At 32.2% G+C, this 144179-nt stretch overlaps 1 protein-coding gene across 1 annotated transcript; it reads right to left on the minus strand.

Moving 5' to 3' along the window:
* Positions 1-26766: 26766 nt before the first annotated feature.
* Positions 26767-117187, minus strand: LOC126890915 (dnaJ homolog subfamily C member 2-like). Its single transcript, XM_050660082.1, has 4 exons — positions 117124-117187; positions 110983-111336; positions 110713-110905; positions 26767-27022 (listed from the first exon to the last, which is right to left on the minus strand). Exons 1-4 carry the CDS (start codon positions 117185-117187, stop codon positions 26767-26769), a joined length of 867 nt encoding a protein of 288 aa, XP_050516039.1.
* Positions 117188-144179: the final 26992 nt, after the last annotated feature.

A 144179-nucleotide genomic window follows, 5' to 3' on the forward strand; every position in this document is an offset into this window, starting at 1 on the left:
TCTCTTATTTTTAGCTCGAGTTTATAAGTCCCATGGTGAATCAACTATAAGTTTGTGGAATGAAGAAACGGGTCGTAGTATATTTTAATCAAAAATGTCGCTTGATATATTTACAAAAAGTTTGCAAGTAATACGTTTTGAGAACAAAACTACTAGAGAGGATAAGAGACGTTTTGATAACTTTCTGCAATACGTGCAATTTTTAAAACATAGGTAGAAACTGTACCAAATTTTTTTAGCTCTGATGAAAATGTTACCGCCGATAAGCAACTAGATTGCCTTTAGAGGCCGCTCTCCTTTTAAATGGTACATTCCAAGCAACCAACGAAATATGGCACAAAAGTTTAGATTTTGTGTAATAATTATGAACAGTAAAACTTCTTATGCTCTGGAATTGCAGATCTATACAGGAATGCGTGTGATGTGTGACTTGAGTAGTGATTTGGAAGGCTACCATATTACGTGTAATAACTTTTTTACATCGTAAAATTTAGGACAATTTCTTCTAAAAAAAAGTAGATACAATGCCGGGGATTATAAGTAAAATAAACCGGAGCTATCAGCAAAAATCGTGAATGAAGGAGTTCATAGCTTGTCTATTTTGCTTCACGCAAGATACCACTATTGTTGAAAATTTTCCTAAAAATAATAAAATGTTGTTCTTCTGAGTATTTTGCATCATGAATCGATGCATCATGCATCACTTTCATCAAATGAAAAAGCCTCAGATTATTTTAGATTACAATTCCAATAAGGGAGCAGTGGATACTCTAGATTAGCTTGTTGGCACGTGATTGCCAAAATGATTGTTTTTTTTTTATAATCTGCTGGACATTTCTGCCTACAACGCGTTCGTGTTATGGGCATCAATAAATATCCAAATGAAATACCAATAAACTAAATTTTTCTTGAGGAATTAGGAAAAAACTAATGAAACCAGTCATCATACCAATAACTGAAGGCTCTCATGAACTGGTAAAAAGGACACGAGCAGAAACAAGTAGACAGGATGGAAATGCTAGTGAACCGGTTATGGACAATTTACAAGTTTACAGCGAGCTAAACGAGCACGCATAAACTTGCCCTAAAAACAATAACAAGGTTAATTTATTATGTTGTATATCATTAACATATTTGTAAAATCCATTCTTTTTATTACTGTCCCAGCTGTAAACTGAATTAAATTTTTGTAGATATTTGTTACTAGGCTTTTTTGAAAGAAAAAATACCTTTTATTTTTGTTAATAAGGTTTAATTTACATTAACAACATAAGTTTTGTTTAAATAACCATAATTTATTGTTAATAATGTTTTATTTTTATCACCATTAGCTTATTTTATTTCGATTAAGGAGCGTAAACCATAGTTGGGTCATATTGACCCGAACAGTACATTTATGTAGTCGACTCGAACGGGACAGCAGGGTTAAAGAATGCCGAATTGACTATCAACATTTTAAACGAATTTATAGTCAAATAAAGTTCCCTAAAAAATTGAAATAAATAACAAATAAAAACTTTAATAAAAAAAATCTGGCAATCACAGGAAAGAAGATGGAAAGGAACACTTGCTATGCGATGGAAAACGTACATAAGAAAAGCTATGATACACTTGAGTACACGAGTCTTTACCCGTGCGTCATTAATACCTGGGGAGATCTTCTTCTCCTTCTTCCTTCTGGTATGTAGGGTTTAAAGCCTATTTCTTCTTCAATATTAGCCTCCTAAATTGTTAAAGTTATCGCACCATCTTTTTCTTGGTCTGCCAATACTTCTTTGTCCATTTGGTGACTTATCTCGTGCTACTTGTACTATCCTTTCCTCTTCCATTCTACTAATGTGTTCGTTCCACTCCTCTTTCCGCTTTGTCACCCATCCATTTATGTCTTCTACATTGTATGATCTTCTTATGTTTTCGCTTCTCTCCCTATCCAACAGACTTTTCCCTGATAATCGTCGGAGTATTTTCATCTCTGTTGTTTCTAGTAGTCGTCTCGTTTTAGATGTGTCAGGTCTTGTCTGCGCCGTGTATGTCAATATAGGTCTAATTGCTGCTTTATAGATTATTGCTTTTGTGTTTTATCTTAGGTGTTTGTTTTTCCAGATTGTGTCATTAAGAGACCCGCCGCTTTATTTGCTTTTAAGCTTTGTTGTCGTACTTCCTCTTCAACATCCCCATAACTGGTTATATCTATTCCCAGATATCTGAAGCTTGCTTCCTGCTTTATTATTTTCCATCAATTTCGATTTTACATCGTTGTGGGTATTTAGATGTTGTCATACATTTGGTTTTTCTGCTGATATTATTATATTGGAATTCTTGGCTGTTGTATTGAAGATGTGCGTTAATCTTTGGGGATCGTCTTCTGTCTCGGCAATTAATGCAGCGTCGTCTGCATAACATAATATTTGGATTTCTTTGTTCCTCATTCTGTAACCATAACTTTTACGTACTACTTCTATTATTTCGTTCATTATTACATTAAAGAGCAGTGGGCTTAACGAGTCACCTTGTCTGACTCCGCTTTATACTGGCATAAACTGCGTTAGTTTTCCATTTATCTTTGCCTGTATTCGATTATGAAAGTAGATGTTTTCTATGGTTTGTATGATATTGATTGGTATGTTTTTTCTATACAGTAAATGTTGGACGTCTTCGACTTGGATGCGATCGAAAGCATTTTTCAGGTCTATAAAACCTACATATATGCTGGTATATTGTACTCAATGGGCTTTTCTGTGATTTTCTGAGTACAAATACGGCGTCTACGCAGGATCTTCTAGATCTGAATCCTTGTTGTTCATCTGATAAAGTTGTTAGTTTATCGATTTTGTTGGTTAGGACTTTTGTGGTTAGCTTAAGTGCGGTGTTCAGTAGATTTATACCTCTATAATTGTTGGGGTCTTCTTTGTTTCCTTTCTTGAACATTGGTATAGATAAAACACTGTCGAGATAAAACAGATATTTGATAACTCAAATTTTAATCTGTAATAGGAGCAGTAGCTACTTACTGTCATTTGCTCTTGCGTTTAGTAAATTTCAATTTCCGACTTATCATCGACTTATTTCGTATGCTTTAAATGATGATGCAAGGGTAAAGACTCGTGGACTCAACTATAGATAGAGTCCTTAGAGGAGGTAAATGGGAGAATAGAATTACGTTATGAACAAAAACGTCGAACTCATAATGGAAAAAAACTGAAGAAGAAGAAGAAACCGTTAGGAGGATGCGTGGGAGCTTGACTACCCCCGTTATATGCTATTCCTTTAGTACACCCTTAATTTTTAAAATAGTTCAGATCTTTTTATGAAATAATTTTCGCCTTTACCTTTATCACGAACTACTTCCCTGTTTGTCGTCAACATTCATGTTAACTGAGGGGTAATTTTACTAAAACCTTAAAACCGACCGTTTAAGTTCCGATGTCATGTTATGTAACTTAGTGTGTGACTGGATGGAATTGAAAAATTTTCAGAGCAGAAAGCTTTCAACGTGGAATCAAATGTAACTTTTGCACGGAAACTTTACTACGAGCTAAGCATCAAGTTTATCGTATGAGTGAAGTATTTACTTTTATCGTGAAGCTAAGTGTAATATAAAGATTTCGAACAGATAATCCTCGGAAATAAAACAAAATAGGATTAAATTACTCGAATTAGGACTAGCTACGTCATGTTAGTTTTATGTAGGGATGGCGATGGTTGACAAAACACCGGCTTTCGGTTATACCGGTTTTTTTTACCTACGGTTTAACCGGGCGATTATAACCGGTCAAAAAAACCGGTTAATGGCCATCTGATTGGTGTACCTCAATTTATATCCCGCTACACAAAAAAATAACTACTACCAGATGTGAAAACTACTGCACACTGTCACTAATAACACATGCTAGTAAAATCTTGTTGCATATCATTAAAAACAGATTAAAAACCTATCTATATTACCAAATACCTCAGGAACAAGCGGGGTTTGTAAAGGGTAAAGGTACACGGGAACATATCCTGAACCTGAGACCACTCATTTAAAAGTCTAGAGAATTTCAAGTATCTATTATTATATGCTTCGCATTTGGTTGTGTAAGCTGAATAAATCTGTGGTCCATTTTAATAGAAATGGGCAAACCAATGCACCTGGTGACACTTGTTAAAAATCTGTACCAGTCCCATATAGCAACAGTACGACTAGATCAGAAGTTCTCAAACCAATTCAAGACCGAGAGAGGTATTAGACAAGGATGCGTGTTTTCACCTGACTTATTCAACATTTAAGGTGAACATGTCATAAGGATGGCTTTAGATGGATAGGCCGGTGGAGTAACAGTAGCTGGTAGAAAAATCTCCAATTTAAGATTTGCTTTTTATACTATACTTATAGCAGCAAATGAGCAAGAAATGTTTGATCTCCTGCGAAAAGTTGAGTACGAAAGCAAGAAAGTTGGTATGAAAATCAATAAAGCTAAGACAAAAATAATAGTGGTCGACAGATTCGACACTATTCAGCTGATTAACATGTTACAGGAATACCATGAGTCGCCAAACTAAAGTTTGGAAAGACAAATATATCCAAATTGAAGAGTCTCAGATGCAGAATCCACCATTAAAATTGTAAATAGTAATTTAAATCTGAGACTTTTCATGTTGAAAGTTCTTTCTGGTACATCCTTAATCTTCGACTTTAACAATTTATAAGACCGCAGACGACGAATGTAGAAAACAATTGCAATCACATTCCGTTTTCATTCGTCTCGGAAAAGGACAGAAGAAGAACTTTCTCGTACTCAAATCTGAGTAAAGATAGAAAAGTAAATGATGGTTTTGCTTATTTTTGATTCAGGGGGCTGCACAATCGCCGGTCAGCTGTTTCCACCGTTTCAGGCTTTTTCAACAGCGCTAGCGTGCACCCATCTCAATCGAAAAACAGCTCAACCATCAATTTAAGGGGAATTTGAAAGATCATTAAAATTCCCATTGGGACGCGATCCCGGTTACATTCGTCTCGGAAAAGGACAGAAGAGGAACTTTCTAGTACTCAAATCTGAGTAAACATAGAAAAGTAAATGATGGTTTTGCTTGTTTTTAATTCAAAATCTTTCAAATTCCCTTTAAATTGATGGTTGAGCTGTTTTTAGATTCAGAGGAGTGCACGCTAGCGCTGTTGAAAAAGCCTGAAACGGTGGAAACAGCTGTCCGGCGATTGTGCATCCCTCTGAATCAAAAACAAGTAAAACCATCATTTACAAATAAATCCCTCAAAATATCAAGCTGAGACAGCTGAATGCCCTTGTATTCTCAATATTTCTATACAGGACAGAGACTTGAACTCTTCGCACACGCTAGCGCCAAAAAATTGATGCCTTTGAGATGTGGTGCTGGAGAAGAACGCCACAATATGTCTGCAACGAATTCTGCAATTCTTCGGTCACGTGGTTCGCAGAGGTGACGATAGCTTGGAGGGATTAATTGTTTCTGGAAACGTTCCGGGGAGAAGATCAGGAGGACGATCACCAACTAGATGTAGGGATTCATCAAGCCAAGTAGCTTGAATTTTTTCTTAAATACTTGACTTGACTTGAAAATTCAAGCTTTTGATAATTTGATATTTGACTTAACTTGATTTACGGACTGAATTACTTGACTTGATATCAAGTAAAAATCAAACTACTTGATATTACTTGATAGCGATCCATGAAATGCACACCGAAGGAGACCGAATCGTTAAAATAGGGGATTCGGATTTATCGAGGTTCTAGCAAGCAGGCACCCCGATTGCTCGATGACGACGACAACGTGCTGTTAGTACAGTAGAAGTGATCAAGGACAAACAGTGGCCGTTAAATAATTGTTATGTCTGATTTAAGTAATGTGTCATAACAGAAAGTGGAGGTACAGAAGACGATATTCGTATGAAGATACGAAAAGCTCAACAAGCTTTCAGCATTCTTAACCCTGTTTGGAGGTCTGGAGAATATACTACAAGGACAAAGATCCGAATATTCCAGTCAAATGTTATGTCTGTTCTACTCTATGGATGTGAAACCTGGAAAGTGACAAAATACCTTACAGACAAATTGCAGGTCTTTGTTAACAAATGTCTACGAAGAATTGTTCGTATTTTCTGGCCAAACACCATCAGAAACAAAGATCTGCTACACCTGACCCAACAAAAGAGGGTAGAAAATGAAATGAAATACAGAAAGTGGGGGTGGATAGGTCACACACTCCGAAAAGATAGTTCCAGTATTGCAAAAAATGCCCTAGAGTGGAATCCCCAAGGAAAGAGAAAAAGAGGTCGCCCAGCACAAACTTGGAGAAGATCCATCATGGACGAGATAAGAAGTCAAGGAAAGTCTTGGAATGAGGTGAAGGCCCTAGCGCAAAATAGAACCCGATGGCGCGTTTTCACTGAAGCTCTATGCTCCACTTAGGAGTTCAAGAACATTATGTATGTATGTAAGTAATGTGTCCGTTATGGAATCGGAACCCTTTCAAAGCAGCGGCTTAGAATATATCGTAGATGAAAAAGTGTTAGAATTTGATGACAGTGATAACACCGAAACAGAAGTAGAAAGTGCAGGGTCGGCGCCATCAAAGGCGAAACGAGTTAAAGTTAATAAAAGTCTATCTATATCTAATAAAACAAAAAAAATTACGGACTATTTCATAGTCGAGCAAAATCCTAAGAGTAATAAAAATACTGACAAACTAGGCAAATGTACCCTATGTACGGCAAAAAACATAGTTTTGCAAATGAAAAACTGCGGAACATCTTCACTAAGGCGGCATTTGCAAGCTAGACACCCTAGAGTCTACAAAGAACATTTTGGTAGATCTAGCCCAACTAATCTCTAGGCCAATACCTCTACAGGTTCGACTAGCACACTTTCAGTTTCGGATTGGCTTAAGAAGGTAAAACATTAATTAGATTTTAACTCTGAGGATTTTAACTATAATTATGTAGTCGTTTGTCGTTTGTGTCACAATTAAATAATCTACACGGTGTGCCAAAAATGTCCACATCTTCTTTTTCTTTAATGTTTTTTTTATTTGAAACTTTTTTTATCAAATTTTGAGTACATCTATAAAAGTCTATAGGCTTTAAGCAATCTAGTAAAAATTGTGGTGTAGCATGTGCCATATGCCATATACTTTTTTACAGGGCATTTCAAAAATATAACTTACCTTGCCATTTAAGAGCGGCACTATGGAGGGCTGAGGTAAGGAGAACCATCTCTGTATTAAAAAGTGTCCGTGTAATAGAGGCAAATTAAGATGGGGCCATTGTACGAATGGTATCAGTTTTTATTCAAGTAGGTAACAGGGAAACAAAAATACTTTGGTTGAATTTCTCCACAATCACAAAGGATATGGTTGCTACCCCCATTTGTGTAAGGAGTGTGAGCATCTGCCGTGTTGGGTTCTAATTCTGTTAAACGTGGACCGTGTAATTATATTTTATCATCACAAAAATTTTTGCAAAACTTTATTCGCGATTTCAACGACCGTTGAAGGCGCTGCGAAACGTACAAAGATGGAGGATTGTGAGTAATGCTTACTTCTGTCATTTAGTGTGTGTACCTTTTCGTTATGTTGGCGAGCTTCGACAAGCACTGTTGGGTGTTATCTTAACCCGCCAGTGGTCGCTATATGAGATTTTCTCTCACGGTCTCAGAAAATTGCGCACAGCTTTTTTTCTGGGAAATTATACGCGCTGTAGTTCCTTCTAGTCTCCTAGCTATCCTCCCTCGACAATCTAATAGACTCGTCCGCTCAGATAGTGACTCAGTTTACTTAGTATCACCATATTGTTGAGTCAGTGCGCTTCGTGTGAGAGATTCTCTCATCAAGCGACCACCGGCGTCACCAACTGTGTATAAAAATTAATTTTATTTTTCCCCCTAAAACGTAAAATAATATTCTTTTATGACGTAATAAAAGGCGCCGTGGATGTGGTCGATGATATGAAAATCCTATATTCTGTTTTACGGGTTAGTTGTAGATGGTCACTTACCATATATTTTTCAATGGTAAATATTGGCGGCATTAATAGCCACATTTTATATAAAGATAATAATAATAAAACAGAAAAATGTCGTGTCTTTTTAAAGCAAATGGCTTTATCGTTGATGAAACCTCATCTTGTTTGTAAAATTTTGTAAAGAAAGGCAAAAGTTGGATATGTGAGAGAAAATCTCACGCGCGACCACTCGCGTAACATTCTACCTAGCGACCAATGCCGGGTTAAAAGTGTTTTGCCTTATTTATAGTGTTTTGAACTAGTACGATCAGTTTATTGCTTACGAGATTACTTATTAAGTAGGTTCAGAATTCAGCCACCAGAGAGCGTTTTGACTTTTGCAAAGGCGAATACAATTAAATTTTATAAAATAACTCAACTTGTCACTCTGACATTCTGATGATTCTGTAGGTTATATTTTCATTCTGCATACTTCACTACGTCTGCAACTGCTAAGTTCACATCTTCATAGTTCACATTAAACTATTGCTAAGCTAGCGCCACTGTGGTCACATTTTGAACTGTTATTTGCCACTTTTTGACGGACATTTTTTTCAGTTTTTCTCCCATCCATAAGAGATGGTTCTCCTTACCTCTACCCTCCATAAGTGAGACATTATACAAATTATACGTGAGCTTTATTGTAACTTTACTACATTTACTACTATTACAGCATTTTACTAAATCCAGTTTTGTTTATTTAGCAGACCATTAGGAGATCAGAAAATTTCCAACAAGATAAATTTCAAAAACTACTAGTGGAGTATATAGCACAGAAGTATCTACCTTTCAACTTTTTTGAAGATGCTATAAGTGAAAAAATGTACAAATACTTAAATCCAAAGGCAACTCTACCTGGTCGTAATCAAATGAAATCTTTGACATTAAAAACATTTGAATCAGCGCAGCAAACAATTAAGACATTTTTGAGGACATGCAATTCAAAAATCTCGTTTACAATCGATGGATGGTCTTCATTTAATATGAAAAGATACTATGGTATTACCGCCCACTTTATCGATAAAAATTGGAAACTTCAGTTTATCCTGTTAGATTTGGTGCCAGCATATGGGCAACATACTGGTAACGCTATAGCAAAACTATTTTTCGAAGTATTACAATTTTACGATGTTACAAAATGCATACAAGGTATTACTACCGACAATACAAATAGTAATTTCACGTTCATCAGAGAACTAAAAACATTTATTTATGACATCGATACAAAAAATATCCACTTTGTATGTTTTGCACACATCTTAAACTTGGGAGCCAGAGATTTTATGAAAATCCTTGATTCTGAGCTTGAAGAGGCGGCCAACACTTTGACAGATATATCAGAGGATGATGACGATGACAGAATTGACAGCCAAGTTTCGCCCTCCTCTGTAAGAAAAATCCATTCCCTTGCTAAAAAATTAAAAAACTCTGAACACTTACGTAAGGATTTTGAAAAATTTTGCACCACCTTAAACCTAAAATTTACTATGCCAAAATTTGATGTCATAACAAGGTGGAATTCCACGTTCGACATGTTGAGATGGAGTCTAAATATGCGAAAAGCACTTAATATCCTTTGCGATAATGTAGAAAATCTAAAATCTTTGAAGCCAACCGACACAGAAAGGTCGTTAATTGATCGAATTTGCCAGTATCTTAATGTTTTTAAAAGCATTTCCTTAATTTTAGAAGGTGAATCATATGTTACTCTGCCTATGGTACCCTGCTATCAAGAGAACCAACTGGATGTACTGTGTTTTCTTAATTTTAGACCCCCGACATAAAGTGGAAACATTCTCCAAAACAAATTGGGGAAAAGAGTTGCAGCTAGAAGCAGTTAAATATTTTGAAGATATTTTTAGAGCACAGTATTTTAAGGCTGACTCTCTGCCAATGTGTGAACACTCTGCTGAACCATCTGTTCCAGTAGCACCATCTTCATCCTCAAACCCTAGTTTAGTCGAAAAGTTTGAAATCGATCTACTAAGTTTGTTTAGTAGAAAATCTCTCCATAATGCAGACGCAGACGACGATATGGCCTGGCGTTACGAAATCGACAAATATATTTCTGACCCACGAGCTGACAGTACTGAAAATATTTTAGAATGGTGGAAGAGGCATGAATCTATTTTTCCAAACCTCGCCACAATGGCTAAAGATTTTTTATCAACGCAAGCGTCTTCAGCTCTAGTCGAAAGGCAGTTTTCTAGAGCTGCCCTAAGCCTTACCAAACAAAGAAACCGATTAGGCGATAACTCCGTGAGAAGCCTTATGTGTCTGAAATCGTGGATGGCAAATGAAGATATTAAAGATTTATTTTAGATAGTTACACTCCATTTTTGGTGATTTTTTTATTGTTTATTTTATTTTTTGTTGTTTTATTACCAGAATTCAGAATATTTCGTTTTGTTATTTTATTTATTATTTTAATTATGCAACTTACATTTTTTAAGTTTTTAATTTTTATAGATGTTTTTTAAATAAAAGGTTACATCCGTATATTTTTATTGTTATTGCGTTTTGGCAGTTTTTTTCAAGAAAAATCAAGTAGTCTTGATGGACGTCTTGAGTTTGTCAAGTAATTGATGTGTAACTACTTGACTTGACTTGAATTTCAAAAAATAATACTTGACTTGAGCTTGTCTTGATTTCAAGTCAAGTCAAGTCAAGTAGTTTGAAAATCAAGTCAAGTCGTGAATCTCTAACTAGATGGTCCGATCAAATAAAGAATTCAGCTGGAAGCTCATTCTGCGAAGCTCTTAGAGCAGCTGAAGTTAAAGACCAATGGAAAAAAATGTTCGGAATATTGGAAGAAATCACGATCCTCAGTAATGGGGAAACGACAAGAGAGAGTGCCATAATATTAAAACAATTATTGTTGAACGTAGTAGAGTGAATGATGCAATAAATAAATAATATCCATATTAGCGACAAGAATTCAAAAAAGTTTATAAGCATTTATCAAAATTAGTGTGGCTCCGAAAACAGATGGTCTTTGAAAACAATCGTAATAAGTTGGCTGTGAAATTGAAGACGTGCGCTTCACATTTTTTTATCTGCTATTGTTGGTATATTGTTGGTATATTCTTGTTAAGCATTTCGTCTTTAAGTATTGCTAAGTAAAGCCTACTGCATTCTGCTAAAGGGTTTGCTACGCATTGTTCTTCTTTCGGTAGGATGAGAGCAGGTTTTTTATTTTCCTGTCGTTCATATCTATTTTTTTCATGATTGTTGAAAGTTGGTACTCCATTGTACTCTGTATTTATTGTCCCAGACATTTTAATGTTTTTATGATGTTGAACGTAAAACTTTTCTCAGAATCATCATCCATACACCAATTTACAAAAAGTGTGAGTTCTAGATGAGTGATACTTAATTCGGATGTCGAAAGGGATTGGGAACACGAGACGCTCTTTTGCCTAACATGTGTTAACACAAAGATGTAGAGACATAAATGTAGATGTGTATGCATGTTTGATTGATTATCAAAAAATATTTAACTGCGTTAACCATCAAAAGATGATCGAAATTCTAAGGAATCGAACTGGAATTGACGAACAAGACCTGCGAATTATCTCAGAACTATATTGGCTCCCAAACAGCAACAACTGAAATAAAGAACACAACATCTGGGGATATAAAGATCTGACGAGGAGTGCGTAGTATTGGAAAATTCTCGAGAATGAAAAATCGGAGAATATTCTCAAGAATATTCTCTTGAATATTCTCGATATGAAGAATTTTCTGAGAATAAACCCTATGACGCCCTTAGGGATATTGTTATTGATGAAATAGGGTAATATAAATCATGAAATTAGATACAAAATTATGAGACGAAACAACAGTGTTCTTTGTTTATAAGAAAATACAAAAACAACGGAAAACACAAAATTTATTTAATTAAAAAATGAAATTTTTTTCTTAACAGCAAATAATGAATGTGGTGATCTAATCTGAAAAAGATGAGGCCTCAGATTCAGAATCTATTTCTATCATTAGCCCCATCCTGGTCATTTACATTCTGCATTTCAATGTACTGAGGAGAACTTGTGGGATTTTGTTTTTTACGAGTCGCTAGCTTAGTCATGGATTGGTCTACGTCTAACAATTTTAAATTTTGAGCAATCTTACTAGCCCGTTCAGCAGTAAGCCGGTTTATTTTAGAGGAGTGAATAAAAATCCATAAGTACTGATACTTCTTTCAGTCGCTGCACTGGATAAAGGCATGCTATGCTACATCAACTGATATTTTAGTTAATTTTGTTCCGAAACATGTACCTTTCCACCATATATGATTGGGTATAGTTTTTCAATTGATTTTACAACGTATGGCTTTCCAAGAAATCCCTCCTTAGACCCATAAAGTGACAAATCTGCCCTTATTTCAGCTGAGTCATCATATTTTAAAGTTGCTAAATTATCTATAAACTCAGTTCCCTCAACTTGTTCTTTGCTGCTTAAATGAATACCATTCTAACTATCTGTACGTTAATATAGCACCAAAACAGCAAATATTGACACTATAAACACCTTAGCTAGTAGTTCATGGGATTCCACAGCCCCGGCTGCTTCGATTTTCGGGGATTTTAATCTAAAATCGCGTGATTCCCCGGCCGGTCAAAGCGAAAAAGCACTTCATGAGCAGAGCGGCAAGTAGGTGTTTGGGCTTCAAGAATAATACTGTTTGGGATGCCAAGAATATACTAGGTGAATTGGCAAAAACAATATACATATTTTTTAAATTACAATAATTTGACCCATATCTAGGTTTTATTTTTATTTCGGTTTTTGTAAATATAGAAAATTCTCGCAGAGAATTTTCTGGCCGAGAATATTCTCGAGAATATTCTCTTGAGAATATTCTCTTCTTACATCACTAGGAGTGCGACAGGTTGCGTCTTATCACCGCTCTTATTCAATCTATATTCGGAGTCAATATTCAGAGAAGCATAAGACGAGATCCAAGGTGGAATTAAGATTAACGGAACGAGCATAGACAACACCAGGTGCGCCGATGACATCGTCCTAATAGCAAGCAACACACAATAACTACAAAAAAAGTATTGGAAAAAATCCTTTGAAAAAGGTATAAACACTTTTATTAAAATCCCTTTAAGGGCTACATCACAATAGAACGTTTTAGATTTCCTTACAAAATCATCATCAGTGTTATGTTAAACAGGGTGGTTGCTAGCTGAGCCACCAAAGAAATACCAGAGTAAAAACCCTTTAAATGGTATGTAGGTACTTATATTAAAAGTGCATATTTGTTTAAAACTCCATAGGATGGATATAAATAATTAAGAATTGTGCCGTAATTGTCGTAATGTAATCAACTAAATTTACATCCCACGTGATGGGAAGGACCATACCTTACCTAAGGGCATAATTCTTTATTACTTATATCCATGCTGTGGAGTTTTAAACAAATGTGCACATTTAATGTAACTACATATCATCTAAATATATTTTAGCATTGTATTTATTTGTTGACTCTTTAACCTGTTTAATATAACACTGATGATGATTTTGTCAATGAAGACAATCGGAAACGTTTCGTTGTGATGTAGCCATTAAAGGGATTTTAATAAAAGGTTTTATACCTTTTACAAAGGATTTTTTTCAATAAAATTTTTGTGATTCATGGTATACAGCCAACTACGGGAAAATTCTTTGTTTTCCTTGTTGATTTTAATAAATACAAAATATAATAAATGCGGCACTTCGTCATAACGAAATGTTTGGTTTAACCTTTAACTACCCGCGCATCAAGTTATAACATAACTACACGCGTGGCGTACTGTGTACGCCACAAGAAAATACACTTAAAAACAGCGGATTTGTTTAATTTTTTTTTGAAAAAATACACTTAGTTGTTTGTTATAAACCTTATTCGGCATCAGCGAATACTTGGAGTTCCTTTTCAGTAAGCCAATTGGGATTTATAACTGGAATCGTGGAATAACTGGATTCCATGATAAATAAAATTACTAATAAAAAATTTTTTTAAATGTGATTTTTTACAGGAGAAAAAGTATTGTTTACAAAGAAAAATATATTTTTTGCCATAATGACTAAAAAACAATTAAAATATGTACTTATATTACGACTTACAGTAATATAATCCTGGGGTATATTGTCCACCACCGGAAACAACAAAAAAAAATGTTAATTACGATCTTTCCAGAACGCCGATTATAACGAAACTAAAACCAAATTGTAAAGCACATTCCAGTGATAGGTTAGAAAAATAAGCAAGGTATAAAATTTAATTTTTAAATATATTTCCAGTAGAAGTCTTATATCTGGCGTACAAAGTACGCCAGCGCGTGTAGTTAAAGGTTAAACTTACTTAATCATTAAATCGTTAATTTAAACTATCTCTCCCATATACCCATCATATTTAAATTTTTAAATATATTTCCAGTAGAATTCTTATATCTGGCGTACAAAGTACGCCAGCGCGTGTAGTTAAAGGTTAAACTTACTTAATCATTAAATCGTTAATTTAAACTATCTCTCCCATATACCCTATCACTGATGCTGTTTAAATCCTGAGTGTTCCATCCAATTTTTTGCTGCATGTATAAATTGTAATTCTTATATCCCCTTTCAGTTTTTTTTAACTTCTTGATAAAACGACCCTATTTTTTTTTCAAACCTTTCCTCTTATTTTATTTTATTTTATTTTGGATAAAAAAACTGTTTCCATTTAGAGCAAGCAAACATTGTTTCTATTTCCGATAAAATTTTACAAAGGAAGCTAAGTAAGGAAAACGTAAAAAGCTATTTATTCCTGTTTGAAAATTGATTTTTCTGATAAATGCCTCTCTGGGTTAGCCTTTCCCATCAGTATTTCGTCCACAACACTACCACTATAATATATCCCATCGCTCTTAGCTGTCCATCAGCGTCTAGACTCGATTACCCTAAATCAAGTCGCATTCCGAAATCCAAAGTTGATCTAACCCAAATAAAAGTAGGTATACGGTATCCAGAAGTGCGTTCGTCGCGGTCCTATCCAGAGTTGCCAATTTAGTAGATTTTAAATATACTCTAACGAAATAAGCAAAAAGAAAGATCCTGTTCCGGACTTTAAATAATGCAGGTATATTATGACAAAGTTTTTAACTATTGTAAACCTAAAGGGAAAAAAAGAATGTGTGTGTACTTTGTACGCACGTAAGAAGTTATACTTCTATTATATATGATTTAAACGAAATTAATATACTTTTTATTTATGTTTTATTTAAATATTAAACTAATTTATACTTACCACTTCTCAAACATTTTTATTAAAACAGTGCCAAAAATTAAAATAATAAAAGAATAAAATACACACAAACACATTAAAAATGCCACAAATGATTTCTGAACATTAATTTTCGGAAATTTTTTAACTAAATACATATTTTCTAAAAATAAAATTATACAGGGTTTCATTAATAATTGTCCATATAGTAAATGGAGAAACCTTAGCACAAAATACGAAGATGTAACCTAAAACGCTTAAATAAAATGTGGTTCCTTACTGAGTTACAGGGTGTTTTATCTAAAAATTTAAAAATTATTTTTGCTTAGCATTTTAAAACTATTCAACGTATCCTTTTCATACTTAACAGAAAGTGCCACTACTATACAGCCTACTAAATTACGATAAACAAGCGTTTCTAGCTACTACCAGAGGCGTACGACAGGGGATAGTGAATTGTCGACCCTTCTCAAATTCGACGCCACTGGTGGAATTACTAATTTAGTACCATTATTAGATTCTCCAATATTTTCTACGTAAATAATATACTCCTCATTGGTAACGATAAAGTCATTAGTTTTCGAGATATTTCAAGTTAAATATGAACCGGCACGGTTATTTCGATTAATTTACGATATGATTCATATGATTAAAATTTAAAAATTATTTGTACCCAGTACTTTAAAACTATTTGACGTATCCTTATCATACTTGGCAGAAAAGGTAGGTACTGTACACCCTACTAAATTAAGATAAATAAACGTTCCTAGCTACTACCAGAGGCGTACGACAGGGGATAGTGGCTGGTTGAACCTTCCCAAATTCTACGCCACTGACGAAATTGCTATTTTAGTGTAATTTTTTTATTTTCAATACTTTTTATGTAAATAATATACTGTTCATTCGTAACGATAAAATGATTAGTTTTCGAGATATTTGAAATTAAAAATGAAGCGACACAATACATTAATCAAAATAACCGTGTCGTTTCATTTTTAACTTCAAAAATCTCGAAAACTAATAACTTTATCGTTACGAATGAAGAGTATATTATTTTCATAGAGAGTATTGGAGAATCCAAAAATTGAACTAAAACAGCAATTCCGCCAGTGGCGTAGAATTTGAAAAGGGTAAACCATTCACTTTCCCCCGTCGTACGCCTCTGGTAATATACAGAGACGTTTGTTTAACATAATTTAGTAGTTTGTACAGTACCTATACTTCCTACCAAGTATGAAAAGGATACGTCGAATAGTTTTAAAATGCTGAGCAAAAATAGTTTTTAAATTTTTAGATAAAACACCCTGTAACTCAGTAAGGAACCACATTTTATTTAAGTGTTTTAGGTTAAATCTTTGTATTTTGTCCTAAGGTTTCTCCAGTTACTATATGGACAATTATTAATGAAACACCCTGTATAATAAATATACTTGCAATCTTAAAATGTATAAAAAAAAATAAAAGTTTCTATTGGGATTCGAACCAGCTTATCAGCGCGGTTGGTATTGGGGTTCATTCGCCTCCAACGCTTCGCCACGGAGGCAATACGTCATTATGTGCGAAGATCGACTAACTAAACGGATTAAACTTTTGGCATTTTTGAATTAAATCAAATTATTTTGATTTTGAATTGAAATGATTTAGAATTGAAATACTACAACAAAATATAGAGTAAGAAAACAATATATTAGGTGAATATTGATAGAAATTTTGATGGTAATCAAATTATGTAAATAAAAGTATTACATACTATGTATTTTGGTAGGTTCAAATAGATAGGTACCTACCTATGAAATTTTTTATTAGGATACTGATACATTTAACAATTATTACGTACCTGTTGCTTTTAAAAACTATTTAAAAGTCACTACAGTTATAAACTTTTTTGTTTCTGTCCTCACAACAATAAAACTAATATATTACATACTTGTTTACCTCCATATTGAACAATTTAGTCCAGGAACCGAAGCTTTTCACCCCTTAATTTTTACAGAATGGATCGATTTGCTTGAAAATTTGAGAATAAGTAGTGGATGTTCCAAGGATCAAAATCTATATGATGACGAAAGGCGCTTTTATTATGGGGGTGTTTGCCACCCCATCTCGGGGGTGGAAATTTTTTATTATATTTTGACAGCAAAAGTTGATAAAAACATTATTTCTAAGCAAAAAATGTTGTATACATTTTTTTGATGTAACAATTAAAGGTTAAACATAAACTTAGAAGAAGAGATGAGCGTTGCAATTTCTAACGTGGAGCCCCGGTTCATAAGCCGTGCTCAAAAAAGCAAACGCATCCTTCATATTAACCAGCCAATTACATAAATTAATTAATATCCCCTTTTATTTTTGTGCCTATGTTTTGATTTCGTTCTTAATTTCTAATAAAAATTATAAATGTTCAAATAGTGTTTTTGTTATAACTATAACCTGTTACTAGGCTAGTACTAAAATTGGTAAGTATATTTATTGGGGGTTGGGTTGAGGGGCGTCGCAAAAAAAGAGCAAAATCCCAAGGGCGTCACAGTACGAAAAAGTTTGGGAAGCCCTGGTATATTGGATAAACAAATAATATTTATAGAATTTATTTTCCCTGTTTTGTCCTGGATGAAGTAAGCAACTAGAGATACTAGAAGCCACAAACAAAAGGTAATACATTAAAATAAATTAGCCCTGAGGATAAATTTTATTTGAAAGTTTTATCTAATTTTGGTTTTGTTTTCCATAAGTAGTAATTAAAATAATTAATTAATTAACCGAAATAAGAATATGCTGATCAATCTCCTAACAAAGAGAGAAAACAGAGCTTAACAGTATAGAGAAAATCCTTAAATGTAATTTAATAAAAATAATATAAGTAAATATAAAAAGAATTAGATCAGAACTACGAACATCTTTATAAGTTTCGTTTTGATCAGTGTACATCAATCTGGCAGAAAACAAAATTCGGCGATTGACAACACTGGTCCTATCCCACATTCCACGTTTTTCTGTTTTTCGGCAGGCTCCTGGTGGGGGTAGCAGTCCGCATGTTGCCGACATTGAGCCGTTTCGGGAACGGTACAGGGGCGGTTGGCCGTTTTACTGTTACTCGTAACGTAATTGACTTTTTTGTTTGGTTTTTGGATTTCCGCCCTAATTCTGACAGAATCACTCTCTAAATCAAATTAATTTTTTATATACTGCGGCAAAAAAGTTTGATTCTTTTAAAAGCATTATGTTTTCCACAAAGTTTTATATCTACTATAAATACACATACCCAAACTTATATGGAATCTCCATCTATTTCAAAGTAATATTTATTTCTTTTCAAAAAACTTGTTTTTGTTGCGGAGATTAAAGGTTTTTATTGAAAATAAACAAATATGTAAGACAATCGGATAGTACAGCCCGGTGCGGTATAGATTATTTGCTTGAGTTGTAAGTTGAACGAAAATAAATAAACTAACTTTTGCATCCACAAACGAAAATATGCCTCATGTGGGGTTATACTACTCACAACGAGGAAAGATTATTGGTCTTGTCATCATCATCATTTCATCAGTTATTTCCCATTGCTGTACTCCCATTTTGCGTAGATCGCTGGCTACTGCGTCCTTCCATCTCTTTCTTGGGCGACCAACTGACCTTTTTCCATCGGGCCTTTCCCAGAATGTGGCGTTTAGAAGTCTTTCGTCACTTGATCTTAGTACGTGACCCGCCCATCGTATTCTGTTTGATTTAATGTAGCGTACTATGTTTTCATCTCCGTATATTGTCTGGAGTTCATCATTGTGTCTTCTTCTCCATTCTCCTGTTGTCTCTTCTCTGCAAGGCCCATAGATAGTCCGCAGTATCTTTCTTTCAAGTACCAGTAATTTTGTTGTTTCCCGCTGATTCAGAGTCCAGGTTTCGCTTCCATACGTTATTGTGGGACGAATTATTGTCTTATATACTCTTATTTTTGCTGGTCTTGAGAGTATTTTTGATTTAAGTAGGGTCCTTAACGAGTAATATGCCCTGTTTCCTGCAATAATCCTGGCTGCCACGTCCTTTTCATAGTAATTTTCAGATGTTATGATCGCTCCCAAGTACTTAAATTCTTTGACGACTTCAAAATTGTATTCATTAATTGTTACGTTTTGTCTAACCCTAGGTCTTGGGTTCTTCGTAACCACCATGTACTTGGTCTTGTCCTCGTTGACCTTAAGACCAACTTCCTTGGCTCCGTTCTCGAATAGGGTGAAAACTTCTTTTGCATCTCTGGTGGATTGTGCAATTGTGTCCACGTCATCCGCAAAGGCTAGTAGTATTTTTGATCCTTGGGCGGCAAATCCGTTTGTCAGTTGTGGCTGAGCTTTCCTTACTGCATGTTCCAGTGCGAAGTTAAACAGCAGGGGGGGGCGAGAGGATCTCCTTGTCTAAGTCCGGTGTCAATGAGGAATTCCTCCGACGTGTTGCTGCCAACTCTGATTCGTGCGGAAGCGTTCTCCGTGCTCACCTTTGCTAATCGTACCAGTTTTCCAGGTACTCCCATTTCTACCATAGTCTCCCACAATGCTTCTCTGCTAACAGAATCGTAAGCTTGTTTGAAGTCCACGAAGATTTGGTGTACATCGCGGTTGAATTCCCAGTTTTTTTTCAACACCTGGTCTTGTGGAGAAAGTAATGTTCTCAGATGGACATAGGTGCAGAGCTAGGCGTAATACAGGGCGTTCTGTCCAAAACATATGCTAGGTAACAGGAACTAGGAAAGCTCAAAAATAAAGCAAGGGAATGTCGCCAAAAGTAATAACGACTCTCCACGATGGTTTAGTTGTCCAATCAGCTGGAAGACACCCAACCATTTCTCACCTGCAGCTCCAAAGGCAGCTTTTGGAAGCTACAGGCGTAACTATTTCAGTTGAAACGATAAGAAGAATAGTTCGTACCAAGAAGTATATAGCAGGAGACGGTTATGGGTTCCCGAGTTATCCAGGCAGCACAAGATTGATCGCCTAAATTGGTGTCTTCACCACCAAAACTGGAACATTGGGAATTGACAAAATGTGCTATTTTCAAAAACAGTCAGGATTTAATGTAATCAGATAAAAAATCAGATGACATACGAAATCGTGTACTTAGATGTCGAGGAAGACAAGCAAGAACGAAAACTGTCAGATCTGTTCAAAAATATGCAAGGGGAAGTGTAATGTTCTGGAGAGGAATTGTGATCCGTAAAAAACTCCTTTAATTTTCATCTAATCAACTTTAACTGCTCACAAGTATGTTGATAACCTGTAGTCAGGCTCTGCAGAGGTGCAACAGGAGAAAATTTAATTTTATTGCATGATAATGGACCTCTACATACCATTAGAGTGACTACAGACATCATTGAAGCAGAAGGTATCCCTTGTTTGGAGTGGCCCGCTTACTCACCCGAGCTTAATCCTATAGAGTATTTGTGGGATAGGCATAAAAGAAAAATTAGAGCTCGCCGGGATAATCCAAAAAACATCGCATGGCTAATACAAGCTGCTTTTAAGGGGGGGGGGGTATGGTTTGAAATCAACATATCAAGCACTTTTTTGTGAATTTTTTTCGAAGCTATGGTAGAATTATTTTACTTTTAAATTAAATAAACATATTAAGTATAATTCAAAGAATATTTAAGAAAAAATTAAATCCAAAATATTGAAAAATACGCCATTGGCGACAAATTTTGGCAGGCGGCTCAAAAAAAAATTGATTTTGCGGTGGACATCAGAACTCATCACTGGATTATACGAAATAAAAAATTCAAAATGATTTAATTAGCTTATGAGTTTGGCGAGGTAACAACGTCGAGTTTTTTTTATTTTTAAGACTTCGTGTGTTCGTTTTTTTAAATTCGCACGGAATAGTAAGAAATATCAGATGATTCCATATAAGTTTGGGTGTGTGTATTTATTGCCATAAATTCTATTAAGAATTTGTTAGAATTTGTTATACTTTTTGTGCTTTGTCATTTTCATTTATAGAGGATGTTAGTGCGGCAGATTCGTGCAAATATTATAAGAATTGTGCATTTAATGATAGAAACATATAATTTGGACCACATATACTACACATATAAAGGTTCAAAATTAGATAGGAGACCATCTCAGATTTTGCCTTTTACAAAAATGGCGGGGATTCAAAATGGCGACTATACATATGTGACTAATTGCACGATAAATTTTGAACGAGACTTCAGATTTTAACCAAATTTGGTATTCTGATGTATATCGAGGTCTTGAACCAGAAGAATCGGTTTACCAGAAGTTGTGTTTTTACTGTTTATTTTATGTAAAAATATGTTGTTTTTTTTTTCAATTATTTCACCCTGTATGTATTAATTTTTCAGATATATAATACGGCCCTTAAAAAGAGCGTAAACATATTTTTTAGGAAATATTTTTAACTTTTCAGTTATTTTAATTACCATTTATTAAGTGCAAAACGTATCTTCACATGTACCTAGATGCGGCAGATTCGTGCAAATATTATAAGAATTATTGTGAATTTAATGGTAGAAGCATATAATCTGGACCACAAATACTACATATATAGAGGTTCAAATTTAGATACGAGGCCATCTCAGTTCTTGTTCCTTTTACAAAAAAGGCGGGCATTCAAAATGGCGACTATACATATGTGACTAATAGCACGATAACTTTTGAACGAGATGTCAGATTTCAACCAAATTTGGTATATAGATTCTTTTTTTGTTGAATAATATCGGGGTCTTGATCCGGAAGGATCGTTTTACCAGAATTTGTGTTTTTGCTGTTTTTTTTATGTAAAAATACGTTGTTTTTTTCAATTCTTTCACCCTGTATATATTAATTTTTAAAAAAGATGATACCGGCGTTGAAAAGATCGTAAAAATATTTTTTAGGAAATATTTTGAACTCTTTGGTTATATTAATTACCATTTACGTATCTTCACATGTAGGTACCTATGTGCGGGAGATTCGTGTAAATAATAATATAAGAATTATTGTGCATTTAATGACAGAAGCATATAATTTGGACCACACATACTACACATGTGAAAATGTTGGTTTAAATATAAACATCTCAAAAACAAAAATAATGACAAATTTGGTACCCAACCAGAACATCAGTATTGGTGGGAAGGAAATAGAACTCGTAGATAGATATAAATACCTGGGACATGAAATTACGATTGGCAGGGATAACCAGACTCATGAGCTGAAGAGAAGAATCGGTCTTGGGTGGGCAGCATTTGGAAAACTGAGAGAAACTTTTAAAAGTGAGTTACCCACATGTCTAAAGAGAAAGGTATTCGATCAGTGCGTCCTCCCAGTCTTGACGTACGGATCAGAAACACTTACCTTAACTAAAGCCTCGGCTACCAAACTAAGAGTCACGCAGAGAAGAATGGAGCGGTCAATATTAGGAATAACTCTGCGAGACAAAATCAGAAACGAAGAAATCAGGAGAAGAACAAAGGTGACTGACGTCATCGAGAGGATAGCCAGGTTGAAGTGGAGATGGGCAGGACACGTAGCCAGAATGACAGATGGGCGATGGACGAAGAGGTTATTGGAATGGAGGCCAAGAGAAGACAAGAGAAGCGTCGGTCGACCGCCTACAAGATGGACTGACGACTTAAGAAAGGTAAATAAAAACTCGATGAGGGCGGCGCAGGATAGATGGGGTTGGAAACGAGGGGAGGAGGCCTATGTTCAGCAGTGGACTTTTGAGGCTGGATGATGATGATGATGATACTACACATACAAAGATTCAAATTTAAATATGAGGCCATCTCAGATTTAGTCTTTTACAAAAATGGCGGGCATTCAAAATTAATCTTCCACCCATAGGTACATGTGAACATACGTTATGCATTTATTAAATGGTAATTAACACAACTGAAAAGTTCAAAATATTTCCTAAAAAATATATTTACATTCTTTTTAATGGCGTTATTACCTCTTTGAAAAATTTATATATACAGGGTGAAAGAATTGAAAAAGAACAACATATTATTACATAAATAAACAGTAAAATCACAAATTCTTTTAAACCGATTCTTCAGATTCAAGACCTCAATATTATTCATCAAAAAAAGAACCTATATAGCAAATTTGGTTGAAATCTGACGTTTCGTTCAAAAGTTATCGTGTTATTAGTCACATATGTATAGTGGCCATTTTGAATGCCGGCCATTTTTGTAAAAGGAACAAAAACTGAGATGGCCTCGTATCTAAATTTGAACGTTTATATGTGTAGTATATGTGGTCCAAATTATATGCTTCTACCATTAAATGCACAACAATTCTTATAATATTTGCACGAATCTGCCGCATATAGGTACATGTGAAAATACGTTTTGCATTTATTAAATGGTAATTAAAATAATTAAAAAGTTAAAAATGGCCCCTAAAAAATATTTTTACGCTCTTTTCAATGGTGGTATTAACTTTTTGAAAAATTAATACATATAGTGTGAAATAATTTAAAAAAACATCATATTTTTACATAAAACCCAAGAAAAACACAACTTCTGGTAAACCGATTCTTCCGGTTCAAGACCTCGATCTTATACATCAAAAAAAGAACCTATATGCCAAATTTGGTTGAAATCTGAAGTCTCGTTCAAAAGTTATCATGCTATTAGTCACATGTATAGTCGCCATTTTGAATCCCCGCCATTTTTGTAAAAGGCAAAATCTGAGATGGCCTCATATCTAAATTTGGACCTTTAAATGTGCAGTATACGTGATCCAAATTATATACTTCTCTCATTAAATGTACAATTGTTTCACATATCGGCTGCACTATGTCCCAAAAGTAACGAAACGGTCGAATATTTCGCGAAATAAACATTGGATCGAAAAACCGAAAAGTACGTGTTCACGACTCCCCCACACTTCACCCTGAACGTGGGGTGGGGGTAACTTTAAAATCTTAAATATAAACCAAAAATACGCATTTAATATTTTTCAAACACCTATCGAATGACCCACCCCACTTCCCGGGGGTGAGGTGGGGAGTGGTGTTTGGTGTCGTTCGATAGATTTTTGAAAATTATTGAACACGTTATTTCAGTTTTTCCATCCGATGTTCATTTCGCGAAATATTAGACAATTCCGCTACTTTTGGGACATGCTGTACTTAGCTAATCCCGAAGAAAAGTGACACAACTTTAAAAAATTCATAATTCCAGTTTTCTTGTTAAGAGCGTAGGCGCAAAATTTCGGGTCAATGCTTTTCAAATGCATTTTACGCACAGTACAAGGTTACATTTTGAAAATTGTTTTCCCTTTTCTTTGAAATAAAGATCGATACTTACATATAGTCTAAGATACGAATATAGGTCGACCTTCGCCCATTGGCTTTTCGGATGAAATATTTTTTTATTAAATTTCATACATAGACCAATACGACTTGCATGGGTAGCCTATCAAAATCTTGTCATGGCTATCCTTAAGGGGGGTGTGTAGGGTTTGAAATCAACATTTCACCACATTTTTGTGAATTCTTTTTTTTTAATATTATTTTGGAGAATTATTTTAATTTTAAATAAAATAAGCATATTTAGTACAAATCATAGATTATTAAAAAATAATAAGCAAAAATATTGAAAGATAAGCCAACGATGGCAAATTTTTAAAGACACCACAAAAACATCGAATTTTGCGATGGACATCAGAACTCGTCATTTTTTTTAACCAAGTTACTGGCAGTGGCATAGCCAAAAGGCAAGTCATGTTTTCTTATAGTTTTATCAACCATTCTTACTTACATTTATGTATGTGGTAAATTGAGTAACAATAATTTGTATACAATACAATAATAGTGTGTTATTAAATGCCTTAATGACTTAATATACCACCTAGTGGCAGCCCCATAGATGTTTGTCTGCATTCAGAGAATGAGTGATTTTCTCTGAAAAATAGATTTCTGTTGTTGTATAGAATATATTAGTGTTTAGCTAGACTGTGAGGAATTCCCATTTGACACATTTTTAAATATAATATATCTCATTTTACGTTGTCACCTGCCCCTTTTATGTCTAAAAATAAAGCTGATGTTGACTGGTCATTGGAAAGTGCTAGTTGAATATCTGTAACAATATTGGCCAGGTTTTCATATACCGATTTTTATTTCGAGAACTCATCATTGGATCATGGTAAACAAAAAATTCAAAAAATTTTATTAGCTCATGAGTTTCTTGAGGTAACGTTTTCGAAATATTTAATGTTATCCACTTCTGACTTTTTGGTATCACTCAGAAGTCAAAACAAGAAATTTTTTTGCAGGAAAAGGGTGAAAATCAACATATTTTTTATTGTTAAACACAAAATAAGCATACAATGAAAAATATTGTGACAGCGTTACCTCAAGGAATATCTAAAGAAAATATATACAAAATTACAGGTGGGCCGGTCAAGTAGTTTTTTAGTTACAATGTCTACAGCCTTTAAAAAAAGCAGTTGTGGGGGAAACCCGTTTAAAGTATTGTCAACTTTTATTTTCAATTTCCCTTTTGTCTGTCAAATCGTAAAGTGATGCACACCGGAATATGTTTTTGAATCGTGGTATAAAAGAGAATGAGGATAGCTGTTGACCCTTGTTCACTACGTTCAAGAGTGCTGTCGTGTACCTGTTGCAAGGTAGGGATATTCAACACTATCTCCCTACCTCTCTACCTTTTTCATCCTTTCCTACCTTACTTTTTTTTATAATTAAAATTAAAATAGTATTTAAAATTTCCGCATCCGCATAAACCTGTTACCCTCAAATTAGCACTAGTGTTTGTGGTTTGCTAAAGATGAAAGAAAAAGTAATTAGAAATTCTTCAAAAGTTTATGGATGCGCTTCTTCATTGAGCTCCAACTCCAAGTTCCTCCCTGTACTCCCCCCCCCCCCATCGATATACTCTAGCTCTACCCCTTGCTGCATTCGGGCACTAGTGTTAATAGCCATGTTCAAGCCTCGCTCCAAAGGCCTATCCTATCTTTCCGAATCTGGCATATTTTATCACTGGATGGAATAATGTTGATTGGTACATGACAGATCCAACAGATCTCTCAAACCGTTGACAAAGGTATCTTATCTATACCAAATTCTTCCAAAATGCTGTCTGGCGTCTCTGGATAAGCCAACCGGACCACACGAGCCACATCTGCTTCAAATTCCTGCAGATTCTTACTTGCTCGTTGAATTCTACTTCGCAGCTGTGCTTTCTATAATTATTATAGATCTTATTTCCATAGCGTTTCTCCAGACGCGTGAGCAAAGTCTAGTAACATTTTTCTTGACCCTTAGAAATTCACCGTAATTATTCGCGGCATCACCTCGTAGAGTGGCAGTCAAAGAAACTAGTTTCTTATTCGGTCCAATGATTGGCAGTCGCAATAGCTTCAAATTGTCTAAGGTATATGGATCAAGAAGGCTTCCCATAAAATAATGGCAATTTTCGTCGTCTCGTCGTGGCAACGCGTCGTTTCGTCTCTTGGTGATCCTTCTTTCACTACAGGACCTAAAACTACTGGTGGTAATTAACTGGTGTTAACACTTTTGTATTGGTTATGATGCTCTCTAATTGTTCGATCTTGTCTTCTAACATTTCTACATTATCGTCTACACTTTTCTGTATATTATCGAATGTTCTATTACGTTCTTCAAATTTCTCTTTGTTCTGTCTACATAATATGTCGAATCTTTTAGCAACACTTTCGAATATCTTGTCGTTTTTTCTAGCTGCTACTTTAATAAATTGCGAAGTTACATCGAAATTCTTTCTAGAAGATTCCAATTATTTGGGAAACAACTTCAATTTTCTCATCATTCTTTTTAGAAGTTTCTTCAATATTTAGAGAAATTTCTTCAATTTTCGTTAATAATGCTTCTTGTGCTGACTGAAAATGGAATGTCTCAGGGTAATTTCCATTCTTCTCATGAACATCCCCCAGTGGTTCTTGAAGGATTTTATTGGACCTGCTGACAACTTCATCTCGTCCTTCTAGTTGTTCACCCAACTGTTTCACTGAAAGTTCTAGTAGGAGCATCTTTGGGGAGGCACACAGGTAATTTTCAAATGTTCTTTTAAAGTCTTTTTACTCGTAAATTGTCTTTACAAAGTCTTTTCAAATACCAAACAATTAATGCACTCCTATTATTCCCGACGAACACTATTTTTTCCAAGTTCAAAAAGTCTTTTTAGTCACTTTTAATGTATATTAAATATTCCACACCGACACCAATGTAGTGAGTTTCTTCTTTTTTTGGTGCCTATTCGTTTGGAATATGTAGCGAGTTTAATAATAATATAAAACTCACGGTTCGGACAAACTATTTATTTTAACAAGTCTACAGATCGAATTTATCTTAATAACTCCTTAAGTATAATACCAGCGCCCTATATATATTAAGCAGGTTATTTTCTAGAATGTTCCGCTCATCTCTAGTGCCACATGGAAACGCTTCCGGTAACATCACGGAGAAAATTCTAGACTTGCGTGAATCAGATGGTAGAGTAGCAACGGTTACGCGAGGTTCCCAAAATTCCCTTTTTCGTTACATTATTATAAATGTTTATAAGCTAAAACTTCAGCTCTTTTCACCACTTTAATAATGAATTTAAAAAAGTGTTGAAGTTTTTTTACTATACCTTACAAATGAAGCCTTGAAGAATCGATTACGATTTACAAAATACATACCTCTTGAGTCATTGTTTGGGCAAATAGAGTTGTAAATAATCGCTCTCCGACAAAAACAAATTAATAGCTTGTAAACAAAGTGGTCGACCTGTTTGAAAATTAGCACAGTTTTCACTCATTAACTACTAGTACATTCTTTCACGGTTTTTGCGGTAAATTTTAAAGAACCGTTTGGATTGAGATGAAATTTGGCACACGCATGGCTAACGTGTCAAAGAAAAAAAGTGATATTGTGTTGATGTGTGCTTTTGCCCTGGGGCTGACTTTCACCCCCTCATGTGGGTGAAAAAATATATGCCCAAAATAAGTCCGGAAATAGATAAACTGACTAATATTAAGTAACTTTTGTTCTATAGAGCTTTTTCGCCAAGTCATCACTTCTCGAGTTATTTGCTAGTGAATATGTTCATTTTCAACAAAATAACCACGTTTTTAGACGGTTTTTCGCAAATATCTGAAAAAGTAAGTATTTTGTCGAAAAAACGTTCTTAGAAAAAATATAGCCTGTAAAAAAATTTAAAAAAAATGGTGTACGCTTGAGGACTCTAGACCTCGTAGAACCAGAGTTATAGCCAACGAAAAATAGGTTCATATTCGCCAAATTTCAAATAGGATATTTCAACGTGAAATATGCAAAAATAAAGCACTTTTTGGGGAAAACCTATTATAACTTTTTTAAAGTGTTTAAAAATGCTTTATTTCTGTTTTTCTAAAAAGTTTTTAGTATTAAATTTAAGCAAGTTACGCTCAAAATAAAGTTGCTCCCTTTGGTTTTGGCAAAAAATATCGGGAAGATCACCCTTTAATTAGCAATCTAAATGAAATTAATCGTTACCACTCCACAAATTATTTTACTTATGTTGTGTTTATATGATATGTAAGTTTCATTTATTCAAAGTGCTTATTTTTGATAAAAATTGGTTTTAAAATAAAATTTTTTAAATTTTTAATTCTGAAAAATATGGTTTTTCTCAAAATAACTTAAAAATTGTTAGAGATACCAAAAATCTCAAAACACAAAAAGTCAGTATTGCTTTTCTGAATATCTTGTATTTTTTGTTTTTCTGTAAGACAAAAATTGATTAAGATTTGGTGTTTCTAACTTTGCATACACTCGTGATCAGTGACTCGTTCAAGCCCTTTTAACTACAGCTCTTGCAAACATAAGGACTTTGAACCGATGAAACTTACAGATCATATAAATAATATATACACGAGTAAAGAAACTTGTGAAGTGGTAACGATTAAGTTCATCTGAGATACTAATTAAGAGGTGATTTTCCCGATTTTTTACCAAAAAAAAAGGAACTAACTTTATTTTGAGCGTAACTTGTTTACTTTTGATGGTAGAAATTTTTTTTATAAAACAAAATTGAAGCTTTTTTTAAATACCTTAAATAATTTGAAATGAGATTTCCCCAAAAATTGCTTAATTTTTTGGTTATTCACGTTAAAGTATTCCATTTGTAATTGAACGAATATGAACCTATTTTTCATTAGCTATAGCTCTGCTTTTACCAGGTATAGATGCCTAAAATATACACCATTTTTTTTTCAATTTTTTGCAGGCTATATTTTTGCTAAGAATATTTTTTCGGCAAAATACTTACTTTTTGAGTTATTTACGAAAAACCGTCTAAAAGCGTGGTTATTTTGTTGAAAAATGAACATATTCACTCGCAAATAACTCGAAAAGTATTGACTGGATTGACTGAAAAATTGACTGATTGAATGAAAAAACTCTATCTATAGAACAAAAGTTACTTAAAATTAGTCAATTTATCCATTTCCGGACTTACTTTGGACGTATATTTTTTCACCCCCCAGAAAGGTTCACTCCCAGAAGAAAAGCACACATCGGCACAATATCACTTTTTTTCTTTGACTTGTTAGCTATGTGTATGCCAAATTTCATGTCAATCCAAGCGGTTCTTTAAAATTTAGAGGTTTTGCAATATTTTACCGTTAAAGAACGTACTATACCATAATATCGAGTTGTTAATTTATGTATCATAATTGAACAAATAACATTATTAACATTTATAAATTACTACAAAAAGGGGTTGTTTGCAATTATCTCAGTCAGTTGTTGAAGTATCTTAATTTGGAAACTCTCAAGATGAAAGAAGTTTTTATGATCTACAACTTTTGTTTAAACCATTTTTCTCTAAAATATATAAGAAACGATTTATAGGCAAAAAATGTTTTCTTTACTGTTTAGGAATGTTTAAAAAAAAATGTATGTGTACTGTCTACGCACGTAAGAAGCTATGTTTCTATTTTTATGATTTCAACGAATCAAAATATATTTTAAACATTTTAATTGTATTTTTATTTAAATATTAGACTAATTTTAGTAGGTACATACTAAAATAATACCAAAAATTAAAAATAACATTAATATGTCATTTTTTGTAAACGGGAGCGTCTCCACAGTTGCTTTTCCCGTGCAGAATCGTACAAACTCTAAAAACGTCGTTTTTCGACAAAAAATTTATACTATAAATTTTTCATGGGCTCTGGCCTTTCGATTTTCTGCTGTATTTTCGTAAAATTTTAAAATCATTAAAAAAGGTAAATTCTCGATTACAAATTTTAATCAGTCATTTCTTGACGAACTTTAGCGCCCTAGCAATTGCTATTCTCTTGATGAACCGTAGAAAATCTGAAAAACGTCTGATTTTCTACACAATTTTAATAGAGGTAAGTATAACTTCTAACGTGTGTACAAAGTACACACACATTCTTTTTTTCTATACTAATAAGTCCAAAAAAATATATAAAATTTATTTAAAAACCAGTACAACTATAAACTCATTTTTGTCTCTGTTCTTACAACTTTTAAAACACAGCCTAACAACCATCTCCTTCTTAAAGTGCCTATACGTTCCGGATGTTGTCGATCATCATTGGTATCTTGACTTTGTTTACCGCAGCGCGGAACAGTTCAGTGGTAGTGGTGTTATACCACTTTCGTAAATTTTGAAGCCAGGAAATGCGTTTTCTTCCCGGTCCCCTTTTACCATTTACGTTCCCTTGGAGAATCAGTTGGAGAAGGCCGTAACGTTCTTGATTTCTCATTACATGTCCTAGATATTCAATTTTTTTTGTTTTGATGGTTATGAGAATTTCACACTCTTTCCCCATTCTACGCAGGACTTCCACATTAGTAATTCGGTCAACCCAGGATATACGTAAGATGCGCCTACAACACCACATTTCGAAAGCTTTGAGCCGATTCATAGATGCAACAGTTAGTGTCCACGCTTCCATTCCGTAGAGCAGAACTGTGAATATATAGCTTTTCAACAGACGGTATTTCATTTTTAATGATATGTCTCGACTGTTGAAAATGGGTCTCATTCTAACGTATGCTGCTTTCACTTTTATTATTCGCTGTTTAATTTCTGTCGAGTGGTCCCATTGGCTATTTATTCGTACCCAGATATGTATATTGCTCAACTCTTTCGATATTCTGTTGGTTGACTGTAAGTTGAGCGTTTAATATTGGTTTTTTACTAATTGTCATAAATTTGGTCTTCTTTATGTTAAGAGCTAGTCCATATCTGTTGCTGACTTCTGTTATACGATTTGTTAATATCTGTAAATCATTCAGATTATCGGCAAAAACTATGGTGTCATCTGCATATCTAATGTTATTCAATCATTCACCATTTATTAATACTCCCTTCGCACAACCGTCTAAAGCTTCCTTAAATATCCGTTCAGAGTAAATATTGAATAGTAGTGGAGATAAAATACAGCCCTGTCGTACTCCTCGTTCTAATGCAATTTTATCAGTTAACTGGTCCTCTATTTTGATTTTTGCCGTTTAGTTGTAATAAATGTTTCTGATAATTCTTAGATCTTTGTTGTCAATTCCAATTTCTTGCATTAGAGTTAATAATTTGTCATGTTTTACTCTGTCAAATGCTTTCTGGTAATCTATAAAGCATACGTATATATCACAATTTACATCCCTGCATCTCTGAAATAGCACTTGCACGGCAAAAAGGGCCTCCCATGTTCCCAGAGCATCACGAAATCAGAATTGTGTTCTTGTTAGTTGTTCCTCGCAGTTTGTATATATTCGTTTGTGAATGACCTTTAGAAATGTTTTAAGTAAATGGCTCATAAGGCTTATAATTCTGTAGTCTATAGTCTAAGAACCATAACCATAATAATAACAATGACAACACATTCTTTAACCACAGACGCCATATTGGATAATTTTTGACATGACATTTGAATACCCAATCAGAGCAAACGTATAACTGACCTGCGCATAGCACCAACAATTTTGATGAATTCGCGAACATTTAGATTCACTCCCAATCGCACCTAAAGAAGTATAACTTCAAAAAAGAAACAACATTAGCTTTACGTCTTGACGGATTTTTCATCAGCTGCCTCTCATAATATGCTATTTAGAACCTTCAAATTTCAAACAGCTGCATCAGATTTTTACGTGATATCAACGATTTTTCACAGATATACTCGTCTATAATGAATATATAAACTGTGAAATAAAAACCATACAAATATGATAAAACACTATAATATAATCCTTTTAATTAGTAAAAATAAATTTTTAAATTTTTAATTTACTTTTATATGGTTTTGACACTTTTATATTTTTACGATTATTTTCTAACTAAAATACTAATTAAAAATACCGCATAAACCTGTTACCCGTAAATTAGTTCTAGTGTTAGTGGTTTGACGAAGATTAAAGAAAAAGTACTTAAAAATTCATCAAAAGTTTATGGTCGCGCTTCCCCATTGAGCAACTTCCTCCCTGTACTCCCCCCGATCGATGTACTCTAGCTCTACCCCTTACTGCATTCGGGCACTAGTGTTAGTAGCCGTGTTCAAGCCTCGCTTCCAAGACCTAACCTATCTTTCCGACTCTGGCACATTTACCACTGGATAGGATAATGTTGATTGGTACATGACAGATCCGTTCGCGCCTACACCTGGAAAAATCTCTTTTTCCCGCCTTCTCTATCTGACTTACTGTTTTTTTATTTTTATTTTATTTATTTTTTTATGTGGTTCTTTCTGTGATCTCTTGGAATATGTGCGATGAGTGATTATAATACTTGATGACTGTTTTTATTTTCTGAAAAAATAATTTGAGGTAAATCTGCTGATGCTACTTTTCACCTTTTCACTATCATTCATGCTGCTTCCTTCATGGCTATTTTTAAGTAGTTCAGTCATTTTGCTTGTTATATAAGAAACGATTTTTTATGAATATATCACTAACCTTTATTTTTAATAAACTATTCTGTATTTAATAAATAAAAACCAAATTACATAAATTATTAGCATCAACAAAACACTGGCAAATTCGTTTTGAAAATTACTAAATAGTAAACAAACAATAAACTAAATTTTCTTTATATACTTTTTTTACTTTTAACATATTATAAAACTTGTTCTGGTACTTATAAAACATTATGAAAACAATTGATTGCTTGAGTAGTAATGTTTAAGTCAATAAATAATAATAATAACCCGTTTATTTCAATCAATGTTTTTAAAGTCTAATTTGACTTAAAGATAATAAACGTAAAAAAGTCCTAGAAGCATAAACATGCTTGTTAACTTGCAAACTATCTGTTTTAAATTTTTTTATTTTAAGAGCGTAGGCGCAAAATTTCGGGAAAATGCTTTTTAAATGTATTCATTTTGTTCGAACCCTGAGAAAACTAGTAAAAGTTTACTTACAAGTAATAAACGTAAAAAGGTCTCAAAAGCACAAACATGCTTGTTAAGTTAAACTATCTAATATTTTCGTATTTATATTCATAGTTTTTTAGTTTAACAATAAATAATTTATTTCATTTTTTAGAGTGTGCAATTTAATTTATATTATCTAATATAATTTAAATTTACTAAATTATTACATAAATTGTCTTTTCTTTTATCTAAGTAGTAACTATTTTTTATACAAATAAAAATTTGTGATATTTTATCATCAATTATTGATTATATTATAATAATAATATTTTTGGAGTAAAATTAATATGTAATTGGATGTTGCATTATTGTTTTTCAAGTATGAAGACATTCGACATTTTATTCTCGTTTCATATTTTGACAATTTTTTAAGTTTTGAGTTTTATCTTTTTAAATATTTTAAGTAGCTATAAGCAGTACAATTGGCCAATATTAAGAACCTGAGTTTCCTGAAAAAGTTGGTCTGAGGGATATGTTTTTGATCAATTCTTTGCGTATTTATTAAAAACTATTTATTGTTGTTGATTAAGAGGTTATTATTTTTTTATTTAAAACTAAATTCAGAATTATAGAGCACCACTTAAATATTTATTACTAAAAAAAATTTGGTAATTTACACAAAAATTTCTTTTTACGGTGAATGAAATTTAAGAAATCTGCATTGTAGAAATAGGCCATGGTCAATAATTTTTCAGACCAAACAAAAAAGTAACAGGATGTTGTAAAAGGAGGAAAATATAACAAAATTTAAAGAAAATAATTCAGGGTAGGGGAACGTGGTGAATTTTCAAGGGTGACGAATGGTTTATCACGATTTTCGGCAAAACTACAAGTTCAATGGAAAAAAGTTAAAGAGAAAAGTTTTAGGTAATTAGGTAAAAGATTTACTACTTTTGTATTACACACGTTTTCCACTTAACCTAAAATTTATGCGAAAAATTCAAACAAATGAGTTTTTGGTTTCTTATTTTTATCTTCCTTAAAAATATATGAAATTTTGTGAACATATGTTTTATTTACCAAAAATTACTGTATTTTTTTATTTAAAATATTTATTTTTCTTCTTATTTTAGCAACTGAATTTTCTAAGTCAAAAATATCGGCTTTTTAAAAACCATCGGCGTGCTTTTTGTTCATTGAAATCTCTACTTTCTAAGGGTGTAGAAAGTATACGTTACAATGATGATTTAAAAAAAAAGAACAAAAAAAAATTCTAATTCAAATGTTTTTAAATTATGTGAAATTTTGAATTATTTATCAAAATTAAATTTTCAGTAGTAATTGCACAAGAGCTCTAAAATTATCGAATTTTTCCCGAGTGACACTTTGACAGATTTAATTTAAAATTATGTCAAAGTGCCACGACGGCAAAAATCCGATAATAATTTTAGAGATCGAGTGCAATTTGCTGCCATTATTTCATGAATAAAACTGTTCAAAACCAAAATTGTATTGTAATTTATTTATGTAAATACAAATTAGTACAATTAAATACACAGTTGTTATAAATATTTGACGGTTGAAAATCATCACTTTTATAATTTTTAAAACATTATTTATCATTAATGTCACTGAATGTATTTTTTTCGTAGCAACGAAGGGCATCTAACGTAATATACTTGACGACGGGATATTATCAAAAATTATCACTTTGATTTTTATTTCTGTAGCTTTCTATTGGTCAGAAACTCCTATGAATGAAATAATCACTCTAATTACTCCGTCATTTAATATTTCAAATGTGATTTGACAGACTAACGTGATCCACAGTGGACGTATAATTATGTGATAGTAGAGTACTCATATGTTTCTTGAGGCAATTCATTGTCGTCGACTTCAAGTCGCATTATCTTCACTTATTTATAATGTAGATTGAACATTTAATCCAACCAGTGTTTGGTGTTGTGGCTTGGACACATTTTGCCAGGACACGGAGTTCACTGATGATGGACTGATAAGTCCGATAACGTTTGTTCTGAACAATCAATGTAATCCTTTTGGATTTTTGAAGTTATACTTCTTCAGGCACGAGGTTGAATTTTTACATTCCCTGGCGCATGCGCACACCGACAGTATGAAATTAGTCGCTCAAACCTTATACGGGATTTGATTGGGTGTTAAAATCATCTGTCAATAATTGTTCAATATAGGTACTATGGATAAAAAATCTTGTGTATATTAGTTTTTATTGTTGTGATGGCAGAGAAGAAAGCAAGTTTATAATTGTAGTGACTTTTTAAATAGTTTAAAAAGCGACAGGTACGTAATAATTGTAAATGTTTCAGTACCCTAATAAAAAATTACATAGGTACCTACATATTCGGAAAATTTAAAATGAATCTACCAAAATAGTATGTAATGCTTTGATTTACATAATTTGATTACCATCAAAATTTCTACTGATATTCAACTAACATATTGTTATTCCACAAAATAATCCTTTAATTCATATAATAAATTCATATAAGTAATAAACAACTGTCAAAAGGTCTATGGTGTAAACGTTCAGTTGGTGTATATTCCCACATGACAGATACGCGAAGGTGGCGCAATCGGAAAGCACTTCGAATTTTGATCGGCGGGATCGACGGGAAGCGGGTTTGAATCCCCAATGCAAGTTACTATTTTTTTATTTATTTTTTATAATTTTATTATTGTAAGTATATTATTATCTAATTTTTTCAGAAAATACGTATTTAGTTAAAATTTTTGGCAACAATTATTGTTCAGAAATCATTTCTTTGTGGCATTTTTCAATGTGTTTGTGTGTGTTTTATTCTTTAATTTTTTTAATTTTTGGTATTGTTTTAATAAAAATTTTTGAAAAGTAGTAAGTATTGAAATTAGTTTAATAGTTAAATTAAATATAAATAAACTGTTTAAAGTATTTTGATTTCGTTAAAATCATATAATCGAAGTATAACTTCTTACGTGCGTACAAATTACACACATTTTTTTTAGAATTTATAATTATTGTTAATCAAATTTTACACCAATTACCCAAGGGAGTTTTTACTTTACGTTAAAAGCTATTTTTTAAATATTATAAGTGCGACAAAATGTCTCATAAAAATGAGATTTCATACGCGATGTTTTCTACTTTGCACCTTTTTTAAAAAAAATAAGAAATGTTGTCAACCTTTGTTCAACAATTCATAACATTACATTATAATTTATAATGTAATAATATATACAGGGTGTTCCAACGAAAATTTGACACCCCCCCCCCCTCCCCCAAGAAACTCAGAAACCATGAGTTTCTTCACAAATTAACAATTTGTATTGGAAGGGGGACGAATTTTCATTCAAAATTCATGTTCTCGAATGTAACCCCTACTGCCCCGCATTAACCCCCAGTTTTTTTTTAAATAGCAAATGTAGTCGAGGGCACATCATTTGAAAGGTAATTTTTTTCTCTATACGGCCCTTTATTTTTTTTTAATTTGCATGGTAAATTGAAAGACATTTAACTAATTTATAATAAATTTGTTAAGTCCAAAATTATCTTCAAACTTATTACGTAAATTAAAAAAAAAGAGTTGTGTCGAGAAAAAAAAAATAATGTGTGTGTACTTTGTACACTCGTAAGAAGTTATACTTCTATTATATAATTTCAACGAAATAAATTTACTTAACAGTTACAATACCAAAAATTAACATTAATTACCAAAAATTAACCAAAACTTAACAGTACCAAAAATAAAAAAAATAAATGAATATGAATCGTCGGGGAATTGAACCAGCCAGCGATTTCTCGATCTCTGGTCTAATGCTATACCAACCGAGCTATCAAGCCCCGTGCGATTGACGTGTCGGATATAATTACACATCACGGTGACAAATAGATCAAAGTGAAGTATAAAAATAGATATTTTATTATCTTACGCCCGAGGAAAACAAATCCAAAGACACAAAAATTATAATAAATAATGCATTTACTAAGAACACTAATATATTCTTTTAATGACTTATTTGCGCTGATACATACATATTTAAAAAGATTTAGAAAAATTTCACCCTCGATCGTAAAGAAGTATAACTTCAAAAATTTCCTTGCAAAGGATGTACCACTCGACCACACTTGCTATTTAAAAAAAAAAGGTGGGGTTAATGCGGGGAAGTAGGGGATTACATTTAAGGGCATGAATTTTGCATTAAAATTCGTCCCCCTCCCAATATAAATTGACGTATTTTTTTTAATTTTGAAGAAGCTCTTGGATTCTGAGTTTCTGGGAGGGTCAAATTTTCGTTGGAACAGACTGTATAATATATTATTAATTATATAATTCAGTGGTAATTTGTCAAAAGCAGATATATCCATTTTTGTTACTTTTCAGAAGAGCAAATTCAAATTTCCACGACGGCCATAAAATTACAGTTTTTTCTTATATATATATATATATGTATGTCAACATATTTTCTTATATTTTAATAGGTCAACTCACATCAATAGTTGTATAAACGTTATAGTAGGGGAGGAAAATATGCTAAATGTGCAGTCACTCGAGCACTTTGGGGACCAATTGGGTTGTGAAGAGTAGGTTCCAAATCCAAACAAGTAAAGTTTTCCATTTTAGTGGGGACTTACCATTTTTAATTTAATTTTCCATTTCCAATAATCGTTTTTTCCGATTATAGCGCCATCTATCAATAATTTTAAAAAATGTTTCAAATAAAAGTTACTTATTTTTTCCGTAAGGAATCCGAATCTGCAATAAAAAATGGGGGATCCTATTTAAAATTTTAAAGTAACCCCCACCCCACATCCGTGGGGGTCATGTTTGGTGCCATTCAATAGATTTTTTAAACATATTGAATAAGTGTATTTTCAGTTTTTCGATCTGATATTCATTTCGCGAAATATCGCGTGATTCGTATTTAAAATTTTAAAGTCACCCCCCACCCCTCTCTTTTTTCTTGTGACTCACCCATTTCCTTACGCCCCGCCAAAACCGTCAGATTTTTGAAATATACACTGTTTCGCATGTACTTAACTTATCTTATCTTAATCTGACGATTTCGAGTTTTTCTAAGGACAGATTTTTTCGCCCCCCCTTAACGAACAGCCAATATATGGTAGAGGTACATCTACAGGGTACCAGGGTTCTCCCCATATGATAATCTGACGTGCTCGAGTTACTGTAAAAATCCCCGCTTGGGTTCCCCTACCATTAAACTCAAAACCAAATATGATATTTCCAAAAATTGTGATTTTATGGACATCGTGGACATTTGAATTTGTTCTTCTGAAAAATATCGAAACTGGACATATCAGCTTTTGGCAAACGGCCACTCAATTATGGTAGGGGAGGCCAAGCGTGAATTTTTGCAGTTACTTGAGCGCGTCAGATTATCGTATGGGGGGAAACCTGGTGCCCTGCAGATGTACCTCTACCATATATTAGCAGTTAACACAGGGGAGTTCGTTAAGGAGGGACCGAAAAAAATCTATCCTTAAAAATACTCGAAATTGTCAGATTAAGATAAGGTAACTTAAGGACATGCAAAACAGTGTATATTTCAAAAATCTGACGATTTGAGCGGGGAGTAAGGAAATAAGTGAGTTAAAAAGTTTCACAAAAAAAAGCGAAATGAACGTTAGATCGAAAAACTAAAAAATACGTGTTTAATATTTTTCAAAAATCCATCGAATGATACCAAACATGACCCCCACGGAGAGGGGTGGGGTAAATTTATAAATTTAAATACAAATCCCGCGATATTTCGCAAAATAAACATTAGATCGAAAAACTGCAGAATACACTTAATCAATATTTTTGAAAAATCTATCGAATGGTACCAAACACGACCCCAAGGAGGTGGGGTAGGGGGTTACGTTAAAATCTTAAATAGGAGCGCCAAATCTTTATTCCAGATTTGGATTCTTTACGTAAAAATAAGCAACTTTTATTCGAAACATTTTTTCAAATTATGGATAGATGGCGCTATAATCGGAAAAAAGGATTGTTGGAAATGGAAAATTAAATTAAAAATGGAAAGTCCCCACTAAAATGGAAAACTTTATTGAACTTTTTTTAGTTTTAGGACCTACTCTTCACAACCCAATAGGTCCCCAAAGCGCTCGAGTGACTGCACATTTAGCATACTTCGCTCCCCTACTATTATAATATATATTAATAATTATATAGGTATTAATATTGACTTAATAAAAGAATTTAACTAATTTATTACTCTAAATGGGTAATAAGCCACAATTTTACTTAAAAAATGATTTTATTGACATTTCGACTTCCAATTTGGACGTTATGGACATTAGCAAATAATTTAAAAATAATGTGCAAATGACGCTATAGAAACATATATTAAAAACAACAGAAATCCGAAGTTTTTTTGCTTTAACTCCATTCAAGAAAATTCCAAATCTGTGCTTTCTATAATTTGCAAACCAAAGCGACGATAAATGAACTAAAATGAGGAATCAAATTGCATTTCAAAATACGTCAACTTATCTTTTCTTTTTCTCATAGGTATCTTTGAGGGCGTCACAGTTTTTCAATTTCTTTCTAACGCATAAAATGGTATGTGACAGAAAAAAGGCACGTCTGTGATTACAGACATTTATAACATTTATTCTAGTTGTCGATAGATGGCGCTGTAACAGAAAAAAAATTATTTACGAATTATATAATATATGTACGAATATAATCTGTACAATTGATAAGACTATACAAATCAAAAATAATACCATTTTATAAATGCAATAAACACAATTAATTTTTTTTTATGCCAAATTGCAAATAAAATGTGACAACTGTCAGATTTAACTAAAATTTCATGTTAGAATAAATGTTATAAATGTAGATTATCACGGACTTACCTTTTTTTTCTATCATTTGTGACGCACTGAAACATGCCCATTAGGGGAGTACATATAGATTTTCACTTCGAAAAAAATCAAACAAGATAGAACTTTTTGTAATTTCATTAAGAAATGTTTAATAAACAACATATCAAAAAGTTCTAATCGAGAAGTGGGTGCTTCATTTTTTATTAAACAAATGAACTACGAAGTTTGATGTCTTTTTAAATAACTCAGAAAATATAAATTTTAGAACAAAACTGACTTGACCATTGAAAAATTCAGAAAATTTTACAAAAAAGAGCTTATATAAAGAATTTTCTAGAACTAAATCTGCATCTTCTATAGTTTTTTATTTATAACGCTAAAGTCACCCTTCTCACAAACATTGGCGCACTGTAAACTAGCGTACGGCGAAGTGCACGGTTGAATTATTTTAGTGTAATTCTTTAACTAATGGATCAAATGAAATTTTACAAATTGAACCTAAAAGAACAATAATTAAGCTATCTTATGGTTATAATAAAAAAAATAAAATATATGGGCATAAGTACGGTGGGGGCGGAAAGTGAGCCTTATATGAATTTTGTTTAAAAATGATTTAAAAATGTGTAACTAATACAATTTTTCTTATAAAACCCTCAATTTTGCACAACTTACCTTTCAAGCATCGTACTAAATGATGTTTTATTCAAAAAAATCTCAAAAATTTAATTCAATTGATATGACGTCATAAAAATATAATTTTTGAAATCTTCGTAGTTTTATAGAATTACCACCATTTTAAGACGGTAATAGTCAAGTCTTGAACAGATCTATTACAGCTTTATAAGTTTTTTATTAAGCTTAGGATGTAATCTTGGAAATGCACTAAATTATTTTACTTTAGAAATAAATAGACTATTTCTTTTTGAGAAAATTAAGAAAGGTATCAAAAATGTAATACAAAAACCGAAAATTGCCAGCTAAAAAAATGTTTATAAAGTGATCAAAATTTTTTGTGTAAAACACACAAAATACATTTAATAATAAACTTCAACAATAATAAATGTTCAGCAAAAAAAATTTTTTTAGCTCTTATACAGTATGTCTGCGTAACTTGGAACCTATTGATAACTATTTTATTATCAGTTTTACGTAAAGAAGTTATTCTCTATAAAATACTCTGCATCGTATATTATCTAAGATCCATCCCATCCAATGGCACTACAGCCCAAATCGAGCCTTGGCCTCCTTCAATAAGCTTCTCCAATCATTTCGATTTACCGCTGTTCTTTTCCATGAACGCGTTCCCAGGAAGTTCCTGGCATCCTCATCCACTTCGTCTTCCCATCTCTTTTTAGGTCTTCCAACCGGTCTTCTTCCCTGCATTCTTGCATTCAGCAATTTTCTGGGGATTCTATTCTCATGCATGCGGACCACGTGCGCTGCCCACCGTAATCTCTGTAGTTTAGTGTGTTGTGCTAGAGTTGGTTCGCTATATTGCTCGTATATTTCTCTATTATACCTAATTCGCCAGTTGTTATTTTCCCTTATTGGGCCCAGTATCCTACGTAATACTTTTCTTTCAAACACATCTAATGCATTGGCAGATTTCTGTGTCACCACCAATGTTTCGCAGCCATAACTTACTATGGGCCTGATTATTGTTTTATATACCCGGAGTTTTGTTTTCCGGTGTACGTCTCGCGATTTGAATATGTGGCCTATCGCGAAATATGCTTTATTTGCCAGCACAAGCCTTCTATTTATTTCCGGTTCTTCTTCACTGCTTGCAACCAGATCCATTCCTAGGTACGTGAATCTATTCACATGTTCTATATCGTCAATAAAGTGTTGTTGCGCCGGTCTATTTGATCTGGTTTGTATGAGTAGTTTTGTTTTATTTGTGTTTATTGCTAGCCCTACTGCTTCTGCACTCTGTTTCAACTCAACGTAGGTTTCTTCCGCTGCATTCATTGTTCTGCTCATTATGTTTATATCATCCGCATATGCTGCTAATTGGGTAGATTTGTTTGTAAGTATGTTATTTCCGCTTACCGTCAACCGTCTAATTACATATTCAAGAACAAGATTAAAAAGCGTTGGAGCCAGTCCGTCGCCTTGTTTCAGTCCTTGCGTTATCGTAAACGCATCAGTGATCTGTCCTTGAATACATACTTGTGCTTCTGTTTCTGTCATTGTCATTTGCACTAGTCGTATTAATTTTGATGGTATGCCAAACTCTTCCAATATATTAGGTAGAATTGTTCTATCTATTGAATCATAGGCTTGTTTAAAATCTACAAAGAGATTGTAAACGTCCATGTCATATTCCCATGCTTTGGCTAGTATTTGTTTAACTGTAAATAGTTGGTCAATGGTAGATCTATTTTGCCTAAACCCTGCTTGATATTCCCCGATGATTTTTTCCGTGAGAGGTTGAAGACTTCGATTAAGGATGTTTGTGAATATTTTGTATCCCGAACAAAGTAAAGAGATGCCTCTATAATTCTGACACAACAGTTTGTCTCCTTTTTTATGAATAGGGCAGATTATACTTTTCTTCCATTGTTGGGGGATTTATTCTTCTATCCATATCTCTCGTATTAGCTGATACATCTGTTGTGTCAATTTCCTTCCTCCTTGCTTGAGTAGTTCTGCCGGTATTTTATCTATTCCCGGTGCTTTATGGCTTTTTTGTATGTGGATTGCCGTTTGGACCTCCTCTAGCGTTGGGGGGTCTAGTTAATTCATTTTCTTCTCCATCTTCCCCCAGCTCTTGTTGTTGTACCTCCTGCCGTGCCTGCTGCTGTCTCTGTTGTTGTAATGGTGGTTGTGCCCCTTTGTTTAATACTTCCTTAAAATATGTCATCCAGGTTACCTTAATTTCGTCCATATCGCTAATGATTTCACCCTTCTTATTTTTGCAGAGGCTAGTCTTCGGTTTGTATCCCTGTCTTCAGGGATATTATCTAAGATGCAATCATCAAATCAAATTTAATGAATTTTATACGAGGTATGTCAAAAAATATGAATTTCACTCAAGAGTAAAGTATCGTTAAATTTCATAATATCGAAAATTGTTATTAAGAAAAGTTGTTTGGAATTAAAAAATTTGTTTCAGTGTTCAATTACATCCTTCTAATTAAAATATGAATAATAAAGGCACTTAACTCTTAAGAAAAATTTATATTTTTTACATACCTCGTATAAAATTAAAATAGTTTTAATATCTGATGGTTGTATCTTAGATTTTAGACCAGGGAGAGCATTTTATGAAGAATAACTTTTTTTCGTAAAAGTGATAATAAAATAGTAATGATAATTGTAATAGTATTATGATGGGTATTCGTAATTTGAGAAAACATTAAAAAAAATTTTCGATTAGAATAATGTAATTGTATATTTAAACATAGTTTTTAATTTCAAACAACTTGTCATAATAGCATTTTTTGATATTCTGAAATATAAAGGTACTTTACTCTTTAACTAAATTTATATTTTTGACATAACTCGTATAAAATTGATAAAATTTGATATCTGATGGTTGAGTTTAAGATTTTTGACTATCCAGAGCATTTTATGAAGAATAACTTTTTTTCGTAAAATTGATAATAGAAAAGTTTTCCATGTGGTTCCTAGCTACGCAGACATACTGTATAAGAGCTTCTGTATAAGAATTTTCAAATTGCAATGCCATATTCGGATTCAGTATAATCAAAAACAAAATAGAAACATATTTATCATAGTAAAATGATGAATTTAACGATATTTTTAAAATTATTGATACAAAAAATTGTTATTGTTTAAACAATTAATAAACAATTAGCGGCCAAATCCGCGAGTAGAACTTTTTACCTGAACATAAACTAACAAAAAAAGTTTTAGAAAAATATAAGCTTGTTTGAATTTTTCCGAAACAATGTATGTTTTCAGTAGTAATTGCACAAGAGCTCTAAAATTCTATATTAATTTTAGAGATCGAGTGCAATTTGTTGCGATTATTTCATGAATAAAACTGTTCAAAAAAAAAATTTTATTGTAATTTATTTATGTAAGTACAAATTAGTACAATTAAACACACAGTTGTTATAAATATGTCTTTGACGGTTGAAAGTCATCACTTTTATAATTTTCAAAACATTTGTCATTAATGTCACTGAATGTATTTTTTCGTAGCAACTACGAAACTTTTTTCATACGGGTAATATGACGGCTCATATTACCCGTGTGCGCGCCAATTGTGAATATTAAATTCTTATTGTTATGTCAAGAAATGTGCAATAACGACATCTTAAAACCATCCAAATTATATTTGCATATCTCAGTCGGTTTTAAAGCAATGAATAAATCGGTAATTTAAAAGACAAATTTCAACACCCTCTATATCGGAAAGGAAGCATTTGCAGACATACTTTTATAAAGCAAACTGTCATTAATTTTTCATGCAGAATTACCCCTTAAAGCTTGCCATACCTATTTAAAAACACTCTGTATTGATGAAAAACTTGGCTAGTTGTAAAGTTCCCAACTCTTTTATTATCCAACATAAGTGAATAAATCAAAAAACAGAATATTGTGAAAGCATGACGGTATATTCCAAAGGGTGACGCGAACTCTGAGAAAAAAAACAGTTTGATTCGTACACCCGGCATACAATGAAAGTGTACCTGTTTAGCAAAAATATAATTACAGCGATATTGATAAAGAATAAGGCTATAACATATTAAAAATCGCAAAACAGGTTTAGAAAATTCTAGACATCAAAAATTACCCATTTTTAAGGTGGGCGGTTAATTTTGGCCCAGAGTGTATTTGAGATTGGCAGTTATGCATGTGTGTCGTCTGGTACCCCGTCAAAATAGCCCCGTCAAAAAAGCTCCGACAAAATAGCCCCGACATAATATCCCGCACACAAAATATATACGACAAAATAGCCTGCAGACAAAATAGCCGCGGAATAATAGCCCGCCGACAAAATAGCCCCGACAAAATAGCCCCGACAAAATAGCCCCGACAAAAAAGCTCCCTTGAGAATTCATCATGAAATAATTCCTTAAAAATACATTTTTTCGGAAATGGTAATTATCCTCTATTCAGATGTTTATCTTAATCGCATTAAATAAGAATGGTCTTTTCAGAGAACTCGAGTCCTGTCTTCCCTGCCTCTTGGAAGTTTGAACATTTAAGTTAAGCGAAAATCAATGTTTATTTATGATATAAACATTTTTTTCTGTTTTCGGGCAACAGTAAAATGCATTTTTAATTGAATAAATTAAATACATTCTTCCATTTTGTCAAATAATTTAAATTAAAAAAAAGTTTTTGAACACCTTGTATAAATAATTATGTAATTGTTTATAAGAGGCTGTTTTAGCCGGGGCTATTTTAGCCAGGGCTGTTTTGACCGGGGCTGTTTTGACCGGGGCTATTTTGTGTGCGATCTATTTTGTCGAGGCTATTTTGTTTGCGGGCTATTTTGTCGAGGCTATTTTGTGTTCGGGCTATTTTGACGGGGCTTTTTTGACGGGGCTTTTTTGACGGGGCTGTTTTGACCGGGCTATTTTGACGGGTCACGGTGTCGTCTATAACTACTTTAAGGATATTCACTGCGAAACATCGAAGTTTTCGGGCTACATATATCTAGTTTGTAAAGTTGAGGAATTCGAAAAGATCAACTCCTCAATTTGCCTTTGTACGACACACTGACTAACCAGAAAATATGTGGACAGACAGCTCTCCAACTATTAAACTTAAATAGGTAGAGCATATTAAAAATTTTTCTGGGTCACCCTGACCCTGTCAGCAGTAGTTGCGAGTTAAAAGGTTCATGTGTGGGCAGCAATTACTAGCATACAAATTATCGGTCCAATTTTCGGAGAAGGAAATCTCACTGGTGCAACACATTTAGACTTGTTGATACAGCAAATAGTACCAGAATAATAAATTAGTCTGTTTATTTCTAAATGATAATAACCAAAAAATCCCAAATGATAGTCCTGTCGCCAGGGGGGGTACAACGGCCTCGTTAATTCAGATGGACTTACCCAAGTTTTTTTTATGTATTTTGACCCGTAGAAAACGAATTTTTTGGGTAACAGTTGATCCGGATGTCGATAAGATTGTTATAGACCAAGAACTTGAGGAATCAAATAACAGCGATTTTTGGCAAAACAAAACAATATTTTGTATTTTTTGGGTCATTTTAAGCAAAAAATATTTCTACAAGTTTTTTAGTAGGATGCAGAGTTTTCGAGATAAACGCGGTTGAACTTTCAAAAAATCGAAAAACTGCAATTTTTAAACCCGAATAACTTTTGATTAAAAAATAAAATAGCAATTCTGCTAAGCGCCTTTGAAAGTTCAAGTCAAATTATGTCGGTTTTGATTATTTGCATTGCTAAAAATTTATTGTATTATTGTTAAACAAAGCTACAAACAACTAGTGCGTGAGTGATGTTTCTATGATTTCTCATTTAAAATCGAACGAGTAGGTAGAATAGGTACTAGTGCAATCAAGACTATTTATACGTTACATGCGTTAAAACGCATGTAAAAGCACGGGAAACCCTACGTGTTTATAGCTTTGTTAAACAATAAAAAAATAAATTTTTACCAATGCAAATAATCAAAACCGATATAATTTGACTTAAACTTTCAAATGCGGTAAGCAGACTTGCTATTTTATTTTTTAATCAAAAGTTATTCGGGTTCAAAAATTGCAGTTTTTCGATTTTTTTAAAGTTCAACCGCGTTTATCTCGAAAACTGTGCATCCTACGAAAAAACTTGTAGAAATATTTTTTACTTAAAATGGCCCAAAAAATACAAAATATTGTTTTGTTTTGCCAAAAATCGCTGTTATTTGATTCCTCAAGTTCTTGGTCTATAACAATCTTATCGACATCCGGATCAACTGTTACCCAAAAAATTCGTGTTCTACGGGTCAAAATACATAAAAAAACCTTGAGTAAGTCCATCTGAATTAACGAGGCCGTTGTACCCCCCCTGGCGACAGGACTATGAAGCTTTGTGGTATCAACAAGACGGATTTCTTACTCTACATTATGATCTGGAACGTTTCAAATTATTCGAACGAAACATTTCCAAATCAATCAATCACTCATTATTCTCTTTGTGAGTGAGCGATGACTCTTTTCTTTATATTTCTAAGTATGTTGTCTAATTCGAGGGTTTAGTGTCAAACAACGTTATCTACATTTTTTGTGAAATTGAGATATATCTATAATCGAGTTCACCGTTTTCGACTTCATTTAGTAACAAAAACCTTTATCTCTCTATCTGCAGCAGATTACAAAATATATTAAACGTTAACTACCAATTGTGAAAAAAGTGTTCATGTCAAAAACATCTAAGAGGTGATAATGTTATTTCACAGTGAATTTCGTGATACATCAAAAACAGTTATCGACTGTTAACGTTTATTGACACTAATATTTTAAGCTGTAATTGTAGACAGCGGTATTATTATAATTCGTATTTGTTTGAAAAACGTCATTTTGTCACTGGATAGCTAAATACATTTGTTTATTTTCGATATTGTTCGATTCTACCATCTGATTACTCATTACATGATTACAATAATCTGATTACTCATTACATTTTTTAGTTTTGCCGAAGTTAAAAGAAAACATATATGGTATTTTCTTATTGCCGGTTACGTATATATTTGTAGTAATTATTTAATATTTTGATTTTGTCAGTGTTTAACAGAAAAATGTCCAGTCGTAGCACAAAACTTTGTATGACACGAAGCACTAGAGGGTCGTGGATCTTCTGAGGTAGCCTCTTGCCTTACAAATAAAATGAAAAGTGAAGTTACTGGGAAAGACTTCGCTTTTATGTCTGAAAGTTGTTCGGACCAAAATGTTTCTGTTTGCTGTTGAAATACTCAAATCGACAAATCGACCAGTTATGTTTTGAGCCCGGATATTCCCAAATGGACGTGATATGGTCCATGCCCACATCGAAAACGCGAGTAAAGGCTTGAAAATTTATGATCCATCGGGATGGTATATGTACAGTGATTAAAATGGCTTCAAAAGAAATCAAAATACGAAGTAGTTGAGATAGATCAGGAAGACATTTTGAATTTTAAAGAACTTCAAATTCAAATGATAAAAATAAAAAAAAACTGACATTGAAGGAAATGTTGTCAAATGGTTGAACATAGTTTGGCTACAATATACATATTATAAAAGAACACTGCACACAGTTATTTTAAATATCATTTTAAATCAGACAACTTTACGAAATTAAAAATACAGAGAAGGCAACTTCGAACATTTTCAATTAACAAACTTGTGCCAAGAAGAAAATATGACAAACCGTTAACGATTAATAATAAAAAGTTAAAATGTTTAGTAGAACTCTGTGAGCAAAAATTAAAGACCAATATGACTTCTTTTACTAGAATCTTGAAGGAAGGGGTGATAATCATAATGTAAATGTTTCAGAAGATGAAGACGTTTAAAGATGGTACCTATAAGTATTTAGACATTTCATAAGTTTAATATTTTTATGTTCAGAAAAATCAAGTTTTTTATTTAAATACACTTATAACATTTTTTATAATGCAGGGTTAGTGCTGCATTGGATATCCTGAAAATTTTGAAAATATCAGCGAATTAAAGTTAAAGGATATCCTGAAAAAAGGGAAATATCAGTGAAATTTTCTCAACATTTTAGGGGAAATTACATTTTTACATTTTCACCCAGCAGTGCTAACGCTGTAGTAAAATTATTATTATCAAGTGCGACGTTAACGGTTACAAAAAATATATATCGGTAATATCAAAAAGCGTTATCAGGTCATTATTAGAAACAAATTTTACTTTTTTCTCTGTAGAATAACAATAACCTCTAATAATTTTTACCATATGTTAAAGAAACCATAATAATACTATATAAATTTACAGATTTCTATTGTAATATATTTTGCCTCCGTAATCACAAATTTGTTGGCCGATATTACGTTTCAAAACAGTTTTTCGCATTTTCTGCCACTTTATGTTTTTGTAGTTAACGTTGTTTGATACTAAACCCTCGTAATTGATCATAGAAAGCATTTCTTTCATTTTTCCCTTGACATACTTTGGGGTTATGTACACACAAACTTAAAACTCCTTTACAAAATACAAATACAATAAATTTTCAGTAGTAATTCCACAAGAGCTCTAAAATTATCGATTTGTTTCCCGAAAGACACTTGGACAGTTTTAATTTCACGACCCGAAGGAGAGTGAAATCATGTCAAAATGTCACAAGGGCTACAAGTCGATAAAAGTTCTAGAGATCGAGTGTAATTCGCCGAGATTATTTCATGAATAAAACTGTTTTTAAATCAATTTAACTAATGTTTTATTGATATCTTTATCTGAATATTTGCTAAACCTGCTTCTTGGTTTTCCCTGTGACAAGTTGTAAAACATTAATTGTCATTAATGTCACTTAATGTTTATTTTTGCGTAGTAACGAAGGGAATCTGACGTAATGTTTGACGACAGAATATTATCTATCTATCTATCAGCGAGGTTCCTACAGCCTCTGCCGCTTTTCGCATTTCGACCGCCATCGTTTTCTGTCCATCCATTCGTCTTCTTTAATGGCTCTATCTTTCATGATGTGCCGTACATTTTCTTCCCAGGCAACTGAAGGTCTTTCCCTTCTTCTTCTTTGGTGTGGTATGTAATTTAAAGCTTTCTTTGGCCATCTATCTTCATTCATTCGTTTCACGTGACCATACCACACTAGTTGTCTAGTTTCAATTTTATCTACACTGGAATATACAGTATGTGTCCTCCTTCTAATATCTTCATTCCTGATGTGATCTTTTTTTGATATACCACACGCTCTCCTTAGATAATCCATTTCTACTATTTCTATTCTTTTCCTATCTTTTTTTGTCATCTGCCAAACTTCTGCCCCATAAGTCATAATAGGCTCTACCAAGGTACGATAGATTGTCAATTTCGTTTCTTGCCTTATCAAGAATATTATCAATAATAATTATCGGGTATAATATCACAAGAGAGTAAGAATAAATTGAAAATAATGCGACAGTTTTTCGAAAATTAGTTCTGGCAATAGACACGAGAGCCCGCAGGGCTCGAGTGGCTATTTCTCAATGACAACAAATTTGAGTAAAAATGAAGCATTATTTTCTTATTTATTCTTACTGTCGTGTGATATTCGTAAGATTATTTTTTAATACGTACATATATTATGGATATTTTCTTAAATGTGACAGTTGTCAAAACTAGGAAACTGGTTGCCATTAAACAGAAACAATCTGCTTAAAAAAATTCTATCGGTAATTTTCTACAGTATAATTCTCAGTGTAATTTTAATCTGATTGGACAGAATTAAACACGTGATCAAATATCTTACTATACGATTGGAAGTTAAAATCGTCAAAAAATAATCGCTGTAATTTTTATTTCTGTAGCTTTCTCTTGGTAAGATTCTCCTGTGAATGAAATAATCCTTTTAATTTAATTAATACGATTTAAAAAAGAGTGATTTAGCAATAACAGGATTTAAAAGAATTCTAGGTATGCATATTTTTGAAAATTGATTTATTTGACTAATATTATTGGAAAGTTTTGTAGTTGTTTATGTGTTTCTAGCTCTGGTATTAGATTTTTCTCTGTTGACAGTAAATATCTACTATAATAATACGAAATGTTTTTTAGGTGTTGGTATAAGATTAACAGTTCAGAATGAGTGTCATAGGAACTGTGGTTTATTTAGAATCAAAATTGACAACTGTATTTATTACGTCAAAATAAAAATAGTGTTGTTTTGATATTGATTTGAAGAAAATTTACTTAAAGTAATATTATAAGCATTTAATTATATTTAAAATTAAAAGAAGTATAATTATATACAATTATATTAAAAATAAAATTAAATAAAATTTATTAAGACTCATCATTCAAATGTATCGTAGATATGTATGTATATAGATAGGATAAAGTAACCAATTAACAAATTTAAAAATGGAAAATCAACAAGCTCAAAGAACATTACTCTGAAGTAGTATAGAGAATAAAGTATCCCCGTGTCTTTAACCTAAACCAAAAAAAAAAAGCTTCGGAAAAGCACAATTAGTATTCCTTTATTGGGATCATAATGTAAATAAAAATATTTAAAATCCTAATTTCTGTTTTTAATAAATTCAATCTTTGTAAAAACAGCCAGAGAAAAGATATGCATATATGCCGTATATTCCCGATTTTTGCTCTACAGCAGGGGTTCTCAATCTGTGGTACATGTACCACTGGTGGTACATTTCATTAGGTGCGGTGGTACACAAAACGCAAAACCGCAGCCAAAATTCAGCATATTTGTAGTTAATTAGATTATCTACCTCCATAGATACTTCAGTTAGGTGGTACCAAAAATAATTATAAGAATTTTGGTGGTACATGACTCAAAAACATTGAAAACCACTGCTCTACAGTATTTGCAGGGGCCCGCTCTTTATTTTTCCGGGGTTCGCTCATCCCTCTCGGCGACCCTGGTACGGATAAACATAAATTGAACTTTTTAGTGCAGCCGCATCTAACATCAGAATAGTAATAATAATTGCCAACCTTCGTCACGGAGGTGGCACTTAGAGAAGAAGAATAAAATACAAATTTTCACGGGATGTGGGAGGGCCGGTGATAACGGGCCTGCAAGGGACGCACTGCAGGCGGACGCCCCTGTTTGGGGGGCGCCAAAATGTGCTTTTTTTCTGTTGGTGTTATGCAAAATACTAAAATAGAAAAATGTATTTTTTTAAATGTGGTTTAAATTCGTCTTAATGCCCTAATCTGTGTTTGTTATTTTTGCATATCACAAAATTATTGTAAAATATACAAAAATATGCAATGGCTCATGGAATTCTTACCATGTAGTAAAATAATATTATAATATAATTCATTGGTCAAATATATCATATTTCAACCAAACAACTTTGCCCTTAATGAGAATGCTTTGTTTATTTTCTTCGAATTTCTTGCAAGTTGTTAGTTTTGTATCAGCAGTGATGAGAGGAAATGAATGATTTCTAGTAAAATAAACAAGACTCTGATACTGTTGTCTTGCTGCCTGTCTAATTTAAGTATTATATACCTATTTATAGGTAGTAAGTTAAGTATTAATCCCATAAAAACATAATATTTAAAATAAACATTTTACATAACTTTTAATTTAGATCTCTTTAGATTTAGTATTATTTCATGTGATTATAATACAGAATGTTTGTCAGTTGCACACCTACAGTTAAACAATCTAGTGTTGCATTCAATTAATATAAAATTATTTGTTAAGTACTCAGTACTATTATTAAATTGCGGTTGCAAATTACTGCAGAAGCATAATCTTCATGTTCGCAAAAGCCGAAAAAAAAAAGAAACGACAAAAAAACAATTTTAGTTCTCTTAGCCAATTTCTTAAAAAAATTAAAGTGAAGTTGTTTTGTCATATGATGGGTCCAATAAAACTGTAACCGAACTTTATTTACCGGGAACATTTGCGGATAGCGGGACACCGACTTAAGTTGGTGTAAACACACGTTTTTAGGACACAAGTCCAAAATCAATTCATTATCAGGGAGAACAGTACTTCTAACTACCCCTAAAATCAGGTAGTTTAACCACATAAAGTAATACAGAGGATGTCCCATTACCCAGGGCATCCAAGGTAACATTCAGTACAAAGTCTCCTCATTCGTTATGTACTACGATAGGGATAGACTAAGAGCCGCTATAGGTGAAATTTCTTAATCATTTTACGCACGACGGGACCCTATAACTTAAATAGTAGAACCTAAGACAAAACGTTTGAACACTGTGCCGTCACTTTTCAGTGGCACATGCGTCTACAGTGGCGCAGCAAACTTTCCACTTATGGACGGGATACATAAATTAAAAAATACCCTTCCTCATTATCAGAACTTAATTTTTTTCATTTTTTTAAGTTCTATGTGATTAAGACATAAGATTCATCGTAATTTTAACCCACCACCCCCTTCTCCCTGCCCCCACCATCAAAAACTTTATTTTTCGATTTTATTTTTTTTGGTGGGATGCAATCAATTTTAAAATTTCAAAAAATTCACACGCATAGTTAAGGCTTTTATAAAACACATCTATTTTTTGTAGACCTGTAGGTTGAGTGTACATAACCTCAAAAAAATTTTAAAATTTGTTTTTTGGAAAAAGGTATTAAAATTTTTTTTTGGGGATAGCTGCAGATCTAATTTTTTCTTAGTCTTGTGTATTTTATCAAACACTATATTTCTAATTTTTTTCAGATTTTTCTGTAACGCTGATCACCTTCAAAAATCCAAAAAACTGTTTTTTAAGGGGGTTTTGGGGGGTTTGAACGTGTTTTTCTGATTTTTAAATATTCTAAAGAACTCAATTACTTCAAGGTACATATAACCTATAAAAACAAAATTGATTTGATACATTATGAAGTCTATAAAATAGGGAAAATCCCCAAAACCCGCCCAAAAAACAGTTTTTCGGATTTTTGAAGGTAGGGATCCTTGTGGAAAAATCCGAAAAAAATTAAAAATATTGTGTTTGATGAAACACACAAGATTAAGAAAAAATTAGACCTGCAGCTATTCCTCAAAAAAAATTATACGCTTTTTTGAAAAAAAAAAATTTCTTTTAATTTTTTGAGGTTATGTACACTCTACCTATGGGTCTATAAGAAATAGGCATGTTTTATAAAAGCCTCAGCTATGCGTGTGAATTTTTTGAAATTTTAAAATGGATTGCATCCCACCAAAGAAAATAAAAACGAAAAATGAAGTTTTTGATGGTGGGGGCAGGGGGAAGGGGTGGTGGGTTAAAATTACGCTGAATCCTATGTGTTAATCACATAGAACTTAAAAAAATAAAAAAAATTTCATTCTGTTAGTAAGGGAGGGTAACTTTTAATTTATTTATCCCGTCCATAAGTGGAAAGTTTGATGCGCCACTGTCGACGCATGTGCCACTGAAAAGTGACAGCACAGTGTTCAAACGTTTTCTTTTAGGTTCTACTATTTAACTTATAGGGTCCCATCGTGCCTAAAATGATTAAGAAATTTCACCTATAGCGGCTCTTAGTCTAGGAGGGGTGGTGGTATAGCTTATACTTGGGTGGTCAGATAGATACCACTCCAGGTTACGCAGTATGTGACCGGTTTGATCTTCGGACATTGTGGGTCTCACTATTCCATTAGAACAGACATAATGTCCCCGAGGCTGGTGTTGTAAGAAGTATCTGTGTGTATGGTGTGTGTGTTGGTGGGGGGCGACTGTAGAACGAAATGTTTAACCCGGGAGCAGTTGCGCTCACTTCTGTCACGTAAGTAGTCGCGCGTAGAGAAAAAATCTCACAATATAGATTTAAATACGAATTTAAATCAAATTTTTATTTCATAATATTTTGTTTACTTGTTATGTTTAAAATATCTATTTTTAAAAATTTTAAAGCTAATTAGTTCTCACCAAAGCCATAAATTCCACACAAAAAAATAAAAATAAATTAAAAAAAAATTAATGTCGACTCGATTCAAGTTCTCTGTTAACCCAGATATGAAAATATCAAAAGGCATCGCTAGGAAAATATTCCAACATGCGATTCAGAGAACCTATATGAAACGAGTTTTTGTACTCTAATACAGAGTATGGCATTAGTAAAAATAAAAAATAGACAGTTTCGTTTTGGTTTAAATCTGTCTCCTACCATCCCCCAATAGCGCTATTTCTAGGTCTACCTGTTGTCAAGGAGGCTAGGCAAGAAGACAAATAATTTACATCAAAACTTCCGTATTTCTCTGTACAAAATAAAACTATCTATACCGGAGTAAGGTTAGAACCCCCTCTAACGGGGAATAACGGGAAATTCCCCGTTAGAGGGCATTCTAACCTTACTCCGATATAAATTGTTTTATTTTGTACCGAGAAATATGGAAGTTTTGATGTAAATTTATCTTCTTGAATAGCCTCCTTGACAACAGGTAGACCTAGAAATAGCGCTGTCGGGGGATGGCAGGAGACAGATGATCTTCCTCGAGGTACTTACGAGTGGACAGCAAAGTTGAAAAATTTTTCGTTAAGTTACCACGGAAAAGGATAAAATGTGAGATTTTTTTCTCACGGCGCGACTGCTCCCGGGTTAATAATAGGTTTGTTCTAGCAAACAGTCAAACTAGTCAGAAACCGTCAGCAAACAGTTGGTCAGTGTGAAAACATAATACAGTCATCAGTGCTATCCCCTCTACTCGAGCTGGTCCACTATTCGCTGATGGTTTCAAACCGTTTGAAACTGATGCTAGAACAAACCTAGAGGAAAGTCGCCAATTATGGAATACCATTTTGTTTTCGGGATATAAAATAATACCTTTATAGAAATGAAAACAATTTAATGTTATGACACATCAGTCATGGGTGGTTCGCCAAAATAAGCGGCATATTTTGTAACTCGCTTTTTTCTTAAGTCCTTTACATACTGTGTTTCAAATTGTGTTGCCAAAGTTAAGTTACACAATAGATGAATGTACGCCACTTAACATTAATTAAAAAAAAAAGTATTTTTACTAGCATTATATGAAATTTTAATGTCAAAATATCAACTCCGAGGCTGTAACCCACCTTGGTTTTTGATCTGTTTTATAGTATTACACACTGAAAAGTTACAAAACTGCAGATTATTTTATCAATAATTAATTAAAAACCCAATGTAATTTAAAACTGTCAAATTAATAATTTTTATTTTTAAAATTAAACCATAAAAATCTACTACTAAAAACTGTAACCAACTTTGTGCATCAACACCGAGGCCTCATGAAAATACATGAAAATTTAGGCCAAACTGCACTATACTGTATGGCAGGCAGCTTGACAAGAGAGGAACGCTTCAGTCTAACATAAATTGTGTAAGAAAGTGGACGAACATAATATCGTTAAGCGATAGAAAATTTTTCAAGGTGTCTTAAGTTAAGCGTATGTTTTTATACAGTCAACACCGAAGCCTTCGTAAAAGCTTAATTTTGCTAATTTTTTAATATGTTTTTCTTCTAAGTATGCGCTATAAAGTTTTTTTGACACACGATGAATAAAGCAGAATTATTTTTAATATTTTGTAGAAAGTAAAAATAAAAATGTATGAAATCATCAACACCGAAACAATCAACTCCGAAGCCCAGTCGTGCCTCGGAGTTGACGAACGTGCCTCGGAGTTGTTTAAAGTGTGTGAATGGTCATTCTTAAACTAAAAAAATACAATTTAAATTTAGTCTGATATAGGAAAAGGGTTACTGGGTAAGCTGTCAAGATGTTTCGGTCGGTTTGGTAATTATCTTCTTTTTATAGAAAATGGCTCGTATACACTGGAGTACGACGGAAAAATGAAGGCGAAACACCAAAATCGTTAAATAAAGATTTTATGAAACAAAGTAATTTTTTATGCAGCTATGCTTATTTCTGTAAGAATATACCATTTTGGGTAGTCTTCTCTAATGTTAATAAAAGAGACATCTGCTGTCTATGTAGGCACATTATGTGAAAACATGGAGCTCATGTGTGGAAGCGGATAACAAATAATTATGTTGACATGGAGAAAATGGAGAAAAGACAGAAGAATGTTTAGAAAGGAAATGCCAAGATTGTGTTCAAAAGCAGATTAGATTTTTGAAGCTTAACGGAAAAGACACGGCTACATCTTGGAAAGTTTTGTCAACACGAAGGCCAGTCTAAATCAACTCCAACGCAATTGATATTTTACATATTTTTCATGTTCTTCTGTAGTACTTTATATCAAAATGGAAGTGTTTTGTACAGTTTTATTACATACCAGTTTTTATTTAATTGTTACAATCATAAATTTCAATTAACAGAGAATTACGTCAACACCGTGGACACTTGTCAACTCCGAAGTCACAACATTTCCGTTTTTCGGAAAATATTTAAAAATGATCTCTGCTGGTATCATGGGTAAGTTGAATAGCTTATTCTATAAAAAATATTTAAAAATGAACTAATTCTAAACCATGTTTTAAATTAAATTTCGCTACCTCGAAATTGCCGTCTATTTTGGCGAATCACCTCCATACATTTTTATGTAGTAATTAAAAGCCTTCTATTAAATATCTTAATTAACACAAAAAAATCGAACAAAAAAACAAAATCCCAAATGAGTAACCACATATGGAATAGGTACCCATATATGGAATATAGGCATAAACCAACATATCAATAACAAAAATAGACATAAACATCTGAGATCAAATAAATTTAAATAAGAAAATTGTGAAAAATGTAAGAAGTAGCTTAATTCACTTGCAGACATCACAGATCCATGTATGTACCTCTGGACCAGCACAATCGTAATGAGTCCGCTTACACTTAATCCACTATTCCATAATTAGGCACCAACGACTGTCCATATTTGGATTTGTACATTAGTTCAAACTAGTATCAACATTTTTTTTCAAGTCGTAATGTTTTAATTACAGAAGGTTATAAAATATCTAAATAAAGGTACTATTGATATACGCAATAACATAACAAGTCCGTATTCATGCATAATAACCAATAATACTAGTTGAATATACTTACCTTTGAAATTGTATGCAAGAAGATAAAACAAAACGCGCCTGTCAGACACGTATCGTTCGCGCATCAGACACTGAGGTGTGAATACGATAATAAAGAGAGCGACTGAAATAGAGGATAGTCTTGTAGTGCGCTATATATTTTCGAAGAAATCAAGGAATTCCATATTAGGGCACTATTCTATATTTGGTTACTTTCGTCTAATATTACAATAGTACGTTCTTGAACGGTAAGAGTTTGCAAAACCTCTAAATTTTAAAGAAACGCTTGGATTGACATGAAATTTGGCATACACATAGCTAAGAAGTCAAAGAAAAAAGTGATATTGTGCCGATGTGTGCTTTTGTCCTGGGTGAATTTCACCCCTTCTCGGGGATGAAAAAATGTATGTCCAAAATAAGTTCGGAATTCCATAAACTGACTAATTCTAAGCAGCTTTTGTTCTATAGAGTTTTTCTACCAAGTTAATACTTTTCGAGTTATTTGCGAGTTATTTGCGAGTTATTTGTCGACGGTTTTGCGCAAATAACCCTAAAAGTAAGTATTTTATCGAAAAAAATATTCTGAATAAAAATATAGCTGATAAAAAAGTTAAAAAAATGGTGCATACATGAAGTCTGTAGATGCAGTAGGAGCAAAGTTGTAGCTAATGAAAAGTAGGTTCTTATTCGTCAAATTCCAAATCGAATATTTCATCGAGAAATAACCAAAAAACGGAACAATTTTCGGGGAACACTCATTTCAACATTTTTAAAGTGTTTAAAAATGGTTTATTTTTGTTTTTTGAAAAAACTTCTAGCGTTGAAAGTAAGTGAGTTACGCTAAAAATATTGTTGTTCCCTTTTATTTTTTCGTAAAAAGAAGCGGGAGAAGCACCCCCTAATTAGCATCCCAAATAAAATTAATCATTACCGCTTCACAAGTTACTTTTTTTATTTATTCTTTATACGATATGTAAGTTTCATTGGTTCAAAGTGCCTATTTTTGAAAAGGCTGTAGTTAAAATGGCTTGAACGATTTACTATTCCCGAGTGTGTGCAATTGGTGATTTTCCCGATCTTTTTTGCCAAATCAAAAGGGACCAACTGTATTTTGAGCGTAACTTGCTTACATTTGACGCTAGATTTTTTTTTGAAAAATAGAAATAAAGTTTTTAAACTCTTTAATGAGTTTTTTTGCTTAATTTTTTTGGTAATTTCACGTTGAAATATATTTATTTGAAATTTGACGAATATGAAACTATTTTTCTTTAGAGATAACTCTGCTTCTGCTAGATCTAGAGACTTCATGTATACACTATTTTTTCACTTTTTTACAAGCTATATTTTTGCTAAAAATGATTTTTTCGATAAAATACTTACTTCTTGAATTATTTGCGAAAAATTGTCTAAAAACGTGTTTGTTTTGTTAAAAAATGAACATATTCACTCGCAAATATCTCGAACAGTATTGACTTAGTAAAAAAATTGTATAGAACAAAAGTTGCTTAGAATTAGTCAGTTTATTGAATTCCGGACTAATTCTGAACGTATATTTTTCACCCGCTAGTAGGGGTGAAACTCACCCCCAGTTCTTTAAAATTTACAGCAAAAACCGTCAAATAATGTACTACAAAGATTTTTTAAATTTCATATACAAAAGTTTTCTTTTCGAAGACTTTTGAGAATTTAGTTTGTTTCTTGTTTCTAAATGTCACCGCAACATGTCACTACGCTTTTTATTGTACAACTGACAAAAATAAACGAAAAAGTCAAACTTTAATAATGGTTTGTACGCTGCCAGCTATACTTTTATTAATATAAACCTCTATTATACATATTTTTTTTACTCTATACAAAACTTTCGTCATTAAAATCAAGTCCCAAAAAGTCCTTTTATTAAAATCAAAGTTTCGTATGACGACAGCCAAGAAGTTTTCTTGTTTAATCGCCGCCGACCGCATTCCGCGTTAAGAATCCGAAAGCAAAATCTAGAAAATGATTTCGGTTATATAATAAAAAGATAACAATAGAATGGAGTGTCAAAGGTCAAGGTTATATGAGACACGTAAAAAAGGGAATGCCGGATACCCATTTACTACGAGGATTACACTTATTGGATATTAGACCAGGTTAATAAGCTAGAAATAGACCATGTTCGGGACACTCAAAAATCCAGGTAGCTGACTACTTTTTTATTATTGTATACCTATAGGATGAAAACCTACCTGTTTCCTGCCTAGAGTTCGCGTTCGTTTTTTAATTATTAACAATTTAGTGCAAAAATCGCGATTTTTTCGATTTTTTGCACCCCTTTCAAAAGCTAAATAGTTGACATAAAATTAAAAAATTTAATTTTTTAGAACATTAAAAAACCTTCAAAATGCCGATTTTTGAAAGTTAAAAAGTTAATTTGTTGCTACGCAAACTGCAAAATAAGTGAAAATCGTTATTTGTTAATAACTTTTACTAAAACTACCTTAGAACTTTAGTGTTTCACCCAAAGATTTGAGACCGATCCATTAATTAGTTTAAGAGTTAAGGTCGCGTCATATTATAATGCACGTCGAGTTTTCGGCACGTAGCGTTTGCAGACCGGCAATCGGACTGCCCATTCACATTATCATACATAGAACGTTTACGTTGGTTTCAGTTTGGTGCGGTGAAGATGTGTTTATTGTCACAACACATGTTTACATGACAAATTGCCTCGAAAACTACTTTTTAAATTAGACCGGGCAGTATCGTCGCCCCGGCTAGCGAAATTATTCCGATTCGATACTTTTAAACAAACTTACTCAAAAAGAAGTCCTTATAACATATCCACAGGGTGCCGGGCGGTACCGTGGTCGAAAAATTGTTTAAACATTTTTTCTAAACAAATTCACAAAAATATTTTTTTCATTTCGAGCAATATTTTTTTAGATAAACTGGGTCATTCTGGGCAAAAAAGGTCTCTTGTCATTTTCTCTAAAATTGATTGTTGTCGAGTTACATGCGATTAAAAATTTGAAAAATGCGAAAAGGCCATTTTCAAGGCTTAATAACTCGATTAAAAGTATTATTATGAATTTCAATAAGTGACCAAATTAAGTTTCAAACCCCTTCTTCAAGGTCCCAAAGAGATTTTTGTCATTATTTTACTACAAAGCTGTTATTTTTAGTTATTAACAATTAGCGCTATAGTCCAACTGTATCGTCGCCCCCGTTAGCGAAACTATTTCGATTAGATGTTTTTGCACAAACTTACTCAAAAAGAGTCCTTATAACAAACACATCCACAGGGTGCCGGGCGGTGCCGTTGTCAAAAAATTGTTTTAACAATTGTTATTAAACAAATTCACAAAAATAATTTTTTCATTACGAACGATTTTTTTTTAGATAATTTGGGTTATTCTTAGCAAAAAACACATCTTGCAAAAATGCGGAAATGGACATATAACTCGACAACAATCAATTTTAGAGAAAAATCACAAGAGATATTTTTTGCCCAGAATAACTCAAATTATTATTAATTTGGGTTTAATTAAATTATTAATAAAAAATTCTTTTTGTGAATTTGTTTAACAAAAATTGTTTAAACAATTTTTAGACCACGGCACCGCCCGGAACCCTGTTGATGTGTTATAAGGACCTCTTTTTGAGTAAGTTTGTGCAAAAAAATCTAATTTCGCTAACGGGGGCGACGATACAGTTGGACTAGAGCGGTAATTGTTAATAGTTAAAAATAACAGCTTTGTAATAAAATAATGACAAAAATCTCTTCAGGACCTTGAAGAAGTTGTTTGAAATTTGATTTGGTCACTTATTGAAATTCATAATAATAATTTTTAATCGAGTTATTAAGCCTTGATTTTTCGCAATTTTAGAGAAAAATGACAAGAAACCTTTTTTGCTCAGAATTACCCAAATTATCTAAAAAAATATTGCTCGAATGAAAAAATATTTTTGTGAATTTGTTTAAAAAAGATTGTTTAAACCATTTTTTGACCACGGCACCGCCTGGCACCCTGTGGATATGTTATAAGAACCTCTCTTTGAGTAAATTTGTGCAAAAAATCGAATCGGAATAATTTCGCTAGCGAGGGCGACGATACTGACCGGTCTAAATACTCGGTATCAAATTCAAAGAAATACCTACATAAACAACAAGGGGAAAACTACCCGTATCTGTCAACATCCGAAAAATATTGTTTTCGAATGAACCGAACGCAGACGTAACGTGTCTTATACGCTACGTTACGTGTCTTATACGCACAATATAATTGGTTCAATTTAAAAACCATTAAATTATATTTTTCGCAAACGAAACGCTACGTGACGAAAACGCGACGTGCATTAAGGTATGTGCAGGTAATAACGCCAGCTTGGTAATATCGCCAACTCGTGATTTCTCAGAAAGTACGTTTGCTAAATAATAAATGGCAACATGGATATGTTCCTCATAGTATTTTAAATCACGTGCTCATGTTTGCGATGACCTTAGATTCGCCAGCGGTGTTTATGACAGTTGAGTATCAGTGTTCGGTGTAGAAGGAGTACCGTTTATAATTTTACATCTATTGTGTTTATTAGATTGGAGCGGCGTTATTGATGGGTAATATTATTTGAGTTCAGTGATTTGTACTTTGTTTCCTAAGGAATGAAATGATGCATTCAGATTTTTAATATAGGTTGGCTTATCTTTGAAAACCAAATTACAAACAATTTATGTGTATATCGGTAATATCGCCAAGTCCAATGGATGGTAATAACGCCTTGGCGTTATCATCTCTTCTTGGAGTTTTGGTTGCCTTGGCAACCTTCTCCAGATACGTCGAAGGTTGGAAAAATTAAAAAGCGCTCTACCGTAGAGTCATCGACAAGCAACAGTGATTCTGATGATATAGAGTTACGTGAGATGGAAACATCAGATCAAGAAAAACATGACACTTCATTTTCAGATATTCTAACCACTCCAGATTATGGTACAAAAATGTTACTGTTTGTAAATACTTACTTATTGTTATTTTTCAGCAAATATATCATTTTGAAGTATAATGTTCAATTGTTAGACCGTATTGCATACGAAATAATAGGTTGGCGATATTGCCAACAAGGGTTGGAAATATCGCCAAAGATGACTTTTTTTTTAAATTGTCCAGTAAATGTGTAAAAATAGCCAAATTATTATTTTAGTGGATTCTACGTAATTTCAAGTGGTTCATCGAATAGCTCAAGTTGTGACATATTTTTTAATATGACCCACGATCCCACAAAAAAATTCTAAACCTTAGCTTGGCGATATTACCTTCAGATAACTTATAATATGAGGCGACCTTTATTCTAATTGTTTATTCCAGAGACCTTTATTTTGACATAACATAAGACAGAAAATAATGAAGATAGTGCAATTCTGAGTATGCCAAATGAAAGTAGAAAACGAATACTATCAAAATGTACTAAAACATGATAAAAAGATTATCTAATATAGTCAAAAATCCTAATGCCTTTGTGAAATTTTGTAGTTTAAAAACATTTAGAATAACTTTAAAAATATTGTCTGTAAAAAAAGTAATTTTACATATTACAATAGCTGGTATTTTACACGAATTTTTTAAAAATACAGTTTAACTGGTGACTAGTCGTGGTAAGTGAAGGGGGAGCTGGGAGCCGACAAATGCACGAGTTCAAAAACTAAAAAAATCAACTTTAAACTATTATCATTTTGTATATCTCGGGATCTACTGAATATATTTTGATCGTTCTTTTTTAATTTGTATGTAATTTTTCTGTATATTACAAATATGCAATTTGTCTAGACATTTAATAATTAATAAACAGTCTAATTTGTTTAAACAATTTTTGAAAAATAAGTTTTTCACAAAAATCCATGATTTTAATCTTACTATCCCTATTAATCATAGAAAAAGTTAAGGTATACTTCAATAAATAAATTATCTTCAATAAATAATTATCTAATAAAGCTCATTTATTTATTAAAGTGTACTTTAACTTTTTCTGTGATAATTAATGATACTATCATTAAAAAATAGATTTTTGTAATAAACATATTTTTTCAAGAATTGTTTAAACAAATTAGACTGTTTATTAATTAATAAATTTATAAACAAATAGCATATTTGTAATGTACGTAAAAATTACATACCAATTAAAAAAAGAAAGATCAAAATCCATTGAGTTGATCAGGAGATACAGCAAATTATATTCGTTTGAAATTGCTTTTTCGGTATTTTAACTCGCTGGATTTGTAGGTTCCCCCTAGTAATCGTTTGCACTACATTTTTGAAAAATCGTAGAGGGTGCTGTGAAGGTATAATGTTTTTGCAAATTTTTTAAGAAAAAATACACATCCCCTTCTGGCATTAATGAAATTCCTTAATTATTATAAGCAAGTTAGCTGTGAATTATAAAAAAACATATGGCTAACTTTATCCCAAATGTGCCCAGGCTAAATTTTTTTATTTAAAAATTCGTGTTAAAATACTATCTTTTCGAAGATATAAAAATATTGCTTCTACGGACAACATTTTTAAAGTTATTCTAAATGTTTATAAACTACAAAATTTTAAAAATTTTGCATTAGGATTTTTGACTATGTTAATCATTTTTTTATCTTTTGTTAACATATTTTGATACTATCACTCTACTTTTAGGCTATTGATTATGTTCAAAATAAGAGAGCTAAAAGGAACTACAACGTTAATGGGATTTTATTGTCTCATATGGTCAATGGATCTCTATATTTGAAAAAACCGCGGAGTGCTACCATTTAAATGGGTGCGTTTTTGAGAAAGGGGTGAATTAGTCCCTAGGCACAGGGTGAATTAAGGTGAGTTCCAATCACTTTTGGTACAAACACTTTTACAGGAAAATTGTTCCGGGATCAATTTACTATCGAAATATCATATTTTAAATTCAAAACATTTTTTTTTTACAAAAAAAGAAAAGCAAGAAAAAAACACGAAAGAAAGCAATTTTGTTTTTTGCGTCATAATTTTTTTCCACAGGGATATAGGTATAGGCATTGCTTCATAAAAAAATAATTTCCATCCTTGCTCTTTAAAATGGCGTTTAGTATAAGTCTTTAGGATTTAAAGTTTCCGAAATAAAATTTTTCAAAGTTTGCCGCTCACAAAATTTTTGAGCCATTTTCCCTATTATTTCGCAAACATTGTTCTGTAACATTTTTCTACGCATTTCGAGGTATATGCAATGGTAAATTTAGTAGAAAGAGAAGTCAATTACCTTTAAAATGGTTTACTGCATAAGGTCGTACGACTATTTTTAAACAAGTTATAGTCCAGGGCGCATCTCTTTTGAGATGGACGTTGAGAGGTGACTCAAATTTTTTTGCAGAAACTGCTTGAAAATAAATCAAATAATAATATTTGAGTTATCCTCCCTCTCAAAAAGGTCCGGAACATTGTCTAAAAATGTCAGAAATTGAAGGAAAAATTCGATTTTTTTCTTCGTTTTTTGATTATAACTTTATACTTTTAGTATTCATTTCCGAGAAAAGTTGTATTGACATAAAAGTTGCGTAATTAAATTTTCTACAACATTGAATTGGTTAGAAATTTAAAAAATAGTCACCCTAGTTGCAAAATAGCAATAGTTGCGAAAAAACCATACAAAAACAAGTATTCGCATTTTACGTTTTTCAACCATTTATGCTACACTTAGGACCATCATATTTCACCCAGAAAAACTTCATGATACAGTAAAACAATACTGTAAATTTCATTAAGATCGGTTCAATAAATTTTGCAAAATAAATTTTGCAATCCAGCTTTCGCAAAAAAAATTCATTTTTTCAAAATGTTACAGGACTGAAAATAAAGCAGATAGCAAGTTAAAATTTGTTTGCTTATAGAAGTGTACTTTACCTTTCATTTGCAATTTTCAAAATTAAAATCGATTAATTACCACGGCGTCAGAAAATTTTTTAAATAAACAATAATTTTTGGTGCTACGCGCAGGACAGCGGTGTTCGATTCACACAAGTTGATTTCCACCAAAATTTCTTCCAATCATTATCTAATATATTATTATCTTACTCTATATTTTGTTGTATTTTAATATTTTAATTCCACAAAAATCAAACTAATTTTATTATTGTTTGTAAAATATTGTTTAAACAATTGCATATGTTTAAAAATAATAAACTTTTATTATTTAAGTTAAAATATATTAAGTGTTATTAAATAAAATAAATATAAATAAAAGTGTTATTTCAAAGGATAGAGTATGTGTTTTTATTTTGCAATAAACAAATTTATTTATTTATATCGAAATGTAATAAAAATTAAAATGTATCAATCATTGTCAAAGGTCATTGGAATGCCCAATCAGAGCAACCTATCCGCTGTCCTGCGCGTAGCACCAATAATTAATGTTTACTTAAAAAAATTCCTGACGCCGTGGTGTTAATCGAATTTAATTTTGCAGAATTGCAAATGAAAGGTACAGCACACTTCTATATGCAAAAAAATTTTCAACTTGATATCTGCTTTATTTTCAGTCCTGTAACATTTTGAAAAATGAATTTTTTTTACGAAAGCTGGATTGCAAAATTTATTTTGCAAAATCTATTAAACCGATCTTAATGAAATTTAAAGTATTGTTTAACTGTATCATACGGTTTCTCAGGGTGAAATATGAAGGTCCTAAGTGTAGCATAAATGGTTAAAAAACGTAAAATGCGAATACTTGTTTTTGTATGTTTTTTTCACAATTATTGCTATTTTGCAACAAGGGTGACTATTTTTTAAATTTTTAACCAATTCTATATTGTAGAAAATTTAATTACGCAACTTTTATGTCGATACAACTTTTCTCGGAAATGAATACTTTTAAAGTTATAATCAAAAAACCAAGAAAAAAATCGAATTTTTCCTTGATTTTTGACATTTTGATTATTTAAACAATGTTCCGGACCTTTTTGAGAGGGAGGATAACTCAAATTTTATTATTTGATTTATTTTCAAGCAATTTCTGCAAAAAAATTTGAGTCACCTCTCAACGTCCAAATGTACTAATATTTTTACAGATGCGCCCTAGTCTATTATGCTTTTCAACGTTTTATACTTTTAATGATTTTTGATATCTTTATGATTATTTTTTTAAATTTCTCATTATGACTTTTTTTCTTGTACATTTAGGTATATACATTCTGGAATAAAAAATCTTATTTTCTTTACTTTAAAAATGGTGTATTGCAATCATCTCTAGGACTATTTTTAAACAAGATATCCGTAGGATATCCAAGGGTATCCGTAATTTGAGAAAAATTTTAAAAATTTTTATTTTTATTTTTTCAATTAGAGGAATATAATTGCATATTGTAACATACTTTTTAATTCCAAATAACTTTTCTTAATAACACTTTTCGATATTGTAAAATATAAAGGTACTTTACTCTTAAGAGAAATTCATATTTTTTAACATACCTCGTACACTATTGATAAAATTTTATATCTGATGACTACATCTTAGGTTTTAGACTATGCAGAGCATTTTATAAAGAATAATTTTTACATAAAGTTAATAATAAAAGTTTTCCATATGGTTCCAGCTTAGTGGGACCTATTGCATGTGTATATGTCAAACTTTGAAAAAGCATATCTTATTTAAAAATAGACCTAGAAATTTTTTAAAATACACCATTTTAAAGTAAAAAAAAATAAGCTTTCCTTTTTATTGCACAATATATTTTCCTAAATATACAATAAAAAAGTTATAATGAGAAATTTAAAAATAATCGTAAAATATATCAAAAATCATTAAAAGTATAAAATTTTGAAAAACCATATCTTACTTAAAAATAGTCATACAGCCTTCTACGATAGACAATTTTGAAGGTAATTGACTTTGCTTCCTACTAAATGTAACATTCCATATACCTAAAGCTGCGTAAAAAAAGTTACAGAACGATGTTTGCGAAGTAACAAGGAAAATGGCCCAAAATTGTTGTGAGTGGCGAAATTTGAAAAATCATATTTTGGAAACTATAAATCATACAGACTTACACCAAACCCTATTTTAAAGAGGAAGGATGGAAGATTTTTTTCTGTGAAGCAATACCTATACCTATATCCCCGTGGGAAAAAGTTATAGGACAAGAAACAACAATGCTATCTTTCGTGTTTTTTTCTTGCTTTCCTTTTGAATACATTTTTGTAAAAAAAAATATTTTTGACTTTAAAATGTGATATTTCGATAGTAAATTTAATCTGGAAAATTTTTCCTGTAGACGTGTTTGTACCCAACTTGCATAGAACTCACCCTAATTCGCCCTGTGCCTAGGGACTAATTCACCCCTTTCTCAAAAACGCACCCATTTAAATGGTAGCACTTCACGGTTTTTTCATATTTAGAGGTCCATTGACTATATCAAACAATAAAACCCCGTTAACGTTATAGTTCCTTTCTAAAATACATAATCAATGGCCTATTTCATTTGGCATACTCAGAATTACTCTATCGTCATTATTTTCTGTCTTATCTTATTGCAAAAAAGGACTCTGAGAAAAACAAATAGAATAACTCTTAAACTAATTAATGGATCAGTCTCAAATTTCGAGGGTTTGTTAAGTACCCCAATATCCAACTTTAGGTGAAACACTAAAGTTCTAAATTAGTTTTAGTAAAAGTTATTAACAAATAACGATTTGCACTTATTTTGCAGTTTGCGTAAGAACAAATTAAATTTTTAACTTTCAAAAATCGTCATTTTGAATTCAGTGTTCTAAAAAACTGAATTTTGTAATTTTATGTCAACTATTTAGTTTTTAAATGGGGTGCAAATAATCGAAAAAATCGCGATTTTTGCACTAAATTGTAAACTCTTGCAGAAAGTCTCTTTTCCGCACTCGACTGCTTGCCGAACTCCCGCTTCGCGTCGTTCGGCAAACTGCAGTCGCGTGCGGAAAAAAATAACTTTCTGCACTTGTTAGGAAAATAAGTATTTCCATCAGTTTGCAAGCCTCCTTAAAATTATAGTTGCTTTAGAGATCGCCATTCTGCTACTACGATTACAATTTTATCAGAAGAATCATTGATTAACCTTCTGATGACCAAGAGGGGTAAATTTGGACCCTAGCGTATGTTTTTCTTTAATAAATTCAAAAGTGTTTTCAATTTTTAACTTATTATTTTTTTATTTGACTTTAATATCATTGTAGATATCTTCATATTTTGAAATAAAAAAATTCCCTATATTCTACGAATAAAAAATATATTCTGAAGTTGATGTTTAGTAAAATACCGTCTATTATGTGGAATTCCAAGTAGTTTTACACTGCGCGTTATCAAAATCTATTTTTAGACTGTGGTGCCTGTTATGTACGAATCATGACATTCCTGTCTGCTACAGTTAGTCATTATTATTATTTCCTGCCGTATATTATTATAGTTTCTTAGTATTTTGTGTACATATAAGATATGGCCAGCAAATATCTTACTGAGGCTGAATTACAGGAAATTGTTACAGCTAGCGATTTTAATGATGATATAGAAGATGAAATAATATCAGAAAACGAGGATGTATTGTTAGATGAAGATTTAAATGCTGAAAATATTCATTCCAGGTCATTTTTGACCTTGGGTCATTTTTTATCCCCGTTGGTCATCTGTGTAACAAAAAAAGGTTGGTCATCGGAAGGTTAAGTGAGAATGTCTTAATATTTCAGCCCGGATGCAAAATATGTTATTGACCGGGGAATACCGCTCCATAAGATAAACTGGCGATTAGTTGAAAAGTATGAGGCCATTGTAATAAGTATAATATTCAGTATAAATGTATTAAAAGATTATATACAAAATAGTTTCGTGTTGTTTGATGTTACAAGAAAATTTTAACAAAAGCCACAGTGTCGCAGAGGAAACAGAGTGTTTAATTATTTTTAGTTTTTAAGGAATAATAGTCTCCCGTTTTATAGCGCTGACGCGGCTTTGGGATTATAGCAGGGTAGTCTGCTATATCTAGGGCCTACGGTATACAAGGAAGGTAACAAGGCCAGTGCTACGCTTCAACCGCCTATTATTACCTCTGGCTTTACCCAAGGTACTCATTTTATTCAGGCTGAGTCGGCCTCTGTGTTTGAAGTATCTTATAAATAATAATTATATTGGATGATTTGCTTATTTTTATGGAACTCATGCGCAATGAGGCTTTTCTTTTTTTAGTAAATATCTCACTAAATGTTTTTTATTCGTTAAAATACATTGATTTTATTACATTTAACAATTAAATAAAAAAAATGTATAAAACGCTTAACGGGTACAGTTAATTGGATGAAAATCCGTTCAGCACACATTTTTGTTTATACACGGTTCAATGCTATGAGCACTTCAGCAGCTAAACAGTTTACACTAGAACTATCTTGATTTAATCAAATAAATTAGCTTCAATGGCGACAGCCTGAACAAACAGAATGGATATTTTGTTTGTCGGAAAACAGCTTTTTGGCGCTAGCAGATATACTGAATAAACAGGGGACAGCGAAAAGCGCAACGGTGTAAATTTTGAGAAAACATACACAAGCAGTTAAGTTAGATATGTTGGTGAATGAAACAGGAAATATTTTTTCGTAGGAAGTGTTCTACTAAGTGGATATACAAATCAAGACTTCGTATTTGTGAAACTTCATTTTCAGAAAACAAAATTTTTTATTAGATTTTTTGTGTTTTTTATAAATCTTAATCCTTTAGGTGAATCGTAATCACACTAGTGAATATTGACTAGTTCAAGCCCTTTCAACCACAGCCCCTTCAAAAATAAGCACTTTGAACCGGTGAAAATTACAGATCATATAAACAATACATACACGAGTAGATCAAGTTATGAAGTGGAAACGATTAATTTCATTTGAAAAACTAATTAGGGGGTGATTTTCACGATTTTTTTCTACCAAAAACAAGGAACCAAACTTACAGCTCATATAAATAAACAATACATACACGAGTAAAGCAACTAATGAAGTGGTAACGATTAATTTCATTTGAGATGCTAATTAGGGGGTGATTTTCATGATTTTTTTTTTAAAGGGACCAACTTTACTTTGATCATAACTTCCCTACTTTTAATTTTAGAAACTTTTGTCGAATACAAAAATAAACCTTTTTTAAATGCTTTAAAAAGGTTAAATGAATTTTTCCCAAAAAGTGCTTAATTTTTTGGTTATGTCACGTTGAAATATTCGATTTGGAATTTGGCGAGTATGAACGTAATTTTCATTAGTTACAACTCTTTTTTTACTTGGGCTAGGGATCTCATACATTCACTCTTTTGTTCTTTTCTAGGCGCTATATTTTTCCTAGGAATGTTTTTTTGATAAAATACTTACCTTTTGAGTTATTTGCAAAACCTTCCAAAAATGTGTTTTTTTTTTGTTGAAAAATGAACATATTTACTCCCAAATAACTAGAAAAGTATCTATTAACTTATCAGTGATTACATTGTTTTCTTGAGGTAGGCTTAACACTTTTTATTCAATTGGTGTTTTACAATTGGTAATCTATTAGGAAGAATATAAATAGGGATAAATGAAGAAAAACTAGAAAATTAATATAAATTGTTTAAAAAGTCAAAACCTTTGATTTCAAGTTACCAAATTGTAGTAGCCCCTTAACACCTACAAGAGTCGTGACAACTTGTTGTGGTGGTGCTTAAGCTCAGGCTTTAATTCTGTGAAACTTGTTTTCTTCGTTTTATTTATTCAGTATTCCTGGTTTAGCTATAATTTGTTTTTTGAAGTTATACTTCTTTACGATCGAGGGTGAAATTTTATAATTCCCTGGCGCATGCGCAGACAGACAGTATGCAGTTCGTTGCTAATCTCTCATGTATGTATCAGCGCAGTTATGTATGTATCAGCGCAAATAAGTCATTAAATGAATATATTAGTGTTCTTAGTAAATGTATTATTTATTATAATTTTTGTGTCTTTGGATTTGTCTTCCTCGGGCGTAAGATAATAAAATATCTATTTTTATATTTCACTTTGCTCTATTTGTCACCGTGATGTGTAATTATATCCGACACGTCAATAGCACGGGGCTCGATAGCTCTGTTGGTAGAGCATTGGACCAGAGATTGGGAGATCGCGGGTTCAAATCCCGGACGATTCATATTATTTTTTTTTATTTTTGGTATTGTTCATTTTTGGTAATTATTGTTAATATTGTATTAATTTTGGTATTGTAACTGTTAAGTATATTTATTTAGTTGAAATTATATAATAGAAGTATAACTTCTTACGTGCGTACAAATTACACACACATTCTTTTTTTTCATTTTTCTTTAATTTTATTTTTGTTACCACCCCCATATCTATTTCGATTCTGAGAAACGCGACCCCGATAATTTTGTGTGCTTCAAATACTCCACCATGTTGGGTGTTACAATACAAAGAAGAGTCATTTGTAACAAAAATGAACTTCTGTTGGAGTGAAAGTAAAAAGAAAGATATACTCCAACAGAAGTAAGGAAAAAGAGACTAACTAGATGTAAGCTAAATATAACTAAATAGTTAAATAGTTGGGGCTATTATGAAAATAAAAATGAAAAGAAGAGAGTGTGGGGTGTGTAAAGAAGGGTGAAGTGACTTCTACGTTGAGAAGCCGCAATAGGAAAAATAAAAAAAAAATACTACTGAAGTGCAGTAGTACTGAAGAAAGGGGGATTAGAAGGGATAGAAGTAGAAGTGGGAAGAGACAGAGGCAAACTGAATAGAGTTGGCTAGCAAGAGATGCAAGAAAACCACTTGACACTCAAGGATGGATACGGCTCGTTTGCATGCCTGTCGAAGAACAGTAGCTCTAGGTAGATAGTAATGATGACTAAAAGGTGAAATAATAAAATAAGAATAAGGTACTGAAAAGGAATAAGATGAATAATTTCTAAAGACGAACAATATAAATAAATCTAACAAATCATGGGCGCCATGAAAATGATCTTCGATCATTTTCCCAGGTATCTTATACTGCTGTCAAACATTAAATATATCAAACCTGTAATAATGAACATAAAGGAGTAATAAAATCATTGATATACAAAATAAATAAATATTTATTAAAAATAACTGCTAGATTTTTGACAATCTCTGAGTTACACAAAGTGTATATCATGTGACTCTAAAATGACATAAGTTATACAAGAAGCTATATATATTTTAAAGATAACAACAATAATGTTATCTGTTACAAACTTAAATACCTCTTACATATATATAGGGTACAACTCACATGAGTCTTCTACCAAATGGTTATAGTATGCCTGCTACGTACAACTAAAGGAAACTGACAAAGAAGAAAATACTACAAATAAATAGGCCCAAGCCTCACTAAGAGAAAATACCATAATGAATAAATAAAGGTAAATATAAAAATGAATAAAGTGATAGTAATGAAGTAATTAACACCGAAACGATGACCTAAATTAACCGCGAAAATGCAATGAAATAAAGTAACGACAAATTAACCGAACAATCGAAATAAAGCGAATAACAAGAAAATATTTGGGAAATAGTTTATATTACAAATTACAGATAATATTACAAAATAAATTTACCCGAAATACATAAACCAGTATCAAAGCAATAATAAAGTATTAAAAACCTAATTTTCTCTAGGCTTATTCCTGTGCACAAGAAGTTACCGTAGATACAAAGTTTGGGAACCAAATACAATAATATACAAATATGTCATATTAAAAAAAACCAGAGGTAAACTAAATCTGGAAAAAAAATTAATTAACATAGTGCATTAAATCAAATGTCTGAAATATAAAAACCAAAGTTACTTAATGCACAACACTAAATGTTCCAAACGAGATTGTGGCTGCATCCTAGAAAATGAGCATCACGATGATGCGCCTCCATGCCCCCCGTAGGCCCAGGTGGCAGGACGAAAAGGAGCTGGAATGTCCCCCAAAAAGCTTGTTCCCAAAACCCCAATAGTGACTTGGCTGTGGTCGTGGCTGGGATCGACGCCTTCCAGGTGGTTGAAGGATTTACATGGTAGGTTCTACTATTTCTCCCCAAATGGCTAAAAAACATTCCCAGTTTTAGTTTATTTTTTTCACTCGAGCATGTGTGAATAAAAAACAACAGAAGAAGTAATGAAGAAGAGGTTTTTAGAATGAACAGCAATAAAAAACATCAATTAGCAAGGCTTATCAGATGTAAGAAGATACTGTGTGTGACCTTGATGTAGTATTTAAATACAGAATATAATATTGAGAACAAAAGATTATAGGATAATTATATTGCCAGTGTGATATGAGCATAGCATTATATTTTTTTATTCACAATTTATGAAATATTGGGTGTGGACTAATTTTAAACTTTACTACCCCCAAAAATTACGACTATGAGAATTTTCTCCGAACACATATTACATACAGTGGAGTGATTAAGAGAAACCAAATTAAGAAAGAATATTTTAAAAGAAAATTTATGTAATATCCCCTAACCTTTATATGTCAAAAAGTTATTTACCGGATAGGTCAGTTGTTCATTTACTGTCCCTCTAGAAACTCTGGATGGATTCTGGGAAAACCACGGGATACCACTTTTACTTCAGTGGGACTGCATTTTTTTTTTCCAAATAGAATGGCTTAAGAAATGAAACCTTCCGCCATTATGGAACCAAGTTCGTCGACCGAATCCTAGCACACTTCACAGCCAAGTAACCGAAAACGGAAGATCGCTTTGTCAAATTTTCAGAACGATCAGAACGTCAACGACCACGGAACACGAATTAAATTCACCAACAGAGGCGTAGAATGTTCCGTATAGAATGTGACGTCACGTAAATATTTAATTACGACAAAATTAGAGGATTTAATTGCGCGATCACGAGAAAATAATTAAAAAATAATAATTAAAGCGCTAAAAATGATATTATAACGGGTGGACCGTTACACATTATTTTGTTTAAGGCATTAACTACTCAGTTGGTATTGTTAGGTTAACTAAAACAGATATCGAAAATGAACAGATATTTAAAAAATTCAAATAAACATTAAAAATCCTGAAAGAAACATCCAAAATCAAACTCGACACATCCAAAAGGGAAGTATTGAGGAGAATACTAGGACCTGTGAGGGAAAACGGAATCTTCAGAATTTAATACAACAACGAGCTTTATCAACTTTATAAGGAAACACCCCTGTCAGACTTCATTACAATACAAAGATTCCAATGGGCCGGACATGTGATAAGAATGGGAGAGTGTAGGCTACCAAAAAGAGCACTGAACGCTAAAATGCAGGGAAAGAGATCAGTTGGAGAGCCAAGAAAGCGGTATGAAGACACAGTAAGCAGCGATGCACAAGCACTTTTAGGAGTCCATGAATGGAGAAGAGTAGCCTCAGACAAACATGGGTGCAGGCAAAAAATAAAGGAGGCCAATGCTCAATTTGGGCTGTAGTGCCGTAGAAGAAGAAGAAGGATATTAAAACCTGTTGATTATTGTTTGAGCAATAGTTGACCAGTCCACTTTATTCTGTGTACACTTATATACTTAACTAAGAAATGAGAAGGAGGAATTATTTACGTTTAAGAGGATATGTAATATTAAGAAGAAGTGACACTACTAAGATCATTGATTACTCGATGCCATCAGTATAATATTTCATTGTCATGTTGAATAATCTATCCATAAAAGCCCTAAACCTGGCAGTTTTCACATCCGCGTTTGCTCCATATTGTAGATAATAATTTTCCCATATCCACTTATCCATATCCATTTACGTATCGTGTAAACTTTAGCGTTTAGATTTCAAAGCTGATATTGCAAAATTTTTAAAATATTATGTAAGATTAAAGTTTTGTAGTGGGTGCTTTAAAAATGCTGTCGGTTGATATAATTTTACTGATGTTTTCCTCAAAGCATAGATTCGAGGAAAAATGTAAATTTAAATTTAAAACTCACTGACTCTGTATGACGTAAAAGATTATTCATACAAGAAAATAATCGGTTTATAGAGCTTCATATTATAATTTTTTAAGGAAAAAGTTGAATGATATTTCTATTTTATCATTCGTGATTATTTTACTAGAATAATAGAATTCGTCACGCAAGTTATTTGCATGGTAGTGAAAAAATCCGGCTTTTTAATATGATATCACTTTCAATTATAAGAAATTATATTGATAAAATTATGTAGCACTACCACGAATACACGAAAAATAATATTTCATGGACATATATAAACAAACTTTATATCTGAAAATATTTAGATTTATACAGGGCAGATGAACACTAGATCCAATATTTATTCTTCTCATTTATGTGCCATCTCCGGACGAAGGTTGACAATCATCATTGCTATTCTAACTTTTTAAACTATAGCCCGAAAGAGTTCAGTTGAGCTGCATCCAAACCCTTCTCTGAGGTTTCTCAGCCAGGACATTTTTCTCCTACCTATGCTGCGCCTTCCTTGAATCTTTCCCTACATTATACTCTGGGCTAATTAGCAAAATTCATGGAAAAGTTATTTACCAGCAATTTTATTGCTGGAATCGAATTATAAGATACTATATATTAATAATATAGGTATGCAAAGTCCGCAGATAGTGTGCTACTTTTTTATAAACAAAATGGCGCCGACAAATCGTATTTTTTTCAATTATTGCTCTATAACTCCGAAGATTTTAACTTTACAACAAAAACACCCAAATAAAAATTCACCGCAATTAAATTTTGCATAGAGATCTGTTTTTCACGATTTGCTCCGACGAAAATTTTCCTCGGAAAATGCGGGTTTTCCCAACAAAAACTCTAATTTTCAAATAAAGTTTTAGGTAAGTAATTATTAATCAATAATTAAATAACTTAGTGACATCAAAGCTATCTTGGTATAGATTGTAATTCCAGAAGCCGGTGAAAATTAAACGAATATTTTAGCAACAATTCAATTGTTAATTAACAATTTACGATCGCAATAATAACCAAAATAATAATGATACATTGATCAAACTTATAAAGATTATAAAGATGAGATGCTCATTTAATATTTTATCGACAAAATATAAATTTTTCTGTTTTTTGCATAATCTTTAAATTTTGAAAAAAAAAATAGTTATAACACGCTGGCCTAATTAGTAAAGTACATACAAAGAAAGGTTATTTACCAGCAATTTTATTGCTGGAATCGAATTATAAGATACTATATCTTATTAATATAGTTATGCAAAGTCCGCAGATAGTGTGCTACTTTTTTTATAAACAAAATGGCGCCGAAAAATCGTATTTTTTCAATTATTGCTTTATAATTCCGAAGATTTTAGCTTTACACCAAAAACACTCAAATAAAAATTCACACCAATTTAATTCTACATAGTGGCAAGTTTTTCCCGATTTGCTCCGACGAAAATTTTCCTCGGAAAATGTGGGTTTTCCCAACAAAATCTCGAATTTTCAAATAAATATTTTGGGCCAGTAATTATTCATCAATAATTATATAGCTTGGTGAAATAAAAGCTTTCTTGGTATAGATTATAAATTCAGAAGCCGGTGAAAATGAAACGAATATTTTAGCAACAATTCAATTGTTAATTAACAGTTTACAGTCGCAATAATAACCAAAATAATCATGAGACATTGATCAAGCTTAGAAAGATTATAAAGGTGTGATGCATATTTAATATTTTGTCGACAAAATATAATTTTTTTCATTTTTTGGCATAATCTTTAAATGTTTAAAAAACTGTTATAAACAAATTAACATTTCTCAGAAGTTGTTTATTATATTCTAATTTTAAAAAATACTTAAAATGCGTATTTCATAGGTCTTGAAAATGAATGCTTTAAAAAATTTTTACAACCATTTGCAAAAAATATATGATATCTCCGTTGTTTATAATTTGTTTTAATTGTTTTAAAGCTTAAATGTGAGTCTATGGTACAAACTAATTACTCACAAAGAATGTCAAAAATTAGTGCAATGGTTATATTTTAATCAAAGATTAAAAATACTTTTTTGTAATTTTTAGCGCAAAAGTAGTCCTGATACAGAGTCGGAGCTAAAATGTTCACTCGAAGCGACTGACACGCAGCATACATTATTTATTAAAAGGGTACGTTGCGCGGCCGGTCGCGGTCGTCGCTCCGAGTGAAAATTTTAGCTACAGTACTGTATTAGTCTACTTTCACGCGTGTAAATTACAAAAAAATATATTTATAATCTTTAATTAAACTATAACCATTAAACTGATAATCGATATTTTTTTTAAATAATTAGCTTGTACTTTAAACTCACTTCTACGCTTTGAAAGAATAAAAAAAATTATAAACACCGTAGTAATCGTATGTTTATTTTGCTGTTTCATAACTTTTTTGCAAATGGTTGCAAAAAAGTTTTAAAGCATTCATTTTCAAGATATTTGAAATACGCATTTTAGCTATTTTTTAAAATTATAATATAATAAAAACTTTCTGAGAAACGTTAATTTGTTTATAACTATTTTTTTTAAACATTTAAAGATTTTGCAAAAAAATAAAAAAAAAATATATTTTGTCGACCAAATGTTAAATAGGCATCTCATCTTTATAAGATTTTAAAGTTTGATCAGTGTATCATAATTATTTTGGTTATTATTGCGACCGTAAATTATTAATTAACAATTGAATTGTTGTTAAAATATTAGTTTAATTTTCACCAGCTTCTGGAACTATAATCCAAACCAAGAAGGCTTTTAAGTCACCAAATTATTTAATTATTGGTAGCTAATTACTTATCTAAAACTTTCTTTGAAAATTAAAGATTTTGTTAGGAAAACCCGCATTTTCCGAGGAAAATTTTCGTCGGAGCAGATCGGGAAAAACACGTCTCTATGCATAATTTAATCACGGTGAAGTTTTATTTGAGTGTTTTTTTTTTTGTAAAGTTAAAATCTTCGGAGTTATAGAGCAATAATTGAAAAAAACAGAATTTTCGGGCGCCATTTTGTTTATAAAAAAAGTAGCACACTATCTGAGGACTCTGCATACCTATATTATTAATATATAGGATCTTATAATTCGATTCCAGCAATAAAATGGCCTATTCTCCGATAATCAGCCCAGACTATTATTAATTTTAGGAGTTCATGTCTGTCACCAAGTGTTATATGACCCATATATTGCAGAACCTCGATTTTTGACCCTTAGCTTCGTTATCGAAAGTACTCGCTTCGTATACTAAACAGATACGAAGCGAATACGTTCGATAACGAAGCAAAGGGTCAAAAATCGAGCTCCTGTTTTCTTATTTTGGTAAAATTCGCTCCCTCTCTGCTGTTCTCTGTTCTTCTTAGTATTTCTTCATTATTTATTCTGCCTGTCCAGAATATTCTCAGCATTCTTCGATATGTCCAATTTTCATTACAATGTAGCTAATAATAAAAAACTATTTGTGTGTACTTTGTACGCACGTAAGAAGTTATACTTCTATTATATTGTGATTTCAACGAAATAAATATATTTTAAACAGTTTATTTGTATTTTATTTAAGTATTAAACAGATTTTGATAGTTATCACTTTCAAAAAAGAAAGAATAGTAATCGTTCGGATTTGAACCCTGGATCTCTCTATCTGTAGTAGAATGCTTTACCAATGACCCATAATCTCTTTACCAATGACCAATAATAGTCAAAGTTAGAATAAATAAAATATGAAAAAAAGAATAGAAAAATATTACAAGCATGTCAAAAAATTTATATTTTTCTTTACATGAAGAACTTCTTCCGCCACCTGAATACATATTTAAATATAACCTGCCAAAGCAAGATATTTCTACTATCGTCAGATTAAAAACTCGACACGGGAAATATGAGGCACGTCTGCACAAATTAGGAATAATTAATTCATCAGTCTGTTTTTGTGATAATGTTTCGATTAGAGATTTAAACCATATTTTCTTGGAATGCAAAATTAACGAGAGATATATAAATCAATTATATTACAATTTACGACAAACACAAGTTCAATTTGTTGGAATACGTATAAATATAACAAAACTAATAAATTGAGGTAAAAATAAAATAAAAATCTGTGGCTAACGGACTCGCATCCAGCCATTTTTTCACACACACACACACACACACACACACACACACACACACAAACATAATCGCTCTATTTACATGATTTCTCGGACATAATGACAAATCACGGTGACAAATAGATCAAGTGAAATATAAATATAAAAATGTTTAAATAATACTTTTTATCTTACTTCCGAGGAAGACATATCCAAAGACACAAAAATTATAATAAATACATTTACTAAAAACACTAATATAATCTTTTCACACCTTATTTACGCCGATACATACATAATTTGAAAGATTTAGCAACTAACTCAATACTGTCTATGTGCGCATGCGCGTGGCATAATAAAAATTCACTCTCAATTGCGCCTAAACAAGTATAACTTCAAAAATATCGAAGTAAAAACTTTTAGAAGATTTTCGGTAAATATATCATAAATTCTGTCAGGGCTCGTCTGTTTTGAGTCCAGATGTTTACAGAGTTACAGAGTCCAGAGTTACATTCAAATGGTCCAGAGTCTTTTTTTAACTGGTCCTTGGAGACCTAGATACTTAGCAATGTTGGCATACCTACGTTTTAATTATTACCTTGTAATTTTTAACCAAGATTATAAGTAATTACAATTTAAGAAAATATTAAATAGAAAGTAGCAAATTGGCCAGGATTAAATGAATATAATTATTATCTATATAAATAAAAATGAATGTTTGTATGTATGTATGTATGTATGTCTACCTTATAGACTCGCAAACTATGCATTTCATCATATGATGACCTTAATCAAAGCTGTTGTACATGATCCTGGGAAGGTTTCTGAGTTGGTATGACAAACCTAAGTGAAAAGGGGGCTTGTCCCCCCATAATTATTTTTTTATTTTTTTGGACAAACTATTTTTTCCTAATTTTGTATAATGTAAAACCAAAATATACATTCAACCCTGAATTTTCACTTTTCTATCTCCAACCTTTATTTTTTAATAGCCATCTAAATATTTCCTCTTCTATATAAATAAAAATGAATGTTTGTTTGTATGTATGTATGTATAGTCCGTCCGCTATAACTTTTCCCATGCGGTACGATTCATTTTCAATCAAATTAAGTCAAAACATAAATTGAAACGAACGTCGATGTGTATATACATTTTGTATACTGTATACTATATACCACACACATCAGCGTACGTTTCACTTTCTGTTTTGACTTAATTTGATTGAAAATGAATCGTACCGCATGGGAAAAGTTACAGCGGACGGATTATATGTATGTATGTACCTTATAGACTCGCAAACTATGCATTTGATCATATGATGACCTAAGCAAATTTGTCGTTTCCCGGCGGGGCGGGGGAGGGGGCGGTGGGAGTTTTGTCGAGGATCGACGAAATTAACGAATTAGAATTAAATAAATTGTGCGATATTGTAAAATTTGTGAAAAGTAAAGACGGCTATAAATAGCTGTGGTATATCTAGAGACAAGAAGCTGCAAAGACAATAACGAAAATATTACAATAGAAGCTAACAGGCAGCCGAAAAAAAGGAAGGTCCAGAACAAGAAGGTTGTTTGGCGTAGAAGACGACTTGAAAACTATGAATGTAAAACAATGGATAAGAAGGACAAAAGGAAGGTCTAAATGGAAGGCAGGCAAAGACCCATCCATGGTTATGATATCAAAAGAAGAAGGATAACACAGCCCAACAAAAAAATCTGTCTTGCTGCCGAAAAAAACTCAGCTGATTTTAGTTAACTCATCTGTGCTGATTCCAAAAATACAAACCTTTTCTTTGTATCAGCTCTAGTTTCCGAGATATAACATACTTATCAAATACTTAAATATTCTTACATTTCTGTACATTCCACCACTATAATTGCAATATGTTTAAAAACAAACTTAACAAATTCTAAGACAAATGGGCAAATTAACAAAAGGGCCTATTTTGGTGTTCATTTAGATCAAGATAAATCCTGAGCTCCACATGTAGTGTGCAAAAATTGTATTGAAAACATGCGACAGTGGACGAAAGGACAACGAAAATGTTTAAATTTGGTTTTCCAATGGTATGGAGGGAACCAAAAAATCATTTTTGCAATTGCTATTTCCGTCTTGTGAATATAAAGGGCATTAGTCGTAACATTCGACATACGTGAACATATGCTAACCTGGATTCAGCAATAAGCCCAATTCCACATCAGCTTGAGTAGATACCCATTCCAATATTCAGCAGTCTACCTATGTTACCAGAGGATAATGCCGAAACGTTATTTGACGAACTGCAGACTAATAGATTTGAGGAAGACGACAGTGATTTTGAAGGGGATTCAACACGTCCTGAGCGCTTTACTCAGGAAGAGCTAAGCGATCTTATCAGAAATTTGAACCTTTCAAAGGATTCTTCCGAGTTGCTTACCTCCAGACTAAAATAAAATAATATTCTTCACGCAGACGCCAAAATTACATACTACCGTAATATAGATAAAAGATCTTTTGCCTTTTTTTTCTCAGCAAGATGATATGGTTTTTTTAAAGGACTGTTAGAAAAAATGGGTGTATCGGAGTCTGCACCAGATCACTGGCGTCTTTTTATAGACAGTTCCAAACGAAGATAAAGTGTGTCCTTCTTCATAATGGCAACAAATGTGGAAGTATACCAATTTGGCATTAGAGTGGAATAAATGTTCAACAAATTTAAAAAACACGGTTGTCATATGAGTATTAAAATTCATTACCTCCACAGCCACTTAGACCCTTTCCCAGAAAACCTTCACCAAGATATCTAAAGGATAGAATAGGGGTATCAGGAAGATGGGGCTATCACATGATGGCGGATTACTGCTGGAGTCTTCAAAGGGACCGTCCTTTTAAAGCCTTTGCAAGAAAATAATATAAAAGGAAGTTTGTAGGTGACGCCGAATAACATATTTTTGATGCGACGCTGCCGGTTAGGTTAGATGAAAAGTTAAGTTTTTTTGGCAGATATGTGTGATGATTTTTGTAAGTACATTATTGTACAATAAATATCTTACTTTTTATTCGTATTTGGTTTATTTCATGGGTAGCAGCACTACATATGTAGGTGGTGCTGCGTTAAATTACCCTATATGTTAGAAATGTGATCTGTTGTCGTATTTTCTGAAAACGATCTGATGGAACAAATCTGGTAGGATTTTTGGATTCAGCAGACCCAAATTACCTAAAAACAGTAAAAAATTTCCGGCAGCAAACTGTGTGTTTACCAGTGTAATTAAAAATACATACACCACTTAATTTTCTCACTTTTATCACCTTCCCCTATTTTTTAATAGCCAAGTCTATGCCACAAAACCAAAAAAAAAATAGTAATTTAATAATTTTTTCAGTGTTCGATAATTGACCAATTATGACTAGACCAGTAATCTCCGCCAGGCGTCTACCGGTGTCACTTCTTACTCAGTAAACACCAATTAATTAATTTATTTATGTATGTATCGAGCGTAGTAGTGACGTTTTTAAAAGTTTTGTGGGAGTTTGCGGAATAAACTTTAAGTGTCCTTGTTTCGGGCAAGGAAAATTTTAATCGTGCATTGAAAAACCGCCAACGTTTTTATTTACGCACGGCAAAAAATATTGCTTATCAGAATTAATTAAATTGATCCTTTTATTGGGTAACACGTAATATTTTTTAAGTTTTTTTTTTATTTTCTGTTAATTTCTATTTTTTGAACTTTGACACATTATTGCTTTATTTCTAAGGCGGTACGAAGTTCGTCGGGTCAGCTAGTTACATTAAGGATCGTTTAAACACAGCGATAAATCAAACAACTTATCAAGGTCAATCGAGTTGTTGCAACTTATCATTGTGTGTAAACGGTGCATCGCACAACTTATCAAAGTTGGAGTTGGGTTGAAGGTGGTATCGCATTGAATCGCAGCGTCTAAACAGCGTTTCAACTTGTCATCACAACTAGTTGCTGTGACTTGTCGTTGTGTTTAAACGACGCTTTATATTAGTTAAAATTATAGAAATAAACACGTTATAACTTTAGACTGTAAGATAATGAAGGTTGGCATATAACATATCCAACGAGAGCAATTATAATTATTCTAATATGCGGAAGTTTAAACTCAATCAGATCTAGGAAATAATTAAATAAAAAACAAGTCAATATTCTGACTACTAATAAACATGTCTCATTCCGAGGACAAAATATTAGGGTACGTATATCTGGCGCACGAGGTGTAACCGTATGAGTTACCGATGCGGCGCTTACAAAGCGGGAGTTAACTGTAGGGTCGCGGAGTTTTAATGAAAGTAGGGCAAGGAACGTCTTCGATACTCTGCAAAGTCTGTGTTGGGGGTCGGAAACTGGAACGTTCACGGGGAATGCCTGCAAAATAGTTGCGAACTTCGAATCTATCGTGTGCAATAAATTATGAACGAAATTTTCGTGTATTGGTTTTAATCTCGAGTTTTATTGGGGGAATTTTTAAAGGATTTGTGTTCACACAGTTTTACTGATAAATGGATTTCAAATATAAAAATCGAAATATATATGTTATGGTATAAATTTCATTAAACAATTAGAGTAGATGTTACAATTAATTTAACAGGCTTAATTATTTTTCAGTTACATAAATTAACTTTATCGCCAACCGTCATTAAAATCATTCATTATTGTACTTGTTTGCGGCAGTAAAGTAACACTTTATTGTACTGAAAAAATAATTTTACTTTACCTGCCTTATACAGGGTGAGTCATGAGGAACTGTACATACTCCTACCTCGTATAGAGGCTCCTATGGGGAATAACAAATGACCATTAAAAAGTGTCTGCTCCCATTGTTTAATAATATACAGGGCGAGTTTCGCATTTTGACAGAAATTTGTATTCGCCATAATTTTTGAACGGCCAGATCGATGTGTCTCTTATTTTGGTCGATCGTTACACTATTACCACCTTATCAACTGATTTATTCAAACTAGAAAAAAATCAGGTCCGGCTTCAAAAAAATTAGTTCGTTTGGGTCTTAGAAAAAATTTCACCCTGTATATGCTTTTTGAAAACTAAAATATGAATTTTATAAATTAGACAAGTAAGCAATTAAAATGACATATTTATTTTTTCCCCATACGATTACTTAATTTTTTATAAAAAAAATCAAATTTGACTATGAATTAAAAGTTTGGTAAAGTGAACCATAGATTTAAAAAAAATAACTTTTATTACAAAAATTAATTTTTTTTTAACAAATATTTAATTTATGTTACCACCCAATCCACTGATTAATACAAACTAGATAAAAGTCAGGCCCGGATTTAAAAAAATTTCATTTTAGTCTTAGAAAAATTTTCACCCTGTATACGCTTTTTGAAAACTCTAATATGAATTTTACAAATTAGACAAATAAGCAATTAAAATGGCATATTTATTTTTTTCCCCACAAGATTACTTAATTTTTTATAAAAAAATCAAATTTGACTATGAATAATTAAAAGTTTGGTAAAGTGAATCATATTTACTAGAAACCAGATTTAAAAAAAAATACTTATATTACAAAAATTAATTTCTTCTGAACAAATATTTAATTTATGTTACCACCCAATCACCTGATTTATTCAAACTAGAAAAAAATCAGGCCCGGATTTAAAAAATTAGTTCGTTTCGGTCTTAGAAAAAAATTTCACCCTGTATAAGCTTTTTGAAAACTCTAGTATAAATTTTACAAATTAGATAAATAGACAATTAAAATGGCGTATTTATTTCTTTCCCCACACGATTACTTATTTCTTTATTAAAAAATCAAATTTGTCAAAATCGGAATTTTACCATAAAAATAAAAAAATTAAACAACGTTTTTCTTAAAATTAAAAGCTTCACCATTTTTTTTTCTATACCACGTCTAGATCAAAAACCCATAACACTTCTCTTTGGACTCTATATTTTAGAGACGTGATCAAAGTCTCTAACATAGACATCAAATAGATAAATTTTAAATTTTTTCACTTAATTTTTGCGATTTAACTTTGCAAATAACGAATCTGCACCTTTCATTTTTAAAAATTTATAACTTTTATGAGTAAAATTTTCATAGTCTTCACAATGGTAAGAGATATATGCTGTAAAAATTTCAGAAAAAAAAATATTAAACTGGAACAGAGTTGTAGCGAGCTAAACCGTGATTTCATTTTTTTTTTTTCATTTTTAGGTTAAAATTCCGGATTTGACAAATTTGATTTTTTAATAAAAAATTAAGTAATCTTGTGGGGAAAAAAATAGATATGCCATTTTAATTGTCTATTTGTCTAATTTCTAAAATTCATATTAGACATTTCAGAAAGCGTATACAGGGTGAAATTTTTTCTAAGAACAAAACGAACTAATTTTTTAAATCCGGGCCTGATTTTTTTCTAGTTTGATTAAATCAGTTGATTGGGTGGTAACATAAATTAAATATTTGTTCAAAAAAAATTAATTTTTGTAATAAAAGTTATTTTTTTTTTAAATCTATGGTTCACTTTACCAAATTTTTAATTCATAGTCAAATTTGATTTTTTTATAAAAAATTAAGTAATCGTGTGGGGAAAAAATAAATACGTCATTTTAATTGCTTATTTGTCTAATTTGTAAAATTCATATTATAGTTTTCAAAAAGCGTATACAGGGTGAAATTTTTTCTAAGACCCAAACGAACTAATTTTTTTGAAGCCGGACCTGATTTTTTTCAAGTTTGAATAAATGAGTTGATTGGGTGGTAATAGTGGAACGATTGACCAAAATAAGAGACACATCGATCTGACCATTCAAAAATTATGACGAATACAATTTTCTGTCAAAATGCGAAACTCGCCCTGTATATTATTAAACAATGGGAGCAGACACTTTTTAATGGTCATTTGTTATTCCCCATAGGAGCCTCTATACGAGGTAGGAGTATGTGCAGTTCCTCATGACTCACCCTGTATGTCAATAAGGAAAATTCTGTAGTATTTTGTAATTATATTCATATAAAATATATTAAAACTTTACCGATTTAGTAATAATTCAATATTGAAAACTATTTATCATCACTATCATGAAATTATTATGACGTCTAAATTTTAAAAAGTTTGTTTTAAACTTAAATTAAAACTAAAAATTAAAATTTTTATTCTATTCTAAGATTTTGTTATAAAATCTACCGCATTTTTTTCATTAAATATACAGTGCAAAGTTTTTACTTTTTATTTTCCAACTTTTATTTTGATAGGATATTCCATTCTATCTTGAATACAAAAAAAAAACAATCTGCTATACAAAGATAAACTTCTTGCCTACTTTTTTAACTCAAAATAAAAAGTGCGCCACACAGCCAACATACTAAACAAGCGGGGATGATAATTTTTGCTTATTTTCTGATCTCCGTTATTCTATAAACTTGTTTGATTTAAAACTTCGTATACTAAATGGTTTAAAATGTATTAAAAAGTTTGTCTTCTCAGAGAGATCAGTACTGATAAAAGCATCAATACGTTATGTCCTCGAGAAAACTCTTCAAAGTTTTTCAATGCCTATAGAACGTAGTTAAGTTTTTCTAATAAACAAAGGAAAATCCGTGAGCTGAATTAAACTACCTAAAAAGTGGTTGACAAAATGATTTATTGATTTCGAGCTTCTCGAAGTTGATGATAATAATCATAAGGGACTTGAGAGCAAAAAAGACAAAGAAAAAAATACTATATGTGAATGGCTAGTGAAGCCCGCATTTTTGGGATTTTGTTCAAGGGGTTGTTATAAATCAAAAAATAAATGTGGATTTTTTTTTAGATTTCGTTAGGTTTCGAGTTATTGTTTGAAATGGGAATAATTATATCATGTTCGAATTTCACAAGTACGTGTTTGAGTTTTTACATCCTAGAAGTGAAATTAATTGATGCTTAATTTTTCAGAAATAATTATTTTTATATACAGGGCATTTCACGCAGAGTGCATATTTCTCACAAAAATATTTTGGACATATTTATATACTAAATTTATAATCAAGATGCAGTAGAAATAAACAAACCAAGACACGTTAAGTGCTACTAGGAGCACTCCCGAATCATAATTTACAATTTTTATACATTGTAAATCGCAAATCATGATTTACAAAGTTTATACATTGTAAATTATGATTCGGGAGTGCTCCTAGTAGCACTTAACGTGTCTTGGTTTGTTTATTTCTACTGCATCTTCAATATAAATTTAGTATAAATAATATAGGATTTGAAATAATAAAATTTTGCAGTTAGGTAAAACTATATTAAAATTTGTGTCTAAAATATTTCTAAAAAATAAAAACTTTATCTTGTAAAGGGTAGATTTAAAATCCCTAAAAAGGGGTATATCATAACTAAACGTTTTCGGAATCAATATTCCATCATCAGTGTTATCACCTAAAATAAGTATAACTCTATAGTTAAAGCAAACGGGAGGTTAAATTTTGACAAAGGTAAAAAAGTGAATAGATAGTTATACTTACAGGTTTACATGCTTTAAGCCACCAAAGTATACGGGTAAGTAGGGGAGAAGGGGGCTAGTTGTAACAATTTGCATAAAATCAAATATATCTTGACAGCTACTTTCGCAATTATCACTAATTAAACACTACACCCTAGTTTAGCTCTTTCTGAATAAAACTGAACTGAAGAAAAGTTAAGAAAACTGTTATTTTTAATCAACTAGCATTTTACCAAAAAAAGTGCATTGTTACAACTTACCCTGCCCTTGGGGCTGGTTGTAACATCTATTGGGGCAGGTTGTAACATTAAGAAAATTTGAATTTTTTGGAATATTTCGAAGAAAATACCAACGTTGGTCTTGTTGAAAGATGTTGCTCGACTTAATAAGGTAGCTTCTGGTGTTCTTAAATATAAATGTAGATTGCTGCGCATAAAATTTTGGACCCAATCCAGACCAACTGTATAATTTTGATACCAAGAAGAAGAAAGTTGCTTAGCACTGAGTTTCACAGCATATTAGTAAGGCAGTTTTCGTATCTTCATGGGAATTAGTCCAAAATATACTTCGGTGCACTTCAGAATATATGAAGCTATTTTACTTTCTTCTTCGGCTGTAAAAACTTTCCCTGGTTTAGTACAGCCCACTAGTAGACTCTTAATGTTTTTCTTTTTTTCTATATCGTTATAAAGATACATGACACAGTCCGTGCTGTTTTACTTGCTTGCTTTATGCTACATTGATTATCTAAAATTTCCGCTGAACCTAACTCGTAGATTTCACTTCCTGGTTTTGAGTTGTCCTTTCTAATTTTCTTTTATGTTGTCTCGTTCTGGACTATTACTAAACTAAATAATACGTTTTTATATTGTAGATCATAAATTTAGTAAGATTCAGCGCAATTTGTAACATGTTACAACAAGCCCCAACGTTTTGTTACAACATATCCCGTAGCACACTTTTGTATATTTATTAAAATAATTGTAAAAATATCTTGCTAATCGTAAAATCGTTAAGCAACATCAAAGTATAACTTTTAGAAAAGATTTTTAAAGAAATATAAAGATTATATATAAAAATCGGATAATATAATGTAACCTCAACTGTTTAATAACAACTCAAGGGTAAATACCCGTATATTTTGGTGGCTTAAAGCATGTAAACCTGTAAGTATAACTATCTGTTCACTTTTTACCTTTGTCAAAATTTAACCTTACGTTTGCTTTACTTATACAGGGTGTAACAAAAATACAGGTCATAAATTAAATGACATATTCTGGGACCAAAATAATTCGAATGAACCTAACTTACCTTAGTACAAATATGCACATAAAAAAGTTACAGCCCTTTGAAGATACAAAATGAAAATCGATTTTTTCGAATACATCGAAAACTATTAGAGATGCTTTATTGAAAATGGACATGTGGCATTCTTATGGCAGGAGCAGCTTAAAGAAAAATTATAGCGAAATTTGTGCACCCCATAAAAATTGTATGGGTGTTTTGTTCCCTTAAACCCCCCCAAATTTTTGTGTAAGCTCCAATTAAATTATTTTTGTGGTACCATTAGTTGAACCAAAGATTTTTAAAACTTTTTTGCCTCCTAGTATTTTTTCGATAAGGCAGTTTTTATTGAGTTAGAGCTTCTTTTTTAATATGTTTACATAAAAATTTTATGGGGGTTTTGTTCCTTTAAACGCCCCAAATGTTTGTGTACGTTCCAATTAAACTATTACTGCGATACCATTAGTTAAACACAGTATTTTTAAAACTTTTTTGTTTCTTTGTATTTTTTCGATAAGGCATCTTTTATCGAGATGTGGCTTCTTTTTTAATATGGTTCAAAACATATCTAAAAATGTAAATCATAAATAAATGTTCATATTATTACCAAATCTCCATAATCGTACTTAACCATGTACAAATATGTGGTGGATTTGACAATGATTCAAAATATCTCGATATAAACTGATTTTTCGAAAAAGTACTGAGAGGCAAAAAAGTTTTTAAAACATTTTGTTTAACTAATGATACTACAATAATAATTAAATTGGAACGTACACAAAAGTTTGGGGGGGTTTAAAGGAACAAAACCCCCACAAAATTTTTATGGGGTGTCCAAATTTCACTATATTTTTTTTAAGATACTACTGCCATAAGAAAACCACATGTCCATTTTCAATAAAAAATCTCTAATAGTTTTCGATATATTGGAAAAAATCGATTTTCATTTTGTAACTTCAAAGGGCTGTAACTTTTTTTATGTGCACATTTGTACTAAGGTAAGTTAAGTTCAATCGAACTATTTTTGGTCCCAGAATATGTGATTAAATTTGTGACCTGTATTTTTGTTACACCCTGTAGAGTTATACTTATTTTAGGTGATAACACTGATGATGGAATATTGATTCCGAAAACCACCCCAATTCCACCCCGACCCAGGGTTTCATCGGATCGGGTCTGCCCCGGTCCACCTCGGCGAGGCTTAATCGCATACGCACCGGACATGGTAAATGTGCTGATTCTCTGTTCAAATGGGGTCGTGCGGAAAGTCCACAGTGCGATTGCAGATCACCTAGACCTAGATAGACCATAAGTCAGTGTGTTTCAGATTGTCTAAATCGTGCCTACCGTGGATACCTCCAGGACTTTGTGGAATGCTCCCCAGAAGCATTTGAATGGCTATGTAAACTGGACATTAATATTTAGGTTCATTCATTATATTTTAGTGTTTGAATAATATATTATATTTGTGTATTTATCGTACTGTGAAAGTCCATACGCTAAATAAATAGTTATTTTCCTAACAAGTGCAGAAAGTCATTCTTTTCCGCACGCGACTGCAGTTTGCCGAACGACGCGAAGCGGGAGTTCGGCAAGCAGTCGAGTGCGGAAAAGAAACTTTCTGCAAGAGTTGGGAACAATATTTTTTCTAAGAGTCTTTAAAAAATTACCAAATCTTAATCAATCAATTTAATTAATATGAAAATACATACACAAATTAATTCTTTGACAAGGTTGTCAAAACCAAACTTTCAATATAATTAGTTAGCATGACGACGATCTTGGTTTCCATGACGATGATTCAAACCGACTGTTATTGTCTACCGATATGACTTTCGAATATTATGTCAAAATAATTTTATTCCATCGAATTGTTGCGTTAATTTCATTAAAACAGGAACACAATAAGATATATTTGAAATAAATTAGTAAATAATATCTAAATATTAGTTTATTGCATGTATTATAATTACTTTAAGGCCATATTAACATATCTAAATTAACACGCGTGCGGAAAAATAAAAACCGCGTGCGGAAAAGTAACACGCGTGCGGAAAAGTGAAACTTTCTAAACTAAAATGCGTGCGAGAAAGTAGAGATTTTTGCACGCTCGTAGAAAAAATAAATATCTTATTATTGAGGCATCTTATTTCCAGTAAAATAGTAAGTAAATTGAAATATGCATTGTGTTTAACAAAAGATTTTAAAGAATAAATTCTATCACTTATTCAACAGCGGACGAAAATGGGAGTCTTCACACCTTAATTTCAAGACGGTAAAGAGAATAGGTGGTCGTTTTAAATAAATATAGCTAAATTGCATCTATATTTAACTTCCTTAGAGCATGGATACCGAACTGTACTAAAGGGCCTAGCCGGGTAAGATGATGAAAAGTGCCCCCAACTCGATTCGAATTCCATATAGGTCACCGTTTAGCATATATAGTGAAACTAACTTTCTGAAATTTTTAGCCGCCTAGGTGGTCATGTGACCCACCTAGAGCCTAATTAGGGTTTTTATGTTTTTATTTTTTATCTCAGCCGCATCGAGAACTAGCGAAAAACTTTAATAAAAAAGTTGTAAGCCTTAAAAAGTTCTGTCCGAGAAAAATTTTGTTTTTAATTTTTGGCGGGAAATTTAAATTTTAGAACGATTTCAAAATTTTAAATGAGTATAAAAAATAACTAAGACATTCGTTTTCACAAAAAAATATATAACGTGTATTTTTGCATAATATTTCACCCTGAATTTTTTAAAATTTTTAAAATTGGTGAAACGTACCTTTAAAAATAAAAAACCGCATTTTTTCTTTTTTTTTCGTTTTTTGATACAATTTTATACATATTTTTCAAAAAAGGTAACACCGTCACTGGAGTAGGTGAAAAACTGAAAAATAATTGGGGTTTGTTTAATAAAAATTTTTTGTAACGCCATCCATTTTCAAGATACAGGGCGTTGAAGAAAACAAAATGTTACACATTTTTTACGATTTTGCCGAATCTACTGGCAACATTGTAATAAAATTTGGCGAGTTTTAAGAGGTAGTTGTTTTGCATTTTTTGACATACAATTAAGAATTTTATATTTATCATTGGCGAGCATAGGGGTAATGGTCTGAACTTTTTAAAGAAAAAAGATAGAAAAAAGTCAATTATGAAAATGGATGGCATTACAAAAATTTTTTATTAAGCAAACCCCAATTATTTTTCAGTTTTTTACCTACACCAGTGACGGTGTTACCTTTTTTGAAAAATATGTATAAAATTGTATCAAAAAACAACAAAAAAACTAAAAAATGCGGTTTTTATTTTTAAAGGTGCGTTTCACCAATTTAAAAAATTTGAAAAAATTCAGGGTGAAATATTATGCCAAAATACACGTTATATATTTTTTCCTTGAAAATTAATGTCTTAGTTATTTTTTTATACTCATTTAAAATTTTGAAATCGTTCTAAAATTTAAATTTCCCGCCAAAAATTAACAACAAATTTTTTTTCGGACAGAACTTTTTAAAGCTTACAACTTTTTTTATTTAAAGTTTTTCGCTAGTTCTCGATGCGGCTGAGATAAAAAATAAAAACATAAAAACCCGAATTAGGCTCCAGGTGGGTCACATGACCACCTAGGGGGCTAAAAATTTCAGAAAGTTAGTTTCACCATATATGCTAAACGGTGACCTATATGGAATTCGAATCGAGTTGGGGGCACTTTTCATCATCTTACCCGGCTAGGCCCTTTCGACTTAATAAAGAGCCCAATGACGTTAATGTCATAATTTAGAAAAAAGTATTTGCTAAACGAAAATAATGTTAATACCTATTAATCAAACTATTTCGTCTTCATATAAAATTATTTTTGTATTTTAAATTGCAAATGACAAAAGAGTCATTTTGGGAAAAACACAAAAAATAGGATGGAGTGTAAAACTTACCAAGACGGAAAAGTTTTTGTAGTAGATAACTTGTGTCAACGGACAAACTACCATTTATCTTAACTTCAGGTGTTTTTTGCTAACCGTTTTAGACGTTAAATCTTCCTTCCTTCACGACTATAAGTTTTCTTTGCTAATTGAAAGCAGCTGTTGAACATCTGATATCAGAAGTAATTGGTTTAACTGGGATTGTTAGAACTTAGAGTTTCCGGCAAAGAAAATCGGTTTATTTAGATCAAGTTATTTGATATATAACTATAGGCTGAAAGAACAAAGGTGTTCTCACTTACTTTATCGTAAGAATAATTTGAATCTTGCAAAATTTTTTAATTTATGGATTTGAAGATATTCTATGAATCTTAACACCTAAATATTCTAAGCTAAGATCTAATCATAAGAAGGTAAGGACACTTTCTGAGTGTTTCAATGTGTTTTTATTTTAAAGCGACATGAGTCTCGGGTGTATACATATATATTCCCCGTATACTCCCTGTTCTTACACAGGGTTGCGAAAAAGTCTGGCAACACGGTAATTTCTCGGAAACCCCTAAAACGAATTTTATAGATTTTGGTGGGTAAATGTCTTCTAATGCGGCTGATATTATAGTGATAATTACATTGTTGTCAAATTTTCCGTTTTTCTGGAAATCTAATGAACTTTCTTATTTCAAATGAAACACCCTATATATTTTTTTGCGTTTTGAAATCCTTAAGAAACACTGATAATTTTTCATGTCATATTCTCTATACCTATATGCTATAATTTCGGAGTTATTGCTACATTTATTAAAAAAACAATTTACAAATTATAAAAATATTTTTTTCGGCCAGGGTAGTAGTCCAAAAAGATAAGATTTTTCTTGTGACACATCCCCCTCCAGGCCGAAACAAAATTTTTTGAGTAGTATAGACATCTATAATAATAACCTATATGTTTCCTGCAGCCGCTTTTGATTATATACATAAACAAATGAAGATCAGAAAACGGTAAATTTTCGCTTTTCTTGTCTATTACTAAAAAGTGAAGCATTCTAAACAAATTTGAGAATAATAAACTCATAGATCATAGAAAAAATTTTAGTATGTCTGATATGTCTCTGAATATGTCTATCCTTATTATTTGTTGCTTAGAAAATTGAAAAATAAGTCATAAATTTTGAGATTTTATAAATGTTCATAACTTATGTAAAAACTAAGTTAGAACCTTCTTACTGCACGGAATACTGAGACTTCTTATGCTTATATTATATTTTAAATTTTAAAGCAATTGGTCAAATAGTTTAAAAGCTATTTAATTTGTTTATCCCAAATTCATTTTTTTTTGCAACACTATAAGTCAGAAAATTAAGAGGTTACAGTAGTAGTGCTTCGGATAGTTTATGAAAGAAGAACATTCATACCATTAACCTAATTTAAAAAATGTCAAAAATAATTTTAAACAGTGTAAAATTGTTTTTCAAAAACATGTCGATTTTTTGGTTAATAAAAATTATTTTTTTCATATTTAGAAAGACTGAATTTTTATACACATTTAAAAAGAAAAACAATTGTCCTAGGACAATTAGGGACGAAGTTAGACCTCCCCTTTTTTAAATTCATATGTTTTTGCAAAATAATTTTGCAATATTTATAATTATTTTTTGTCATTTTTTTAAATTAAATTAATAGTGTAAATATTCTTCTTTCATAAACTATCCGAAGTATTACTGTAATTTCATCATTTTCTGACTTAGTGTTGCAAATAAAATCAATTTGGGATAAACAAATTAAATAACTATTGGACCAATTGCTTTGAAATTTAGGTTATGATTTAAGCACCAGAAGTCTCAGCATTCCTTGGAATAAAAAGGTTTTAAGTGTAGTTTTACATAAGTTATGAATATTTATAAAAACTCAAAATTTATTATTTATTTTGCAATTTTCTAAGCAACTAATAAGGATAGACATAATCAGCGAACGCCATATTAAAGTTTTTTATACGATTTATGGGTTTTTTTACTCTCAAATTTGTTTAAAATGCCTAACATTTTGGTAATAGACGAAAAAAGCGAAAATTTACCGTTTTTTGATTTTCATTTGTTTATAACTATGTATATCATCAAAATCGGCTGCAGGAAACATATAGGTTATTATTATAGATATACATACTACTCAAAAAATTTGGTTTCGGCCTGGAGGGGGATGTGTCACCAACAGGATCTTTTTTTTTCCTTATTTCTCTTAACTATAGGCATTATTTTAGATTCTTTGAATAATTGAGAACAAAAAAGGTATTTTGTAATGTTCCTCTAAAATTTCATCGTTTCTGAGTTAACAGAGTAAACAATTTAAAACTGAAAAAAATTTAAAAATTACGATTTTCTATTACTTCAATAATATTACTAGTAAAAAATATTATTTTTGAATCTACGAAGTGCGTATATTTAAGATCAAACCAAATTTTATCAGATACCAATAAAAAAATTAGGTCCTCGCGCTCCATTAATAATTAAACAAATAATGTTTTAGAATAAAACGTGCCAATAATTCTTACCGGCAGCTGATAGAAAAAAGTTTGAGCTCGAATTTAGGTACGTGTTTCTGAACCATTTTTGGTTTTTTTTTTTCAGTTTTAAATTGTTTATAGCTCGAAAACGATTAACTTTAGAGAAAAAATTACAAAAGACGTTTTTTGTTCCCAATGATCCAAAGAACCTAAAATAATGTCTACACGGGCCGAAAAATTGATTTTTATAATTTTTGTTAAATTTTTTTTAATTAATGTACTCCAGAAGAGTTCATAACCGCCATGGAAAGCCTACTTTGCAGTAGGGATGGCAGTTTTTGGGAAAAACCGGTTTTCGGTTTTTTTAATCTAATAGGTTACAATGTTACATTTACAATGCACTTTAGTTTGCGATACTCCACTCGACGCGATACTCGATATCAATATGATCAAAATTAGTACTATCGAAAGAACATCAATATCAATATAATAGGTCTAGATCCTGCGTACTAAAAAAAAGTTGATTAAGAGCAAGCTGAAAATTTGTTAATAGCTTAAGGGTGTTTAGTCGGACAAACTTTGATATATTGGAACACTGGAACAGGGGAAGTTTTAATTGTGGAACAAGTTAAAAATTTGGAACGTCAGACTACAAAAACATCAGATGTATTTTGTCCGACAGAACTTCCAATTGATTTGTTACCCTTTCATTAAACTCTCTTGCAAAAATCAGAATGTTATTACTGACCAACATGATTCCTGACATTTGACATATTCTTCGTATTCCACTCATTAAAATGCCCAGTTGGTGATAAACACCAGTCTGATTTTGGTATGAGAGTTTAATGAAAGGGCAACAAATCAATTGAAAGTTCTGTCTGACAAAATACATCTGACGTTTTCGTAGTCTGACGTTCCAAATTTTTAACCTGTTCCACCACCTGTATTAATATATTTAATAAATAATTTAATTTGTCATATTAATTTGCTATTCTAGTTGGGAATAAGCTAATCTTGTGGCTTAGTCCCAACTAAAATAGTAAATTGATATGACAAAGTATTAATTTGTAAAAGTAAAATAATAATATTCTCCTGACTTATGCGTTTTATTCATTTTGTAAAGATTGTTTTTGTCGGTACTTTATACATGAGCTGCTAATTACCATAATATTTTCTCAGATGGGTTTTCACACAATAATAATAAAGGCAACAACACCGTAATCTTTTTCCAGGGTATGCGTAAACATCAACCCCTCTTTTCAAATAAAATCGCCTGTTAGATTTACAAAAGTTTTTATTTATTTGTTAAGTCTTTATTTGGCTTCAAATGTTTATTACTTGTGAATAAATATTTTTTCTACAAGAGTTTTTTTGCGCACCATCGCACCCTCGAGGTAGACCGCATACTATAGTAGCACCTTTTTTTTTAATGTAGACAATTTAAATTTAACTTTAATCAAAAATCAAAAAAGAATATCAACATATATAGGTAAATATGAATAGTACATTCAAGAACAGCGGTGGGCCCAACGGACCCGAGTTGCCCGGTTACGTAAGTAAAATGTGTTGCCCGGATAAAGGTTAACTGATGTATAGGTTTTTTGCATATTCCCGTAATTTGATAGATCCACCTTGTTGAGGAGCTTCCTCGTGATCTTCGGCCTTCCACCTTTCCTTGTATAATGAGTCTTTCCATGTTTTCTGTGTTTGCTCTCATAACATGTCCAAAGTATTTTAATTGTTGAAGATGGACTTTACTAGAGAGTCGTTGGCTAACTTTTAGCTCTCTTAAAATTGAATTATTTGTTCTATGGTCGGTCCAAGGAATTCGTAGCATTCGTCTCCCACAGAACATTTCAGTGGCGCGTATCTTTCTTCTTTCCGAATTTCTCAGGGTCCAAGATTCACATCCGTAGGTCAGTATTGGGAATATTAAGCAGTTGATCAACCTCATCTTTAACGCTCTTGAAGTTTGACAGTCCTATCATATTGTGGTCATTTTTGCTGTGGCGACTTTTGCTAGATCACATCTACGTTTTATTTCTTCCTGTAGTGACCCTGTGTTTGTGATTAATGATCCCAGATATAAGTATGAGCTCACAACCTCAAACTGATCAATTGTGGTTATGTGTGGATGATTGTTATGTAGTCTATCCACTATCATGATCTTTGTCTTTGATATGTTTAATTGCAGACCAAATATTTGACTTTCGTTTTTAACCAGTCGTATAATATCAATCAGCTCTGCTTGAATATTTGCAAGGAGGGCTCTCTCATTTGCGAAACGTAGGTTGTTTATTTTATGACCATTTATTGAGATGCCTTTTTCCCATACTTCAAGTGCTCTTCTCATAATATGCTCTCCATATATATTGAATAATTGTGGAGATAGTATACATCCCTGTCTGACACCCCGTTCTGGATGAAATTCGTTTGAAAGTGTGTCAAGCACTTTAACTGATCCAGTAGTGTGTTGGTATAGTTAAGTTGTAAGCGAAAAAAGGTGTTGGGGTACGCCTACTTCTTTCAGTATTCGCCATAAGTGTCTCCACTTGACCCTGTCGAACGCCTTACAATAATCTATAAAGCATATGTATAGTGGAATATTGAATTCCCTAGGTTTTTCGATTATCTGTCTTATATTCAACAGGTGTTCTCGAGTACCTCTACCTTTGGTAAATCCAGTTTGCTCTTGTGGAATTTCTCTTTGAAGGAATGTTTTTAGTCTCTCATTGATTATATGTAGCATTATTTTACTGGCATGTGATATAAGAGAAATAGTTCTATAATTGTCGCATTTATGAATGCTGCCTTTTTTATGAATTGTTGTTATTGTAGATTTTGTTCAGTCTTCAGGCCATTGTTTAGAATGATATATTTGATTACAGAGTAGATGAAGTAATTTTACGCCAATTTCTTCTGTGGCTTTCAGCATTTCAGCTGTTATCATATCTGGACCTGGTGCTTTATTATATTTGAGCTTAATGATCTCGATTCTTACTTCATTTTCAAGTATATCAGGTTCTTCTTCTACCTCGTCAGAGATTTGGTTAACAGGTTGTTGGCGTTGATCATCTTTATATAGGTCCTTGCAATACGATCTTCATGTCTCTGCTATATCTTCTCTGTTTGTTCTCAGAGTTCCAGTGTTGGCTTCAATGGCCCAAGTTCTGGCTTTGAAGTCTCTTGTTAAGTAGCGTATTTTTCTAAATAGATCTCTCGGTTAGTTATTCTGATCATGTCTCTCATCTTTTATTCTGATCATGTCAATTTATTTGCATATATGTACTTTGATAGTACAGTTTTTTATCTGCCTTGCATCTTCGTTTTATTTCTTTATTGGCAAGTCTTCTAGCTATACATTGTTATAAATAATTTCTTTATTTATAAAAATGTATAGCAATATTTAATTAACTTTTGTAGTAATGCATCTTGTTTGATTTATTATTAAATTAATTAATTTATTATTAAATTACTCAAAGTCTCTCTGAATTAGCTATTGTAGTAAAGTTATACACATTGAGCATAGTTTCTCGTGCTTGGAATCCTAAACGGTAATTTTTCACTGAACTTTACAAACTTTAATTAATCCCAAATTGTACTCTTGTTCTCCTTTAAAGAAATATTTTAATACTTGAAAACACTTTAGTGAATTTAATGTTAGGTGCTCACTCTCTTTCGCTTGGCGGTAAAAGAAGAAGTGAATAATGTCAGTATAAAAGTTGGTTAAAGCGCAACAAGCCACTACTAGCTTATCATAATGTACAAAAAAAAGCATAATACAAACTGATGCATGAAGAACTGATAAGAATAAGATACTAATATACTGATACACTGCATAAGCTGATGTACTTAGTTATAAGACAAATCGAGAAAAAAATTTTTAAAAAAAATCTAAAAGGCCGATAGGAAACAAACAAAATAAAAAGTTGGAGACAAATGCGTAATATCTATTATGTTATATTTTATATTTTCTGGAACAACAAATTTGTCATAAGCAGTGGCGTATTGAGCATGGCTAAGCGGGTTCCGTGGAACCAGGACCCGGGCCCCACAGGGGGCCGCTCTAACGCACTTTTTGCTTCTTTTGTTTCTAATTTGATGGGGACATTTCGAACTACACAAGTAGACACTAGGAAATGTAACTACTTAATAAATTTTAATTTCTGTGTAGGTACCTACTTACACTAATAATAAAAACGAGGAATACCTATTCATCAAAAAACAAAATTTATTAAGGAACACAGGGAACTGGATAAGTCCGGAATTGGATGAACTAACTAATTCTAAGCAACTTTTTTTCTATACTGTTTTTTCCATAAGTCAATACTTTTCGAGTTATTTGCGAGTGAAAATATTTATTTTTCAACCCTTTTCAGGCGGTTTTTCGCAAATAACTCAAAAAGTAAGTATTTTAACAAAAAATATATTATTAACAAAAATATAGCTTATAAAAAGTGAAAAAATGGTAGTCTGTAGACCCAGTAGAAGCAGAGTTGTAGCTAATGGAAAGTGGGTTCTTACTAGTCAAATTCCAAGTTGAATATTTCAACGTGAAAACTGATTTTAACTTTTTTAAAGTATATAAAATTTATTGTATAATAGTATATAACTTTATTACTATTTTAATATCAAAAGTAAGTTACAAACAAAAGAATGTAGGTCCTTTTTTTGTTTTTAAAAAAATCGTGAAAATCATCTCCAATAATTAGCATCTGAAATGAAATCAATCATTACCGCTTCACAAATTACTTTTTCTACAACCACTATTCAAAGTGCACTTTTCTGCACGGTTTTATGTTAGCAAACTTGATATTTTCTCACAGTATAAGATATTTAACATTAGTGTGCAGAAAAGTGACGTTTCTGTGCCGCAAAGTGACGTTTCTGTGCCGCAATAGTACATTGTTTACCGGGTAGGAAAAGCTTAACATTCCTGGACGACTGTGAAGATTGCTAAGTCGAGGCGCAAGCCGAGACTTTGCAACACAGAGTCCAGGAATGTGGCTTTTCCTACGAGGTAAACATACTATTTTTCCGCAAATCGTTTAAAATTCGACAGATATTGATTGGTTTAAAAAAAAACGCGATAATTTTATTCCCAAATAAATGGTGCTTTGAAATTCCTAATAAAATTACTTGGGTTACTATGGAAACGTATTGAGGTTGAATTGTCAAACTTGACGCTTATAAATTTAATTGCTGGTGTTCTCGAAAGTAAAATGATAAGTGATGATGAAATTTCCATTCCTGGGACTCCTCCAGAGCTGGTTGAGGCAGTGAATACTGCTTCATTAGAATTATTGCCAAAGAAATCAAGAGAAAAGTACGAAAATGCATACAGACGTTTTATGGATTATCGCATGAGTAAAAATACGAGTTCTTTCTCAGAAAATGTTGTAATGGCATACTTCCTAGACCTTTGTTTAAAGATGAAATCTTCAACATTATGGGCCAATTATTCAATGCTGAAGTCAACCCTTGCACTTAAACACAATGTAGATATATCTACATACTCAAAACTTCGTTCTTTATTGAAACGGCAAGCTCAAGGTTATAAGGCAAAGAAATCTAAGATTTTAACGAAGGAAGAAATTGAAAAATTTATCCAGGAAGCTCCAGATAAAGAAAATTTAATGATTAAGGTAATTTACAAGGTTTTAATAGCAATGTGTTTTCTATCATTTATGTAGAACACTAACAACTGTACGGAAATATCATTTCCTTACAGTAAGGAAATGACATTTCCTTACAGTAAGGAAGTCCTGACTTTTTCTTCAAGAAATTTTGACAGGAATGTCAAAATTTCCTGGCGATTTGCGGAAAAGTTCTTTTCTGCACAGTTGACTACCTCATTCTGAGTAACGTTATATTCTGTTTACTTCCGTGGACTACCGCATTCTGAGTAACGTTATATTCTGTTTACATCCGTGGTTAAACTTTAGACAAATATATAACCTATAAGACAATTATTATATTTAACTACAGCATAGAAACTAAATTATGGATGTTACAACTGTTTTATTTTACAATTTTATTCTTATTAAACATTTTACAATTATCAAATAACCAATAAGGATTTAGCAACCTGTGCAAGAGACGTCGAATGAAGTAGGTTTTGTGTAAATCCGTGACTGCATAAATATAATGTCAATAATGTGTAATAATTGTTTAAATTTAAACAAAATTATTTAAAGAGATATCTAGAAAGTATGTATTAGTCTTAATAGGTCGACCTATCTTAAAGGGATAAGCCTTCTTAAGTAGGTTTTGTTTTTCGTTAAGATCCTTGGAGTATATGAGAATTTGAAAGTTTAGAATTGATATGGAATTAAAGTCAAAGTTTTTCAACCTAAGATAATATTTAATAAATATTTTAAAAGATATTTAATTGAAAAACTTATTGCTGAAACTAAAAATTGTCAATCTGTCAACAAGCCAGATGGATGCTGCAGTGAAGACAAAAGGTAATTCTAAAAGTTGCAATTCAGAACCCCGTTTACAGCTTGGTAAAATTCCAACGAAATATGGACCGAGTTACTCTATAGGAGTAATACTAATAAAAATAAAAATGTATATCATTTTTATTCAGTAGCAATGCGAAGGCAAAACTGTCTTATTTTTCACTTAGTATAGAGAGCGCAAACCAGCAGTCTTAATCGACGATTTTAGCTTCTTTTTGGAAGCATTATCAGAGAGGTGTAGGTTTGCTGTTCTATACCTCAAGTGACAAACTACCGAGAGTCGTGCTCGCATTGCAACTGACGCACAGTGGTCCAAAAACCCGAAAAGATGGCCAAAATATGAAAGCGTTTTTTTATTTGCATGAAATTAGGCATCCAGGGGTTTTTGAGGCCGTTAATTACGAATTCGAAGTCTAAATTGCAAAAAAAAATACAAAATAGCGAATGTAATATGGCGGGTTTAAATATTTTAAATATATGTAATACCGTCAAAATTTGTTATCCGGGTATTTTTGATGTTGCTGATTACAAATCCAAAATCGAAATTAAAAAAAACTAAATGGCTGATGCAATCCACCAATTTTTTATTTCAACGTTAAATTCGATTATTAATCATATGAAAGTCAAAACTAATTTTTACTTTATTATTCAACAATACTGTACCTGACCCTTTTATCTACGATTTTACCCTACGATACTGAAATAACTAAATATCTACATACAGTCATAATAACTCCCTGAATGCTGCGGCATGATTTGATTATTCTGCGTTGTTAACGATTCATATTGAAACTTATAGCGCGGAGCGCTTGTACAAAAAATTCTCGCAAAACCAAAGGGGCAGATAGTGGCAGCTAATTTTTTTTTAATCTTAAAGAGAGAAATATAAGCTAAAAGATGATTGTAGTATCATCTTGGAATTCGATGGAATACATAACTATTTGGCTATCTGAAAATTTAATTCTTTCAAATTATACAAATACTTTTTTATTACTTAACTTCAACTTAAAATCTACTAAATATAACACATATACAAATATTTTGATATTATTGGCTTTTACTAATGATGGTTCCACGAATATGCTCCATTTTGGAGAATTGAATTTGCGCACTTCGTTTTCGAGATACACGCACAAGACAGCGCGTATAAAATATTCGTTATTCTTAAGGCTATGGGTACATAATTCGCAAATATTTTACGGCTATCCCTACTTTTTCTGTCTTTACACGGCAAATTACGTGTAGTAAAATTCTCACTGGTATGGAAACTGCAGATGTAAATATTAGGTTGACAGTGACATTGTCATTAGAAAGGTAGAGATGGCTATTTCGGTTTCGTTCAGTTTTTGAATGTTCTTGGTTCTTGGATAACCTTTACTTGTATAAATGATAGGAATATTTTTTCACTAATTATGTATTCAGTGGTTACCATTATTTATATACTATACAAATAGTCGAAAAAGAAAAAAAGTTGTAAAGTTATTTTAATAATGTACTGTTACCATGGAAAGCTTAGATAAGGTTTGAACATGATGTGAAGAACTGCGTTGCATAAATGTAGTATTACTCAATTAATTTATAAAGACTTTATTTATTTCTTTATTTGCGCAAATTAAAATATGGGACGTTGTTACAAGAAATGTGTTACTGAAAAACGAAGAAATAGACGGTTAGCTCAATTGAAGTAAGTACTTTTTTACATAAATCAAATTAACTACTTTTGTATTTTTCAAATTAATTTTAAATTTATAGTGAAAATATGATCTATAAAATCTATCGGTAAACCAAGAATTTTCGCATTAAATTTTATTCTCGTTTAAAGGAATAAATTATTTGTTGGATTACTTAATTATTAGAATTGTACATGAGTAAAAACGAGTGACTCAGATTCCGAAGCGACAAACGAGTTACGCGAGGATAAAAATGAACAATTGTTATTTGTTAATCTTCTTCACAATTATTAAATTTTATTTGATAAAAGAATGACCCCAAAAATTAAGAACCTTCTTCTTAGTTTGTAAATTTTTCTATGGCACACATTCATAAATGCTGCCATATTGTAGCAAAAAAATTACTACGCCGAAGACGTCCACCCACCAACTTCACTTAAACTGAAGCAAAATACTACTAAACAAGCACATACTTCAAAAGCGTAGTACATTCTTCTATGCAGGCTGGTAAATAGAAACAAATACTACGGAGAAAAGCAAATGCTTTTTAAGTGTAGTGAAATCTTCAAAAATGTAGTACGTACTTGAAGCATTAGCATTTACTACATTTTATGCCACCATGGGCACTTTACTTTATAGCTAAACTCATACCTATTCACGGTTATCGGAACAAACTCTTATAAAATAATACATTTATTTGAACTGTAATGACTTGAAATACTTGGATTTTCCATAAAAAATATATAAACAATAAATAACTTTTTAATAATTGTACGCCTTAAATCAATTATTATTTTTCAAATACACTATGAATGTCTATCAATACTATTTAATAAACAACTCTTTGATTGATTTTATTATCATCGTAAAAGCGTTAAAACGCAGTAGCAGAATGAACTGCTATATCAGAATAGCGGGTCGGACACATCTCTACTTGTCACTGTCTTAAGTCTTGTCGTAACACATTATATTCGACTGAGTGCGTTGTATGACAAAGATAGCGAATGTTTGATTTCCACGGACATGGTGTCCATTTTTTTCGAATCCTGAAAAAACTAATAAATATTTTTAAAAAATTTAAACACAAAATGAAAGACTAAATTATTATCGAGGGCTGAAAGTCCCTTAGAATATATAAGAAGTTTCTTTCGAATGAGATATTTGAAATTAAAAATCACACTACATTTTCTCTTAGTTTTTCACCACGATTACTTATTAAAATAAACATTATAGAAATTCTCAGGGACTTTTGGCCCTCTCTAATAACGTGATTTTTCATTCTGCGTTTAAATTTTTTAAAAATACTTATTAGTTTTCTCAGGATTCGAAAAAAATGAATCCCCATTTGAATAGCATTGCAGCCGAAAATACGTACCGATCCTCTTAATAATTGTGCTTCTGTTCCGTACGAAGGTCAACTTTGAACTGAACTGGAAATTCAGATATAGGAGATATAGCTCTAAGGTTGCTAACACGGAATAGGAAATTTAATTCTCTTTTAGAAAATGTAATAATATTCTCGAAACGTTGAATTTTTTTTTACTTTTGGCCAGCTTTTTGGGATTTTGGACCACTGTGTGACGTTGCGGAGTAGGTGCGTAGCGACATCTGCTAAATGAGAGTCAAAATTTTTCAACCTCATAAAATATTTTATAAATTAATGTTTTAAAAGATATTTAAGCACGACTCTCGGTAGTTTGTCACTTGGGGTAGAGAACAGCAAACCTACGCTTCTCTTATGATGCTTGAGTATGAGACACTTCGAGTACGTGTGTCTTCTCCGAGGAGTATTTTTGACTGTCTTCATGTTGTGTTTTGACGTCACTCGGGGTACAAAAAAGGAAGCTAGTTCCTGATGTCAGCCGGTATTGGAATAATTGCTCTTGTATTGTCCGTACCGTACTATCATCATCATCATCTTGGTGCTACAGCTCTTAGAGGGCCTCGACCTTCTCAAGCTTTCTAAGCTATTCTGCTCTGTCCCTTGCTTGCATTTTCCAGTTGCCTACTCGGATCTTCTCGGCACCTTGTGTTACCCCGTCCATCCACCTCAACTTTGGTCTACCCCTTCTTCTCATTCCCACTGGTTGAGCTGTTAAAATATTTTTATCATGTTCGATTCAGGGGCCCGGGCTACGTGTCCTGTCCACTTCAGGCGGTTTCGTTTAATTACAGTGATAATATTTTTACCACCAAACGTATGCTTGTAGATGTTCTGCAGTTCAAAGTTATATCTACGCCTCCATATTCCGATCTCACAGACTGCTCTGAATATCTTGCGTAGCAATTTTCTTTCAAAAATCGATAGAGCGGATTCATCTGTTTTAGTTAGCGTCCATGCCTCTGATCCATATGTGAGAACGGGGTCTATCAATGTTGTATACAGCCTTATACGAGTTTTTTGAGACAGACGTTTGTTATATAAGTACTTTGATATACCATGATAACACCTGTTTGAAATTATTATTCATCTTTTTATTTCCTCAGATGTGTTATTATTGGGGTTAACCGATTTCTCTAGATATATGAACCCTTTGACCGCTTCGAAGTTTTGGTCATTGATGATTAGATCTGCGTCAACATTTCCAGCTCTTGTGTTTGTGTAAGTCGCCATGAATTTGGTTTTATTTTGATTTATATGTAACCCCATTCTCCCATTAGGATTTCCGCAGTTCCCGTCCTGGATCTTGTTATAATGTCCACGTCGTCTGCACATGCTAGAATTTGGACTGATCTATTAAATATTGTTCCCATGCTATCTAAATTAGCGTCTCGTACGATATTTTCTAAGGTACATTGAAAAGGTTATTTTTTTTTGCTGAATTTTTACTGCTGATAGCATCTTTGCCATTGTCACTTTTATCATACATCTGAGTTTTTTTGAAATTCCTAACTCACTGATAGTGTTGTAGAGTCTGTTAAGACACTGTCATATGCCGCTTTAAAATCGACAAAATATGGTACACGTCTATATTAATCTCTTGCGCTTTTTCGAGGATCTGTCGTAGTGTAAAGATCTGGTTAATGGTTGAACGTCCACGCCTGAATCCTGCCCGATATTGTCCTAGAAACGTTTCGGTTTCGGTATAAGGCTTCAATGCTTTCGTCACAGTTTATAGAGGTTCCACAGTAAAACTACTCCTCTGTCGGCGCTTTGAGCTCAAGAAGTAATACCGGCAGTACGCAATTGGTAATTGGCAAGTGGTGAATGCGGGTTTTCCCTGTTAAAATCCGTATGTTTCTATGCAAGTAGCAATGCGAGAGTGGGGCAAAAGCGACTAAGAACATTGCGCGGTCGCCATGCACGACTACAGATTTTACTTCCAATTTTTCGGAGAGTGGTTCTACTGTCCCTCTTTATACTGTGGTCTCGTGTAAAACGTTTGACAATATCTTGTCAGTATTGTACTAAGCTAATCATAATAGAAGCGGTCAGCGTACTTCCCTGAAATTAGTGCTGGATGTATCTGAGGTGAAATAACACGGATAGAACTAATCTTTTGAATAACAAATATTTAATGACTAATTTTGTGAGAATTTCAAATAGTGGGTCACTGTATTTGTTACATTGGCACCTCAACTACGGCGTCTTCTCCTTAATTTTGTTACAGGATGACGATGATATTCTTAACGGTTACTTAAAACTAAGTATCCCCGTCATGTATAACGTAAACAAACATAAAATGTAAACAAACAAAATATACATAGCCTTGTTGTATATTCTCCATTCAAAATTATGTTTGTATACACTTCGTACCCCTTTACTGAATATAACCTTAAAGCCTGTTTGCTCCGCTGAATTCATATACATAATATTCTGATGCTTTATTCCAATATTAGCTTAACTTTGCCACAATATACCAATTTACACAACCGCATCATGTCGCATCAAGAATGTAACAAAGGGGCGACTTCCGAAATTCAATCTCTTTTATGAGCATAGTGTAATGTTGCTTAATTTATTTAACTACAAAATTGTCATCAAAATTTTAATGTGTGATTTAACTCTAATTTACTTGATAGCCTCTTAAAACAAATATGCTATTAAAGTAAGGATTACAAGACTATTCATTTAATTCAAATACGGGGCACAGCCATTAAATAGCGTCCATTTTGTTAATTATATTCTGGTATTTCCTCCTCGTCATTTATTTTTGCATCATCTTGGACAAACGGAGGTATCCGAATTGCGTCCAAAATTTTGAGGGATTTTCAGGTAATATCGCTAATGTGTTTTGTATGATCAATTGCGTTCCGTTTCTAACAATAAAGTTTAATCCTACACAGTATTACCTGGGTTTACAGGGTTTACCTAATTAGTTTCTTAGTAAAAATAAGAGAAAGTGGAGGTTAACTTGATAGGGTGGAATTTTTAAAATTGCAGTTTATTTCCAAACAGTAAAGAGTGAACTTAGACGGAGAAACTATCTAGTTGAAACGTATATCGAAGAGGACTCCACATTTCCTCCACAAATTTGGGCAAAGAATAGCGCATCTATATATTGTTATGATCTGCTTCTTGTTAATTTTATATTAATTATTATTTATTTGATTAATTATTTATTTGATTAATTATTTAATTGTCGCAAATCATACATAAAAATGAATAAAAAATCTCAGGGTGCCTTTTTATACTATTAAAAAAAATCTAAATTATCTCACGTTATACTTATCTTCTCTCGTGGGTTCAGTATCTCTTAGTTGATCCTAATCGGGATAAAATAGGGAAAAGAAATAAAGCAAAATATTAAAATAAACATACAGAATTGTCTTTTATTTATCAAAATCAATACTCTAAAATCTATCAAATCTAAAACCTGTGGACACAGATGTCCGAATGAAATTTTTACCACTTAAATTTATTATAGTTAAAAAAATACAATTTATCGGTTTGTTCCCGATGACTTTGTTAAAACAAACTAAACAAAACAAATTTATGTATTCGCAAGATTAGCTATACTTCCTATTTAATTTAGAAATATTGGAATTTTAATTCATATGCTTTTTACTCAAAATTTTAGTTTCCGAACATAAAAATATCTTTCACATAAGTTGACTGACCTTTTTCTTCACTCACTCTGATGTCTTCTCGTGACCCAAAAACAGCTCTCCCTCGTTGACTATGTTAAAGGCTACTCATCAAAGCCCTCTCCGTTCTCCAGCTTCAAAACTATCAGCATACCAGCACCAATTCTCCAACGAGCCAAAGCCTCTTTTGACCAGTACTCGATTCACACAAACTCCAAAAATTCTCTACTCTCCTTCTCACAATAATACAGAATCAAAGAGGTATTTCGTCTCAATTTGATCTGTCTCTCGTTCCACTTTTCAACACTATTCTCCACTATCAAACAGCCACTGGTACTTGCTAACTATCTATCCACGAAAACGTCGAACTGCTCCTCAGCGATGCCAAAAACATAATAACTTCTTTTTCAAACTCACTCTCAACATTCAAACCACTTTTCCCCTTCCAAATTTGCCAAGAATCAGAAACATTTCCCTTTTCCATTCGACAAACAAACAGTCATTTTCAAAATTATCCCGACCATCCTAATTACTTTCGGGGAACCCTACAATATTTACTCGGGTTGAAACAAAGATATTAAAATTCCAAACTTTCTTTTAAACCATTTTTCTAGAAAATGATAATTACCATCTACCTGTGGATTCTATAGTTCCCGTAATAAACAATCTTTTTCCATTTTAAATGTAAATACATCGTCTTTTTCACTTTAATTATTCACAAAAGTCTTTAATGGTTCATCGGAAAGCTCATTAAAAAAGAAATCCACTTACATCCAAACTAAATTCTAATAAATATTTACAGATCAATATACAGGGTGTATTAAATTTATGTGCCCTCGTTATTTAAAAAAATTTTAATTTAATTTTCATTTTGCTTTTGATTGATAAATTGAAAATACAATAAAATCCCCGCCTTGTTTTGAGATAAAATCAGTATTAATAAGTGCAACAAAAAAATGATTTTCTCTCGACAACAACACTTTTCTATTGTGTCAAAATATTGAGTCCCACCTGAAAAACAATTGCTTTCTTTTTCCCAGTGTCTGTACTTAGAAGGGATATGGTAAGTTTTCGATCGAATATTTCCTAAGTCTTTAGTCTCAAATGAATTTTCATACTTTTTGGCTACTCTGTTTTCTTCATTTATTAAATTTTCACATTCCCTCAATATTACACGCAGTTCCTTCTCATTTTCTTCTCCACATATCAATTTTAATTCTTCTTTTTCCTTTCTTAATCTTTCAGCTTTGTTTAACTTATCCACATACCTTCTGTCATCACGATCTTGACATTTATCTTTATCCTCTTCGTCTTCATAGGAATATTCCCTCCATGATTTAATATCATACCAAAACGAATAAAAGTGTTCCACCTCTTCCTTTGTCGAATTTTCAGTTCCTAATTTGGGCACCCGTGTTTTTTCAGACCATCGGGAGTTTAAGTCAAAATAATACGTAAACACTTTATAAAAGTCTTTTTTTATATCACTAGTACAAGGTAGAATTGTGGATCAACAGAATCGTACGCTCTTCTCCTACTTATATTTCCTAGAGTTTCATAAACCATTGTTATACAGGTAAAATAGTCATCATCTGTTTTGATTTTTTCCCCTAGCGCTTTACGTTTGTCAGGATGTTGCTTTAAGACTTTCTTCCTGTAGGCAGTTTTGACAATGCCATCTGTTGCTTTGTATCTTATATTTGGAATACCTAGGACTTTGTAATGATCTTGTGACTTCCATTCTTTAGGGTCTAAACTTCTCAAATATTCTACATCGTCTTCATAGTCCACGTTTTCTGGAGTTAGTTCTTCCTCTTTGTCCACTTTTGGAATATCAACTTCTAGTTCGATTAAGGGATGTTGCACAAAACGAAGTTCAGGTTCTCCTCCGCCTACATTTTCGTAAATAAAATAATATCTCAGCGCGACTGCTGTGCAAATACCACTTTTTTCAATTCTGGCTTCTCCCCTGTTTACTTCTTCTTCAAATAACACAGTTTCAAAGGTATCTCTTTCGCCTTCTTTTTCTTTTCTGATCTCTTCTTCTTCTGGGCTCATCTCATCTTTTGAGGAATCCCAAGCTTCATTTTCCTGTGTCAATCTTTTTTCTTCCTTTTCTTTTTCTGGGCTCATCTCTTCTTTCGAGGAATCCCAACTGTACCTAGGTAAAAAATTAAGTCAAACAAATATTTCAAAAATTTTAAATATATCAAAATTTTCCGACGGGCAAATAAACTTTCCTTCACCTGTTTTTCCGTTTCCTATTCCCTTCAAATTCACAACCAGAGATACTTTAATATCCTGCGTTGGCTCGCCATGACAAACAAACAGTCATTTTCAAAATTATTCCGACCATCCTAATTACTTTCGGGGAACCCTACAATATTTACTCGGGTTGAAACAAAGATATTAAAATTCCAAACTTTCTTTTAAACCATTTTTCTAGAAAATGATAATTACCATCTACCTGTGGATTCTATAGTTCCCGTAATAAACAATCTTTTTCCATTTTAAATCTAAATACATCGTCCTTTTCACTTTAATTATTCACAAAAGTCTTTAATGGTTCATCGGAAAGCTCATTAAAAAAGAAATCCACTTACATCCAAACTAAATTCTAATAAATATTTACAGATCAATATACAGGGTATATTAATTTTATGTGCCCTCGTTATTTAAAAAAAAATTAATTTAATTTTCATTTTGCCTTTGATTGATAAATTGAAAACACAATAATATAGAACTAATTGTTGTGAGGGATTTCATTCAAAATTAAAAAATTATTGTTTGTCTCCACATCCTAATATTTTTTTGTTTGTTGAAACATTAAAGCGCATTCAAACCGATTCTTATATAAAAATAAATTCTGTTAAACAAAATATTTCTAGAAATGTAGATAAATTCCAGCAAATATATTTTTCTCGAACAGAAAATTAACCAGTATAACAGGGGTAAAATTTCAAGATACAATTTCGTTAAATGTGTTAGTTATAAATTCGGTGCTTTTTAATATAATATAATAATATATTATATAAAAATAAACTGTTAGTTGATATTACGTTTATTATATTTCCCTGCTTAGATACCTAATATTTATTAAAGGGGTGATACACAAGCTAGTAAGTACGCGAACTTATGGCTCGACGACCTTTTTCGCACGTGTATCACTGCAAGTACGCGTACTTTAAGTCGTCGAGTAAGTACGCCGTCGATCCAACAAGTTTGAAATCTTACTCGTAACCCGTACGTGTATCACTGCCAAGAGCCGCGAGCCTCGAGCCACCATGTTATTGCGTTTAAAGGTACACTTATATTTTCACTAATTAAGCAAATTGCCTAGAAATAATTCAATCGTTTATTGTTGAAAGGAGACAAGTTACATTTTATAAGTTTTGAGAAAACCGTAAAACACTATTTTAAGCTATACAAAATTATTTTTGATTATTTGTTTTTAAGTAAACCTAATTATGTATAGGCTGTCTTATCCTTCTGATGAAAATATTACCCTCTTATCTATGATATTTTGTTTGTTACCCACACTTTTCGATTTCGTCTTTTTTTATTAGTATTAAAAATATATAACACGATAGGATACGATACGAAGTACATATAATATAATACGATAAAATTCCTAAATAGCACAAACCACCGACGGCGACCGCGATCTTTAAAACCGCGTACTTTAAGTCTGCCGTGTATCACCGACGGCGAGCCGACTAAGTCCGCGATCTTTAAACCCGCGTATTTAAAGTTTGCTTGTGTATCACGCGCTTTAAGCTATCCTCTGACCGCAATTGGGTTGGCTAATTATGAAATGAAACGCAATTCAGACTAGACGTTATCGGTGGCCAGGTAAGCAAAATATTTGGGACGCAATTCGTCAAGGCCCAAGAAATGGAACGCAATTCGGACTAGACGGGAAAAACATAGTAAAATAAGAACGTGGAAATAATACCTAGAGGAGTGCCGCGCCAGCACGTGGTATCGCCTGCAAGGGTGAAAACATTAATGGCGCCCAAAATGAACAATTATTTATTGTAACCAAAAAAAATAACTAAAAATTCTTACACGCGCAACAGAAAAATAAAGTAAGTTAAAATAATTAAATAAAAATAAATCTTTGCCAGAGCAGCATAAAAAACTAAAGATATAGATAGGAAAACATGAAATACTTAGCTATTTAAAAAAAATTACTTTTCGCATCTTCAGTTTGAAAAATATGTTTATGATATGGTGAATATCAATTTTATTTAATACTGACGACTCTATAGAGATGATATTAGTCCAGAAAGCCACTGCGCATTCGCTAGGAAAAATATTCTAATTCGGATTTTTTGCACAATCTTACTCAAAAAGGATCCCTTTTAACAAATGTGCATGTTGCCAGGACCAAAAGTTGGTCAACAATTTTTTAAACGTTTTTTTTTTGTTTTTTCCTAAAATTATTTCTTTTGCATGGAACAAAGTTTTTTTAGGTTTTTTTGGATCATTCCAAACAGAAAAGGTCTTTAGTGACTTTTCTCTAAAGTTGATAGTATTTGACATATAAGCTATTAAAAATTGAAAAATTGCGAAATCGACCATTTTTAACCCTCAAAAACTACGTGAAAAACTGAAAATTTGAATGTTTCCAAGGTAGGTAGATATTCTTTAAACATCGATTGATGAAATTCCGAAGAGTTTTTTGCAATACAATATCAAAAACCCCTTTGTTTTTTAATTGCCAATCAAGCGTGCGAGACACTATTTTCCACCGTTGCATGTGTATACAGTATTTCCCATTTGAATATACTTGATTGTATACAGTATGGTGCAATGAAAGGAATAAATTCGTTATTTCTTAAACCGGTGACTTTAAGGAAAAATCCCAAAACAGGTCGGTTTTTATTTTTAAGTTATAATATTGCTGCATATACAGTATACTAGTGACGTCATCCATCTGGGCGTGATGACGTAATCGATGATTTTTTTTAAATGAGAATACGGGTCGTGTTCTAGCTCATTTGAAAGGTTCTTCAATTCTCTATTCAGTAATATAAACATGTACATAATTATTTATACAGGGTGTCCAAAAACTTTTTATTAAATTAAATCATTTGTCAAATTGACAAAAAAATTAAATTATTGGACACCCTGTATAAATAATTATGTAAATGTTTATATTACTGAATAGAGAATTGAAGAACCTTTCAAATGAGCTGACACACGACCCCTACACTCCTTTAAAAAAATCATCGATTGCGTCATCACGCCCAGATGGATGACGTCACTAGTATACCATATATGTCACAATATCATAACTTAAAAATAAAAATAGACCTGTTTAGGGATTTTTTTAAAGTCGCCGGTTTACGAAATAACACCATACTACATACACATGCAACGGTGGAAAATAGTGTCGCGCACGCTTGATTGGCAATTAAAAAACAAAGGGGTTTTTGATATTGTATTGCAAAAAACTTTTCGGGATATCATCAATCGATGTTTAAAGAATATCTACCTACCTTGGTAATATTCAAATTTTGAGTTTTTCACATAGTTTTTGAGGGTTAAAAATGGCCGATTTCGCAATTTTTCAATTTTTAATCGCTTATATGTCAAAAACTATCAACTTTAGAGAAAAGTCATTAAAGACCTTTTCTGTTTGGAATGATCAAAAAAATCTAAAAAAACTTTGTTCCATGCAAAGAAAAAAAAATTTAGGAAAAAAAAACGTTTAAAAAATTGTTGACTAACTTTTGGTCCTGGCAACATGCGAATTTGTTAATAGGGGTCCTTTTTGAAAAAAATTGTGCAAAAAATCCGAATTAGAATATTTTTTCTAGCGGATACGCAGTGGCTTTCTGGACTAATAGATAAATCTATCAACCGCCCTTGTATTGACTGTCGATCTCAAAATAATTTAAAGTTTCAATTTATAAAAAGATCACTCAGCAGTGGCGTCAGATATGGCAGAGTGAGCAGAATGCGAAGAGCTACTGCTAAATTTGGGTAAACTGCAGTAAATTCGTTTAAAAATATAAATTTTAAACTTTTACAAACATTATTTAATTCTTTTAATAAAGGCTGAAGCTTTATAATTTCTTAAATTAAATTGTCTCCCCCTATATCTAGATGATCATCTCATTTTTTACAAATTTCTACACAAAAGTTTTAATTGTGAGTGTTCTGTACTGTCGTTTAAATTATATAAAAATTTTAAAGAATCAACAGGATTTTCCAATATGGGAAATCTTTCATTTACCAGTGCTTGATTGAGAACACAATAAAAGAAATGAGCTTTGTATGGCATTTTAGGATACAAAATCGGTTCGTCTTTATGTTCGTAATCGAACTGTTTGCTTTTATTTCGCCGACGAACTGTGTGTCTGTTGAAAACTGGACTTCACATCTAGTTTCTTTGCAGTTTAATTTGCTGTAATTATTAAATTTTCTATCTATCGGAAACTAGTGCAAGAATTGTTTAAAGGCGTAGGCGCAAAATTTCGCTCCAATGTGTTTTAAATTAATTCTTTTTTTTTTAATTCTTAAAAAACTAATAAGAATTTAAAAAAAATTAAACGCAGGATGGTAGATTACATTATTACCGAGTTCAGAAAGTCCCTTAGAATAACCAAAATTTAAGATATTTGAAAATAAAAATCACACTAAGTTTTTGTTACCTCTGTAATCTAATAAAATAAACATTATAGAAGTTTTCAGGGACTTTCGGCCCTCGGTAATAATGCATTCTTTCATTTTAGGTTTAAATTTTTCAAAAACACCTATTAGTTTTCTCATAATTTGAAAAAAGAAAAAATGAATTTAAAACTCATTGGCGCGAAATTTTGCGCCTATGTCCTTAACTCATGTAAAGCATTTAAGGTAGGCTGCCATTCATTGTTTTTGATTGTAAAACTTTGCTAACTTTCACAAAAACTTCATACCATACCTGGACCACATTATGTAATAACGGATTAACCGCCAAAAGTCCAAAATCGAGATATTAGTGCCATCTTGCAGCTAGGGTGCAAATCTATGTATAAAAATATGTTTTTTGTAAAAAAATTTAAAAAAAAGCTGTTTTTAAATGCCTGTATTAAGCGACATTATTTATTTTATTAAAAAAAATCTCACATTAGGATTTGTAATATCGAACTAAACGCCAATAATGGTACATAATCCATTGTCATAAACAAAAATCCGCATCTTTTGTAAGTGTAATAACGAATCAAGCGCCACGAATAGTCGGTTAATTCTTTATTACAAAACATAACATATTTACTAACGTTTAAGATATCGAATTAAAAGGCATCCTTTGTCAGGTAACATCAGATTGCCAAATATGTCTCTTAATCCGGTATTCGGATCTTAACTCATGCATATCTTAAAAAATCATTAACGAATTAAGCGAAATTTGATCGAATAACTTTTAAAATATAAATTATTTTTAAAAAATTTTAAACACATGTAAAAGTCTATTTACATTTGCATTAATATATTAAATATGAAACATGTCAGTACTATATTTTAGAAATAGTACCAAAAACAAATTTAAAATCTTTAAACCGATTTATCTCAAAACTACATTTTGGCGCTTAATCCGCTATTACATAACGCGGTCCACCTATATGTGGACTGAGAATTATATGTATATGAATGTAAATGTTGATATAATATTGTATCTCCTAAATATTTACCTTGATATTTTGAATTAAGATCAAACTTATCCGAATGTGTTATATCACATAAAGCATCATACATTTCTATGAACTTTTTGTGCAATGGCTTTAAAGCATAAATTCTGCTGGACCGGTGGCTGCATGTCTTTACAGGATTTTCCTTGTTTATGCAGATTGTATAAATCAATACGCAATTTACCTACCTTTAAATTTGATATATGCAAGGTCGTTAAATGGTAAGTGTTGTTTTGACGGCGCGGCCCTGACCTAGAGAAACTATTTGAAACAAAAAACAATATGTATAACAAAGATAACTTCTTTGAGCGGGAAGAGAGGTAAATGATATACTCAACAACACTTACACCCCTGGAGAAATAACAACAGAATGCCTCAAGTCTGAGTTTATTGCACTTCCAAAAAAACTATGAGCCAAAAATGCGAAGGTTACCGTACAATAAGCTTTGTGAGTCATCTCCTTAAATTGTTACAAGACAGAATATACAAGTAAAGCTGTGTAAAAGTCAAATTTTCAGACAAAAAAAGATAGACTTTTTGTCAACCAAACCCCAGTATAAAGACTAACGCAATACAACTACCTCAGTACCACAATAAATGAAGAATGAACCAACAATCAGTGTAACTAAATACACCTTCAACTGTATGGGGGAATTGTACAAGAGCCACAACTTTTGTTTTGATATAAAAATAAGAATTCTTCGATACGAGAATATGAGAATACTTATAATATGAGATTTTGTAATATTATACAGGGTATTTTAAGAGATATTTACGTTTTTTTATTAATTTCGTAGCAAAATTCACACCCTGTAGAATTGTAATAGTTTGACATTAAAAACTCTGCTTACGTTCAAGTGATTTTTAATATAGTCCACTATTGTTAAGAATCATTAGTATAGATAATTTTGATATTTTAGTATACAGGGTTGGTCGAAACTCGGAATGAATATTTTCTGAGTTTTCTTAAATGGAACACCCTGTATTTTAGTATTGTAATGAAATGATATTTCATGGTACTTTTTTATTTTAAAAGTATTCCCTATACCTAACTGCTTTAATTTGTGAGTTATTGGTGATTCACGTTTTCTCTGTCTTCTTCTTCATCTTCTTCTTCTTCTTCTTCTTCTTCTTCTTCTTCTTCTTCTTCTTATATTAAGCCTCTTGATCTGTTCTTGACCGATTTTGAGCTTGTATTCGTAGCTACGATGTTGATTGCCAGCTCTCTCGCCATTTTTTAAAGGGCCTTTCTATTGGTCTCTTGCCTATTGTCTTTGAATCTCTGGCTATACGGGCTATTCGCTCGCTGTCAATTCTCGACACATGTTGATTCCACTCGCGTCTTCTCTGTCTTCCCCACCGTACTCTTGTATGTTACAGAGATTTCATATTCTGTCGTTCGATATTCTGTCTCTCGGTGTTTTTTCTGTTATTGACCTCAACGTTTTCTCTGTCCCATTTGTTTATTCAATTCAAATTTTGTAAATTAAAAAATGTTCAAGCTGCCACTGCTTGTATAAAATTAATTAATTTAAATATTTTATTTCTTATACGCATCTTATTTTATATCTTCATCTTTGTTCCAAGATTTAGGCATTTGTTTTAATTTAATATTTTAAGTTCCATTATTCAACTGACTATCACGGCGAGAATAAAAATATTCCTGTTGATTTAAAATTCTAATTCACGTAAATTGATTTTATTCAAATAGAAAAAAATTTTAATATTTTAATATTTCCAAAGGAACACAAATAAAACCCTGTATAGTGTTTAATATTTAATTTTATTTAAATTTGTATTCCAGAATAAATTCAACACCTGCCAGTTTTACATTTTATGAAAACAAACAAAATATGTTTACTTTAAAAACGTTATACTATGGTGTAAACAGAACCACCAGAGCAAGAGAATTGCTAAAAACAACAACGAATACTTCGTTTTTCCACTGAAAATTATATGATTTCAAATTCAGAAGGAAACGAAGGAATTCATCAAAATTATTCCATAATAGTTCGAGAATACAAATTCTCATCATCGTAGCCGAGGCACGTATTGAGTTTATATCACATTCGAGCTTTGCATAGAAATGAAGATTCGTCGTTTCTGTTAATTTGGCAACTGGACCACCACGAACACATTTTTGGCTTACTTCTTCTTAAAGTACCTTATTAAGTTCCCTGGACGTTAATGATTAACACGGAAGAATCTCTCTGTCTTGAGCTATTCTGAACAGTTGTCCGTCTCTCCGTATCCTGGTCCATTCTCTGACATTTTTCAACCACCAGGCTTGTTTTCTACTAATTTCTCTGTATCTTTATATTCTTTCTCTGCTGTTGATTCTGCAAAATTTCTTGGTGTTTTTTTAGACAGCAACCTCAAATGGTCCCTTCATATCGATTGGTTAAGTAAGAAATACGCCTCAGCCTGCTATGATATAAGACCTGTTTCGAAGGAACTCAATTTAGCATCTTCTAAAATAACATAATTTTCTTTGTTTGAGTCTAATCTTCGATATGGTCTTCCTTTCTAGAGTTCTAGTACAGCTGCCCAATTTGATGTCATTTTCAAATTAAAAAAAGAGCGATAAGATATCTGTTTGACCTCAGAAGAACAACCCATTGCAGGAGTTACTTTAAAGATCGCGAAATTTTAACCCTTCCATCTTTGTATATTTTGGAAACTGTTTGCTTGATCCGTAAACACCTGCATTTCTTTCCATCAAGGCCTCATCATGACTACTCCACCAGAAATTCAACTTTTGATGTGTATTTACCGATCCTGTATTCTGAGTTAGTAAAGAAATATATTATATTCCGCAAAAAAACTATACAACCATCTCCCTTCATAACTTAAATCTGCAACATCTTTCCCCAAGTTCCGTAGAATGACAAAAGCTCATATATCTAAAAGACCATATTATTCAGTAGAAGAGTTTCTTAATGACTAAATAAGAAATTACAGTAATGTACAAGTAACTAAAGTATATTTATCTATATTTGGGTGTCACATACAGCAGCTTAAACTTATCAGTTTCTATGTTTGTGCTTTATTATATGTTGCATGTTCAATTTGCAATTTGTATTAATCCTGCAATATATTGGTTTTGTTTTTTGCTTCACTTTTTTAACTTTTATTTATTTTTTTTATATTGACGATTTATCTAATTTCAGAAAATTGTATATATTATTGTTATTATTTTTTTGTGACTCTATGTTAAGCTTTATCCATAAAATTGTATAATTTTCATTGACAATAAAGCATATTTCTGTTCTATTCTATTCTATTCTATCGTTACACAATATTTTCTAGCACACCAAATTTTATACTGGGTGTCCCGGAAAATAGTGTGTTCCTTAAAGGTATGGGTAGAATGCACCATTTAAAAGAAAACTTTTATATATTTTTTTTCATAAGTCATCTGTTGCCTCAAAAAATTAGAATTAATTTATTTTAGTTAAAATTACATTTGGCAACCCGGCAGTCTCATTTATTTTGACACATTGAGAACGTGCATTATTGTAAACCATCGTAAATACTTACAGCACGAGAATACGTCGAATTGTCATGTCTACGATTCGCGGTTACACGATATATATAGGGTGAGGCAGATAACTGGCCTATTAGAAATATCTCGAGAACTAAAGGCAACAGAATCATGAAAATTGGAATAAAGGGGTTCTGAAGGATGATCTACTAAATGAAAATATTTTCATCTCTTTGCAACTTCCGGTTATACCGGAAGTTGCTATTAACTTCGTTTTTTTAAACGGGACACCCTGTATATTTTTACATTTTTGGATTCTCCTCAATATCATCTTTCTTATAATATGAGATTTTGTAATATTATACAGGGTATTTTAAGAGATATTTACGTTTTTTTATTAATTTCGTAGCAAAATTCACACCCTGTAGAATTGTAATAGTTTGACATTAAAAACTCTGCTTACGTTCAAGTGATTTTTAATATAGTCCACTATTGTTAAGAATCATTAGTATAGATAATTTTGATATTTTAGTATACAGGGTTGGTCGAAACTCGGAATGAATATTTTCTGAGTTTTCTTAAATGGAACACCCTGTATTTTAGTATTGTAATGAAATGATATTTCATGGTACTTTTTTATTTTAAAAGTATTCCCTATACCTAACTGCTTTAATTTGTGAGTTATTGGTGATTCAAGCTAAACATTAATTTCAACAAAAAATACGTAAAATTTTATTAAGTTGGCCGTGAAAATATTCAATCACAAATAATTTTTCAGAAATAAATACATATTAATCCAGACTGATTCTTAAAATTACCAATAATGGTTTAGCTATCAAAATACCTACGTAGTTAAGATTATTAGCGCGATTAACAATTAAGCACAAATTACAGCAGTTAGGTATAGGGAATGCTTAAGAAATAAAAAAGTACCATAAAATATCATTTCATTACAATACTAAAATAGAGGGTGTTCCATTTAAGAAAACTCAGAAAAAACTCATTCCGAGTTTCGACCAACCCTGTATACTAAAATTAAAAATTTGGCTATACTAATGATTCTTAACAATAGTAGACTATATTAAAAATCATTTGAACGTAAGTAGAGTTTTAGATGTCAAACTACTACAATTCTACAGGGTATGAATATTGCTACGAAATTAATAAAAAAACGTAATTATCTTTTAAAATACCCTGTACAACATTACAAAACCTCATATTTTTAGAAAGAAGACATTGAAGAGAATCCAGAAATGTAAAAATATACAGGGTGTCCCATTCAAAAAACGAAGTTATAAGCAACTTCCGGTATAACCGGAAGTTGAAAAGATGTGAAAATATTTTCATTTAATAGATCATCCTTTAAAACCCCTTTATACCAACTTTCATGATTCTGTTGCCTTTAGTTCTCGAGATATTTCTATTAGGCCAGTTATCTGCCTCACCCTGTATATATATATATACTCGTATGAACTTTACACATTGCTAAAACATACAATAAATTGTAAGAATATAAATGGAAACATTAAAGGCAGATATTGCTACCGTGGAGCCATTCCATTGCCTCAGGAGTTAGTTCGTGGATTTCGATTAACCTTCCTTCGAATCGTGTGGCTGGACATTCTTGTGTAATGTGGTGGACTGTTTGTTCGGCAGCATTGCATTTGTCACATAGCGGGCTGTCTGCGATGCCCCATTGGTTAAGTGATTTATTGCATACTCCATGACCTGCCTGATTCGGTTCAGATTACACCATTCTCCTATTAGGTGTGCATTGTTCACTTCTTCGTTCCATTCGCTTATCCAATGCTCATTGATTGTAAAATTGTTTGTAAGATTGTTTGCTGTTCTTGTTAGAGGGTTTCGAGATCTCAGCCGTAATTGGCCCTGGTTTAACTGATCTATGTCGGTATTTATTGGCAATGAGGGATTCTTTTGGCATTTCTGGTATTGTGATTTAAGGGCAGCTAACCGTCGTGTTTTGGTTGGTGCAATATTGCTTAGAACTGGAAGTTTATGGTCCCCGTAATATACCTCATTGTCTGATTTAGTTGTGTGTCTAGGACGTTAGTATGGTGACTGTTTAGCCAGACTGGAGCACAATATTCGGCTGTTGAATAGACTAATGCAAGAGCGCTTGTCCTGATTGTGTCTGCATTGGCTCCCCAAGAGGTGTTTGCAAGCTTGTGAATGATATTATTGCTAGTTTTTTACTTTAGCTGCAGTTTTATGTAAGTGTTCCTTGAAAGTTAGAGTACGATCCAGTATTACACCGAGATATTTTGGATTTGGGTTATGTTTTAGAGTAACCCCTTCGCTTTCTATGTTTAGTCTGTAGTTCACTTCCCGGTTATTTAGATGGAAGGCAGTAACTTCTGTCTTTGTGGGATTTGGCTGAAGGCCCCATTTTTTAAAATATGTGTTAATAGTATTTAGGTCGCTTTCTAGGATAGCTTGGGCGTTCTCGATGTTTCTATCTTGTATGCCTAAAGCCATGTCATCTGCATAAATAAATTTGCGTGAGATTGTAGTGGGAGCGTCTGAGGTGTAAATGTTGAACAGGAGCGGCGATAGAACCGATCCTTGGGGTAACCCATTCTGTAAACTTCTGTATTTACTAGTTTTCCCATTAACGCTAACTTGGAATAATCTGTCACACTGCATTTGATTTATTAGCTTATTAAATGATTGGCATGGTACCATCTGGTACAGTTTAAGTAGTAGTCCTTCTTTCCACACCGTGTCGTAAGCACAAGTCAGATCAATGAATGCTACTGCCGTTTTGATTTTCTTTTGGAAGCCATTTTCAATAAATGTGGTTAGAGAAAGAACTTGATCACTGCAGTTCCTTCCTAGCATAAATCCAGCTTGTTCTACGGGAATATTTTCGCTTACAGAGTGTAAAAGCCTCGCGTAGATTATCCTCTCAAAGATCTTATAGTAGACACTGAAAAGAGCGATTGGTCTGTAACTCTCGGGCAATGAAGCATCTTTGCCTGGTTTGCAGATTGCGATGACTTTGCTTTGCTTGAATAGTTTGAGGAGCTTTTGCGTCGTCATTATCTGGTTGAAGAAGTCGAGGAGCCACTTTCGAGTTTTTAGACCAATGTGTTTTATGAACTCAGGATATATTTTGTCAACTCCTGCAGCTTTGCGGCACTTAATTAAGTCTAGTGCGTTGAAAAGTTCCTCGGTCTCCATTTGCCTCATGATGGGTAGGCTTTGTTGAGATGCAGTTTTGTTCTTTTTGAGCTGATATCGTACTTCTCTTTTATGGGCCTTTTCTGTGACTGGTTTGGAGACTTGCGCAATGCGTTTCGCTATATCTTCTGAATTTGGTAATGAAAAGTTAGTTGTTGGGATATTAGGACATGTGTCCAGTTTTCTGAGCAGGTTCCAAGCAGTGCGACTACTATGTGTGAAGTTAAGGTTTTCGAGAGTTTCCCTTCATCTGGTAGTTCTTGCAGAATTTAGAGACTCTAGAAATTGTTCACCTAGGTTGGGTCTCTGGTTTGCTCATATTGATCATACAGGTCTTTGCATTCTTCGGTCCAGCATGGGATGTAGGATTTGGGTAGGTCACGTGGAACATGTTTTTTAGCACAGCTAATTATAAGTTTGGCGAATCTTTCGTAGTTTTCTACCTTAGGCTCAATATATCTGATATCTTTCTCCAATTGTGCTTGGTACTTATCCCAGTTTGCCTTACGAAAGTTCCATCTAGGCAGAGGAATTGAGTTTATAATGGGAATAGTGATGCCCGTGATGCCCATAGTTGTTATCACCGGCCTATGCTGCGATTTTGGAAAATTATCAAGAACTTCTCTAGTTGCATGATTATGGCAGTCATCTTTGGTGGATATAAATGTAAGATCTGGGTTGTAGCCTTTTTGCCATCTAGCGGAAAAAAGGTAGGCTTCTGTTTTGCATCGTGCAGAAGTCTAAGATGCTTGAGCTCCGCCCATTCAATCACTTGTTCGCCTTGGAGGTTGCACTGGTTATAGCCCCATATAGTGTGATGACTATTGAAGTCTCCCGTATATATTGATGGATGCAGGAATGAGGGAAGCACTTCTGGTGGCCATATTGCGTTTGGTGGTTTATATATATTAACTATCTTGTGATCTTGTCTATTACGGTTGCCAGTATGAAGAGTTCTTGAGATGAGTAAGAATGTACGGTGCTAACATTTTTTATATCTGTTCTACAATAGGTAGCAATTCCATATTGCGGGTGATTAAGTGAGGCTACCAATCTATATCCTGGAATTTTACCTCGGTTGTTCAGTTGTAAGTCATCAGCAGTGCGTGTTTCCTGAACTGTGGCTATGTCAATGCTATGTTTTGCAAGGAGCTTGCTGATGTATTCGCTCTTGCTTCAGCTAATACCTTCAATGTTTATTTGGCATACTCTGATTGTTGGTCCAATTGTCAGATGATTCTGAGAAGAACCGTTTTTTGTTTGTTGCTTGGTTGTACTGCAATGTGTTCGCCAGGAGATCTGAAAGATGGTCTGGCGGTTCGATGTTGCTGCTCATTTAGCGTTACCCAGGGTGCACCACGAGGAGGCGTGACAGCTTTGCACCCCACGGTTACACGATATTATTATGTGAATAACTGTGATAGTAATAGGGCTGTTAGACTTTATGTTAAACGCTATTCTGAACGATAACATTCTAATACCCAAAGTTTTGTGAATGTCTCCAAAGATTATTAGAGACGGGTTGTGCGGTACTTAAAAAAGCTAGTGGTAAAAAACTGCGGTACCTAAAAACTCGAAGTAACCATAGTTAAATGCAGAAGATGCTATCTTGATCATAGACAGTGATAATCCAACAGTAAGTACCCGATCTGTAGCTAGAATGGTTGGAATTTCTAAAAACATGGTTCGTAAGATATTTACGGCGGTCACTTCGAAAATTAATAATTGCTATAATAGTTTTTCATATAATTTTAATCAAAAGAGTACACAAATCTTAATTGTTAGATATTTAATTAAAAGAAATGCTTTTTCTCTATCAATGTTATCAGTACCAATACAATAGTGTACGCTATATACGCTGATTCATGATAGTTCAATTTTAACGTTAAACAATAAGAAAATTGAATAAATTTAATATATCAGCTATTTATGATATAAGTGTTAAAATTAAACGTTTAAGGCACTCACATGAGTGCCTTAGAAATGTACTTTTTAACACGCATATCATACAATATTTTTTCTACAAAGGTAATTACAGGACAATATCTACAAAAACTTTTACTTGAACTTGACTGACATTCCATTTTTACATTTTTTTGACATTACATCAAAATTACCTATACGGTCAACACGAACTGCAGTGCCATAAAATTTTTAAAGCACTAGTGCCTTAAAGTAGCAGTTTTATTGCTCGTATGCAGTGCTAAACATTGCATTTTTAACACGGTTGTAGAAAATTTTTTTTAAAAGAACGATTTTACAAAAAAAAAATAGACTTTTTTTTTCTAAATGGTGCGCACGCACCTTTAAGGAATGCACTATTTCCGGGGCAACCTGTATGTTACATACTATATTTATATGGATGGAGAATCATAGGATTTTGAATAAGTTTAGAATGAAATGTTTTTATTAAACGCTTTTCTTTAATTCAATCGTTTGGGTCAAATCTTTAGACTTTAATTTGACTGCCTTTTCTTCAATGCAAATGAATAAAGATTTGCAGACATATGCATGGGCGGGAACGATACACGAATAATAAAAAAAAATATTTTTTATTTAAATAAAAAAAAAAACGATTTTAATGGAAATTCTGGAAATCCTTTAATTCTCTTGTTTTTTACAATAAAGGAACATGAAACTTTTACAAATTGTAGCTAGTTATATGAACTATACCTAATTTCACTTTTTACTTTTGTTGCTTACGTTATACTTCATAAATAAACAATTCAAATCTCAAATTTTTTGCCGATTCCGACTACTTTTCATGTTTGTATATCATACACGTTGATATTGTTTACTGTTTGAAAAGTGTAAGAATAATAAGTAAAACATAAAAAAATAAGAAAAACAAATTTTTGAGAAACGCTTTTTTTTAGTTACGAGTGACTAAAATTAAAAATATTTACCAAAAATATCAACCAAAAAGCCAAAAATAAAAAAAATTCAAACTCGAAGGAATATTCGAAAAAAACTTAAATATATCACTTGAGAAAGGCACTTTGCCGAAACAGCTGTAGTAATAACATAGTTGTAATAAATTTTGTGGAAGTATAGAAAAACAAACGTTTTTCAGTGTTTTATTGTGAGCGAAAAAAACTTGTTTGACAGGTTGAATATACAAAAATCTCACACATTCGTTAACAAATCGAAAAAATCTAACACATTCGTTAAAGAAAAGCGTGGGGCGTGTTCTTCATCGAAGGTTCGGTTTTCAGCCCACGCTTTTCTTTAACGAATGTGTTAGATTTTTTCAATTTTTTAACGAATGTTTGAGATTTTTGTATATTTAATTTATCCAACAGTTTTTTTTTCGAATAATCCTTCGAATTTGAATTTTTTTCATTTTTTGCTTTTTGGTTAATTTTTTTAAAATATTTTTAATTTTAGTCACTCGTAACTAAAGAAAAGCGTTTCTTAAAATTTTTTTTCATGTTTTTTTATTTTATATTAGATTTAGGTGAAAGAAATCTTACGTCCATAAAAATTTTTCCTCTACAGTGGTAAAGATTACAAACAGCATTCTCAAAATGGCAAGCATTGATTTTTGTGACCTAAAATGTTTGTGATAAGTTAGTAAAGCAAATATATTTACAACTTTTATGTTACAATAAAATCCGTTGTCCATAAACGCGTGTTTGCCAGCAGTAAGAATAAATTTGGGAAATAAACTCTAAGGTCGAGCTGAAATATGGCTTCTGGAAAACAATAAATAGATAACGATAAGAAATAGGCCAACAAATAAGGAAAATGTATATAAATCGGATTCCTGGTGGCATTTTTCATATTTGAGGCGGTAATAATATACAGGTAATTCTAGATAATCAGAAGCTTTGTATTGGGATATCTTATGCAAATCTTTTCTCATGCAAATAAAATCATGCTACATTGACCTAGCTTTCATTTTTATTTCAAAACTTTCTGGCAGGTTTACATGGTGTTTCTTTTCGTTACACCATTTTTTTAGTCATTGCGAATTCGCCAATTTTTTAAGTTGCATGCAATGTTCACCCAAATCATAATAATGGTTCACCCAAATCATATGAATAATATGAATTTTCACTCTGTAATGAATAATATTTTTATCACAATACTCTGATTGAATAATATCGTCGGTCTAATGAGCAAATTGCCTAAGTCCATTTTTTCCGAAAATAATTGTTTTTTGGTGTCATCTCGTAGTAGACGGTAAAAGCTACCGTCTGACAATTCCCACAAGCGCCATTATTATTTTATTTCGCGCCAATTTTGCTAAACGAATTTTGCTGAAGTCCAAACGTTCTTTCCCATTCAGACGAATATTGCCTATGTCAGTGTTTCTGAAGTTGTTTTGATTGAAAATGTTAGAAAATGTAAGTAAATAAATATATTTTGACTATTATTATTAATATGGATATAGTATATAAGTAGAAAGTTTGTTTGAATATTTTGTTTAACTAATTTTGGTCAATTATATATTGCATGGAGTTAGGCAATTTGCTCATTAGACCGACGATATACAGCACTACAGGCCTTAGAGGCCCTTGGCATAATAATACTTTTTTTAAAATTGCACTAGAAATATCTACGCATTCTACCAAATCAAAAGATATATAAGCAAACCGATTACATTTTTGTGAATCATACAAATTTGTATGCTTTTAAAAGGTTCTATCACTTTGCGATAATACTGGGCACAACGCTGTTGTAGCAAACTTGCACCCTCTCTCTCTCCTCTCTAGAGAGATCTATACAGGAGAATCAAGAATGGCCTATAAGAATAAACCACGAAATAAATAGAATGTAGACCGACTATCACAAAAAAAATACGAAGTAAACGACTGAGTCGGTTGGAACACGTAGAAAGGATGGATGACAAGATAAATACAAAAAAATTAGGTACTTAAAAAATAATTAAATGGGAAGACACCGAGACGAAGACCTAAAAAGAGATGGATTGATGGTATTAACCAGGAGTTGAAAGACCTAGCAATACGAGAACTAAAAAAACAAGCAAAGGAAAGGAAGACATAGCCAACTCTAGTCAAGCAACAAAACACACATAACGTCGAAAAGATTTCCTCAAAAAAGACAAACCAACAAGTGGTATCTTAGATATTATAACGTTTGCACTTTTGAAAAATTATGCATGTGGCTGCAGACGAGGCAACGAAACATTAAACCTAGGAATTTTGTAAAGTAAGATGAATCGTCATGCAACTTTTTGCATTCGATTTGTGAGAGTGTCAGGCAATTTTGTGAACTAAATTGATCTCCGGCAAAAATTTTCTTGTAAGGGAAAAAGCATCTTTAAGGTGCATCTCAAAGAGATGGAAAATAAAATTTAGGAAATTTTTAACTAACAGGAAATATTGACGGAAATGAGATTAATTTTTATACTTGTGGGTTTTGGAGGTTACTGAACACTAATTTCATGACAGCGATGGTCTACGAGGTACCTGGTGCCCAGGGTGGAACTCGTCGCCTGGGACGACCGAATGATTCGTGGGACGATCAAATAATTCGCGAAATGAAGATTGGATCGAAAAACTGAAAAATACGTGTTCGAATCGAAATACTTTTCAAATATTTATCGAATGACACTAAACACGACCACCCTATTCCACTCCCAGGAGGTCGGGTAAGGGTAACTTTAAAATCTTAAACGGAAACGACCATTTATTATTGCAGATTTGGATTGCGTACGTAAAAGTAAGCAACTCTTATTCGAGACATTTTTTAGAATTGTGGATAGATGGCGATATTATAGGAAAAAACGATTTTTTCGTGATACCATAGGTAAATTATAGAAACGGTCTAATATCTCCAGAAATACACTTCCAAATAAAAAACCAAAAAATATACCATATTTTTTAAGAACCTATCAAATAACATAAAACACGACCCTCCACTCCATTACCTGGAGGTGTGGTGGGGTGTAACTTTAAAATCTTAAATAGGAGCCCCCATTTTTTATTGCCGATTTGGATTCCTTACGTAAAAATAAGTAACTTTTATTCGAGACATTTTTTCGGATTATGGATTGATGGCGCTATAATCGAAAAAACACTATTTATTAGCGCCATCTATTAATAATTCTATTAATGTTTCGAATAAATATTACTCATTTTTTCATGGGGAATCCAAATCTGCAATAAAACATGGAAATTCCCTTGAAAGGTTTTAAAGTTAACCTCCACGCCCCACTTCACCTCCAGGGGGTGGAGTGGTAGTCGTGTTTGATGTTATTTGATAGGTTTTTAAAAAATAATAAATACTAGCACACTTTCTGCGGACTTTGCATACCTATATTATTAATATATATATAATCATTAGCTTCGATTCGAGCAATAAAATTGCTGGTAAATAACTTTTCCCAAAAATGGCCTATTCTCCGATTTAATCAGCCCAGACTACTATTGTTATATCACGCGGAGTAAAAAAGTATCGTTGTGTTGCAAAATCTGTTCTAAATGAATCCAAATCCAAGTTTTTAAGTATCGCGATTTCTCTTCCTCTCACTTTTCCCTGTTCCATACTGAAGACGGTTTAACGATTTAATTAAAAATAATGGATAGGTTTAAGGTCAGATGCCAGGGTTGAAAGTTCGATAAATCGTGAGAAATCTTGGGGTGAAGTGGCTCTCGTCATGGAAGGATTTGTTGGTGTTGAATATCTCAAGATTGGGGGTGGATTACAAATCGATGAAGTTGATATATTAATACAGCAGGCGGTATTAATTTATTAATATTTCATTAAGTTATATTTATATAGTGAAAGACTTATACAGGAGTGAGAGATAAAATATGAAAATTAAACGACAAATCGATGGAATATATGCAGAAATTATAAAATACGGAGGGGAGGTACTATGCAGGAAAATTTATCGACTGTCATAATACAGAATAAATGGAGTATAAAGAAAATGCCCGAAGAATGAAGGAAGAGAATTATATTCACCATCCCAAAACAAGGAGACCACAGAATATGGCAAAACTACCGTGCAATTGTGTCCTGTCAATTGGGTAGGACACATAGCCAGAATGACAGATGGGCGATAGACGAAGAGGTTTTTGGAAAGGAGGCCAAGAGAAGACAAGAAAAGCGTCGGTCGACCGCCTACAAGATGGACTGACGACTTAAGAAAGGTAAATAAAAAGTGGATGAGAGCGGCGCAGGATAGATGGGTTTGGAAACGAGGGGATGAGGCCTATGTTCAGCAGTGGACTTTTGTGGCTGGATGATGATGACCGTGCAATTAATTTCCATACGCTAAAACAAGTGATAGAGAAATCATACGAGAACGACGGAAAAACACATATAGCTAAAAAGAAGAAAAATTACCCAACACTTACAAAAGAGTAAAATAACAAATACTATTATGAGAACAATAGCAATGACAATGCGAGATTCCCAAGCCAAATTATACATCAAAAGAGAAAGATCAGAAATACTAAAAATAAAAAATGGAAAAAGACAACGAGATGCGCCTTCAAGGGTAGTATTTATTCTATCGTTAGACAAGATTAAGGAAAAACTCTCAAACGCGGGACCTGTAAGTAAGAATGCAGTACAAATTATTAATAGAATATGCCGACCACATAACCATAGTAGCAACAAATAAAAGAACATTAAAGAAAACCTTCCAAGAAATAGAAAAAGAGGCCAAACTGGGAGGACTGGAAATAAATGAAAATAAAACAAAATACATGAACTGACAAGAAATACACACAGCTTCGAAGATGTTGAAACGTTCAAATATTTGGGAGGATTAGTCAACAGAAGAAATGAAAGTGTAGAAGATTTCAAGCGATCTTCAATTCAATATCACTAATTCTATATTTTCTGTGCTTCATGAGGTTTACCAAGCACTAAACAATAATTTTTATACTTCCACTGTTTTCTTTGACTATGCTAAAGCTTTTGATTGTGTAAATCACGACATATTGATTTAAAACCTAAATTTCTATGGAATTAAAGGTATTTCTTTGAATTGGTTTCAATCTTACTTGAATAATAGGAAACAACTAGTTAGAGCAAATGATACTGACTCTAGTCTCAAAAACATTGTATGTGGAGTATCACAAGGTTCAGTATTGGGTCCTCTACTGTTTCTTATCTTTATAAATGACATCAATAATTCAAAAATCGATGGGAAAATTTTTCTTTTTGCTGATGATACCAGTATCACTTGGAGCAACTCAACTATTGCATCTCTTCATGCAACTATATCTTCTGATTTGCTTACGATAAAAACCTGGTCTGACTCTAATTTACTTTTTTTTACGAGGGTAAGACAGTATCATTATCCTATAAAAGTGCTCTTCAAGCCCTGCTTGTTAATAGCAGCCAGATCTCTACCGTTGATTCTGTAAAGTTTCTTGGTATTTTTTTTTCAACAGCAACCTCAAATGGTCCCTTTTTATCGATTTGTTAAGTAAGAAACTCGACTCAGCCTGCTATGTTATAAGATCTGTTTCGAAAGAACTCAATTTAGCATCTTCTAAACTAATATATTTTTCCTTGTTCGAGTCTCATCTTCGATATGGTTTTCCTTTTTGAGGTTCTAGTACAGCTGCCCAATTAGATGTTATGTTTAAATTCCAAAAAAGAGCAATAAGGTATCTGTTTGGCCTCAGAAGCCATTGCAGAGGTAACTTCTAAGATCATGGAAGATTAACCCTTCCATCTTTATATATTTTAGAAAACTGTTTGCTTAATTCGTAAACACATGCATGTCTTTCCAGCAAGGCCTCATCATGACTACTCCACCAGAAATTCAACTTTTGATGTATATTTACCGATCCCGTCCTCTGAGTGAGTAAATAAATCTATATTATATTCCGCAAAAAAACTATACAACCATCTCCCTTTACAACTCAAATCTGCAACAGCTTTCCCTAAGTTCCTTAAAATGACAAAAGCTCATCTATCTAAAAGACCATATTATTCAGTAGAAGAGTTTCTCAATGATTAAGAAATTACAGTAATGTACAAGTAACCAAAAAGCTCATCCATATTTGGGTGTCACATGCAGCTGGTGTACACTTTGCAATTTCTATTAATTTTTGCAATATATCGGTTTTGTTTTTCTTTTATATTTTATTAACTTTTATTTTTTTATATTGACGATTTATCAAATTTCAAAAAATTGTATTTGTTATTGTTATTGTTATTATTTTTTTTTCTGACTTTATGTTGTTTTGTCCATAAAATTTGTATAATTTTCAGTGACAATAAAGCATATTTCTATTCTATTCTAAAATAAAGCGCTCAAAGGTAAAAACATGTTTAGAAATAAGTAGATAAGCCAAAACATAAAAATGAAAAGCTACAAAACGACAATAAGACCAATATGCTTCAGAGACCTTCACAATTAGCAAGAGAAGAATAACAGCTGAAAGTTTTCGAGTGGAAGATTATGAGAAACATACTGTGATCAAAGAGGAAAAACGAAGATGATGCAAGACAATGGACGAATTACGATACAAAAGAATTAAAGAAGCAAGAGAACATAGAGCAATAAAAGCACAGAGAGTTAGACGGTATGGACATGTAATGAGAAGAGAGAAGAGCAGTCCGTTCATACATAACGGAATGGAGACAACAAGTGAAAGAAGATTTACGGAGTATGGAAACTTGAAATATATGAAGCACAATCAAAGAGATAGAAGAAGAATATTGGAGAAAAGTTGTGGAAACAGCGAAGTCACTTAGAAGTCACTAGGTACCTAATTAAAGCTATTATTTTTATAATCACTTTACCATACAAACTTATCATTTTATTTGTAGTAAATCCATCTTTATATAAATATTTCAAATACTCTGTTATTGTCGTACTAAGTTTTAAACAAATCTCTTCCTCGAGAGTGTGTCACTCCTGCTCCAAGTTTTGTTCTAAATCCTTTATTTATACAGGGTGGTTCATCTTATTCGCCTCGGTGTCTGTATGGAAAACCACTTGATACTTTAAAAAAATTTCTTCACAGAAATATACAGGGCCATTAATACTACAATCTAAAAATAATTTGAATTATACAGGTTGCTCCAAAAAAGACTGGTATATCAAAGTTATATTTTTTTTATTGAATGCCCTATATCTGATGACATTATTGGATTGACCTTGAAAAATAAGCTATACTTTCATAAGGGTTCCCTATACCTAAATACAGGGTATGTTGATTTATTTCGATTTTTATAAAAATGTAAGGTTTTAGAAAAAAAAAATCTACGAATCTAAGAATCAGTAACAAATTCTTTCTTGGATCTTTATAATTGACTATTTACAATACTTAAGCAGGTGCTTATTGCAACAAAGTTTCTTACAGGGTGGTCAAAATATGAGATTTTTCGATAAACAAATTCAAGCTGTAATAACTTACTTATTGTTGTTCTGAAGCTATTTCCTTGTGGCATTTTTATGATTAATTATTTATATGGGAAACAAGCCACAATTAAAATGAAAAAAATAATTTTATTAACGTTTCGACGCCCAAATCGGGTGCCGTTGTCAAAATACAAAATATTACTAAAATAAACTAAAGTGTTGTTGCTAAGCAAAAAAAAATTCTTCTAATAATTTATTTAATCTCACTCATTTATATTGGCAATTCAGACATATATTATACATTTTAAAGTAGAAGACTTTAAAATGATATTGCCAATATTTATGAGTTGCGTTCCTGGGACGACTTACTGAAAGATAGTTCATTCGATTACATGAAATTAACAGTCAAATTATTATTAATTACCAAATTACAAGTCAGAATTTGGTATTATTTTTTGAGAGTAAATTAATGTAAGACCAAATACTTAAGATGTCGGGATAGTATCACAGGGTTTTTCCTGGTTTTCCCTTGTGATTTACTATGAAGTCTCTAACGCGAGAATTTTACTGTCGTTGCATTTGGTTGTCTTTTTAAAGACATATCACATGCTATAATTTTTTATGACGGATATTCTTGAGTTGGGGTTAATTTCATGTAATCGAATGAACTATCTTTCAGTAAGTCGTCCCAGGAACGCAACTCATAAATATTGGCAATATCATTTTAAAGTCTTCTACTTTAAAATGTATAATATATGTCTGAATTGCCAATATAAATGAGTGAGATTAAATAAATTATTAGAAGAATTTTTTTTGCTTAGCAACAACACTTTAGTTTATTTTAGTAATATTTTGTATTTTGACAACGGCACCCGATTTGGGCGTCGAAACGTTAATAAAATTATTTTTTTCATTTTAATTGTGGCTTATTTCCCATATAAATAATTAAACTTACTTATTTTAAATGGAACACCCTCTATCTTACTAGTCTATCGCGTAGAAAATATACTTAGCTTTCAATTTGTATTGGAGTTTCCTATTTCTATCTGTTTACAGGGTGGTAAAAATATCAGACTGTTCTATTAACAAATTCAAGCTGTAATAACTTAGTTATTTTAAATGGAACACCCTGTATCTTACTAGTCTGTTGCGTAGAAAATTTATTTAGCTTTCAATTCTTATTAGAGTTTCCTATACCTATCTCCCTTCATTTGTTAAATATTTAAAGATTTCCTAATTTGTAAGCTTTAAAAATTAGAATTAAGTAAATAATATTATGTCGTGGTTATGTACAACACATCACCAACACCGGTAATATACTTAGACCAGATACTGTCGTTAATAAAATTTTCATTGTTATCATGTAATCACACAGAGTGTTGTATTATTTTAATTGATTTTGGCCTACATGTGACATTGATAAATATGTTTATATTAAACTGCATACCCTATATTAGATGCCGTATTCTGGAAGATATTTAAATTATATTTCATTCCGTATAAGTATTTTCCATATCTTAAAGCAACGGTTATTAAGTAAATTTAAGAACACCACTTTTTGTTTGAATCTTTGAATCGCAATTACAAACAATTAAATGCAATGGCTACTATGCCGAAAACGAGACTATGTACAAAAATATATGTAAAAATGGGTATTTACAGAATAACATGGGAATTTATATTTACAGAATAACATATGTACTGAGAATGTTTACATGGAATTGAAGAGATTTTTAATATATTCCATTATAAAGAATACAATATCGAGTAATTTCGAGTCGAGTCATTTAAAGTAAGAACACTCTGTGTGATAAAATGATAAAAATGTGAATTTTATTAACGAAAGTATCTTGACCAAGATATTTAAATATATTGCCGGTGTTGGTGATGCGTTGTACATAACCACAACATAGGTACTTAATTCTAATTTTTAAAGCTTACAAATTAGGAAATCTTTAAATATTTAAAAAAAGAAGGGAGATAGGTATAGGAAACCCTAATAAGAATTGAGAGTAAGCTCAGTAAATTTTCTAAGCAAAAGATTAGTAAGATACAGGGTGTTCCATTTAAAATAAGTAAGTTATTACATCTTGAATTTGTTAATCGAACAATCTAATATTTTGACCACCCTGTAAAAGATAGGTATGGAAAACCCTAATATAAATTGAAAGCTACGTAAATTTTCTACGCGATAGACTAGTAAGATACAGGGTGCTCTCTTTAAAATAAGCAAGTTATTACACCTTGAATTTGTTAATATAACAATCTTATATTGTGACCACCCTGTAAGAAATTTTGTTGAAGTAAGCATCTGTTTAAGTATGCTAAATAGTTTATTATTAAGATCCAAGAAATAATTTGTTACTGATTCTTAGATTTGTAGATATTTATTTTTTTCTAAAACCTTACATTTTTATAAAAATCGAAATAAATCAAAACTCCCTGTATTTAGGTATAGGGAACCCTTATGAAAGTATAGCTTATTTTTTAAGGTCAATTCAGTAATATCATAAGATATAGGGAATTCCATAAGAAAAAATAAAACTTTGATATACCACTTTTTTTGGAGCACCCTGTATAGTTCACATTATTTTTAGATTGTAGTATTAAAGGCCCTGTATATTTCTGTAAAGAAACTTTTTTAAAATATCAAATGTTTTTCCGTACAGAGACCGAGGCGAATAAAATGAACCACACTGTATATTAGCACCAGAGAATATTAGCCTGTAGTTTCACTGTTCCACATTTAACAAGAAAACACCCAGTCAAATTCATATCCGTTTTGTTTTGTCAATTTATATAAGAAAAAGTTTACCAGCGCGGCACGATAGAATCTAATCTAAATATAATTTACCAAAAATTACATAAAACTTCAAGAAGAAATAGAAGATAAGATTTATTTGCTATCAAATATTCGGGTAACATTTTATTGTGAAAAACAGTCACTGAACCTTTATAATAAAAAAGAGGACAAAAGCGAAAGAAATTGTCACGGTTTTCGTTTATTTTGTTTTATAAACGTCGTCGTGCGACGAAGCTTACAAATTGAAAGCGTGAAGAGAGTACAGAGCTTAGAGCGGTTTTTAAAGTAAATTTTAAAGAAAATCAAAAAGTGTTTATTCGGTTCACATATCGCTTTTATATATATCCGTGGATTATTTTTAGCAACATACGAAAAATATTGTTTGAAGGAAAATAAGATAGATATATTAAAGTTGAGATATGACAAAAAGTATTTCAAACACTAGTCCGTTCAGATACTATGCTTGAGCATTTCATTTCATAAATTTTAGTTCGGTTGGATATCTCTGAAATAATATATGCTCTTTATATATGTAGCTTTTTTACAGGCATTTTAGGCCCAGATCCTTGTTATTCTTTTGCATAGCTTTCTGTTATTTGTCAACTTCTCCCAGTCTGTTATTCTCTTTTCGTTTAGGTCTTCTACTACCGCCTCTCTGCATTGCTTTCATGGTCTTCCTCTCTTACTTTTATAATCTGGTACTCTCCATATGCCTGTACTCTTGACCACTCTGTCATCGTTCATTCTTTCTATATGGCCCAGCCACTGCAACCTTCTTAATTTTGTTACGCTATCTATTTGTAGTTCTTTGTAAATATTATAAACTTCCTCATTTGTCCTTATATACACTTTCTCTGTTCTCTTCCCGCCTAATATTCTTCTGAGTTTCCTTTCCACTTTCTACTGTTTCTTTTATTTTTTTGTAAAGTATCCATCTCTCACATCCGTATATCCCTGTTGTTGGTCTTCGTATTGCATGATGTGTTGTTTATTTATCTAAAACAGTTTTACAGGAAAATACGTAATAGCCGAAAGAGAGGGTGTGAACTATAAATTTTTTCCTCTGTATCCAGATATAGTATGTAATTCGTCAATTTATTTTACTCTCAATATTAATATAAAACTCCCATTTTCGAGACACCACTCCCTAGAAAATTAAATCTAGTAAATTAGGTACATAAGTAAACACAAGGTGAACTGTTATAAAGCACAGTGTGTCCACGAATTGGATATTCAAGAAGAGAAACATTTTTTTTTAAACGTTATTCTATTAAGTATCTTTTTTATCTACACTGGGCCACTTGTGGCCAGTTTCCCGCTACTATCTTCTAGAGCTTGCTCGAAGATATGTCCAGAGTATATGGTAAATAATACCGGGATCAGAATGCATCCATATCTCACTCTTCAATCACAGATATTGATTTTGTTAACTCCTCGTCCACTTCAAGGTTGGCAGTTTGGTTGTAATATAAATTAAATTATTCTCAAATCTCTTACATCTAAGCGCCTGTTCCTTTCAGTCTGGTTATGACCTTATCATGTCTTACTCTATTAGACGCCTTTTTCTTATCAATAAATATATACGCCACAATTGACATCACTGCACCTCTGTATAAGCACTTTTACAGCGAATTGAGCTTCTTGGTTACCTAGGTTATCGCGTAATGTAAATTGTGCCCATGACGCTTCTTGTTCTTCGCTTTTTTTGTATATTCTGCTGTGTATCTGTAAAGTTGTTACTTCAAACCTAATTGATTTAAATGAAACATTGAATTAGTAGACATTTATTTGCCAGTCATGATCGTCATTACAATAATAATTGTCTTGTGTCACCCTACTGTCAGTTGTCACTCCTGACAGTATCGCATTTAAAAGCATTTTAACTGCCAAACACTCAACTCGTCTACGCTTGTATAAGCCTGCTTCTCTAATTTGTTTTTTGTGCATATTGGATTATATGTAGTGCAATATCTGTATTTCCTCACATTATTTTCTTAACCGTGTATCGTTAGGTATATGCTGATTGCTTTTTGATCCATGATGTTATTAGTTTGAGGAATTTCTCTTTATGACTTGTGACACTGTATGCAAGTTTTCAACCGCCTAGTCCATTACATACATTTGAATAACGGCATTCAAGGTGTTGCGAATGACATTTTGTGCTGTCGTTTAATCTTGCAGTAATCTGACAGATTTTGAGTTGACACTACATTATATTATTATCTTCTTTATGCTGAGCCTAATTCTGCTGATCAATGGTTCATGATATGACTTGATATCGACTGCAGGTTATGTTTTGGCTGATGTTTTCTTAATCATAATCTAACGTTTTTGATTTCTCACTATGCGACCTGGAGTATTTTTCGGTTATTCACGTGTGCCTAATCTTTTGTATGAGAGTTGACATAAATGTTAGTAATCACAAGCTTTTCTTCTTTTAAAAATCCAATCGGTCTCTTCGCTCATTTCTTTCTGAAGCCCACACTGTCCTGTGAATTGTCCCGATTGTCCCCTTCCAATATTGGCATCAAATCACCTACAAACAAAGTTACATTATTTTTGGGAAGGCTTTTTAAGGTGTATATACCTTGATAATGTTAGTTACAATTGGGTAGGTATTAAGTTGTAGAAGGTACAATCGTTCCCATGGTTACAAATTATTTAACAGGTCTGGAAGTTTCTTGATTTAAGTTTAAACTTACTCCATTTTTGTGTCTTCGTTTGGCATTAACCCAATAATACGGGTGAGTGGGGAGGAATGTGGCAAACTTCAAGACTGTATAATATACGTAAAAATAATCAAAAATAACTCATATGCTGTTATTCGATTTTCATTTGTGTCCGAGATATGGGGTGTTAAAATTTTTCTTGCAAACTAACCATTTATTTATTGCTCTAAAACCGGTTGAGATGTGCAAATGAAACTTGGTGGTTTTTAAGAAATAGTTGTTGCGCATGCTTTGATACACAATTAAGAGTTTTATATTAACCATTGGCGCGCATACGATTAACATTCTGAAATTTTTTAAAGAAAAAAAATAGTACGCCACTGAGATATTTCAAATTAAAAATTATTTTTGAATTCCCTGTTCAATTTCTGACAAACAATCTTTCTTCATGTTTGTTCATACGATGCTTCGTTTTCATGCAAAAAATAAAATATCTTAACGCTTACAACGTATTCGGAATAAGTTTCTACACAGTCATATACAGAAACTTCGTCGAAAACTTTGTAAGCGTTAAGATGTTTTATTTTTTTCATGAAAACGAAGCTGCTGCATGAAAAAAGGGAAGATAGATTTTTTGTCAAAAATTGAACGAGGAATTCAAGAAAGATTTCTGATTTGAAATATTTCAGTGGCGTACCATTTTTATGTTTAAAAATTACAGACTATTATCCGTATGCGCGTCAATGGTAAATATAAAATTCTTAATTATATGTCAAAACATGCGCAACAACTATGTCTTAAAATCCACCAAATTTCTTTTGCACACCTCAACCGGTTTTAGAGCAATAAATAAATCGTCAGTTTGTAATAAAAACTTTAACACCCCATATCTCGGAAACAAATGAAAATCGAATGACAACATATGAGTTATTTTTGATTATTTTTACGTATATTATACAGTCTTGAAGTTTGGCACATTCCTCTCCTCTCACCCTGTATATGTGATGATCAGTAATTTCACATTGCCCAGATATCGTCCATCTAATTCCACTTCTTCCCATGTTTCAAGAAATATAGAAGCAATTTATACCAGATGTTTGTAATATAATGTGCTAAAATTAACGAACTTCTAGTGGAGTAAAAAAAGGGATCTATATTACATACTGTACTGCAGAATACGGGCGTATATTCAGAGCTGATCATAATGATTAAGAGAAACTCTAATTTTCTACCGTAATTAACCCTCTAATTACTTTCTTAAAATTAATAATTAACACTTTTTTAAATTATCGCTATGCTTTTGCTGACTTTTGATGGACTTTTGCTGACCTCTGTCTAGGTAGATTGATACAAAATCAATTTATATTTCTTTTTTTCTTTATACATATAAAAACACCTCCATAAACCAAGTTAACGATAATACAATTTTATACTTTTTTATTTCAAATAGGTCCACGAAAACAAATAATGTTTCTTTTATAACACAAGTAAATTTAACTGAAAGCTATAAAAACATAAAGCAACTTATTTTACACAAAGCCTAACGGCCGGAAACACAGCTTGAGGCTCTATGTTTTATTAATGTTGGGAGTACAGCGTTTAGGTAGCATTCCCAGAGAAGACGAACTTTTATTAAAGTTTTAATATTCATATGGGTAACTTAAATGTGGCTTCAGCTGCGATAAAGTTATGTTTTGCGAAGGTACGTTTAAACTTTACTGTTTTAAGTACTTAGTAATAAAACTTAGTAGTACATTCTTTCACGGTTTTTGCTCTAAATTTTAAAGAACCGCTTGGATTGACATGAAATTTGGCACACGCATAGCTTACATGTCAAAGAGAAAAACTGATATTGTGCCGATGTGTGTTTTTGCCCTGGGGGTAACTGTCACCCCCTCTTGGGGGTGAAAAAATATATGTCCAAAATAAGTCCGGAAATGGATAATTTAAGTAACTTTTGTTCTATAGAGCTTTTTCGCCAAGTCAACATTTTTCGAGTTATTTGCGAGTGAATATGTTCATTTTTCAACAAAATAACTACATTTTTAGACGTATTTCGCAAATAACTCAAAAAGTAAGTATTTTGAAAAAATGTTTTTAGCAAAAATATAGCCTGTAAAAAAGTAAAAAAAAATGGTGTACGCATTAGGTCTCTGGACCTCGTAGAACCAAAGTTATAGCCAATCAAAAATAGATTCCTATTCACCAAATTTCAAATAGAATATTTCGAATTGAAATATCCAAAAAATTAAGTACTTTTTGTGGGAAAACACATTTTAACTTTCTTAAAGTGTATAAAAAAATCTTTATTTTTGTTTTTATAAAAAGTTTCTAGCATTAAATTTAAGCAAGTTACGCTCAAAATAAGGTTGGTCCCTTTTGTTTTGGCAAAAAAAAATCGGGAAGACCACGCCCTAATTAGCAACTTGTAATGAAATTAATCGTTACCGCTCCACAAATTATTTTAATTATGTTGTGTTTATATCATCTGTAAGTTTCATCGATTCAAAGTGCTTAATTTTGAAAAAGTTCGGTTTCAAAGTAAAACTTTTAAAAATTTTAATTTTGAAAAATATGTTTTTTTTTCAAAATAACTTAAAAATTGTTAGAGATACCAAAAATCTCGAAAAAACAAAAAAAGTCAGCATTGCTTTTCTGAATACCATGTATTTTTTTGTTTTTCTGTTAGACAAAATTGATTAAGATTTGGTGTTTCTAAATTTGCGTACATTCGTGATCAATGACTCGTTCAACCCCTTTTAACTACAGCCCTTTCAAAAATAAAGACTTTGAACCGATGAAACTTACAGATCATATAAACAATACATACACGGGTCAAGAAACTTAAAAAGTCGTAACGATTAAGTTCATTTGAGATACTAATTAGGGGGTGATTTTCCCGATTTTTTTACCAAAAAAAGGAATTAACTTTATTTTGAGCGTAACTTGTTTACTGTGGATGCTAGAAATTTTTTTTATAAAACAAAAATGAAGCTTTTTTTAAACACTTTAAATAAGTTCTAATGGGTTTTCCCCGAAATGTGCTTCATTTTTGGTTATTTAACGTTAAAGTATTCCATTTGGAATTTGACGAATATGAACCTATTTTTAATTAGCTATAACTCTGCTTCTACTAGGTATAGAAACGTGACATATACACCATTCTTTTAAATTTTTTACAGGGTATATTTTTTAGAATATTTTTTCGACAAATTACTTACTATTTGAGTTATTTGCGAAAAACCGTCTAAAAGCGTGGTTATTTTGTTGAAAAAATGAACATATTCACTGGCAAATAACTCGAAAAATACCGACTTGGTGAAAAAACTCTATAGAACAAAAGTTACTTAAAATTAGTCAGTTTATCCATTTCCGGACTTACTTTGGACGAATATTTTTTCACCTCTAAGAGGGGGTTAAAACCACCCCCGGGGCAAAAGCACATACCTATCGGCACAATATCACTTTTTTTCTTTGACTTGTTAGCTATGTGTATGCCAAATTTCATGTTAATCCAAGCGGTTCTTTAAAACTTAGAGGTTTTGCAATATTTTACCGTTAAAGAACGTACTATAGTTTTTGATGAATGAAAAGCATTTTGGTATCCAAAACTTTTTTTGATATCCTATGAAATATAAAGTGCTAGCCAAAAATTCCGCTCCCCCTATATATTTTAAACGTTTATACTACTTATAATAGTGAAATTTGAAGGGAGGAAATAAACGGCCTTACAATCTTGACCAATTCGCGTAAACCTTACATTTCAAGTAACTCCACAGAAGAAAATCTAATGGTGTGAGATCCGGTGACCGAGCTGGCCATTTTATTGAACCAAGTCGTCCAATGCATCTACCATGATATTCCACATCTACGTAATATCTTAATGCACCATAATAGTGTGCAGGAGCACCAGTTTGTTGAATTATTATTATCTTCCAGAAATTTAAGAATTAACTAACAGCCGGAAACATAGCCTAAGGCTTTATGTTTTATTAATGTTGGGAGTACAGCGTTTGGGTAGCATTCCGAGAGAAGACGAACTTTTATTAAAGTTTTAATATTCATATGGGTAACTTAAAACTAGCTTCAGCTGTGATAAAGTTATGTTTTGCGTACGTTTAAACCTGACTGTTCTAAATATTAATAAAACTTGGTTTTTGATAAATGAAAAGCATTTTGGTGTACAAAAACATTTTTGATATCTTATGAAATATAAAGTGCTAGCCAAAACTCCCCTTCCCCTATATATTTTAAACGTTTATACTTATAATAGTGAAATTTGAAGGGAGGAAATAAACGGCCTTACAATCCTGACCAATTGGCGTAAACCGTACATTTCAAGTAACTCCACAGAAGAAAATCTGGTGGTGTGAGATCCGGTGACCGAGCTGGCCATTTCACTGAACTAAGTCGTCCAATGCATCTACCATGATATTTCACATCTACGTAATATCTTAATGCACCATAATAGTGTGCAGGATCACTATTTTGTTGAATTATTATTATCTTCCAGAATTTTAAGACTACTTAGTCCTATTTCAGGAATTAACTAACAGCCGGAAACATAGCCTGCGGCTCTATGTTTTACTAATGTTGGGA

The sequence above is a fragment of the Diabrotica virgifera genome, chromosome 9 (genome assembly GCF_917563875.1).
Source record: "Diabrotica virgifera virgifera chromosome 9, PGI_DIABVI_V3a".
Taxonomy (NCBI): Eukaryota; Metazoa; Arthropoda; class Insecta; order Coleoptera; family Chrysomelidae; genus Diabrotica; species Diabrotica virgifera.

What these genes read in the sequence shown, in the direction of transcription:
- LOC126890915 (XM_050660082.1), bottom strand. Translation starts at nt 117,187, where the DNA reads ATGTATGATGCTTTATGTGATATAACACATTCGGATAAGTTTGATCTT. An exon ending in TGAAACTCTAGGAAATATAA is followed by an intron (nt 110,906 to 110,982) that starts GTAGGAGAAGAG and finishes ACTTTTATAAAG; the next exon opens with TGTTTACGTATTATTTTGAC. An exon ending in CAAGATCGTGATGACAGAAG is followed by an intron (nt 27,023 to 110,712) that starts GTATGTGGATAA and finishes GGAATCTTCTAG; the next exon opens with AAAGAATTTCGATGTAACTT.